This window comes from Chenopodium quinoa, unplaced genomic scaffold, assembly GCF_001683475.1.
Source record: "Chenopodium quinoa cultivar QQ74 unplaced genomic scaffold, ASM168347v1, whole genome shotgun sequence".
NCBI lineage: Eukaryota > Viridiplantae > Streptophyta > Magnoliopsida > Caryophyllales > Amaranthaceae > Chenopodium > Chenopodium quinoa.
This window is the reverse complement of record NW_018743691.1, coordinates 3,168,877-3,270,962: the sequence shown is the minus strand read 5'-3', so window position 1 is coordinate 3,270,962 and position 102,086 is coordinate 3,168,877. Positions and strand designations below refer to the sequence as shown.

At 34.7% G+C, this 102,086-nt stretch overlaps 6 protein-coding genes, 2 long non-coding RNA genes and 1 pseudogene across 10 annotated transcripts; 6 read left to right on the top strand and 3 right to left on the bottom strand.

The window, feature by feature from the left end:
- Window positions 1–22,140: 22,140 nt before the first annotated feature.
- LOC110683683 lies at window positions 22,141–22,952 on the top strand. The gene is made up of 3 exons (XR_002503656.1): window positions 22,141–22,366; window positions 22,487–22,544; window positions 22,656–22,952. It is a non-coding gene; the product is annotated as an uncharacterized LOC110683683 (long non-coding RNA).
- A 10,611-nt stretch (window positions 22,953–33,563) lies between these two features.
- On the bottom strand, window positions 33,564–36,163 carry LOC110683890 (arginine decarboxylase-like). Its single transcript, XM_021860296.1, has 2 exons — window positions 35,678–36,163; window positions 33,564–34,601 (listed from the first exon to the last, which is right to left on the bottom strand). The coding sequence occupies exons 1-2, from the start codon at window positions 36,161–36,163 to the stop codon at window positions 33,564–33,566; spliced, it is 1,524 nt and encodes a 507-aa protein (XP_021715988.1).
- A 942-nt stretch (window positions 36,164–37,105) lies between these two features.
- Window positions 37,106–41,291, top strand: LOC110683780 (protein FAR-RED IMPAIRED RESPONSE 1-like). 2 transcript variants are annotated; one of them, XM_021860189.1, is made up of 4 exons: window positions 37,106–37,542; window positions 38,856–39,230; window positions 39,432–40,501; window positions 40,585–41,291. In XM_021860189.1, exons 2-4 carry the CDS (start codon window positions 38,957–38,959, stop codon window positions 41,095–41,097), a joined length of 1,857 nt encoding a protein of 618 aa, XP_021715881.1. In that variant the 5' UTR covers window positions 37,106–37,542; window positions 38,856–38,956; the 3' UTR covers window positions 41,098–41,291. The 2 variants fall into 2 exon arrangements, with proteins under 2 accessions (XP_021715881.1, XP_021715880.1); XM_021860188.1 differs by lacking the exon at window positions 37,106–37,542 and having other exon boundaries at window positions 38,531–39,230.
- Window positions 41,292–47,740: 6,449 nt separating this feature from the next.
- On the bottom strand, window positions 47,741–50,133 carry LOC110683682. The gene is made up of 3 exons (XR_002503655.1): window positions 48,332–50,133; window positions 48,167–48,239; window positions 47,741–48,069 (listed from the first exon to the last, which is right to left on the bottom strand). It is a non-coding gene; the product is annotated as an uncharacterized LOC110683682 (long non-coding RNA).
- Window positions 50,134–56,092: 5,959 nt separating this feature from the next.
- Window positions 56,093–57,994, top strand: LOC110683888. Its single transcript, XM_021860295.1, has 4 exons — window positions 56,093–57,112; window positions 57,190–57,720; window positions 57,794–57,880; window positions 57,953–57,994. The coding sequence occupies exons 1-4, from the start codon at window positions 56,093–56,095 to the stop codon at window positions 57,992–57,994; spliced, it is 1,680 nt and encodes a 559-aa protein (XP_021715987.1).
- An 11-nt stretch (window positions 57,995–58,005) lies between these two features.
- LOC110683887 (insulin receptor substrate 4-like) lies at window positions 58,006–58,578 on the top strand. The gene has a single exon (XM_021860294.1). The coding sequence runs from the start codon at window positions 58,006–58,008 to the stop codon at window positions 58,576–58,578; it is 573 nt and encodes a 190-aa protein (XP_021715986.1).
- Window positions 58,387–60,215, bottom strand: LOC110683681. The gene is made up of 2 exons (XM_021860075.1): window positions 59,370–60,215; window positions 58,387–59,276 (listed from the first exon to the last, which is right to left on the bottom strand). The coding sequence occupies exons 1-2, from the start codon at window positions 59,532–59,534 to the stop codon at window positions 58,968–58,970; spliced, it is 474 nt and encodes a 157-aa protein (XP_021715767.1). The 5' UTR covers window positions 59,535–60,215; the 3' UTR covers window positions 58,387–58,967.
- Window positions 60,216–75,345: 15,130 nt separating this feature from the next.
- Window positions 75,346–76,129, top strand: LOC110683778. 2 transcript variants are annotated; one of them, XM_021860187.1, is made up of 3 exons: window positions 75,346–75,487; window positions 75,579–75,683; window positions 75,919–76,129. In XM_021860187.1, the coding sequence occupies exons 1-3, from the start codon at window positions 75,363–75,365 to the stop codon at window positions 76,085–76,087; spliced, it is 399 nt and encodes a 132-aa protein (XP_021715879.1). In that variant the 5' UTR covers window positions 75,346–75,362; the 3' UTR covers window positions 76,088–76,129. The 2 variants fall into 2 exon arrangements, 1 of the variants encoding a protein (XP_021715879.1); XR_002503672.1 differs by lacking the exons at window positions 75,346–75,487; window positions 75,579–75,683 and adding an exon at window positions 75,800–75,831.
- A 14,754-nt stretch (window positions 76,130–90,883) lies between these two features.
- Window positions 90,884–100,234, top strand: LOC110683777 (annotated as a pseudogene).
- The last annotated feature ends 1,852 nt before the right edge of the window (window positions 100,235–102,086 follow it).

Sequence of the window (102,086 nt, the reverse complement as noted above, 5' to 3'; positions counted from 1 at the left end):
CTAACACACATTCCTAATCAAATCAACTAGTCAAGCACTATATTCACAAGTAGTTGGACAAAATTTACGCATGTTAAGGTTCCAAGGCAATCAAACATCAAATCATGATCAACTAATACACAATGCTTATCATCATATACCAAGAATCAAAACAATTTTCTCAAGTAAGGGGCACAAGGAAGCATGATTTACAATTCATTGGGACGTATTTTTGGATATTTTTTATTTTTTATTTTTTTTGTATTTTTCATATATAAGAAAGCAATAAAACTAACCTAGAAAGCAATAAATCTAAACTAAGAAAACACACCAAAAATAAAAGAAAAGAGAAAAAGAAAGATACCAAATCCAAAATCTCCCCCAAGCCAGAATCAGACAATGTCCTCATTGGCTCGGGAACTAGCCCAACATAGCTAGTCCTGATCATCCTCATCCGTGTGGCCGAAACCTGCACCTCCCCTGCCACTTGCACCACCTGCACCAGAAGAGCTACCACCAAAATAATCAGCATGAAAACTCCCCCCCGCCGGTCCCCCGAAAGGAATGTCCTGGCCGTACCCATGGAAGGCAGAATAGTCAGTGTAAATACCATGGGCAGTGGGATCCCTATCGTATCCCTGGGGTGGAGGCTGAAACCAGTCGGGTGAATAGTGTCGTCAGGAATGTTGCCCCGACGAGCATAATCATCGTACATAGGGTAGAGAGCTCTACCCTGGTTCCTCTCTAGGTACCCTAACCTCTGGTCTATGGAGCCTACCATCCTCCTAAGGTCAGTATGGGAATGCTCGATACGTCCTAAGGCCTGACCTATACTCTGAAGGTCCTAACTGGGTCAGAGTCAACATGAGGGACGGAGTGAGACATGCGAGGTGGAGAAAATTCCACCTCGGGCTGAGGCTGAGGTTGAGGTGGTGGAACTGGTGGTGGTGGTGCTTGCCCCCTAGCGTTGGCAACTAAACGATCATATGAGTAAGATGGTTTCCCTGGGGGAAAGGCGGTCAAGTCAGGACTGGGTAGGGGAAAGATGGGCAAAGGTTGCTCGCTCCCAGTCCTAATACACCAAAAGGGTGTCTTCTCGCTATCCGGTCATACCCACTCCAACTCCTCAAAATACCTAGCAGTCATATAGGTATCTGGTCCACAGTTGGTCAGTTGGTGGGGTCCATCCACTACAAAACCGGCCTTTTTCACTGCTATTTGAATGATAAGGCCTCCTAAACGGATGGGGGTGCGAGATGTGGTGCTGGCCGTGGCATGCCTGCTCAGATGGTGAATAATATACCTACCTATGTTCAATTTCCCGAATCCATACACATAGTGTCCTATAACAGCTAGTTAGTTAGTTTGGGCATTATGGGGCTCGTTCCTACCTAAAAAACACAAACCCGCAAATCTTTGCCAGATTTTTGGGACAGGGTGATGAATAGGTTTGGTACTAGCATGTTGGGGGTCAAGAGTAGGCAAACCAGTCAAAGCATGATATATGTCACCCATTTTATAGTCTGCATGCCATTGGTGAGGTAATTCAGAATTTAATTTAAATAATTTACAAAATTCTACATAAGTTAAACTAATATTCCTATTGTTCAACCTAAAAATTAAATTCGGCCCATTTCTACTACTTACAACTTGTAAAGAAGACAAAAATTCACAAGTTAGTTCTCGGAATGTAGGATAGTGCATATCAACAAATTTTCTCATGTCAATGTCATTTAAAAACCGTTTTACAAAATCATACAAACCAAATGATTCTAAAGTAGGGCGGTGTAACCACCGAGAAGGAATTACCTCGCGCCCGATTAAGTGTTCTAGCCGCTCCATTTGCTCTCGGCTTGCAATACAGATCGTCGGCCAGTACGGGAGTTGCAAATCCAGGTCGTATTCCTCCCTCGAACTAGAGCTCCCACCGAAAATATACTGAGCCCTCTTTGAAGCCATGGTAGAAATGGGTATGAAAATTTATTTGAATAAAATCTGAAAATTTTTATATGGAAATGTAGAGGATGAAGAGAGGATTAAAAATATGAAAAAAGTTTTGAATTCGGTTGAGGAATGGAGGAGAAGTCTTAGAGAGAAGGTAGAGAGAATTTGAGTTTTAGAGAGAGAAAGTTATGGAGAAATAAGAGTGAAATGAGAAAAGCCGAAGAAAGAAGAAGAAGAAGAAGAAGAAGAAGAAGAAGAAGAAGGGTCAGGTGCGCCGCGCCCGGTCGGGCGATCTAATTTTTAAAATCTGTTTAACACTCGCGCCCGGTCGGGCGATCTTAACGCCTGATTTCCTTCAATTCTCGCGCCCGGTCGGGCGATCTAACGTGCAAATTTTCACCTCCTCTCTCGCCTGGTCGGGCGAGAGTCGCCCGATCGGGCGGACAATTTAGTCCGTATACGACGAGTTTCACGCCCGGTCAGGCGTCCATCGCCCGATCGGGCGAAATTACTTGATTTTTGAACCTTTCTTTTGCGCCCGATCGGGCGAGCTTCGTCCGGTCGGGCCCTAAGCTAAAATGTCGAATTTCGTATTTTCTTCTTTGCTTCAAATTTTGGCTAACTCTTTTCCTTCAAACCTGTATAAACACTCATAAAACTCATTAAATTCCCTCATCTCTCCTCTCATAAGAAAAAGAAAGAAGAACTAGTCTAAAAAGCATTAAAAATGCGGGTTGCCTCCCGCAAAGCGCTTGTTTATCTAGGTCCTGCACGACTTTCTTACCAAGTACAAGAACTAGGACCCTTGGCCTAACGCTTGATCGGGCGGTTTCTCATCCGGTCTAGTGGTGTTTTGGCTGTGACGCGGCTTCCTGACACGCCCTGTGGGACGCCAATTCACTTTGTCTGGTGGATCCTCCTTGACTTGGACTGGGAGGTCTTCAATGCTATGCACTAAAGATCCTTCTTTGATCGAGGGTTGCTTCAAATTGGCATTGCATTTAACACTTGCAACTCTATCTGGCGGAACACTTACCGTAGGCTCAAATTGCACAACTTGCTTGATTAATTCCACCTTTTTGTCCTCGAAACCAAGACCAATAGTGTAGAGGGCTCTTTCTATTGCATCAACTTCCTTCTGCCATTTGTCCAACTCATCTGAAAGGGATGCAACACGAGATACCGCCTCAAAGGGATCTTTTTCAAGAGCTTGGGGCTTGTTAGAATAATTCTCAATCACATTAACACTAAAACACTTCTCCTATGTCATGGGGATTTTAGGGGTATTATTAAGATTAAAAATGATTTTATCATCCCCTACTGATAGAGTTAATTTACCACTTCTCACATCTATGATTGCTCCTGCAGTGTTGAGGAATGGTCTACCCAAAATAATTGGGGTTTGCATGTCCTCAGCCATATCAAGAACAACAAAATCAACGGGTATATAAAATTTACCTACTCTAACGGGGACATCCTCTAAAACACCTAAGGGGTATTTAAAAGAACGGTCGGCCATTTCTAGAGAATATTAGTAGATTTTAGTTTACCCATTTTTAACTTGGAACACACAGATAATGGCATGACACTAACGCTAGCACCCAAATCACACAATGCATTATCGATCATTAGATTGCCAATATGACAAGGGATAGAAAAACTACCTGGATCTTTTAATTTAGGTGGAGATTTATTCTGAAGTACGGCACTACATTCTGCAGTGAAAGCTATTGTCTCTACCTCACTAATAGACCTTTTCCTTGTCAATATTTCTTTCATAAATTTTGCATACGAAGGAATTTGTGTGATTAATTCAGTGAAGGGAACTGTTACCTTTAAATCTTTCACCATCTCCAAGAACTTACCAAACTGCTTATCCAAGTTTGTCTTCAAGTGACGATTAGGGAATGGAAGTTTGATAATTGGCTTTGGAGCATGGTAGCTCTTATCTGGAGTAGCCACCTTCTCTGGAGTCGTACCCTGCAATGTAGAACTAGATATGTTAGTATTATGCTTTAGCTCTGTAGGGCTATTAACTACATTGTCAGGTTTAATGGAATCAAGATTAGCATTATTTAATAAAACAGGTTCATCAACTCTGGGCATATGGGGCCCTTCATAGTTTGAAATACTCCTTAAAGTAATTGCATAAGCTTGATGCATAGGTCTGGTCGGTTGTGCCGGCAGAGCTCCCTGCTGGCAGGCTTATAGAGTAACGGAAAGTTGCGCAATATGATTATCTACAATTTTGTTATGCGCTAGAATTGAATCAATTGTCGCATCTCTACTCTCCATGTGCTTTTGCATATTGACCAGCATCGCTCTAATTTCCACCAAAGAAGGGTCGGAAGATGAGGAGGTTTGTTATGGTTGGTTCTTCTGGCCAGCATTGGGATGGTAATGTTTCTGCTGCTGTTGCTGTGGCGCTTGTGGTTCTTGTGGTGGTGGATTTTGAACATTGGTACTCCGGTAGGAAAGGTACGGATGATTCCGATACCCAGGATTGTAGGTGTTGGAGTATGGGTTATTCTGCCTATAAGATTGAAAGGCATTAACTTGCTCCACAGAACTCCTGCAGTCTTGTTCCCAATGACCTATAATACCACAATTTTCACAAAAAGCCTCATTAGAATTATTATTAATTGCAGAAACATTAGCTACATTAGCAGTGCTAAGATTATCTAATTTTTGGTAGATAGAGGTCAGCTGAGCTTGCAAAAAAGATACAGAGTCGACGCTATGCTTCCCCTTGTTAGCAAATCCTCTAGGATTCCCATATTGGGAATTGTGTATCGCCATATCTTCAATAACCTGACCTGCATCATCAACATTTAGATTCATAAATCTCCCACTAGCTGCAGAATCTAAAATTATTCTAGAAGAATTTCCAATGCCATTATAAAAGGCTTGGATTAACTGCCATTGTGCTAAATTATGGTGGGGGCATTCTCTTTGTAAGTCCTTGAACCTCTCCCAAGCCTCATATAAAGATTCATCGGCTTCTTGGGCAAAGTTCTGAATCGCACTCCGTAGTACGGCTGTTCTCTCTATAGGATAGTACTTGTTATAAAAATTCAGGACAAGAGTTTTCCAGTCAATTATACCAAGTGCAGTTCTATTTAAGCCATTAAACCACAATTTAACTTTTCCAGTTAAAGAGAAGGGAAAGAGAATCTCCCTGATTTGGTCTTGAGTGACCCCGGCTTGCTTGATGGTATTAAAATATTGACAATAGTCGGCAATGTGAAGATTTGGGTCTTCACCCTTAGCTCCACTAAATTGTTTCCTCTCTATCATCGTTATAAATTGAGGTTTAATTTCGAATTGTACCCCATCAAGAGCCGGAGTAGGGGTGAGATGTGGAAATCTGTAAGCTTTGGTTGTGAGTAATCACTAAGCTTCTTTGGAGATGTCATCTCTGATTCTGCGTCTGATGATACCTCTGAATCGCTAGAACCAGTTGGAGGATCGCGGTGATTATTATTATCACCAGAATCCGCTAGGATTTGCTTGTAGAGATTTTTCTGTCTATGGAAGGAACGTTCGATCTCAGGATCGAATGGGATGTACCCTGATCTGGAACACCTGGGCATAAACAAAAAACTAAAAGAAAATATGAGATTTTCCTCAAAGAACTAACGTTCTCTGAGACAAAAAGTAATAACCTAGACTACAAAAATAATCAGAAATAAAAATAAAACCGTTTCCCCAGCAACGGCGCCAAATTTTGACAGGGTAAAGTCGTATCCCCTAATCAAAAGCAATTACCTAAGTCCTCTAACTAAAGTAGATAGAGAATTAGGGTCGAACTCCACAGGGAAACAAGTATTTCTATTCCTAATTAACTAATATAATCTAGATTATGAAGTAACCAATATTTATATTTGAATAATAAACTAAAACTACAGAGATCAAGAATATGAAGAAAATAATATATAAAAGGATCTAGGGCATAGGTTCACCAATAAATAATATTCCAGGGTAGAATATAATAATCATTCATCAATGCATATATTAATCAGATTACAAAGGGCGCTATGTATTGTAATCACACAATTAATTTACCGGTATTAAATCTTATCTTTCGAATCTCGACCTAACCATTTATAAATTAACCTGTCTATTGAAACTAGACCTAAACATCAATTCTCATCTCGAATTAATATTTTCAAACTCATGCATAAAAGATCAGGCCTAATCTAGTCACAGAGCATTAAATCAATCAATAGGAAATTAATCTAGCATTGATAATTAACAACAATAAATTACCCCTTCATATTATTTATGGATCCCCATAAACCCTAGAAATAAAACTACTCACACATAATAAAAACTAAACAAATCAAAGCAATAAAGCAAGACATAATTAAAGGAATAAAATAAACAACTAAGATTAAGGGAAGAGAAACAGTTACCAAACGAATCTGGAATTAAGAATGGATTAAGAACAAAGGTTTAAGAGAGAGAAAATCTAAGAAAACAATTAAGAGAGTAAAGAAAGAGTAAAGAGAGAGTGAGAGAGAGAGAGAGATCCTAAATTCGTATTACGGAAGAGTATTTATAATCCGTACAAATCCTAAACTAAAACAAACTAAAACGACGCTAATCGTCTCCTAATAATTACACGCGCCCGATCGGGAGAGGCATCGCCTGATCGGGCGCGCTTTTTGCTCTTCAGGTTGAATCTCGCGCCCGGCCAGACGCGTCACCAGGCGCTGACCTTTGCTTCTCCCGCCCGGCCGGGCGCGCCTCCGTGCGCCAGCCTTTTTGGCCGGGCGGCTCTCTTGGGCCACTAATTGGACTACGATTGGGCTCCAATTCTTCGGGCCAATCTGGGTTTCCTCCTCGGGTCTTGATTTCTCGGTCCAAATGCCTCGGTATCACCTATACCGAGCCCTTAATCACCGGTTCGATGGCTCTAACCGGTCTTGGGCTATAAAGTCTGGTCGTGCTTCTCCAATGCTCGTAATTGCTCCAAAATATCTCGGGAAAATACTCCAAAAGATTAAATCCCTGTAAAAGTCAACCAAATCTACGAAAACACTAGAAAACACCAATTAGTATTAAAAGTGGCTCTAAAGAGCCAAAAACACTAACTAATTATGACCAAGGGACGGGGGTAAAATACTATATAAAATAGACATATCAGCAAATACCTCCTTTCATTTAATAAATTTAGCTTGACTTGAAACATAACTATTCTGATGGTTTCCTTTGAAATGAAAGCATAAATATATGATCAGTGTGACCTGTTAGTTAATGGATGAATAGAACTTACAAAAAAGAATTGTTTAGTTATTGTAGCTTTTATTTTGCTCATAGAAGTTTCTTCTCATCCTGTTTTCTTGTATCTCAACCTGGTTTTATTAGTTTCATCTCAGGCTTTGACTCCTTTAAAATGTTAAAGCTTACTAACACTACCTATTATGTTTTCAGTCTTATTCAGTAGCTTCAAATGCACAGATTGTATGATCTTACTGTACTTTTGCGTTAAAAGAAGGTACACTCTACCTTAGACATTAGCTCAAACTAGAATACATTTTTAAAGATTGTGGCTTGATTAGTGTATGTCATATACTTATTTCAATTGTGTAGGCTTGATTAGATTTCCCTAATTGGATGATTCATGTGACACTATCTTCTAGTTGCTTGAATAACGTGTGCCTACTGCCTTGGAGTCATGTTTTGTACATTTTCAGTGTGGTTTGTTGAATGAGAATTTCATCGAACTTGCATAATTTTTTTTTTGGTTGTTGCATGTTTCTTTCTAATTTTCTTCTTTCACCCCCAACAAGTTTGTAGGCTTAAGTTACTTACTTATATTATTTTTTAGTGGATAAACTTCTTGATATTATAAGTTTGATCTATGTCTATTTACGTAGTGAAAGTGATGTCCCTATTATATGTTGGTTTAAGGATCCTTGTAACATGTTTTATTTATTTATTTATTTATATATATTTTTTAATGTCATTGTTTTTAATTAGCAATTAACTATATACTTCTTTGTAGACATGGATACTAGTTGGATTGATTTACCAAGAGGTGATCCTGGTTATTTTAAAGGTTGCATGAAATTCTTAAAACTTGCTAAAGAGACTCTTTTACCAAATACATGGGAAACTAAATGCCCATGTAATAAGTGCAAGTTAAATAAAACGAATTCTGTAGAAGAAGTTGGAGGGCATATTTTATTTTATGGTTTTTATAAAAACCATAGAAATTGGATATTTCATTGTAAAGATGAAGGGAGTAAGACCTATGATCTAAGTGATGATCAAGTAAATGCAGTAGGCCGAGATGATATGGACGGGTTACTAAGTGCAACTTTTAGAGTTAATACACAACAAACCGACAAAACTCAAGATCCATCATTTAATGAACAAAGTATTGAAGATGACAATTCATATGACATGGATGAGGGGTTTACCATTTATCACGAGGTAGATGATGAGCATCAATCAACTTTCTCAAATGAAGAACAGGCAAAGTATAAAAAACTCATGGAAGCTTCTGAAAAAGGCCTGTACGAGGGGTGTACTACTTTTTCGAAACTTTCATTTCTATTGCATTTGTTTCACCTAAAGTATATGTTCCATTGGTCTGAGAGTCATTTAATAAATTACTTGAACTTCTAATTGACGCATTTCCCATTATTAAGGAGTTTCCATCGTCCAATTATGAAGGCATGAAGATAATAAATGATTTAGGGTTAGGATATGAGAAAATCCATGCATGTCCAAATGACTGCATGTTATATTGGGGAGAATTCACAAATAAAAGTGAGTGTCATATATGCCATACATCAAGGTGGAAAAGTGTGAAAGGAAAGGAGGGTGATGTAAATGAAAAAGGAAAAGAAGCATGTAAGAAAGGCGAGGCAGCTAAAGTAATGCGGTACTTTCCCCTTATCCCTAGATTAAAGAGGCTTTACATGTCATCTAAAACTGCAGAGGACATGAGATGACACTTTAATTGTAAGGATGATAAGATTTTTCGACACCCTGCTGATGGCGAGGCCTGGAAAAAATTTGATGAAAAATATACAGAGTTTGCCGCTGATCCTCGGAGTGTTAGATTAGGCCTAGCGAGTGATGATTTTAATCCATATCGTCTTATGAACACAAATTATTGTACATGGCCGGTGGTCCTCATTCCTTATAATTTACCACCATGGCTTTGCATGAAACCATCATCCTTTATTCTTTCTATAATTATTCCTAGTAAATTTGGTCCCGGTATGGATATTGATGTGTACTTGCAACCACTAATCCATGAATTGAAATTATTGTGGGAAGGTGTTGATGCTTTTGATTCTTATAGTGGAAGCAACTTAAAACTGCGAGCAGCCCTACACTCTACTATTAATGACTTTCCAGCTTATGCTATGTTGTCAGGTTGGAGTACGAAAGGCTATAAAGCTTGTCCCTCTTGCATTCATTCTACTTATTCAGATAGATTTAGTGGCAAAATTATCTACCCTGGGTATCGAAAATGGTTGCCTATTGATCACCCATATCGTTCACAAGCTAATTTGTTTGATGGGAAAGAAGAATATGGTATTGCTCCGATTCGTACCAGCGGGACCGAAGTTTTGAAGCAATAAGAAGGGGTAAAGTATGTATATGGGAAGACAAAAAAAGTTCCTAAAAAAAGAAGGAAAAAAGCTGCCAATAAACTTGATGATGATTGCGATCCCGATAGTGATGATGTTCTTTGGAAAAAGAAAAGTACATTTTTTGAATTAGAGTATTGGGAGCAAAATCCTCTTAGATATAATTTAGATGTTGTACACATTGAAAAGAATGTGTCCGATATTTTATTAGGAACTCTTTTAGATATGGATAATAGTAGGGATGATGAGAGTGGTAGAGAAGCCCTAAAGAATTTGAATATAAAACCTCATCTATGGATCAACCCTCAAGGTTACATCCCGGCGGCTGCATACACCATGTCTAACGAGGAGAAAGAACGATTTTTGAAAGTCTTGAAAAAGATGAAAGTTCCTGATGGATATGGATCTAATTTGCAAAGATGTGTGAATGTAAAGCAACGGAAACTTATTAATATGAAAAGTCACGACCATCATATTCTCATGCAAGATATCCTCCCGGTTGCTTTAAGGGCGTCGAATGCCACAAAAGTTATTGACTTGCTTGAGGAGTTGTCTGACTTTTTTTAAAAAGATATGCTCAATGCTATAAATACAAGAGAATTAGATACCATTCAATCAAAGCTAGTGTTGACTCTTTGCAAGTTTGAAAAAGAATTTTTACCAACATTTACAATCATGGTTCATCTACTAATTCATTTAGTGGAAGAGGTCAGACTAGGCGGACTGGTTCATTATAGATGGATGTATCCTATTGAAAGGTACTTATTATTGTTATTATTATTATTATTTTCATTATTATTATTATTATTATTACTATATTATTATTATTATTATTATTATTATTAGTAATTTTTTTATTTGTATTATTTATTTTTAAATAATAATTTTCCTTATTATTTCACATTCACATGCAAAATCGTTACTATAATTCAAGGTACTTGGCCTTTTTAAAATCTCACGTAAGCAATAAAGCGCAACCGGAAGGATCTATAGCGGAAGGTTACCTTTTGTGGGAGACAATTGCATTTTGTTCGAGATATTTAGAAAGTGTTGAGACTATGTTCAATAGACCTAGAAGGAATGAAGATGGTGTATCAAACATTGACAACTATTTGTATAACTCTGGTGGTCGTGTTGTTGGAAAGAAAGAAAACGTTCGTTTGGATGACAGAAGTTTAAAGCAAGCTCATCGCTATGTTTTACTTCATTCTGATGAACTTACCCCGGTGCTCAAGTAAGTAACAATATGTGTTTAGTTAAAGCATCCAACATATACTTGTTACTAACATAAAATTTACAATCTCGATAGTGAGTTCCTAAAACTAAAGAGGCAAGAGAATGACGTTGGAGGAAGTCAAGCTAATGATACTATTGAAAATCAGTGGATAATTGATGAATTTGCAAATTGGTTGCAAAGCCAGGTCATATGTTTTTACATTTAAGGTCTTTTTATTTCATATTATACAACTTTCTAATTCTAACTTTATTATTCTCGAGTTATAGGTCCATAATTTAGATGATAGCACAATAAAAGGAAAGTTAATAAAAGCCTTAGCCGGTGGCTTGAGTAACCGCGGGAAAAGGATGAAAAGTGTTATTATCAATGGTTACAAATTTGATATTGTGGATCGTGAGCGATTTTGAATAACTCAGAATTCAGGATTCATACAGTACCTAATCCCAAGATCTAATGCATAACACATAAAGAACATATAATCGTACCTTTGAAGCGTGATTCCACGTGCGATCGAACAAGAACAATGGGAGATAAAGAACCTCAAGCGAGATTCCTCTACTTGGTCCACGGGCACAGATTAAGACCTCCACTAATGCTAGTTAGTTGCAATTGAACCCTTCAATTGACCTTCTATGGAGAAGTGCGAGCAACGAACCACCATGAACCACCACGAACCACCACACGCGCCACCAAGGTGGCCGGCCGTACGGATGAGGGGAGGAGAGAGAAAGCCGTGAGTTAGAGAGAAGAATTAGGGTCTTTGGGATTGGTTGCCTTGATGTCAAAATACGCTGTGTGTGAATTATGACTGCTTTCATGCAACCCTAGTCATGGATTTTATTTATAGATCTCATCTCTAAATAAGAGCCCATGTCAAAAGTCCAAAACTTAATTCCAATCTAACTATGCTCGCCCAATCCATTTCATGATTAGTTAATTGCTCATGAGGCCCATTAATGGGCCTCTAACTTGCTTAACCCAATACCCTTGTGTGTGACCTCATAGGATCCATTCTAGCGAGATTTAGACTATTTGACTAGTCCAAAGGTCATCTCTCATAGTCTAGCAACAGATGATGACGCCCCAAGAGAACGAACTTATTATCTCCATAATAGTGATCCTTGATATATTTAGTAATTGCACTTATTGAAGACATAACTCCTTCAATCTCCCACTTGTCTGAGACAAGTGCGCAATATTCAAATTCCTTAAGTCAATCTGTGTCGATTTGATAATATGATTGCATCTCATGTCGTGATCATATTAGTCTACAAATCTTTTCTTGAAATACTGAGTGAGATTCACAGAACAAATATTACTATGTAATGCATTTGAGCACGACCATGCATTTTCTGAATTCTCCCTCTTCAAGGGGCTAAGACACATTCCTAATTAAATAGGTAGACTCAATCCAATCTTGTGGCAACCAAAGCTCCCACTCAACTTTTTAAGTAACCGAGAAACATCCTTTATAATCTCCAGTTACGGGCAGACGTTTGAATGTACCACAGTCAAATCAGCCATTGAATGGAATCAGTGTTCCACTCATGTCAAAGGAATCCACTAATATATCCGGAAGCTCTATACGTGAACTTCAAAGTAGGTCTACAGTTCAATCATGCATCATTCATGCATATCCATGTAATTGACCGAGCTTCACTACGCTCCTATAGCCCATGAAAATGCGCTATCCAATCAATCTTAACATGCTAGTCCATTATTAGAAAACACTTTTTTCCACTTTAATTATTTTGAACAAGGAATTTAAATAATATATGAATTTAGTTCACTTGTGGGGTTCCATTCACCAGGTCATCAACATGATGAGCCCATCAATTCATAATTATTTTGGACATTTTATTTAATCTTGAAACCACGATTAAATAAGATTGAAACTTTGTTTCAATTGATAAACATAATTCTTCCAATGAATGTACTACATAGGTAACTTGTTTTTCTCCAAAAACAAATACAACTTCTAATTACATCATATCATTTGCCTCAATCCAATTTTATTAGCATGTTTCTCATGCTTTGGTAATGGAAGGGGTTTACTAAGTAGAGTTCATGAGACATTCTCATAAACATGAATTTTGCAATTTCTAAATCTTATAATCATTTTCATCTCCATACACTAAGAATTTTCCTTCGTCCTTTCACAAGGAACTCTGGAATTTCTAATTTGTATTCCAACGTTGTATTGGATTTCGATTGTAATCTATTATTACTTGTTCTTTAAAACATGTGAATCAAATAGACGAGTATAGTCCATGGCATGCACGATGCATCCTTTGCGAATTCCATAAGGATCATCACTCAAAACCTTAATTTCATCAACCTTTCTCAAAGCATTGAATCATTAAGAAACGTGCCATGTTGCATGGGATTGAAACTCCTTTCAATATAATGTTGAAAATTATAAGAATCTTATCAATATAAGCTTCTTAACCAAACTCAAACATCCATCAAAACCTATCTCTATAGATTTTGAATCCCAAATGTACTCATCATTCTCTTCAAGGTTTTTCATACAAAATGCACTACCCATCACTTGACTCTTCAAGCAATGAATTTCTCTTTATACTAGACCAAGAATACTTCATAGCTCCCAATAAACATCTTGTACATACAAGACCTTTTCTTCATTTTACGAGAACATCAAACGATTTGATTTACTCACAAAATTAAGAACACAAACTCCATGATGCTATGCATCCCTAGGATTATTATTGGATCTTCAAACTTTTGATTGTATCATATACAAATCTTCTTTCATGAACAATTTCAATAAAGTGTTTTGAATTCCATCTACCAAATCTTATAAGGTAGTAATTACTAAAATATCTTTAATAGATCTTTGCAACATGACTAATGTAAAGTTTTCGTCGTAGTCATAGTCATACTATGAATTAGTTGAATCGTTTAACAAGTCTTTGCTTACTTAGAAAACATTTTTCTTTCTTGTCTGTTTTGCTTATAATGGGTCTCACCCAATTAGGCAAATTATTCAAGTGTCATACACTTGCTTACAGACTTAGAATCTATTTCAGATTTCCTGGTTTTTAAACCACTTGGAGTTATAACTTGTCAAATCATCTTTATTACTTGCATAATCATTATGTTCCAAAATGACTATTTTAGAACTCTTAATCAATATGAAATCATATTTCTTTGACTAAGTTTTACATATGCTAGTCATTGTTGTGGGTTTGATGCAACAATTGAAACTCATACAACAACTTTGTTTAGTTTTCAATGAGAAACGACAATAGAGGATGTGCACTTGGAATGTACTACCTTCGACACATGGTTATTATTCCCATTACACTTAATGAGACCATGCGTTGTCACTTGTAACATGAGGTGAATCATGCTCATATTGTTGATTTTATTCGATTACTTCTTGAATTTCTTCAAGATTTTCGAAAACATTTTTCTTGAACTCTTTCAAGGCTCTCGAACTTTTCGAGATTCTTGTACTCCCACTTGCCTTTTTTAAGGAGGCACTTTTAGCATAGGGTGAACCAACCATGGTTTGAGCCATGTTTGTTTGTTTCTTTTCTCGAACTCTTTTGAGATTTATACTACTCCCACTTGTCCTTTTGGAACAATTTTCATAAGGGCACCTACTTGAGCAACAAACATTTTGTGCTAAGTATGATTTTTGTAGTAGTACCCCGTGCTCTGTATAGGAATTGATCGTCCATTAAACGATTTAATACAATATTTATTCCTTGCTTTGTAGAAAGACTTAATAAGAACTTTTCTTATCCATATCACATATGAAGCCTTTGATACAATTTGATTTGACCTATGTAGTTTGTTTAGTTTTGTAGCTCTTCTTAAAAGTATATCCCCTGAATAATAGTTGGAAGATAGGTAATTTACATCCATTTTCAAAATGTATCTCATATAGATTGATATCTCCTTTTATGAACACTTCATAAGGTTTTCTTTCGGAGTTTGTTGTAAAACGATTTCACAACTCCTGGATGTTTATCAAGGTCTTGGCTTAAATTCTCATTATTACGATCATATCGCAATATTTTGAATGTGTTGCCAAGTACATGTCTTGACTTAAATTTTCACAATTACAATCATATTGTATTGTAAACATTTATCTTATCAAGTTGATACTGAACTTTTTGAACATTTTCAAAATTTTCACTCTTATGCTTCAACTAAGCACATGTGATCATATCACAAATGAAGTTTCATTGTCCATATCTAGCCTTTGAACCTTTGGTTTTCTTACATCGATATGTATTTGACCTTGAGTTCTCATCATCATTTCTCTAAATGGTGACTTTGTCAATACTTTCAAATTAGAATGATATTTACATATATCAATGGATTCATAATCCAATGATATTGAAAGTCCATCCCTTTGGATCTTTCGCATGCAATGTTCATTTTTCATTCAAATTAATTGACATATTAGAGATAATTTATATATATATAAATGGTTTAATTATTTCTATCATATAGACTTTAATCCTGTTTAGCAATTTCAAAACACATTATGACTCAATGAAGCATAGAATAACATTTATTCCACGTTTTTTTAATCTTCGATGCTTAGTCATTACTAACATTGAATGGTGTTTTGATAATGGCAAGAATGAATAACATTTATTTAATTCTATCCAATAAAAAGGTAAGGTGAAATATAGGTTCTACTTGTAAAGTTGCAACTTTTGCTTCCAGACTCATAGATTCTGCTTGTGAAGTTTCAACGTTTGCTTCTAAACTTGTAGATTTATTTCTCCTTTAGCCATAAAATTTTCCTTTAGTTCAACAACATTGTGCAATGAGTGATCTAAACAAGACATCATATGTCCAAGAAGCAGCAATATGCTAAATCAATTTCTATAATACAATTCTTAAATTTGGAACATTTCCATTCTGTTACCTTCCAACTATATGAGGTAGTTTCTAATCAATTGGAATTGGTCCATTTAATTTGAAACATTTGCTGTTCATAACAACTTTCAGCATGTAAGAAGTTCTAGGTTTGAGAAGTATCAACTTGTTTGCATTTATTGGCCTATAACTTCTTAATGCAATCCTCATATATTCCTAAACCTTTCCTATTTGAGCCACTTAGAACACTTCTCTTAGGTCCAAAATGATGCTTTGCTTAACTAATTTAAGCACTTTTCATGATTTTGCTAAGTCTATTCAATCATTATTTATAATAGAGTTTAATCAACTATTTAACTCTTATATAAAGTGGATGAAGAATAGCGTCATTTGATCAACTTTTGATCATAGAGATTTCCAAATACTTTCTTATACTCAATCATAGTGAAGATAAGAGATTTTATTGGACTTCTATACTTGTCTTTTAGAGAGTTTTTACCTCCCATCTCATTGTATCCCTTGAAACATTTTTCAAAATGAAGATGTGTTGGCATTTTACTCAAACATTTTGAATAAACCAACCTTAGACATGTGACATGGATTTCTAAAACTTGCCTTTTAGAACCATCTTAGCAAAGTTAGAATATAGGTTTATGGATTATCTTTTAACCTTTTGAGAACGTTTCTCAACTTTATTTTCAATCGAGGAGATTATATATAATAATAAAATTAGAACGACATGTTACTTAAAAGTAAACGCAAAATTCAAGTATGTTTAATAAAAATTTAAAGTACCATAAGCGATTATAAAACTGGTAACTTTAAAACATTCATTCAATTCAATTGATCCCTATTGAATAGAATGATTCCAAGATCCTTTATTTGTGCAATAATTGACCGGACTTTGGCCCTACCATCAACTATTACATTTTCAAGGTGAGTAAACTCTTTACTAATTACAACTCTTTGTAATTCTTGGTTGAATAATTATCCATCACATGTTTAATTATTACCCTTAGCTTCAAGGTTCTAAACTCTTTAGGTAACCTTGTTGAGTATAACCAATCAAAAGTGTAAAATTTTGTTTACCCCCACTCCCCTAAGATATAATATGACACCCTTCTTTGGCATGACCCGTCATAAATATCGAAGGTTTCATCGGGTTTTTGATTGGAAAAGCTACCTCAATATTTCTGGGACCTAGATTTATTATGTTGTGATTATTTAGTGAACTCTAGCGCATCATCAAACAACATAAATAAAATCTAACATGCATAACTACTAATGCATAAATAAAACATGACATAGTATGGCCCCTTAATCCGAAGAAAACTAATAAAGCAAAAGCTCCTACTTGAACCTTCATGGATCTCATCCATCTTGCTCCTTTGGGCCTCCACTCCATGGATTCTTGGATTAACTGCAACCTGTAATACTAATCTATTCTATCTACTACTTAAATAAAATAAACTAAATTACAAAAATACTTAACGGTACGCAGACCGTATTTAGATTACAAAAATACGAAACGATGCGCATATCGTATTTAGAATCTATGGGCCATACTAGTCTATATAGCAATATATAACATCATATATTATAAAATGCCATATAATAAATCACTCATCATGCTTTCCTAAACTACAACATCGAATGTTCACAGTGAAGGAAACATGGCTCCTAAATATCTCATATTTAATTAATTACTGTAATTAGATAATATCATATATTATTCATAACCAATTATAAAATATCATATATTCTAAATTAGTCATGAGATAGAATCAAATCTTATTTTAATCTTAAAGATAAATCATATTTATCCTCAAAGATTATCCTAACAAAGTTATGAAATTCTATCCTAATTACTAGCCAATCACAAAATTTTAAATCAATTATATCCAATATTAATTATGGGATAATCACATTATTTAAATCAATTATTATCCGTTTGGAATATGCTCAGAATATCCTAACAAATCTTATCCAAAATTAACCACTTTAATTATGGATAATTACCAATTTAACAACTTTAAATATGGATAATATCAAATATAACAACTTTTGAATATTTGATTTTAGCCTAAAATAAAATATTTTATTCAAATAAAACCAATTTTATCTTTTAAAAATAAAAGATCATATTTTCAAAATATTTTATCTCATCCAAAATAAATCATATTTATCTTGAAATATTTTTAAAATAAAATAATAATAATAATAATTAAATTTTTTTTTTTTTGAAAATTGTGTATCACCACACCGGCCACCGTGGTTGGCCAGCCGAAGCTAGCCATGGTGGCTGGCTGCCAACAGCAGCCACTGCCGCAAGGGCAGCAGCGTGGCAGCAGCCGTGCAACGCTTGCACGTTGCTGCCCACATCCACCTTGGACCGCCGCCCTCCCCTCCCCTCCCTCCCTCTTGGACTGCCACCAAGTCGGAAGCCGCCGCGGCTGCCGGCCTTAAAACCTTTTTTTTTGTTTTCAATTTAATTAAAATAACATTTATTAAAATTAAATCAAATCAGTCCAAAAATTAAAATTAAATCAACATTCAATCTTAAAATTAGGGTTCATCATAAAATTAATCCCAATTTAATTTTAACTTTTAAAGTTAAATTGATCATCATACATAAAACATTTTTATGCATAAATCAATCCTATTAAAATTATGAATCATAAAATAAACCAAATTAAATCAAAATCAAGCACAAAAATCATATTTTTAGCGCTAGGATTTTTGAAAAATTCGAAATTTAGGGTTAGGGGGTTCGAAATTTTCGAACATATTAGGGCTTAAAACGGTCATCTTCATGGCTATTTGAGCATAATTAAATCACATTTAATCGATTCCAAAAGTTTAATCACATTAAAATAATAATTAAACCATAATTAAATTAATCTCCCTCTTAATTGAATTAAAATTGTGGACTATCAAAGAATTATAGTCAATATGCGTAAATGCAATAGGCAAACTGATACCACTGTAGGGGTTTATAGGTACTATGCAGCGGAAAAACATGAATCATATTCATATAGTACCTAATCCCAAGATCTAATGCATAACACATAAAGAACATATAATCGTACCTTTGAAGCGTGATTCCACGTGCGATCGAACAAGAACAATGGGAGATAAAGAACCTCAAGCGTGATTCCTCTACTTGGTCCACGGGCATAGATTAAGACCTCCACTAATACTAGTTAGTTGCAATTGAACCCTTCAATTGACCTTATATGGAGAAGTGCGAGCAACAAACCACCATGAACCATCACGAACCACCACACGCGCCACCAAGGTGGCCGGCCGTACGGACGAGGGGAGGAGAGAGAAAGCCGTGAGTTAGAGAGAGGAATTAGGGTCTTTGGGATTGGTTGCCTTGATGTCAAAATACGCTGTGTGTGAATTATGACTGCTTTCATGCAACCCTAGGCATGGATCTTATTTATAGATCTCATCTCTAAATAAGAGCCCATGTCAAAATCTCAAAACTTAATTCCAATCTAACTATGCTCGCCCAATCCATTTCATGATTAGTTAATTGCTCATGAGGCCCATTAATGGGCCTCTAACTTGCTTAACCCAAGACCCTTGTGTGTGACCTCATAGGATCCATTCTAGCGGGCTTTAGACTATTTGACTAGTCCAAAGGTCATCTCTCATAGTCTAGCAACAGATGATGACGCCCCAAGAGAACGAACTTATTATCTCCATAATAGTGATCCTTGATATATCTAGTAATTGCACTTATCGAAGACATAACTCCTTCAAATCCATTTGTTTTCTCATCTCAAGCAAAACAAGTTTTTTATATTGAGGATAAGATACAAAAAGGGTGGTGTCATGTTGTGAAAACTAAGCCTAGGGACTTGTTTGATATACCTGAATAATTTGTTTACAACTTTTATGATTTATTACAGATTTGAGTTCATAAATTTAGATGGGTGTGTATTTTTATATTTCATTTAGTTATTCTAATTCATCAAAGTTTTCATTTTGTTAACTTAATTTCTGTTTTTATGGTACTAAGTAGTATTATTGTCTTGGTTTCTTATTGGTCGAATAAAAACTGAAATCAGAGCTGAAATACAGATTTTTATTAATATCTGAACACCAGAACTGAATTCAGAGTCGAAATCAGAACTGAATTCCAGAACTGAATTCAGATCTGAATTTCAGAACTGAATTCAGAATTAAACTCTAGAACTGAATTCCAAACTAAATCTAGAACTGAATTCAGTTCTGAATTGCAGCTCTGAACATTAGATTTTGTCTTTTTGGTCAAATTTATTTCTTGTTATTTCTACTCTAATGCATTGATTTTTGTTGTTCTTATTTTGTATTTCAGTTTAGATGTTTAGTTTAGCTGTACATGAATAATCACCATTAGACTTCCCATCACCCTATGTTACAAACATTTAACTTTTAATAAATACAGTTAGAATTTTCCAATACCAAAGAGACATGCAGTGTGATGCTTCACAAAAACAAATTTAGTTAGTTATTGGACTTTGACAAAAATCCATCATATGAATATAAACAAATTTGCCGCTACTTTTGTTTGCTCTGTTGGGGAATAGTTACTTTTTGGATGAGTCAGCTTTCCTTATTTCAACACCAACAAGGACCCTGCTAGTAGCAAGGTCTGAGGTTGAGGTGAAAGAAGCCTCACATGTGACAGGTATCAAGGGCAGTACTCATTTAACATAATTATCAAATATTAATCAGTTGCATGCGGGATGGCTGATTTCGACTACATTTTCAGTTCTGATTATCAAATATTCACTACATTTTCAGTTCTGATTTCGACTCTAAATTCAATTCTGGTATTCAGATCTGAATTAAATTCTGTATTTCAGCTCTGATTTCAGTCTTTATTCGACCAATCAGAAGTATCTCCTGTTGTTACTATGTTACTTTTGCTAGAACATTGCTACTTTTGCTAGAACATTGCATGATGTTACTAATTGCTCTTATGCTAGGTTCTCTATCGGCTGTTTAATGGCTTTTTCAACTTCATTTGCTGTAAAGATTGTGTGTGTGTGTGTGTGTGTGTGTGCTGTTGAACTAAGTGCTGTTGCTGTTTATAATGAACCCACTATAAATGTGATATTGTGATTATAGTTCAGAACTGTACAGTTTAGATATATAGTTTAGATCTTTATATCAATTTATTTTGTATTTTAGTTTATGTCTTGTCTTTATATTAGTGTTGACATACTAAAGTAGCTTACCTTATGGTTTCATCAGGTAAAAGATGACTTATCGAAGCAAGAGAGCAAGGGACCGCAGCTAAGTCACATGATCCACTGTCAGCACAGTCACCAATTACAACTAATGCACATACTTCATCTACTACTGAAGTTGTTTCACAACCCATCAAAAAACAATGTACTAAGTCACCACATACTGAGGTACTTAAGGATGACAAATGGGGACCTTTTTCTCCACCCATTACCACTACAAAATCTGACCAGCAACCACCTAATAGTGTACGTAGGATCCATTTGGAAAAACCCTCCTGGTTCAACATCGAATTCAGTCAAAGAAGCTGCTACATCAGGTTATCAGAAAAAATATCCAGCAAAAGTCTCACCTAATATCCCACCTAATATTCCACAATCAAGTAGACCAGACTCATCATTGAACTCCCTTTCTACTTCTCATAAACCTCTCGAGCAACCTATGAGAAGAGGAATTCAAAACCTTGAGACTGGTTCTGTTAAAACTTCAGCAACAGCTCCACAGACTAATCAAGAACAACAAAAAAGTGGAAAAGAATCAGAAAAGATCCCGAAACAGTCTAAGTCCTTACGACCAAGAGCACTTCCGGATTGGCCTCTAGACATAGATTTTGACGACAAGGCGGAGGTTCTAACCATAGGTAAAAATTTCCCATTTAAATTAGTACTTTAATTTTTTAAACTAATTATTTCTTTTACCTTACTTTTTGTATTTAAATCAAATGCCAATGGTAATACTACATTAGTAAGTGGTATAATTCTGTCATTTGACGTTTGGAGTAATAATGGCGTCCAATACTATGTTGAATTCAATGATCTATGCCAGCCAATTAGGAAAGGTGGACATATTTTGGTTAAATTCATTAGTATGATTGCAAACATGGAAAGTCGTTGCCCAGTTAGGGAAAAAGATTGGCATGCAATCGACAAGCATTTCAAAGGGAAGATAATTATAGATATAAGAGTAAGTATATTTGTCCCTAAGCCATCCCTTTTTATTGTCAAAACATACATAATTAGTCGATATCTTATTATTTATAGATTACTTACTGATTTATAATTATAACTAATTTTATTTACTGAAGGAACATTTTGTGATTCCTCCTGGTGCGGAATATGACAACCAAGCTCTCAAGCGTGCCAATAAATGTTGGAGGCAATACAAATACTCTCTAAAACAACAATATTACAAGCCAGAATAGAAGACATTAGATCAGATTTGCAATAATGTGCCACATGGAATTACTAGTAGTAATTGGATAAAGTTGGTGAAATATTGGGATTCAGATAAAGGGAAAGTATGTTCAATACTTAGCTTACTGTGCATGAAGCAATATTTAATATCTTATTCATAATTATATAATAAATACATACTCTTTGAATGTGAGTGCAGGATATGTCAGAATGCGGAAAAAAAAGCACGAGCCTCCCAAAATCAGTTTCATACATCTGGCTCTAAAAGTTTTGCAAACCGACAAGCTGATTATGTATGGAATATATATGTCATTTTATAATTACCTGGGATTGTATTTAGAGCATGTCTTTTTGTATGCGGTTGATATTGTTGACTTTTCATATTAAAGCTCTTATTGCTTTATTATTTATAGGAAGATGAACATGGACAGAAAATGAGCTTGTTAGAGCTGTGGATTAAAACCCATACGGGTAAAGACGGAAGCTTTCTTCCTAGCACAGTCACTGAAGATTTTGTGGTATGGTTTTGTGACAGATTTCTAGTATGATTTTGTGCAAATTTTGTGGTATAATTTGGTATAGGATGATGTTAAAGCTAAGGTTGAAGAGTTGAGGATGATGCACCCTAAGATGTCTGAACAAGAGCTCGAAGATGAAGCATTTCAGCAAACTATGTATGGCAATGAGATTCCCGATCGTCCTGTGGGTTACGGATTAGGGGTTAAAAAATGGGACATTTTCGGAGTACGTGGTGTATAAGGCCATCATCTATGTATTTTGGTTTTTAGTCTTATATTAGTGATGTATTTATTTAGGGACAAGCTACTATATATATATGATATACGACATTTTTTTAAAAATTTTATTAATTGTGTTGATGTTTTCTATTTAAAAATTTGGTAATTAATTAACTACGTACTCTTATTATTATATATTGTTGATTAATTATTATTTTTTTTATTTTTTTTAAATCTAGTTATATAGAATATTTGTTTATTTTAATTTTTTTTATGTTATTAGTTTAATTTATGATAAATTTATAACTATAATGTATGTATGATGGTAATAACTTAATAAAATGAAAAAAAAGCTTAAAAAAAAATTCTACACGCTTTTTAATGTCTACATATTTGCACATTTTCAAATTTTAAAGAGTTTCCCGCCATACCAAAGGCTGACACGAATAAATGCAAGACAACAAAAAGCATCGCTAAATTTAAGTATATGGACGGTAAAAGCGTCGCTAAAAACTACACACATTTGGGATAATGCGCGAAATACATATTTGTGACGCTTCATATATTAGTTAGGACACAAAAAAAACGTCAATATTCTCGACGCTTTTTTGCGTCCCTGAAAATTTTTGACTCACGTGTTTTCAACGCTTTTTAGCAGCGTCGAGAAATAATTTTTCGACGCTTTTTGTAGTAGTGATCCTCCAATCCACTACCGTGTTCACGACCTTGGTTGTTGCCCGCCAAGCTCCCCTGCTTCGACCAGAAAAATTTTTCTTCCATTCTTTTCCAGTCATACATTTGCTACTGCCGACAAACAATTCCATGGCAAAATCAACATCTCACAACAAATTTAGGCAATTCATCAACAAAAAAATGAGAGAAACTCACTGAGATAAGAGAAAGAAAGAGAAGAAACCTCGAGGATTGACGACGAAGAAGAAATCAGAGAAGCGAGAAAGAAGATTAGTGGAGGAGAGAAAAAATTAAGGCGACATTGATGGAGGATTATTCTGAACCTCACAGTCACTCTATGGGGTGGAATTTTTGGGTTAGGGTTTAAGTGGGTGGTCGCGACGGATGTAAAGGGGAAAAGGAAGAGGTTGGTTCGACGGTGGAGGTTGGTCGGCGGGGGTGGGGGGTTCCAGGCGGTAGCTGCGGATGGGGGAGGGGTTGCTACTTGCTGCCACCAGAGGGGGAGAAGGAGAGGGTGGCTGGCTGGTGGTGGTGAGGATGGTTTTTGTTTTGTTTTTTTAATAATTTATTAATTAACTTAATTATTAAATAGTTAAGTGAGAGTTATGAGTAATTAGAAGGAATAATGCAAAATTAGAGGCTAATTGAGTGATTAGAGATCTCAGGTTGTTTTCAACAAAAAAAATTTACAACATGATTTTAGTTGCCAAAAAATTTCAAAAAGATTTTTTCCAACAAAAGAGTTTTTATAAATGGTTTTTTTCTGAAAAAATTTCCTATTTTTTAACAGCAAGATCATACAGAGTATTCTATTATTTTTCCATACTACAGCATACATACACATAGCATATGTATTTATAAGATTCGTATGTCGGTGCACACTCAGCTCCTAATTAACTGACATGCATACTTTTACCTAGGCAATTCTAGATAACTAGAGTGTACCCGTGCAAAATGCACGGGATATATATATTATATTAAAAAGAGTTTAATTATATAATATAAGAAAAAAACATATTTCAAATATTGGAAGTTGATTTAGACGTAGTAACTTAGAACCTGTTATTTTGAACTATTTATGGTCTGCTCTGGCTCTACTTTGCTAAAATCTGATATACTTTGTTGAGCCCTACTCTACTCTACTGTCACCTGCTCTACTCTTTTGCAATCTAATGTGCTCTATTCTGCTCATAAACTCAATAGAACAAAACCTTACTCTTATATGTGCGTGGCCATGCAAATGTGTCAAACTATTATGGGGGATACTTTGTCAAAGCTATAGAGGTTACTCATTCAGTGTTATAGGGTTATTCAGTTAGTGTCATATGGATTATTCCATTCAATGCTATAGGAGGGGTTACTTTGTTCTTTTACAAGCAACTATTCAATGAGGCCGGTTACGCAAAAAAGCGTGTTGTACATATTTTTGTTTTGAGGATTAGAGAAGTAAAGTTGTTTGAATTAAAGGGTTGGGGAATTTGAGTTCTATGGTGAATTGTTGATAAAATAACTGTATATCCGTGCTAATGCACGACACACATTATACACGAAAGAAAATAACACAAAGTGAAATGTTAGTAGTGTTTAAGAAAAAATGAATTGTTTTTATTAGTTATTGCAATCCCTTGAAAAAATACAAACAAACAAACAAAAAAAAGTTGGCTGGGTAGTTATTGAATTTTTTTTTGTTTAAAAAACAAATAAATAAAGTAATGGAATGGTAGTTACTGGATAAAATAAATAAATAAATAACCTAAATGCTTTTTTTTTCTTTGGAGTGGTGTTAAAAAAAAAAAAAAACAAAAAAAAAAACCTAAATGCATGAGATTTGAGGATTGGGGATTTAGAGGGCTCTCGTTAAAACGACTCTGTAATTATATATAAGGTTCCTTACTTAAATATTGTCTAAATTATTTTAAGATATTTATCTACTATATTTTTAAGAAGGTAACTTCTAGAAACATTACTAGATATTTATATTACAAAATCATAATCCTTCCGTCTGCTATTGATAGTCCTTTATGGGCATTTTTCACATAAATTAATAAACACAAATAAGAATAGTAAAAACACATTGAAAAAGTAAATTGAAATTGGGTATGTAAAAAAGTAGAGAGAGAAAGTAATAAAAATACATGAGAAAACAAAATTTACATGGGAAATTTAAAGTTGTACAAACATTATTGCAATTTGGAGGGAATTTTGGTAAAAAATTACTCCCTTCGTTTTTTTTAAGTGTTACACTTATCAAATCCGCCCGTGTTTTAATAAGTGTTACACTTTCTTTTTTGGCAAAAAACTACATTAAAATATTATATCTCTCTCCTCACATGGTCCCCACCCAAACCCACTATTATTTTTTTTATTGTATTTCTCTTCTCACATTCATTACTTTTCAATAAACTATTAACCTCATTATCTTTCTTTTACAATTTTTTAATACTCTAACTACCCCACCTACCTCTTATTTTATTTAAGTCAATTAACTTGCCTAAAACTATGCGCCGGTCAAAGTGTAACACTTAAAAAAATTACGGAGGGAGTAATATTAATGGTTGTTTGAAAAAGTAAATGGGGTGAACATTTTGGTACTAAAATTTGCCCATAAGGAACTATCATTTGGGGACGGAGGGAGTAAAATTTTATACTACCTCCGTTAAATGTATGTGCAACTTTGAAAGGGGTTGCGATTGCCAAGGCAAAATTTAAGGGGCAAAGATTAGCTGGTGTTATGGGAAGTAATAAAAAAAAGGGGAGAGAGAAAATGGGATCACCCCACTTAAAAAGATGGGGAAATATGATTTTTTAGGAGAAAGAAAGAAAATAGGAACACCCTATTTGAAAAAAAAGGAAGAGAGAAAATGGGACCACTCCACTTAATTATTCAAATATGAATTTTTTTATTAAGGGTATATTAGTCTTTTTAAGATTTTTTTTGTTTACTAAAATAGGAAAGAAAAATAAAAAGTTACACATAACTTTGATCATCCGTTTTTGACAAAAGTTGCACATAACATTTAATGGAGAAATATGTAGTTATGTGGTCACTTCACATAATCACATATAAGGCAATTAATTAAGTAACGGGGGTCATGGTGATGAGCAAATAGCGTTACCTTAATGTATGTAGGTTAACTAAATGCTAAAAAAAAGGGTTACTTTTTTTTTATTAAATTGAATCATTCTTTCATTTTTTAAAACAAAATAATAGGGATTACTCGAATGAACAAATAATGGAATTGCTTATTTCAAAATTACTTAATTTTTCTCATATAACGAATTTAGGTTACTTTTATGGACAATAGTACATGATGTTTCTCTTATGATTAAATGAGGTTACTCATACATATAAATGAAGATTACTCTTATAAATCAATGTGGCCACACCGTGCGGCTAGCCACATACAAGACTTATCCTTACAAAATACTCCCTCCGTTCCGCAATGACCACGATGATGTTCTTGTTTAAAATCTTTGACTTTTAAAAATTAAGAGAGAATCTTCTAAATTTCTCTCAATCTATAAGTGCAAATATAATCAAGTGGAATCCAGTTTGATTCGTCTTGGTGAGTACATTATTAAAATCTAACTTGTATAATTTTTGCTAGTCTAGAATAAAGATATTTGCGGTCAAAGATGGGTAAAATCTTGCATCGATTTACGTAAATAGGAATATCATTCTGAAACGGAGGGAGTAACCTACTACTTCCATCTCTTTTTCTTTGAATCATTTAATGCTCTGTTTGGATACAAGAGTTTCATTGAAATTCTAGAATTGGGTTAATTTTAGTGTTTGGATGAGTTGGAATTTGAAATATGAATTTAGTCCAAATTCTAAAACAATTAAGAAAACTTCATAAATTCATTCAAAATAATTACTCAAACCATATCATTTGAAATTCCCTACCTAACCAAGCCCTACTACGACACTACCCAAACACTCATCGTTCATCCCTTTCATGAAAACCCAATTCTAGAATTTCAACTTACTTTCTCTCTTCTCAATAAGCAATCTCCATCCTTACTTTCCTCCACCACCTTCTCCTTTAATGACGGCGACTTCGACGCTCTAAGCTCATAATCTGACGTGTTTCTTCGTGTTATGCTCGTAACTTTAGCACGATAAGTTATTTGATTAATTTTCTCGTCTTTGTCGATTCCTAAAATCGACTTGACGTCCAACGCTCAGTTTCAACGCTCTAAGCTCGTAATTTGACGTCTTTGTTCGTAAAACTTATTGACTCATTTGATCCTTTGGATTGATTCGTTGTTTCGGTTCGGTTACATGATTGGGTGTGACCCGAAAGGTTCAGTAAAGATTAAGTTGTAATATTAATTATTCACTAATATTACTACTGATCGGAAGCGGTTTTCAGCTAGGCATTCCGATCACTTAAACTCACTGAATAATTAGCTTCCTAATTAATTCCGAACCCTCTACCAGAATAATACACTTGTTCGAAGGACACCATTCCTTTCACTACAAAATCTTGTTTATTTTTTGACATGAGTGACCATTTTTTTTGGATAAGATGTGGGTAAGAACTTTGGAATTGATGATGAAGAAGGTTATTGTTTTAACTATTGAATAATTGTGAATTTTTGTATACTGATTATCAGTTAAATTAATTAATTTGTTGTTAAATTTCCAAAGTATTGCCAAACACCATGGATACTTTGAAATTCTGGATTTAAAATTGTTTTTTAAAGTTGTTAGTAATTTGGAACTGAAAGCAAGTAAGGATTTCAATTTGAAATGAAATCAATGTTTTCAAATACTGCCTAAGCAAATTTCACGAGAAGTGACAAAGTGAATTAAGAAGTAGCAAAAGAACACTAGAAAGTTATATACATAGGATTTGCTTTAAAGTAGAGAGAGGGTAATAAAAATACATAAAAAAGGCAAAATTTACATAAAGAACCTAACTTTGCACCAATATTGTTGTAAATTAGGGGGTATTTTAATGCACATGAAATCATCATTTTGAACCAAGATTTTGGCCAAATGAGTCAAAGGAAAGGGATGAAAGGACTAGATTTTTTCTAAATTAATCTTTTAAATAGATATAATTTGTAGGTATAAAAGCAATGGTGGATTTTGATTAAAAAAATATATATATTAAAGGGGTTAGGATTAAAATCTTTACCTTTTGTTCAAATATAATCACTATCACTATGTTCTAATATTTTACAATTAAAATAAGATTATTTATGCTCATTATCTAATTAATTACAGTAATTTATTGTGTTGCTATTGATGTTTTGATGATAACACAAGTCAAATAAATGGAATAATGCCTTGTTGAGTTTTGTAGCTTATTCATTACAAGTTGCAGGAACTAGTTGAGGCAAGGAAATTAGAGCCAAAAGAATAAAGAGATTAGTTGCAATGTTCCTGTAAAGGAACTGAAGCTTCAGTGCTAAGGCTAAGGAAAGAAGACCCGGAGAAGAGACTTCTAAGAGAAAAATAAAGTCTGGAATATTTTATATTTTAAGTTTTATGTAAGTGAGTTTAATTGGGAATTAGTACTTAGTGGAATGCGTTTTGAATTTGTCAAAAAGATAGAATTTGTTAGATTGCTAGAAAATAGGAAAAACGGTTTTGGATAATATCTTTTCTGTTTTATCTTTTTAAATAATATCTTTTGATTTCAAAAAAATATCTTTGAAAAACTAACTTCCTAAACTTGTGCAACTAACTATTGATTCAGTCTTCACCACTTGCGTGCAAACTACTTCAAGAGGATCAACGTGTCCTGGTTTTTAAGACATGATTGAAAATCTGGAAGTGGTGGATAGTAGTGACGTTGATATGCAGCAGTAGTGGCTCAAGTGTTAGGAGTGGTGGCGTTTTTTCCAAGCATTGTTTTCCTATAAATACTGAAGTTACTTTTGGGATAACTTCACCTTGCTCAATTATAACTTTCTATCTTTCTTGTTTTCTAAAGAGTCAAGTGTCGCATTCCCTAAGTGTTTTTCTTAATTACGTTCACTAGAGTTATATAAATTTGAGTTGTAATTTGGGAATTGGGAGTTTGAGCGAACTCTAAGAGAAATCAGTTGAGAAAGAGAGAGAAGAGAATAGAGAAGAGAAGAGTGGCAAGTAGAGGGACTTGCTACTGGGAACTTCAAGTTCATAGAGGAACTTGAAGTATGATTCTTTAGTTTGTAATAGGTTGTTTGCCCTGTTATAGTGAGGAATCTTTCCTAAAATCCCAAGTAGTCGTGGTTTTTCCTCTTGTTAGGGCCAAGAGGTTTTCCACGTAAAATCTCTCTGTGTGATCTTAAAGTTCCTTTAGCTTTGTTTTATCAATTCCGCAAAAAGTTAGCTAAATTTCTCCAAACTACAATTCACCCCCCTCTTGTAGTATTCTTATAAAGCAACATATTGGGAGTCGGACCCCAAAAGCTCCGGTAAAAGGTCAACCATGTGACAAATTGACAATTCCTATAAAAACATATTATAATTAATCAGTACATGTAAATTATAATACCGGAGTAGTAAAATACAATCCTCTATAACAATCAATAATCATAATTCAAGCCATGCGATGTAAATTACGCATTATCAAATTATTATACAGACTATATCATACTTAAGCATCACAAATAAGCATTGAAGACAAAAGAGGATCAGAAGCTCCAACTAGTTTATTACCATCAACTTTACATTGCTGTAAACTTTGTACAACCCTTTCAGAGATCACTTCACCCGGTGTAATTATCGGAACACCGGGTGGAAATGGACATATCGATTCTCCACATATCTTTCCAATGGCGTCTTTGATACCAACGTACTTCTTCTTTGCAAAGAAAGCATCTCGTGGAGTGTGTTCTATCTTAATATTACTCCACGGTTCAAAATCAACGCGTTTATTAACTGAATGTGAGAGAGTATGAGACCTTTGATGATAACGCTGGATGAACGATGGTGACAATATAAAGTTCTTAAACCCTGAAATTAATTCCATAGTGTGAGAAATACTTTTAATATGTTTTTAAAGTATAATAATAGTATATTAATACCATAGTGTGAGAAATACTCTTAATATGTAGTATAGATATCTGAATTATTATAATAGATGGCCTATTACGTAAGAAAAGTTATGATGGTACCAATGAGAAATGCATTCAGATATCATAGTAAAATAGCATGCAAAATGTACGTTATACGAATTTTATGATACCGGTACACAATAGAACCGATGAACAATATGCATATGCATGATAGAATGGACTAGTGAATAATGGATTTGAAATATATGTTCATTTTGTTGTTGACATAATGATAATGATCAAAAGTTTATTATGGACCAGAAGTCCAATGAAATATGGATTTTTAAATCCACACTGTACAGTGTCTTGCATCATTTTGAGTCTTATGTTCATGTGCATGTAAGAGTCATAAGTTAATGGATATTATTGCATATATAGGAAGTTGTTAGATGCATTACTCATTGTATATTTGTTAATATGTTATCATATTTTCTATATCTCATATTGCATGCATTAATTTCTTACAATAACTGTGGTGTATGTAAATGTTCATTCAAAGTATAGTAAGATATGTTTACAACTTTGATGAAAAATTAGAAAGAGATATTTATATTCCAGTGGGCTTACACTAGTGATGAAATTATTGATGACGTCGTTTTAATAATAGTTTGTTATGATTCATGTAAGACGAGTTCCTGAAGAACTTATATACGACGTATTTAAATACCCAGCCCTACATATTTTATATCTTGAATATTACAATTATTATCAAAGTCATGGAAAGCCAATATGACTAGCTGCATCACCGATATCTCAACCTGAAGTTTGAGTATGTGAGATTCAACAAGTCTATGTATTCATTGGCGAACTCTCATATAAAACATGAGATGTCTAATTGAAGAATAAAGTTGAGACACCATTGTGTGAGAATAATATTTTTATGGTCCAGAAGAGCCATGAGCAAAATATGTAATTAGTTTAATTTCTTAATTCATATGAAACTGGAAAATGAAATATACTGGTATATGATATCAAGTGTTGCCATGAAATTATGTTTGGATAAATCAATTACTAATCATCATTTTGTAGTATATATGACCTCAAGAAGAAGGCAAATATCTACTTGTTATGATAATTTGAAACAAAACTATTGAATAAAATAGTGGTAAACAATTGTATTTTTTCCACAAGTATGAAGAAATGAAGATGACTCAATAAGTCCATGTGAAAATTTGAAGATTCAAGTTCAATTTGAAATGATCAATCATCAAGAAATGGTGTTCTGCTACATGGAAGAAGTTACCCAACCATATCGTGTCGGATTTATTGCACTCGAATTGAAAATTTCACGATAATATGTTATGTATTCATCAGGGGGAGAAAATACGCTTGCACTCTTTTTTCCTTAACCATGGTTTTGTCCCACATTGGGTTTTCCTGGTAAGGTTTTTAATGAGGCAGCATTGCAAGTGTATTACGAAGAATGATGTACTTTTTTTCCTTTACTATGTTTTTATCCCACGGGGTTTTTCGTAGTAAGGTTTTAACGAGGCACAATCTTCGATAATGGACATCCAAGGGGGAGTGTTATGAAATATAGTGTGGATGCCCATTGTACTCCTTGTATTATTCTAGAAATATTCTAGATAGGTCGTCTAGGGTTTATATTCTTATCTAAGCAAACCCTATTTATATTGTATTTATATATATACCCCAAGATATGGAATAGAACACACTGATCGATTCTCTCTCAATCTCTCTCACATTTCTCCTAATTTTATAACACCTACGTAGTATTTTTATATATTATCCAATTTCTTTTTAGGACATTATGAACAATTACCTTTCCTTTTATTTCCGCCTACATTGAACCTTCTTCTATACTTTTGTCGAAGTACTCCTTCCATGTTTAAATAAATAAAACATTTTCCTCTTTCAAACATGTTTAAATAAGTAGTAAATGAAACATTTCTTTCTTTAGTAACTCCTCTTTATTTTTTTAATAATATTCTCTCTTTTAGCATAATAATATTCTACTCCGTACTAATTAATGGTCCTACAAAACTTCTTACGTATTTCTCTATTTTCAAACTTATACCCTGCTACCTATTTTTTTTTCAAATAGATTCATCTAACTTTCTGAAACTCCGTAAAAGGCAAAATATTTCATTTATTTAAATTAAATACGGAGGGAGTACTACCGTTAAACTAATCTTTAAAATCTCTACTCTTCCTATTGGGAGTTGGGACTTCTATAATGGCTAGGAGCATATATAACTTGCTCCAATATCATGAAACTCTTCATTGGGCTAAACCAGGCCCACATCAAAGAAGAACTTTACCACTTGAGAGTTTTAAGCCTTGTAATATTTAGGGTCATAGGTCAGTCATATGACTCATATCCCATATTATTCTTTGATGCAAGTTTAAATAGGCAAATCAATAGTACTCATATAATTAGTTTTATCACATCCAGTCTACAATTGATTTACTAATTATGATAGTCTTAAATTTAGAATAGTAGGTTAGCTTTAGTCCTTTCAAACATATAGCTAAAAGTTAAGTTTCACTAATCTCATTTTATGATATATTTATATAACATTCTCCCAGCCAATTGACTTAATTGGAAAATAAATAAAAAAAAAACTTTAGTGACAATTTGATAAATAAATTAATTCATGCGACAATTTGGTAAAAAAAATTAATCCTAAGCGATAATTTGGTAAATAAAATTATCTCATGCGACATTCTCCCTCATAATACGAGCACTGTCCTCACCAAAAAAAAAACACACGCTCGCAAATCAAACTAGAAAAATTATATCATCACCAAAATACCACCTATACAGCTTTATCCTGATTGAACTGAATATATATGAGCAACATGTTTACCACCACCTTTTTTTGGATGAGCAATGTGATGAAAATAACATTGAAGAACAAAATCTTACAATAAAACAACTAAAGATATAAAAAAAATACATGCTTGTTCTTAACTCTAGCTCACTGTCATCTTTAATAAATAAATATCATGTAAAAGATATTATGTAAGGTAAATCATACATTTAAACATCACAAATAAGCATTGACGACAAAAGAGGATCAGAAGCTCCAACTAGTGTAGTACTATCAGCTTTACATCGCTGTAAAATTTGTACAACCCTTTCAGAGACCACTTCACCCGGTGTAATTATCGGAACACCGGGTGGAAATGGACATATCGATTCCCCACATATCTTTCCAATGGCGTCTTTGATACCAACGTACTTGTTCTTTGCAAAGAAAGCATCTCGTGGAGTGAGTTCCATCTTAATATCACTCCACGGTTCAAAGTCAACACGTTTATTGACAGAATGTGAGAGAGTATGAGACCTTTGATGATAACGCTGGATGAACGTTGGTGACAATATAAAGTTCTTAAACCCTGAAATTAGCCTATCTACATGCTCTTTACAAGTTCCTGGAAGGATTGGAAATGTGATAAATCGCGATCCAAGTAGCTCAGACACCACCTTTTGATCCATATATAAGAAGTAATCAACTTCATAGCCAGAAAAAAAGAGATTAAAGACTCCAATAGTAACCCGTAAGGGATCCATGTACGGGTAATCAAACACGGCATAGCCTGGAATTTGTTTAATTTCTTGTTTAACCTCGGTTGCTAAATTGATGGCATTGTCGAAAATGGTGTGAGATTTTTGTTTCAGATAATGTGTAGTAGCATCTAGTGAAGCTAAGAGTAAAGGACTTGGACTAGTGGTTTGTAGGCTACTAATGCATTTGCCTATTTTTTCCTTGTCTATAAGAGTAGTACTATTATGAGACACATGTAACATGGATGACTGAGTTAGGGAGAATAGCACTTTATGTGTGGATAGGACAACCACGTCGGCACCTTGTTGGAGGGCCGGTGAAGGAAGGGACGGGTGAAACCCGAAATGAGCACCGTGTGCCTCGTCTACGATAAGAGGTATGTTATGGAGGTGACATAGTGTAGAGATTTCGTTAAGGTTGCTGCATATCCCATGGTATGTAGGAGATGTGATAAAAACAGCACCTGGTTTGAGACCTTCTGATTCCAATTCCTTAATTGCTTTTTGTACCTAATGACACAAAATAAAGACATATTTCCTACGTTAAGAAATAGTTGCACCATTTAAATTATTAATCTCTTTGATTATTAAAATTTAATATTTTAAAAATATACATTGAGAGTAATTTATTTAACTTTTATTTACTAGTAGTATTCGTGTTGTACGGAGTACAAATTAGTAATAAAACAGGTCAAAATCAAAATATAAATGAGATAACTATTTTTAAATGATTTGGAGCTGGTATTTATTAATTAATTATTGTGAAATGTATCCTTATCAGATTCTCCGTTTCAATTTGTTAGTCCCATATACTATTTTGGGCGTTTCAAAAAGATATACCCATATTGAATGTATTCCACTTTTAACTTAGTTTTTATTTCCTATTTTATTCATATTAAATTTTGATTGGTTAGATTAATTGATTGTGAATTAATGACATGACTCTAAATAAAGAAATTACTCCCTTGATTTATGCAAATATGACTAAATCTTTCTTTAAAAAATCAAAAAAACTAAATAAGGCAAAACTATTTATGAATTGTTTTTTAATTTAATGTTAGATTCCAAATATTATCCTTTTCTTATTTTATGAGATTGATTTCATATGGGACTATCATCTTGAAATGGAGGGAGTAACTTTTATTTGTATGGTAACTTAAAAAAGCAAGAGCGTGTAATTTTGCATGCTATATAGTTCACCAATGCATACAAAATGGGCTAAGAAATTCACTCTCCAAAAAATCCGTCTCATTCTCATTTTATTTGCTCCATTTAATTAAGGAAAATGTTATATATAGCCCTTGGGGCTACATATACACATTAAATTAACACTTAAAAATCGTAAAAAGTTAAGAAATTATCAAAATATAAACACTAATAACACTGATTTACGCGTGTTTTTGTTATGAATTCCTAATTTTATATAATTTCTAAGAGTATATTTAATGCTTATATATAGTCTTAGGGTTACATATAACATTACCCTTTAATTAATTTATGAGAGAATTTTCTGGTCAAAGTAGAGCAAATAAATAAAACAGCGGGAATAGCAATTATAATAGATAGAAATAAGATTTCAAACTTACCTGAGACGGACTGACGACGGTAGATATATCCCAATCAAAATCATATTCAGGAAGGATATACTTAGTAACCAATTCAGAGAACACCATGGCAGAAATCGTCGAAATGTGAGAATTACGGGGGAGAATTAGGGCATCTCCAGGATTACAAGCACCCATAATTGCAGCATGGATTCCACAAGTTGTACCTCCTACAAGAAACCATGTTTTCGAGGCCCCGAAAACATCGGCTGCTTGCTTCTGTGCTTCCAAGATAGGGCCTTTCGGAGTAGAAAGGTTGTCAACCTCAGATATGTCATAAAGAAAGGGTTTATGACCAATGAGTTGAGACATTGATGATGGAATTGCTTGACCTTGTGTATGACCAGGGAAAAGAAAACTTGCAACATTTTGTTCAGCGACTGCTTTCAAAGTATTCACTAATGGAGGGGAGTTATGCCAAGTTGAAGCATCAACGCGATAAAACTGTATATATGTTAAATGAGACATTTCAATACAACTTTACATAAATAATGAGCTAATTACATAATCGATGATTAGAAGTAGTTAATGTCGTGAATTGAACCCCTCTAGCCTCCAACCAACTAGACGAACCTTGATTCTCAGTTAATGTCGTTAATGCTAACAATTACTCTCATATTTATTATCTGCTGATGTTTATGTCTGAATTTATTGTACTTCCTCTGTTCCTACTCCCTTCATTTTTGAATAATTGATACAATTAAATTTGACCTACATGTTAATGCATTAGTTTGAAAATTGATATATTTGATTAATAAACATTAGTAAAAAAAAATATTTATATAAGTTGATATATATTATGAAACTTTATATTAATATCTCTTAACCATGTATTCATGATAAAAAATTTTTTTTTATACATTATTAAAAATAACGAAGGAAAAATAAAATATATGAAAAGTGAAAGGAAAAAAAAAAGTTAAATGTATCAAATATTTAAGAGAATATGGAGTATATTACACTGGATTCCCTCTATCCCTTAATTTTATCCCATTGTTATTTTTTTTGAAAGTTTGACTATGAATTACCATTAATCTCTAAGAGATACAAAGTACAAAGTAATATAATAATGTGAGATCTTATTAAATTTATCTTATTGTATATTTTAATAATTTTATGTTTCTATAACTTTTACGTGTATGGAAATGAATATGTATATATATGAATCCCATTTTTCATCATTAATTTCTCTCCCCTGAAAATGCTTTAGCAATTGCCTAGTCATTTCTTGTCAAATAAAATAAAATAAAATAAAATTGCCAAGTCATTGATCCATGTGGCCATGTGTAGACAGCGTGTTCTTGGATAATGTGGGTTTGTTTAATGAGATTTGGGATGATTTATTAGAAAAGTCGAGGAAGTACTAATAGAGGTCTGATATGCATATGCAAGTGCATAACATGGCAATTTAGTAAATAAAATGCAACTTTTGTGTAACGGTTTGTGAAAATGGAGGGAAAATTAGAACGGAATAGTAAAATTGTGTAACGGTGTGGGACCCTTAGCAGGTTAAAAAAACATTTGACGGAACCCCACATGTACTTCCTTTCCTGAAAGAGGAGACCCACTGAACTTTAGAACCTTCCTCCTCTGAAAAAAAAAATTTGAAAAGGTGATGACCTTTTCCTCCATTGTTGAACTCAAAAAAAGTGAAGAAATGGAGGTTTGAAGAAAAAACAAAATCTTAATTTATTCTCCCGTGGTACGTGATGGAGTACCTTGAAACGACGGAGGATGTGGAAAGGTACAACGGTGGTGAGTTTGGTCTGAGCATTTGCGAAGCCAGTGAAAACGATCTCGGTGAAGGAGTAGGATGTGCGGCGGCGTTGGAGGCGCTTTTAAATGAGGTGAGTGATAAATTGTTACAACAATGACAATACGATTTAGTGGGTGTTGTTGATTATTTGAGAAAAAGAATCTAGGGTTTTTACATTTACAGTCGTATAAAAAGGTCCATAATTGTGAAATTCTAGAAATGCAATTGCAATTGTATTAGGTCCAGTTGTTGTATGTTATCATGTTCTCGAATTGCATGTCTTCCTATATCCTCTAATTCCCCTGAATATGTAATCCTCGAATTGCTGGTCGTCCTATTTCATCTAATTGGCCAGAATGTTAATGCCTCTCTGCATGTAATCTTAATTGATCTTGGTATGTTGTGTGTGAATATGGTGTTGTGTGTCTGTTAATTTGTAGTTATGTTAATGTCTGAACAATGTTGACCTTGTGGGGTGATTGTTATATGTGTAACTAAGGTTGTTGTTGGGGAGGAGTCCTTTAAGACTCCAACCAAAGGGAAGGCTAATGTCTCCATCAGTATTCAGATTGAGGAGGAGGGTGGTGAAGTGGAGATGGATGTTGCTTTGCCACCTCCGTCTATTGGAATGGTTTTTGAGTCAATGCTTGAAGTGGATAAGTATTTTATGGAATATGGGCAGCAGAACGGGTTTGGTGTTGTGCGTGCAAGTGGTGCAAATAATGGAAAAGGAGCAAAGAGGAATTGTAGGTGGACGTGTGAAAGTTATGGAAGGCCTGGTCGGAAGAGGAAAAAGGTTGAAGTTGCTGTGGTCTTAGATGCCCAAATCAGTGAAGATGAAGATTTGTGTCCTAAGCGAAAGTCGAAGAAATGTGAATGCCCTGTGTTTGTATATGCACATGTAAACGCTGTAGGTCAATGGGAGATAACGAAGGCTAAAATGGAACATGATGGGCATACTCCAACCCCTAGCAAATCAAAGAGTATAAGTAAATTTAGGTGTGAAGCAGCTATTGGAAAATCCCCATATTGTGAAGCAGCTATTTCAAGAAAGAAGGGCAGGTGTTCCTGTTTCTACCATTTATAGAAGTATGGCTAGGCAGAGGAATGGTTTGGAGGGGATGCAGTTTGAGCAAAAAGACCTACACGATGAAGTTTCTAAGGAAAGGAAAAGGGTCTTTGAAGAAGGGGATGCAAAAGCCATGTTTGCATACTTTAAGAGAATGGTGGATGACAATTCGAATTTCTTTCACACATATCGAGTTGATGAAGAAGGAAGGTTGAAGGATGTTTTATGGGTAGACGCAAGGAGTAGGGTGGCTTATGAAAAGTTTGGGGATGTAGTTGTATTTGATTCTACTTATTTGACTAATGAATACAAACTTTCTTTTTGCAACTTTGTAGGAGTAAACCATCATGGCCAAACCATTCTTTTTGGATGCGCCCTTGTTACCCGTGAGAATGCTGAGACTTTTGAATGGGTGTTCTCAAATTGGCTTCAATGCATGGGCGACAAACCCCCTATTGGTATCCTAACTGACCAGGACCCGGCAATGCGCAAAGCTCTAAAGATTGTTATGAAAGGAACAACCCACAGATGGTGCATTTGGCACATCATTAACAAGTTTGGAAAGAAGTTAGGCAAGCATGAGAAGTACAAGGAGCTGAAGGAGGGGCTACAACATGTGATTTATGATAGTCTTGATCCTGATGAATTTGAAGAACGATGGCCTGAGGTTATGAAGAAATACAAGGTTGAAGATGATGAACGATTGGAAGGTAATAATTAATTTATTATATACACCCTTGTTACATTGGTTTAAAATTCGTTGCATTTAATTGTAGCATTTGTAAAATACTATCCTTAATGTGCATTTGCAAAATACAGAATTTTGATTGAAAAATAAGAAAGTATACATATATGTAAAATATGTATTGTGGTGTTGGTTTTATGTAATTTGAATTCCCATGAGTGTCCAGGATTGTTTGAGGAACGTGGAATGTGGGTTCTAGCCTATGTGAAGCACTTGTTTTGGGCTGGGATGAGGACGACGCAGAGAGTGGAAAGCATTCACAGCTTCTTTGATGGATATCTAAGCAAACACACGCTCCTGCATGAATTTGTTGAGCGGTATGTAGAGGCTCTGGAGGTTAGAGCCACAAGTAAAAAAAAGGCTGATGATAACAATGCCAGATATGTCAGGAAGACTTACAGTGACTTCCCAGCTGAGTTGATCTTCCAAAAGATCTACACTTATGCAAAGTTCAAAGAAGTCCAGCGAGAATGTACCCGGAGCTTATATGTTAGTCCCATCGAAAAAAGTGTCTTGTCTGAGAGCATCATTGAGCATGTGGTTGAGGATAGAATTTGGTACAAGCCGAAACACTCTTCGAAGGAGAAACCTTCTAAGAGGAAGAGGAGATACAAGATCAGCTTAGATTGTGTTTTTAAGGAAGCTTGTTGCGAATGCAAGCACTTTGAGTGCCACGGTATTATTTGTCGTCACATCATTAAGGTTTACGAGCTTAACGATCATTACGAAATACCTGAAAAATTTATTCTGAGGCGTTGGAGGAAAGATGTGATAAGGAAGCACACTAGGGTTAAGGTTGCATACCACGATCCAAACAAGACCGAAGAGGTGTGCAGGTTTGACAAAATGATGGTGAAGTTTAGTTCACTTACTTCAAAGGCCTGTGTTTATAAAACCACAACTGATCTTGTCATGGCAACCCTCCAGTTACTAGAAATTCAATTGGATGAAAAACTTTCAATGATGAATGTTACAAACGCAGAAAGAGAAGGTAGAGGTGAGAAGGGAACTCCAATTACCCCATCCACACAGAGACAAGGTAGCTGCTCTGAGGACCCGAAGGATCCTCCAATGCCGAAGAGGCCTGCTCACAGAACAACTGATGTGAGGTTCCCTTCCTGTGTTGAGAAGTCTAAAAAAGGGGCTAAGACAAACAACAAAGGTTCACAAAAATCCGCAATGGTGCAACACGAATCACAACGTACAACTTCGAATGTTACACCCTCATATTCTCAGGTTATGTTCTTTACTTATTGTATGCTTGATGTTGTTTACCTATGTGATAATATCTTGTAATGGTGTTGTTTTCTTTAATGCAGTTGCCTCCACAACACGGATTTATGTTTCCGTATAGCCCGCAGTCTATAGGAGGCATCCAGATGGTGGATGCTGACGGATCAATAGGGTATTTTACTGGTGTCTCAGGCGCGAATACCCCCAAAACTCCTACAGCCAACTTGTCTGGAACTGATGGCCAATCTATTTACCATCATCACTATAGACCACTCATTCCTTGTGCACAAACATTGGCCTCCCCTAGTACCCCTAAGTCTGCATCACCACTCGGAGGTGCTTCTTCTTCTGGAAAATACAGACCCATTGCTCCTAAACCGATGTATATACCCATTGCTCCTTATCATCACCGATATTTCCATCCTTACCACAATCCCCAGTACAATCCCCAGTACAGTCATCCAAACCAACATCCTAATGGTCATCATGAACATCCTACTGGTACTACGGGTACTAACCAACACTGCAATGGTGCTACTGGTACTAACCAACACTGCAACGGTCCATCAGCCACTACCCCAGCAAATTCTGCACAATAGCTAGAGATTCCAGTACCTGAAGCTGTAATATATTCTGATCTTCCTTAGTATAATTTTTTGTAATCGTGGGTGGATCACTTCTTTAGTGATGTAATGGAGTGCTCTTTAACATATTGCATGTATTTAGTAATTACCATTACAATTAATTCGTACTTAAACTTATCTTAGAAATTGTGTTAAATTAAGGATATCACTGGATATGAGAAGGGTACCACTGGATATGAGAAGGGTACGACCCGAATAAATTTAACTTCAGACTTTGACCTCCATTTGTAGTTTGAACTTACTCGTACTTAAACTTACCTTAGAAATTGTACCACTGGAGATGAGAAGGGTACCACTAGAGATAAGAAGGGTACGACCTTATTAAAGTTAACTTCAGACTTTGACCTATTTTAGTGTTGACCTTATAAATTGTATCACTGAAGTTCTGATGGGTAGCACTGTGATGGGTGTACCACTGGAGGGTTTTATACTTAAAATAGGAATAATTGGAGATGAATTTGTTGCATAATTATCGAGGGGATTCTAAACACTTAAAGGGAATGAAACCGTCATGATTACAAACGTACCATGCGAATATGTGGTGTAGTCAATTCTCAGTATAATAACATATTCCAAAATAGATAATGAATGGTATACAACAGGGACAATATACGCGCTATAGTTAGCGTAATTTAAAGTACATGTTGATTAAAGATGACATATACCCAATGTAAAACCCGAATACAATTTGTAGTTTATATGTTTCACATGTGCGATAATGTATACACTTTGTAGTTTATATGTTTCATATGTCAAACATTTATTTAGTTTTATTTCAACTTTTTTCAGAATTATAACACATTTATATCAAGGTTTTTTAGAATGGTAACCGGTTGCAATGCTCGAATTTAGAATTACTAATGTTGTGTACGCATAATAACCTTTTTATGTTGATCCATTGACTCTACAATTACAACTAAGGCGATAATAACTATGTTTCACTGGTCGCTTGATTACCATCATTGTAAAATGACACTACGACTTATAATACTTGGACTAGTTCAAAATTCAACTACATATTACTAGGGTACCGTTAGATCTGTGTAGGGTACTACTGGGGCTAAGCTTAGGGTATAGGTTTTTGGTTTAGTGTATGTCACGGTACTTTACCACATACACTGGAGCCGCAAACATACCACTGAAAAACCAAAAAGTCCAAATTCAAATTATAACCCAGTATTACTGCATTCGTTTTGTATTTCATTAACACCTGTTAGGGTACTACTACGTATACACCACATATTTATCAAGTGGCTTTTAGTAGTTGGGAGGTGATATTGTACGTAGAAGGGCCAACATACATTTAATGTACAATGGCTAACATACATTTTACTATGTTTTTGTACAAGGCAAAGAGAGCAAGTGAGTAATGGTTTTAGAACGTACCCCTAATATTTTGATTACTTAGACTGTGCGTTATGCTGATTGTATTTACGATGTGGCAACATATGGTACATAGTCCACCATAAATTAACCAACATTTACTCGTCATTCATATTTTGCGTTTGAGGGAACCACAACAACTCATTAATGAGCTCTCCCCTCAATATTTACTAGGAACGTATTGTGCGTATTATAATTGTGTATAACATGTACAGTTATGATGAAATGCAACTTAATTGACATAAAGAATCATTGACGAAATGCAATTACGTTTTGTGCGTATATTTACTAGGTATTATGTGTAGTTATAGATTATTACTAAATGGACCATTTATAAGTTGAAATATTTAGTAAATGTACTCCAAATTAAGAATCCACAGTTATAGTAAACAAGCAGGAAGAACATTTGTTTTAATTAACTGTACCACTACAACAGAATATAGAACAATTAATTGTATGTTTTGTACAGCTTGTTAATTTAATGGTTGTTTAACTATTTCCAACCGTATAATATGTCTTACAATTGAAAAGTACTACTGAAACTTATTTATGTACCACTTTATTTTTTTCTAAGGAAATTCATGTACAAACATCGGCTGCACAGTTATGAGTACCACTACAACACATTATATATCAATTTAAAAATGTAGATTTGTACAGCTACCGTGTGTAATAGTTGTTTTTTTGTTACCAATGTGGATGTTTGATACTTTAACGTATACAAATGAAAAGTACTATTGAAACTTATTTATGTACCACATTGTTACGGAAAATACTGTACACACATTGAAAGCGGGCAAAACTTTAGGCAGGGTAATTAGTAAACCCTTCCCGCCATTTTTATTATTTTTTGTTGTTGATTACGGACTATATATGTACACAAGTATATTAAGCCTTTGTGAGGAGGGTTTTGCAAAAATCACAAACATTTCTATGTCTTCCCACTCCATTTCATATACTTCTAGACTTAGGAGTTTCGACAACACGAACTCAGACATATCATGGATTGCTGCGAAGAAATGCAACTGTGGGGGGCAAACAATTGTTGAGTTCCGCATTTCTCATTCTGAAGCAAACCCTCTCAGGCCTTACTACAAGTGTAGAATGTGCAATTTCTGGCAATGGGCGACAGAGGTGGATTTCATCCGACAGAGGAGTGAAAACGCGGTGGGTTTAATTTGGCAAAAGATGGATGATCTCGAACGTTTTGGCAGGAAACTAATCAAAATTGTTGTTACTGTTGCCGTGGTGTCAATCATATTACACCTTATTTAGTATTACTACCTTTCAGTTTAGTATCATAGTAAATCTATTTGGAGTACTTACTGTAATATAAACTTGAATTGGTCTTTGTTATATATTATTGTATTGTTTCCCTTTTTAATGCAAATTTCGTATATCGGTTTTAATTATTGTTTTAAACAATTTTTAAAAAGTGAACAGCCAAACTAACTTAGAGCACACAATTCCATAGTAATTATAAACTATAACAATTGTAAATAACTTCAAGTTTAACGACACTTAGTACAACTTCAAAGTGGTTCATCAGAACACAATACAAAGACAACTTCAAAATACAACTTCAAAATACAACTTCAAGGTCCTGAAGTCCTAAATTTTAATAGCCGAAACAAAATGAAAAACCATTGTCTTGACAATTGGAGAGTGAAAACAGAGAACAACAACTTCTTAGCATCAGATTCACCATCAAGGGGTGAGATGATCATTCAAGTCACTAACGGTTGGGTCGCCCAAGTTGACTACTGGTTCGTCATCTTCAATGAAGGGTAACTGTGGTGTCGGTGGGGTGAGGTGATCATTCCAGTCGTGGACAGTGGGATCATCAGGATCACTGTGAGGATTACGGTATGATGGGGGCGAATTACTTTCCAGCTGACTTCCTTGTTGACTTGAATTAACACTCCTCAATGACTATAATTTGCATTTGATTCGAACTCATTAATTAGTTTCCAATTTCACGCATAACAATGTCAAAAGCATTCATACACCAATACATTATTAGTAAAACAGTCATTAAATGTAATGTTAACCTTGATTGATTAGAATAGCAGATCCAAATTACATTTCTAATCTTGTCTTAACACTTTGACTAGGTAGAATAGAATTATATACAAAGCAATTCAATCAATAGTATGATACGAGTAATTTAGACTTAGAAAGAAGGCAATTAAATTAATAAGTTTACCTCAATATCAACAACAAGCTGATGGCTGAAATATGACTGACCCCTCTTAGTTACCCAAGGAAAGAGATCCTTCACATCCCAAATGAGCAACACCTCACTATACCCATTTTGCCCACCAAACCCTTCGACGTTGTAGACGCCCCTAAGCTCGAACTTCACGAACTCAAGTGTGGACTGGTCAAATCTAGCTTCCGTCACGACAACAACAACAGGGGCATAGTAATGGAAAATCTCATAGAACGTCTCCACAAATGATGGTCTGTGGACATTCCGTGCGTTCCATATAACAATTGCAGATCCAGTATGTAAATATTCAGGACGCCCATCATCAATTTCACTGTCAGACCCCCAAATCGAAACCCTGTGGTACTTAACTTTCAATTTGTTTGTAACACAAGAAAATACATTGAGATGAATGAACTTCACCATCCCTTGGACCTCCATCACATGAATTGCTGCATTTGAAGCACCTATGAAGATGTGGCTTTCCTTTGTTGGCAGAGTGTACAAAGGAATATTGTCGAGGTCAACCTCTGGCTTCAAATCAAAAATCGGGACAATTTCTTTTGGAATAAAATCATCAGACCTACAATTACTGCATATCCACTTAGCAAATGCACTCACACCCTTGTGGAGATAACCATCCAAATCGGACAAATCTGGATAGTACGTAGGGCGGACGTTGTCTTCAGATAGTTCCATGACACTTTTAGGTATGTAGGTAGTTTTCATGAGATCAAGGGAAGTGGATAGCTGATCACGAAGGAAGGCATGAGGCATGTAAATGCCTTGTTTGTAGTAATGGTCGTTTGCAAAGTACGGGGTGGAGTTGAAATCAAGTTCTGGGGTGGTTGTGGTGGTGAAAGGGCTAAAGTACATGACGGGTGTGGTTGAGTGTGGTTCAAGGAGCCTTCCCAAAGCTCTTTGTGACAAGTTTTGTGACCTTGACATGGTTGCTAGGTTCGTTCGGAAAGATTAACAAATGTTTCAGAGGTCACTGTGAATGGGGGGTTACAATGATAGTAGGATTTTGGATTATTTTAAATAAGATTTTTGAGCATTTTAAATAATCATTTTATGGGATTATTTTCCTTTCCCATGTACCCCCATCCAGAAAATATATACATGGGAAAGGAAAATAATCCCATAAAATCCTCATATACCAGAGGAAATGTACTTATGACAGAGAAAAAGTGATACTTTTGTACAACTTTAGTAGCAAAGTTACTTACTGATAAGACAATACACCTGCTGTGAGAGTAAAATGTGGCGTTGGGCTCAATACATTTCTGACATTAGATGTTGAACATTTTTAGGAAGGTTAGACTCATTTATGTTACAGCTGAATTGTAATTGCAAGCATTGCTCCTGCACAACATAACTAAATAAAAAGACATGATGGTAAACATTTAAACTCAATCAACATAAACATTGAAAATCAAACAACCACTTCTCTTGTTCCTTGGCTCCATGCTCTTGCTCCATTGCCATGGCAAATAGAGGTAATTTGTAGATCACTAATTTCTTTGCCTTTACACGTATTCTTCAATTGGTTTTGTCATTTCTTTCAATGTTCAAGTATATCATATGAAATATATTAAACACCAACATATGGTTGTCTTGTAATCAAATTCACACGTAAAATCCAGTATACATGTGTGTTGTTATCTTTTTCAGAGCATTGTATAAAAACACCAAATTATGGTTGTGTCTTGTAAGTTTGTCATACAGGTAAGAAAAAAGTATGAGAAATTAGATTGAATCCATGTAAGGAATTAGCCAGCGAAAGTATTACATGTTCCAGTGATACTATAATTGGATCACTGAAAAGTACCACTACAACATATACTTTACCAGCAACATTTTTATGTGTAATAGCAACACTACACTGAAGCAAAATAACGTTATACTAAGAGAGTTAAAGTACCACTGATTCATATTCCAAATTGCAGGTAACAAACAAGCTGAAAGACGACGGAAGAGACTCCTGCGAAGAGTACAAAAACTGAAGAACGCTGGATATCAAGATCCCAACAGCATAATTAGGGACTTGTATATGCCTATGCGTAGCAAGGAATTGATGTTCAGCCATCAGTTGGCGACCATTTCTAGAGGGGGATTACATGACCCCGTTAAGGGAATTGACTTCCATCCCGAATACCCATTCCTGACGTTGTTCAAAGTAGGTAGGGCAAGATACTTTCGCAAAGAAGCGTACTGTTTTATGTATTATTTGGTAGATGTGGCAAAGATTGCGGTCTGCTTCAACTTACGCACTCTAAGAAGATCATTAGCGGAGTGTTATGCGTTCCCTACGTACCACATGTACCTGAAAAAGTTTTTTGAGTTCTTTGCTTATCTAGAAGATTGGTGGCTGGAGGTTGATGAAGCTGTGGGCAAGGGAGAGGAATGGGGAATTGTGCTACTTGGGAAAAAATTTACAACACCAAAGGCAGGCGACATCCACGTAACTTGGACTTGACTGCAATACTACAAGGACGATCCTCTGAAGAGTATGGAGAATGATAGGGAGCAACCCATTGAGTTTAGAAGGAAAATGCTCGCCGAAAATGGAGTACAGGAAAATGAGAAGTTGTCTATTAATATAGGCGATCCAATTTAATACACCGATTACCCCACTGAGTATGTCAATCGTCTCCAGTATGCACAATATGTGTATGAAACCAACACACAAACTGATACTTCTGCTGAAGGTTTTGGATGGACATCTGAATCAAGCTTCGAGTTCTGCTAATCAAGCATATATGTTTGACATAGTAACGAATACTGTAATGGGCAACAAATGTAATGGTTGCTGTGTATGTGTATTTAAACTAATCATTCCTTTTGTTCCTTTTGTTCCAAGTTAATGCTTTAGCATAGCCTAAATTAGCACGGAACATTAGTCATCTTGTACCTTAATTAATATTATTAATGCTTTAGCATAGCCTAAATTAGCACGGAACATTAGTCATCTTGTACTACTTAATTAATATTATTAATGCCAACAATTGTGCTAAAACATCATCTGAATCCTACAGAGGCGACCTAAAAGAGTGTACTTAGCCGAGTTTATAAAACAAGGCAAAACAGGGTCACACCACCACCACATTGTATCTAAGTTAACAAAATAGGACACATTTAAGTGATTAATTAAACTATTAAGGAAGTCTTTTGTTGCCAATTGCATACAGAACCTAGAAACTCATCTGAGAACCACCCTTTCTATTCCCTCGACGTTCTTTAGGCAAAACCTCCTCCAATCGGTCCTACAGCTGGTTGTAATCGCTGTTCACATCATTCAGAAATAAGTTTTGCCTCAAGGTGCTAATCTTCTCCTGAAAGGGAACAACATTTTAAGTAAAAGTTAAACAGGGCGAACAAAGTACATGGAAAAAATTAGTAAAACCATAAACCCTTAATTAGAGCACATACCATGTGAAAAGCAGCATCAAAACTACGAACACAGTGCTTGATAGCTGCTAACATAATTGCACCACACGAGCACCTAAAGAATTTTGATAAAAATTAGTGATCACAAGAACCTACACTTGTGAGAAATTATAGAAAAAGGAATGACTTCCCGCGGAAATTACATACGTGTCAGTTTGTGTCACAGGAAAACACTTCCGCACCCAAGTAGAAATAGTTCCCTGCTCCCAGTTGGGATCAGAGATGTTCAACAGCACCCCTAAGGCCTCAATCTGCAAACATTTACAATATTCATAACTTATATATTATAAACAAAAACCGGGGTTTCAATTGACTAATTAATTAAGGGCAGACAGAACCATTATCAGCTTAGTAACAATTTTCTCATGCCTTGAGTATGCATCATCGTACAAAGAATCAATCATCCAAATCTGTCGACCTTTCAAATCCAACGCAAGACAATACCAATGTTCCGCGTCTTTTTGGGCAGTATCTAGAACAGGGACAAATACCTGTCACATAAGTGAACCAACTTCAGAACCCAAAAATATTAACCAAAACCAAAATTACACCCCACATTTTTATCCTACTACACAAAACAACTTACACTTTCAATCTGCATCAGTTCAAAGCTTAGGAACACCTTGTCATACTTTTGGCCCAAATCCTTCAACTCATCTTTGCCTTGAATAACAAAATGCTACCAAGAAAAATATTAATCATTGTCAATCACCTTCAATGTTTCAAAACTAAATCACAGACCATACCATAAAATTAAACTTTTTCCTCATCGAGTACGAAGGATCCAAAAGTATCCTCTTCATAGTGTGGTCTGACCAGGTCTTCATGTACAGGACGGAGGCCATCCTCACATACTGGTCACCAACCCGGCACCTCGGGGAGAGTACACGGTAACAATCCCTTTGCGATGCATCCATGCCATCACACTCAATTATAGAAGGACCAGGACTGCACATGTAACAAACAGCAACCAGTAAACATGATAACAAATATGCATATGGAAACAAAAATATTGTAACAACCCTCCAACTATTTTAACGTACGCATTTTCATTCTTCATTTCCTTCCACCCACGAACAAAGTTCACCAGCCTCTTCTCCAAAACAGTTAGCTTACAAGGCATGGGTTCTTCCTCCGCTGCCTCCACCGTGGGTTGTAAAATATTGTCGCCTGTCAAGACACCTCCTACTATTTTTTCTACTGGGCCTACATTTTGAGGTAACGGACCAGTACTGCCCGTAGCTAACTGGCTATGGGTTGAACAGAAATCATCAGTAGCATTATAACTACCCATGTTACACATCTTCGACACAAACACGCTAAAAGCTTTTCCTACCACACCCTCAACAAAGGTCTCCAACCTTAGGGTCAGCTTCTCAATCACCTACAACATAGAAGCAATTACAGTTAAACTAAACACCAGATAAAAATAACACCAGGGCTGAGTTTTCAAAATACTTATACCTTACCCATCACTTCAACAACAACATTATCAACCTTATCTAGCTGAGTTCCAGCAGAGACAGCTCCTCGCATGCACTCATCATCCCTTGGATCAAGAGGATGCTCCTCCCCATAAGCTATGTCCAAAGCCTACGGAAATCACAAGTCAACTCACCCTAGAAATAAATATACTACACCAACAACACTTCACTTATATTAAAAAAAGAATACACTTTACCAACAACTTTCCATATTCATCGGGGCTAATCTTGTCTTCCATCAAGGCTGCCTTAATCTGTGCAGAATTCCAAATCTTCACCCTAGGGAACACACTCCATTGCAAGGGTCTCCTATGCAGGTGATCAAGATAAAATATCTACATCAAAATATTCATATGTGTTAAATCAAATAACAATAGGTAGCGACTACATAAAAAAACAAATTATTTATATACACAAAAACACCACAATCTCACCATAACAAAAAGAAAGCTGCCTCCAGATCCAGACCTATAACCATCACGCAAAAACTTAGCTTGGAAACGGTGCGCAGAGTCACAAAGCTAATTCATAGTGAACGTGCACCAATCATATTCACTAGCTGTTATTGCCACTGTCAAACAAGGAATTAGAGAGGAAGCCAAATTTGACGAGTTTTTCGTTGTGCATAAAAGTTTTCCAAGGACCACAATCAAGAATTCTATCATAAACTCCTCTTCATCACTTTCTGTTAGTAGAGGAAAAGGGTGGTTCTCACTATCAACAGGGCACAAAACCTCAGACGCCTTTTTCAAAGATATTGTTTCTTTCTTCGGCCCTACACCATACGAATCATACAAACCTTTCACCAACATTATTCTGTCTTCATCTTCACCTATGTCTAGTGGCACGGGTCTCGTACCCATAGGAATGCCTAACACAACTCTCACTTGAGTAGCACACAAGGGCAAAATTTCACCTTCTCCAAACACCATTGTCCCATCTTCAAGTACTCTGGCCATAAGCCAATAACAGAACTGCCGAGGGATATTTTTCATATCCAACTCAAGAAATCCACCAAACCCCATTTGCTTTACTAATTGTTTCCTCCTCAGATCAAACAGCTTCACAGAATCACAAAAGGATTCAACACGGCAGACAATGTTTGGATACTGTTCAAATGTAAAAACATTTTTAAAAACTGAATAAGACCATACCATAAATCCACATCCCCCTACTTTATGTAATTAACCTCAATAACCTAAACCCCAGAGACAATATTAAAATTCAACTTTCACAAAATCATGGTCTTAATTCCTTACCTTGCCTACATTTTCATGGTGAGTCTTCAGAACCTAACCTTTACTTAACACTTTATGTACTTTCATTTTTGGTATCTGTCACACACACACAGCACCAATAAACATAAGTCAATGCATAAAGTATACAAAACAACTTGCACTTACTCAAGACACACTTAAATATTATACCTTTTGCTTCTGGTACACACTTTGTTCCACTTTCCCTTTCCTCTTCCTCGACTTCATCTTCATGTACTCCATCATCATGTTCGCCATAAAATCACCACTACTGCTCACTGACTGTCCTTCTTCCTCATAGTCATAATCATCATAATCATCCTCCTCTACTTCTTCATACCCTTCTTGATAGTCCTCATCATCCTCACTTTCTTCCAGCCTTCCTTTACCCTTGACTATCCTATCCACCTAGGATTTACCAGGACCTTTGCCTACAACACCCTTTACACCAGAACACTTACCACCACCTGTCCTCTTCAAAGAAGTCATGGCATTACTACACTTTAAAGGACCCTTGACAAACAGCACATTTAACAAAGATTTAGACTTTTACTATTTCACAAATGAATCACACATAATTCACAAGGTGTACCCATAAAAATAACTCACCAATCCCTTCTTCCAGCCGTTCGATTGCACTACTGCCTTCCTCATCCTCCTCCTTCCTTCTTCGACTAAACAACAACATATAAATAAATTACTAAACACCCTATCAATTTCAAACATTATCATACACAAGATTCGACCTTTATACCTCTTAAACTTATAATTCTTATTAACTTTTAAATTTCGACAACTACACTAACAATTCGACCTATTATCAATTAACTATTATCAATTAAGCAATTATTAACCCCGCAATTCAACCAATTAACAATTAAACAATTACAATACACAAATAGGTATCAAATAATAATCAGACCCATATTTCGACCTTCACCTCTTTAATTCTTCTTATTCTAAGTTCATAAACCATTCCACAATTAAAAATTCTTCGTATTCAAACTCTTTAATTAACGACTTTCTAAACCAAACCCTAATATTTTATGCTTGCCCTCAATTCAAACATCCTTAAACCATTTACAGTAACAATACCCGACACATATAAACCCTTTCGCGACACAAAAAAATCACTTACAAACTTAAAACAATAACAGAAACTAACCTTGTTATAACAATTTAAGCCCTGCACCGCTACAACTATCAACAATTCGCCAACCACGCGGAAAACAACCACCCAACGCAGAGAGAGATAAGTTAAATTCAAACTATGAAGGAAAATACGCCTTCAATTCTTTTTTTTTTTCAATTGAAAAGCAAGGAGGAATTAACGAAAACCTAAGATTAATGAACACCAAGGGAGAAGAACAAGGGAGGGAAGATGAAAAGATGGAAGAGGAGAGAGAAGCTAAATTTAAAATGAGGACAAAGGAGAGAGGAGAGAGAGCGCACAAAGACCAAGACTATAAGGTGAGCATTAAAAAAATCAAAAGGTACAAAACGGGATGTCAGTGTTTGTAACGGGGATACTGAATAGGATTTTTCAAATTCAAGGAGAAATGTCTAAAATACCTCCTGATATGTATTTGCATGTGCCTATCAAACCTCCGTTTGGAAGCCCTCAGAAAAGTCATGTGCAACATTTTTTTCATTCAATGTTTGTTTGACTCCAGTCGTTATCTAGGCATATTCACGAATTGCGGCATATTCGTATAGTTCTTCGGTTTTATCTATATTTTCTTCGTATTTTTTAAGTAATTTGTGGTTGGTGCACCTGGGTGCACCATGCGCATGGTGCACCTAAAAGAACATTTAGTATATTTAAAAAAACATGGGTAAAAAATGAACATGTTTTCATTTTCTTGCAACAGCAAATCCATCACTCTCTTCTCCTGCAATTTCTCACGCCTCTTTCCCTTCCTATCACTCTCTTTCTTGCTGCTAATTTTTACTCTCCTTTACACCATCGTTTTCATTTAAGAATTTCAATAAATTTGGGTAAAAATCATTTCCAAAGTACTCATTTTCTCTCTCCATAACTTTTCTCTCTATCTTTTTCTATTTTTCAAAAAAATTTCAAAATAGCAAAATTGTTCATCTTCAAAGTGAAACCCAAGAAAAAAATTGAACTTATTTCAACAATTCAACCTTCAAACTTAAACAATGGTGGATTCAAGTAAAATGTAAGTATAAATTTTGTACGTGGAAATTGTTTTTCTTCAATAATTTTAAAGTTAAAGTGTTTAATTTTGTGAATTTGGGGTTTTTTCATAAAAAAAAAATAATTAAAGCTATAAAGTACAAGTTGTTCAAAAAAGAACAATTAGAGGAGAAAGAAGAATAGTAATGAATTGAAGCCAACTGGAAGATAACCAAGCAAGGTTAATTTTTCAAACACTAGCTTGTTCTTTTTCAAACACTAACATGTTCTTTTTATTCCATGTTCTTTAAAATATGCCTAATGTTCTTTTCGAAGGTCATGTTCTTTGTCAAACACAAACATGTTCTTTTAATGAACACTATTATGCATGTTCTTTTTCAAATACTAGCATGTTTTTTTTCAAACACTGCCTTGTTCTTTTTCAAACACTAACATGTTCTTTTTATTCCATGTTCTTTTTATTTCATGTTCTTTAAAATATGCCTAATGTTCTTTTCGGAGGCCATGTTCTTTGTCAAACACAAACATGTTCTTGTGTTGAACACTATTATGCATGTTCTTTTTCAAATACTAACATGTTCTTTTTCAAACACTCGTATGCTCTTTTTTTTCTCATGTTCTTTAAAATAAGCCTAATGTTCTTTCCGGGTGCACCATGCGCATGGTGCACCCGGGTGCACTATACTATTTTCATTTTTTAAGTGTTATAAAACTTTAATCGATATATGGATTTTAGGTGATTTAATTAATTTTAAAATTAAAAGATACTCGTATAAGAGGTTTTTTTTTTTGGGAAGAAGTATAATAGGGGTAATTTAAATATGTAAAACAGATAGAGTTATGATATTATTAATTATTATAGAGTTTACCGGATTAAAAATAAAAATATAAAAATTAGTTTCTTCCTTCATTTCTCAATTGGTTATACAAGTATATGAAATTATTATGTTGCAGTTGACTTTGTGTGGGGACCAACTGCATTTACAAATATCTTATATGTGGTTATGACCACTTCACATAATCACATACTATAAGGCAATTAATCAAGTAATAAAGGTCCGATGTAAAGCCTTGTTCTCTTCACCTTAAAAAATAATATTAAGTAAAAATAATTTCAGTTCAGTAAAAATAATTTCGCTTCAGTAAAATTAAGTTTAGTTCAGTAAAATTCAGTTTTCTTAAAGAAAAATTATAATAGAAAATCAGTAAAAATAATTTCAGTTCAGTAAAAATAATTTAGGTTCAGTAAAAATAATTTCAGTTCAATAAAATTAAGTTCAGTTCAGTAAAAATAATTTCAGTTTTGCAAAATTAAGGTGGATCAAACAGGACCTAAGCAAATGGAGTTATCTTAACGTATGAAGGTTACTTAAATGGAAAAAAAAGAGGTTATTCTATTAAATATGTGAAATTATTCCTTCATTTTCTAAAACAAAAGAATAGGGTTACTCGAATGAGTGAATGGGGTTACTTATTTCTAAATTATTTGATTTTACTCGGATAACATGAGTCTGAGTTACTTTTATGGACAACATGATTGAGTTTACTCTTATGAAAAAATGAGGTTACTCATACATTTAAACGAATAAAACTCCTATAAATCAATGTGGCCACACTATGTGGCTAGCCATCCATTTATACTTCCTCCGTACTGTTAATATTGCAACAAGGAGGAAATTACGCATCCCAAAACACATTTTAATGCTAAATATCTATAATTGTGTAAGAGTAAAAATTATAAAAAGTTGATATTGTGAAAGTATTAAATGAGACGAATCCAACAAGATCCCACTTAACTATATTTTGCTTAACGTATAACTCAAATTATATGGTCAAACAAGAGTGATGAATAGTGCAAAAAGTTCATTGTTGTAATATTAATAGAATGGAGGAAGTATATTACATGCTACGGTTAAAGGTTATTAGCTCTCCAAAGAAAATAACATAAGTTACTCCAAATTCTCACCTTTTTATTTGTTTTTGTGTCAACTCTGAAGAATGTATCTATCTAGAAGAGGAAGTGGTACAATATAGAAAATTTCACAATCTGAAGAACACATCATTATCAAAAGTTAAAACTAAGAAGTTATCCTTACCCCTTTCAGGATATCGTCCTTTTGATTTGTATTCTTTGGCTCATGCTCATGGCTATTACACCCCTGTAAAATAAAAAACATAAATATCATATGTCATTTTAAAAGTAATGTATCTTAGCTTTATTTCAATGCCATCTAATTTTCTTAAATAATTAAAGGAAAATTTAACATTAGTGGTCAAACCTTTGTCCGGTTCTCCAATATTGGACCAACCTTTAAATCTTCCCATATTAAACTTAAAAATGTAACTTTTCTCCCAAAATGGACTGTGGTGACTGCGAACCGGTTTGCGAAGTCAACAGAACGCATGTTGACCTATGGGAAGTTAGTTTCCCTCCCAAATTAATTGAAGCGCCATTACTGTCTTCAACCAACTGTGTCGAATCAACCATTAATGCTAAAAAAAGCACCCCTAACCTCTTCTTTTTACCCAAATTTCACTCTCTCTTTCGCTTTCAATCCGTACTCTTCTTTCCCTTTCTGCTAATTGCTGGTCCCCAATTTTTTTTCCGAAATTGGCTCTGCAATTGTATTGGATTCGTGTAACCATTGAAGTGAATTTGAAGCAGCTGGGGAAGGTCTTTCGGTGCTCGCTTCCTCTATTTATCAATGGTACGTATTCGGAAAACCCTAAATTAGTTTAATTATGTTGAATTGTGCAAAATTGTGGGCTAAATTGCGAATTTTGTTGAATTTTTTGCATTGAAATTGCACTCTTTGGGTTGTGTTTTGTAGTTAGGTTTAGTTGCGTATGTGATTGTTATTGCTATTGTTGTTATATTTGTGTCTGAAAGATGGTAAATTTATGTTTAATGCTAGATGGATGATCCTTTTGCTACTGTAACTCTTAAGTACTAGTATGGGGGCGTTTTAAAACCTCGCGTAATGGTACTTTAGTGTATGAGGGTGGAATGGGTAGGACTTTTAGTATTGATCCTGATCAGTTATGTTGGTGGTGGTTAGAGGATTATGCAAAACAGTGTGGGGTTGAAAATGTAGAGTCTTTGCTGTATTTGGAACCAGGGGAGCCATTAGAGAGTGGGTTGAGAAAGGTTTATTCTGACAATGAAGTGAATTCAGTGAGTGCAGACACTGATTTCAGTGTTTTCAGTTGGAAGGTGGGGCAAAGGTTTTCATCCAGGGAGGCTTTCAGGGATGTTGTATCTAAGTATGTTATTTTACAAGGAAGGGATTTGTATTATGATATAAGCAACATCAAAGTAAATCAAAGATTAGGTGTGAAGTGTGTGGAGTGTTGTGCTTTCTATTTGTATGGTGCTTGGGAAAGTAGGAGGGCAACCTTTATTGTAAAGACAATGCAGTTGGAGCACACTTGTCACGGGAACATGAAAAGGAATAGACAGTTAAAGTCTAAATGGGTAGCTAAGCAATTTTTAGAGGTTTTCAAGAACAGACCTCATTGGCTAGCAAAAGAGATAGTTGAAACTATCAGAAGGGCCTTTAAGGTAGTTGTTCAAAGAGGATTTGCATACAAGGTGAAGTATGCAGCTCATAGAATGCTTCATGGGTTAATGCATGACCAATATGCAAAGGTTGGAGGTTACATAGCAGCTTTAAAGGGTAGCAACCCTGGTAGCTCTATTGAGTTGGTGACAGTAGCAAAACTCAGCAAGCAGCCTGCACCACCCATATTTCAGAGGTTGTTTACTTGTTTTGAAGGTTTGAAAAAGGGTTGGGTAGATGGTTGTAGGAAGGTGATATGTGTGGATGGGTGTTTTTTGAAAACTTTTTTAGGGGGGCAGTTACTATCAGCTGTTGGTAGGGATGGGAATGAGCAAATGTACCCTATAGCTTGGGCAGTTGCAGAAGGGGAGAACAACTTATCATGGGAGTGGTTTTTTGAGCATCTGAAGAGCAATCTTGGCCTAGGGGATGGTGATGGTGTGTGCATCATATCTGATGAACATATGGTGAGTTTTTGTACCTTTTTTTGATGTATTCTTTAATTTTGATATGTGTGGATTTGATAATGTTTGATGTCTACTAGGCAATTTTAAATGCTATGAAAAATGTTCTCCCTAAGGCAGAACACAGGCATTGTGCTAGGCACATATATGCTCACTGGCACAAGACTTACAAAGGGGATGAACTGAAACTGATGTTTTGGAAAATAGCCAAGTCATACAACATGGCATATTGCAATGAAAACCTTGAAGCACTGAGGAAGCTGGACCCTGATGCAGCAAATGCTTTTACAGCATACAATCCAAAATTGTTCTGTAGATCCCACTTAGATACAAAAGTCAAAACAGATGCAATCACAAGCAATATGGCAAAAACCTTCAATGGCTACATCATCAATGCAAGAACAAAGCATCTGATTTACATGCTTGAAGAGATAAGGGCCAACTTGATGCAGAGGCTTGTGCTGAAAAGGCTGGAAATGCAAAAATGCAACTCTTTTCTATGTCCAAACATCCAGATAAGGTTCGAAAAGGAGAAGAATAAGGCTTTATATTGTGATGTTATGCCTTCATCAGAGACATTGTTTAATGCCAGCTACAAGTTGGATTCTCTGGTTGTTAATTTAGAAGCAAAAACTTGCACATGTAGAAAGTAGGACATGGTTGGAATACCATGTTGTCATGCAGTGGCTTGCATTTTTTTCTTGCACCAAGAAGCTGAGTCTTATGTTGATAGCTGTTACTGGAAGGAGGTGTATTTTCAAGCATATGCAGGTATGAAGCTTAATGCTAGTCTAACACTGACTTTATGTTATACCTATGTAAGTCTATTTTTTTTTAATGCAGGATAAATTCCACCTTGTGAAGGGGAGAGACACTGGCCTGTAGTTCAGTGTGTTATGGACCCTCCCCCTATTAAGATAGGGCCTGGCAGACCCAGGAAAAACAGGATCAAAGACCCATCTGAAAATCCATCTAAGCCAGGTCACCTCACTAGAACAGGGATGGAGATGACATGCAGTAATTGTCATCAGAAGGGCCACAACAAAAGGAAGTGTGCTCAACCAACTTCCACTGCCACTCAGCCTCCCAACAAGAAGCAAGCAACTGCAGCTGCACCTCAACAACAACAAACACCTGCTGCTACTGCTCAATCACATCATGAGGCTACAACACAGCCAAGCCAACTTAGGAGGGGTGGGAGAATGATTAGAGGAGGGAGGGGTTCTAGAGGAGGGAGGAATGGTTCAGCTTCTGGTGGAGATAGCAGCAGTGCATCTACAACAGGACTAGGAAGGGGATCAAGAGGAGGCAGAGGCTCAAGGGGAGGCAAGGGCTCAAGGGGTGGCAGGGGCCCAAGAGGTGGAAGGCTACCACTTGGTGTGGGAGTCATGTTTGGTGCACATGGTTCTGTACATAACCAGGGTCCTTCTCAATATGATGTACACCAGGGTCCTTCACAAGTCAGCTAGGTTGATATCCCCACTCAAACAAGCCACATCTGATGTATGGCACTACAAGCTGCTGTAATGCACCCTTATTTTGGCAAGAGCATGTTTCTTGATGTTGCTTTTGATTAGTGAACAATGTATTTTGATGAACAATTTGGTGTTTTTTTTTTAAGCAACTGTGAACTAAATCAAGTTGATGTACTTTGAATCAGCTTTGACTTATTATTTTGGAAGCCTATTATTTTAGCATTTGATTTCCCACATTTGTGTTTGTTTTCAGTTATTGCACAAATATCACAAATAAAATAGTATGGCAAAATAGAACTCTTTTTTTTTTATTGAAAAAGCATTCTTAACATCACCAAATAACAACTACAAACAAACAACAACACTGCAAATTCATGTTCCTCCTACATCATTGACATAATCACTATCCCAAACAAAACCCAAGACAAAATCAAATCCAAAGAAAAATTCCTCTCATTCCTTGCACTCTTCATCAACTCAATTCTCAATTGACTAGTTTCCCCCTTCAGTTCTTGAAGATCTTCTTCCAAGTTCTCTTTTTTAAGCTGAACCCTCTTCACCTTATCTTCTAGCATCTGCTTGTGCATCTCTAACTCAGCAATGGTTGTTTCTTTTTCAAACAATTGAAACCGTAGATCATCAACTTCATCCCTCACACCACCTATCCACTTAAAGAACCCACAATCCGTATCCTGCACATTACACCACAATTAGTTAATTAAAGCATAATACAATGAAATTAAATTGAATAAACCAGATCGCTAATGCCCCAATTAAGTTCTTACAGGCCATAATGGACAGCCATGGAACTTCAACCCCACATTTGGACCATTCTTCACCGATCTCACAACCGCATCTCTTCCACAATTACATTTAATCCTGCCAATTAACCCTCCCCTTGATGAAGAAAAAGACCCTGATGTTGCAAATTGATGCTTTGACCTCTCCATTGATGACTAATTCAAGGAATTGATTTTCGAAGATTTTTAATCGAGCAATTTGTTCAACAATACAGGAGGTTGTTGCTATTTAAATCAAAATAATTAAAAAAAATTAAAAATAAAAAACAAACCCAACGGTAAGTGCCACGTCATCTCTAAACCAGTTACAACAGGTTACGTTACCTATTCAGTCCATTTTGGGAGAAAAGTTACATTTTTAAGTTTAATATGGGAAGATTTAAAGGTTGGTCCAATATTGGAGAACCGGGCAAAAGTTTGTCCACTTATGTTAAATTTTCCTTAAAAAAATTACCTCTAAATTGCAGAGTATTTTTGGATTAATACGTGAAAAAGCTTGATGCATCATAGCCTAGGTAAAAATCAAATTGAAGCCATATAAATAACACAAATTAGAAAAATAACAAAAGGAAATGCAACACATGATATTCAAACAAAAACAATTGGTAATGGATCGGATCGGATACGAGTTGTTACGGATAGACTCGTATTTGGGTTATGGTAGGTTCTTATTTACCATTTTTCTAATCGGTGTGAGTGTGAGGACGACTACCCTCCAGAATTATCACGAAATAGACTCGAGCTCAGTTTTTGGTACGGTGTACGCTCTAGTAGCCTGTATTATTAGAGGGAAGAAAAATGTGATGAAACATTGCACATTGTATTTCAACATTTGGATGATATAAATGAGTTGATTACTTGTTTTAGTTAGCCATATAAATGCAAGTGTGCAACGCAAGGAAAGCATGGGAAGTTTATTATCAAAAGTTGACCATGAAAATGCTCACGACGTGTGCATGGCTCATTGGTTCATCAATCTTTACAAATCAAGGGTAGTAATTAAAGACGACTTTTTGCACTAAATTAAAAACGACTTTTTGAGTTTGGGTGTCTCTAAGTTTTTGTGTTATGGAGTAAATTATGGAAAATGATAATTTAAAAAATAACCAAAGTAGTTCATGTATGATTGCTCCCTCCTCCTCAATTAAATTAGTAACCTCGTTTTAAAATTTGTACTCCTTGTGTTCTCAAATGATCTATCGCTGATCTATTTTAATAAAGGGATGGACAATTTTGCAATGACTACAATATTTTTGTAACCATTCTGATTATTAAATCTTGGTCGTACATTTCTAAGTATAAATTTTATGCCATCCCTTACGTTGACTTAGAGAATATGTTTTGTATAATTTAAGAGTCAGTTAACCACAACCTTCTAAAAGCTCAATTCTCAAATCTTATGCTTTTTTTTTTTAATCAAAACCCACAATTGCTAGATTTGGATCCCCTTCCTCTCTGTAGACTCTAATTTGCATTATTCCAAAATTAAAAATTTATCTGCCAAAATTCCATCAATAATAATCTCCTCTGCACCTTTCTATTTTTTTGTTATTTAATGTTACAATGAGTATATCAGATGCTATTTGATTACAATCGAACTCTTAACAACCTAACGTATGAACTACGGAGTACTATGTGTATGGAAATTAATATAAATTCCAATTCTCATCAAAACCACATGTGATAATGGAAGGCTATGAGGCTGTATATATTGCTATTACTGTTCAGCAATGGAGAAGTATACTGTGACTTTTGAGTGGCTACAACGTAATTGTGGCAATTATATAAAATCTGATCACAACCATTTGTTTTGGTTGACTAATGTGAAGGGTTGATTTAGATTACTTTTTATTTTATTACAAAAAACTGAGAGAAAAAAAAGGAAAAATTAGTTTAAATAATCCAAACTCTTACCGATTTTCTTTAAATAATCCCAACTTTTTATTATTATGTGTTTCGGGTAAAAACAATGGGACCTTGTCGAAGGTCCTGAAACGCGGCTGAAGACTGAGCTCGGTCCAAATGACGCTGGGCCGAGGATTTCTTGCACAGCAAACACACGTAAACTGACCTCGGGGGTTGTGCCGAGGAAGGCCCCTCCGATGCCGAATTCAAACAGTGTTTAGAGAGGAAAAGCTATGCAAGAGAATTAATTGCTTAAGGCTATATGTGAATGAATGATAAATGGTGCAATTGAAGACTTTTATACCTTAGCATAATGAGGAGAAATGGGCTTAGAGTCATATTGGCTAACCATGCTGAGTGAGCCGTTGACTTGAGCTTGGAAGGAGGACAATGGAACTCACATACTTGCTCAAAGCCAAAACTCAAAAGGTACTACTTTGAGTTTTAAAAAATCATGGTCAAATGAATGGATAAGATATCCTCCTTGAATATGAAAGGTCTACATCTAAACCTGGGCACGGGCCGGGTTGGCCCGCGTGCCGCCCGGCACGGCCCGCCGTTCGGAGCAGCCCGACACGGCCCGAAGTCAAGCACGGCACGGCACGAAGTTCGACTTCCGTGCCACGGGCCGTGCCACGGACACGGTGGAGAATTCCCAGGCACGGCCCGGCACGAGCACGAGCAAGGCCCGCCGTGCTGGCCCGCCGTGCTGGCCCGCAGGCACGGCCCGCGGGCCAACGGCTAGTTAAACGGCTATAAACGGCTAGTTTTTTGCCAAAAATTCTATAAATACTCACCTCCATTTCATTCCCAAATCACAAAATCACAATCTCTTCTTCTTATCTCTTATATTCTCTAAATCTCTAATAATCCTTATTTTCTTAAATTCTCTAATTATTCTCTTAAATTCTCTAATTATTTTCCTAATATCGGAAAAAATTAAAAAGTTCGTAATCGTAATTAGTGGAGCGTTGAAGCACGGTTGTAAGATCTAAACTAATCTTAAATTTATTATTGTTTTATTGTTATTATTAGAATAATCTTGTTTAATTATTATTGTTGTTAATTGTTAATTTGTTATTGTTGTTGTTATAATTGTTGTTATTAATTATTATTATTGTTACAATTGTTGTTATTATTTATTTTTGTTGTTATTGTTATTGTTATAGTTGTTGTTATTAATTATTATTATTGATATTTTTATTGTTAAAATTGTTGTTATTAATTATTATTATAGTTAACCACTTTTTATTAAAAAATTAATTGTTAATTATGGCATCGAACAACCCATCATCTAGGTCTAGGGGGAAAGGTCGACTTATCCGTAGTAGTAGTTCTAGGGAACCACCAAATACAACGAGCCCCCAAATTACGAGTCAAACCAATGACCCCATTTACTTCCCCCCGGGCTATGAGCCATATAATACGTCGGGATTTCCAGCACCACCACTAAACCAATTTCCACTACCACCATACCAATTTCCACCTAATTATATCGGTAATCAACAAAACTATTGTTCTAGCCAAGGTAGCCAAGAAAGTACCCGAATTCCCTCCGGTTCTACTACCCCTTCTACTGCCACTCCCACTAGTCCCCCTACTAACCAATACACACATCATGAATGGTTAACCGAAACTGAGATGCTACTTTTGAAAAACCGAAGGAGTGAGGTATGGCGTTATTTTGTCCTAAGTAAAGATGGTGAACAATGGGCAAAATGTAAAACATGTAATAGTGTATTCACGGCAGTTACCAAAAACGGGACGGGACACTTATCTAGACACATGAAAGCTTGTGCAAAACCAGCTAGTGATCCAACCCAGCCCAAAATTTCCCAATTCCATCCATACGGCTTTACATACAACTATGAGAGGGATAGGGATGAACTAGGAAAAATGATAGTACACGCCGAACAACCTTTTCTTTTCTCGGAAAGTGACGCATTCAACACCTACATTAACAAAGCACTACAACCCCAACATAAAAGAATCTCTAGGAAAACCGTTCGTTCCGCAGCAATGAAAAATTTCCTAGAGTACAAAGTCCGGTTACAAGCCGAATTGAGTAACCTTAACTGTAGAGTATCTTTAACAGCCGATTCTTGGGATAGTGGTTATAAATATCACTATTTATGTGTGACTTGCCATTGGGTAGATGATCAATGGATGTTACAAAAAAGAATAATACATTTCAAAATGCTGGAATACCCACACACCGGCATTAACATTGCTCACCATTTAATGCAAGCAATAGACGAATACAACCTTCGAGATAAAATGATGTCTATGACTTTTGATAATGCAACCTCTATGACATACACAGCTAATCTTATCAAACAAAACTTAACCGATGTACTATTAGACGGTGAAGCTCTTCATACTAGATGTGTTTGCCATGTACTTAACTTATGTGTACAGGATGGAGTTCGGGCAATTGGCCCATACTACAGCAAAATCAGAGATGCTATTATGTCTATTAATAGCTCTAACATGAGATACCAAGAATGGAAGAGTTTTCTAAAACAACAAAAGATAAGGGTAATAAAAATTAGAACCGATTGCCCAACTAGGTGGAATTCCACCTATGACATGTTAACAAAGGCAATTGAGTACAAGGGCCCGTTAACATTATTTTACAACCAAAAATTTCCACAAAATGCTTTGTATGTTGATGATTGGAATAACTGTGAAAGATATATGCAATTTTTACAGTTATTATATAACATGACGTATTGTTTTTCTACTGTTTACAATCCTTGTGCTCAAAACTTTCTTTCTAATGCATGCTTACTCGCCCAACTTTTCGCTGATCATCGCGATCAAAGTGATTATGATCAGTATCTTCCAGCAATGGAAAAAAAGTGGCGTAAATATTATAGTCAGATTCCTTTGATTTATATTTTTGCTTCCATATTAGATCCTAGGCAAAAGTATGAAAACACATTTATGTTAGTTGACATTTACTTTCAATGCATGTTTCTTGACGATGATGTAGAAAACTATAAGACTAATGTGAAGGATCAGTTTTTTGCTTTATATAGAGTCTATGAAGCCAAATATGGCACCGTTCCTCGCTCAGGGCCTTCCCAACCATCTAAAAACGTAAGTAAGAAGGCCAAACATTTATTTTCACAAGCTACTAACTTGATTTCAAGGTTTTCAGGTGATTCATCAATCAGGAGAACGCAAAGCGACGTCTCGGAGTTGCAGATGTACCTGAGTTACGACTTCACCAAAGGCATGGACGACGATGAGATAAACAGCCTCGACCTCCTTGCATGGTGGAAACAACAAAGCTCGAAGCATCCAACTTTGGCGGCAATGGCACGAGACATTCTTGCTATCCAAGTTTCCTCCGTCGCCTCCGAACGAGCTTTCAGCGCATCCGGAAGGGTTTTAGACGATAGAAGAACAAGTCTAAAACCCGAAACACTAGAAATGTGCGTGTGTTTCAAAGATTGGTTGGATGCGGAAAATCGCTCACAAGACCGTTCTTACGACCACAACGACAACGAAGAAGGAACCTCCGCTTCCGGTTCGGGTTCGGCTAGTTCCCAATCTATGCAACTAGCCGATGACCTTGAAGGCGAAGGCGAAGACGAAGACGAAGACGAGCAAGAAGAAGGAGAAGAAGAATAGACAATTATTGTATATTGTACGATTTTAAAAATATCAATTTTATCATTTTCCAATTTTTGTTTAATACCATCATTGTATGATTTTTATCATTGTACAATTTTCTCAACTCAAGTAATAATAATATAAAGTACGCATTATTCACATCCAAAGTCCAATTTGCCTTTTTTCCCCGTTTTGTTACAATTTGTAAATTCATATTAAAAAAAAAATAAAATTATACCAATTACTAATAAATCATAAACATTAAATTTTAAAGTAATAGTATAAAGTAAATATATAAATATAAATATTGAATATACAAATTATAAAACATAAATATTCAACTTATAATTATAAAATTCATAACTTAATAACTTATAACTTATAAGTTATAAACTTATAAGTTACCTTATAAAACTTATAATTATAATTTTATAACTTATATACATTATAAACTTATTAATTAATAATGTTGTCATTAAAAAAAAAAAAAAAAAAAAAAAAAAATTGAAAACTGCACCAGCCCGCGCGGGCCAGCCCGCAGCCCGGCACGTGGCCGGCACGGCACGAGCCCGCCAGGCACGAGGGCCGTGCCGTGCCGTGGGCTGGCCTGTGAAAATGGCCGGCACGGCACGGCACGAAATCCTGGGCCCGCCGGCACGACCGGCACGGCACGAACCAGCCCGCGGCCCGCCAGGCACGGCCCGCGGCGGCCCGGCACGGCACGGTGCCCAGGATTATCTACATCAAAAGTAATATAGCAGCCACAATTTTTAATTTGCCATTTATGGGTGTCATGAAATCACCCTTTGACCCTCACTTTTTTTTCTTGTCTTTATTATGAGGTGATCTTTCTAAATTACCCTTTATTAATTTTGCAAAAATACTTGTGTAAAAGTTAGCTTACCTATGGGAATTTAACTGATATACTCATTTACATTATCATTCGTACTTTTACTACTTTAATTTCTCTCTCTACTTTTTGTTTTTCCATGTACATTTAGTGTACTTCTACCATTTCTTTCAGTCACTAAAAGAACGATCCTTTTGGGTTTTTCGCGGGTATTAAGAAACTTAAGTGGAAAGTACTAGTGTATTGGGGACCTAATAAAAGTACATTGAAAAAGTAAATTTACTTGGGAATATAAAAAAGTAGAGAGAAAAGGTAATAAAAGTACTTGAAAAAAAATAAAATTTATATGGGGGAAGCTAATTTTGCACAAATATTATTACAAATTGGAGGGCATTTTAATGCAAAAGGGATGAACATTTTTTGACTAAAATTCGGCCAAAAGGGTCATTCTTTTAGGGATTTTTGGATTTTCTAAGTATAGAAAATTTGATTTTACTAAGTTATTCAAGCTAGTTTAAAGTAAGGACTTTCTAATTAATTATTTTCTACAAAAGAAAAATTTGTTAAAAATAAGCCAACCTTTGTTCAGTTAGCTCAAAATAAGTCAACCTTATGATTAACTAAAAATAAGTTGATCTTTATCTATTATATTCTCAAAACGAGTCATGACCTGTTGAATTGTGGGGTAACTGGTTGTTTTGGTAAATTATGCCACATGTCATTATGTGGTTGGCTCTATTTTTAAAAAAATTAATTAAGATTTATTTTTGATTAATTGTTGTTTTTTTTCAATTAACAAAAATATCAAAATTAAAAAAAAAAAAACCTAAACAATAAATCCTAGCTGAGCCACCCTCCCCACCGGCTCCCCAGCCACTGACGCTGGCCGGAGTGGCCGAGCTTGGAGATCACCCCTACCCCGGCGACTTACTTTCCCTCACCCACGAAGCCCCCATCTGTCCTTTTCCCCTTTCCTGTTTCCCCAAACCCTTACCCCGACATCCAGCCCTCTTTCTCTCCTCTTTCGCTCTCTAGTTCGCCGGGAAATCATCGCACAAAGTTTGGTGATGAAATCATTCATTGAGTCTCACCGGAATCTGATTTATGTAAATTTCTTCGTTCCAATTCTCAGCGGTTCCGACAGCTTCAACGAGGTCAACTGGGTTGGTTTCGGGGTTGGTTTAAAGGTTTGGGGGCGGCGGTATTTGGCTGGGGAAGAGGGGTCGACGTAGGATTGATGGACAAGGGAGAAAGGATGTTTCCGTCGATAGGGGGACAGAGGGGAGGTCCTATTGTCGAGGTAGGGTGGGGGAAGCGATAAAGGAGAAAGGAATGAGTGGGACTATCGCCGACGACGGGGGATGGAGGTGGTCGCCAGCGGTGGCAGAGGGTGGAAGAGGGGAGTAGGTGGGGAAAGGGGCTGGCAGTGTGTGCCTGTGTGAGGGATGGGATGGCTGGGATTTTTAATTTTTTTATTCAATGTAATTATAATTAACATTTAATAAATATTTTTTAATTAAAAAATTAACTTATTTAGTAGGTGTAACACCCCCGATTTACTAACTGAAAATAAATAAGAATTAAAGGAAAAATAAACAATCTTTAAATAAAATTGCAGAAGTATACTCCTAATCGGAGGTATTACCGCCACAATCAACAACTTGTCGAGCGTTAAGGCTTACAAAAATCCTAATAAATACAACCCAATAATCTAGGTGAGCTATTTACAACTTTACAAATCGTTATAGCATTCTAATCGATCACTTGAGCTCCCTTTAGCTACGATCACGTACTTGATCAAACCTGCTTATACAAACTTGACTGCTCACCATTAAGGACAAATTCCAGAATAGATCGTCGCAGGGCCACCATAAGAAAAAGACATGGCCGCAAACACAAGTAGCAAAACAAAATAACACACAAGTCAGCAAAAAGCTGAGTAATCACCACATATCAAAATAATATAATAACTAACATTACTAGATCAATTAATGTAGTTCGAAACTACATTACACATTGTACTCTGAAAAGTAACCTTTATCAACTCAACCTCGAATAATAATAATACCATTCTTTACTCAACTTTGTATCCCATAAGTGTGACATGCTCGTTGTCCTATACCTAGCCTTGGACATGGGTAATTTGAATAAAACCAACAAGTATAAAAAATTGAATACTCCAATAACTAGAAAACACCTTAAACTAGACCACATACGGGTCAATTCCCACTGTAGGGGACCATAGAAAAATAGATAATAAAGATTGTACCTCATTCTTAACTCATGACCATTATCTCATTACCAACATACCAAGGACTAGGTCTATAACACCGAGCCTCAAACCAATAACAAAATAATCATTCTCAACCTTTTGATCTCAGACGTTGATAAAATAATCTTTTACATGATAATAAATTCTCAATATTGGCACATGTTCCCAAATAGCATAACAATTCAATTCAAAAACATCTCAACTCTTACGGGAACAATACTAGCACCAAAAAAAATAATTAACTCACAACCCAAAAAATAATACTCTATCTGCATAAATAACCCTAAAACCTCAATAAAACAATACTCCCTATAGAAACAACATTAAAACCCCTAGAAAAATAACACAATCAATCAATAGCACAAAAATAATACGGCAATTAGAATCATATAATATCACACACTAATCATATACATATAAATCATGATCATATATAATTCACAAATTATAAAATTTACACATAAAAATACGGAGTACAATTAATACAACAATTTATAATCAAACAAGATCAAGAGATAAGATTTGTGTGATTACTAGACAAAAATATAAACATACGACTCCAAGAATATTTATAGTGTGATTACCTTTTCGATCATAAACAACCATAAACGAAGTATCTAAATTCTAAAGCATGTACGATACCGCCCTCACGAAATTGTTTGACATGTATATCAAAAAGGCTACTTCAACTTGTCATTATAAAACTTGGAAGGAAGGCTAAATATTAATTGGTAGGCTAATGATCAATTTGGTTTTTTAGTGTAAGGTATGTGTCTTTCTTGGAAGGAATGATGTTGAGTGATAATAAGGGTTTGTTGCACATCAAATAAGAAGAATCAAGAGGCAATGATCTCACTGTTTGCACATCAATTAACTTACGCATAGTAATCAAAATAAAACGGCAACCCTTTTTTTTTAATAAAGTTAAATATTTATATATACATATAAAAATCTAATTTATCATATAAAGATTTCAACGAAAAAGTAGGATTTTATAGTTTGACAAATTTATCAAATAAAAAGTACAACTCAAATTTTATCTTTCATTAAATCATAAAATATATGGGTATTACAGTAGGTTATAGGTCATTGGACCTATTAAAATAAAATACCTTAAAACATCAACTTATTTTGAGTTAATTGAAAAGTTGACTTATTTTGAGTTAATTATGCAAAGGTTAGCTTATTCTTGATAAATTTTCCTCTACAAAATGAATTATTTACATAATAATTTTTGGGTCTTTAATATTAATAAAAATTGATCTCAATTAGCATAAGAGGTTAGAAAAAATTAAGCCAAAATAAGCTCAGGATTTTTGGTCAACTATGTTAAACAAGATTAATTATTTTGCTAAATTTTGTGATTTAATTATCTTCCTTAAATCTTCTTCTTTCCCTAAATTCTCTTATTCTAATCTTGCAAATATATATGACCATGCATTACCTTACTTTAAATCCCTTTTGATTATCCTCCAAGCAAGCTTACTTGCCAACTTTTATTTCATGATCAACAACTTACCATAATTCCTTATTTACTTAATCACCAAAAATTAAACTCACTTTTTCAAGTAATTCCATAAACCAAAATTGTCTTAATTCTCTATACAAATTACTGCCTTAGGGCCTGTTCATTTATTGAACTGAGCTGAACTGAACTGATTGGAGCTGAACTGAACTGAACTGAACTGAACTGATTGGAACTTAACTGAACTGAACTAAGCTGAAATGAATATTTTATGAGAGAGGGAAATTAAGAGCTGAACTGAACTGAACTGAACTGATTGGAGCTAAACTGAACTGAACTGAACTTATTGGAGCTGAACTGAACTGAACTGAAAATAAATAAATAAATATGAACAGGCACTTAATTCTTACATACTTGAGCCTATAAATACCCCTTTATAATAGCGCAAAAACTCACATCAAAACCTCACAAAGCTCTCTTTATTCCCCTTATTTCTCCACCGTTTTCCCCCGCCTTTCTCTCAATTTTTGTGCACCACCACCGCCTGTCACCCTCCACCATTAGCCACCACTGACCAATAGCCACCAGCCAGGGTGCTGCTGCCCAGCCATCCCCCTTTTTTCCTTCTTCTTTTGATTTTCAATCCCTCCTTATCTCTTCTTCTAATTAATTTTACTATTACTACTACTACTACTACTACTACTGTTGTTGTTGTTGTTGTTGTTGTTGTTGTTGTTGTTGTTGTTGTTGTTGTTGTTGTTGTTGTTTTGTTGTTGTTGTTGTTTTGGTTGTTGTTGTTGTTGTTGTTGTTGTTGTTGTTGTTGTTGTTTGTTGTTGTTGTTGATGTTGTTTGGTGTTGTTGTTGTTGTTGTTTGTTGTTGTTTTGTTGTTGTTGTTGTTGTTTGTTTGTTTGTTTGTTTGTTTGTTTGTTGTTGTTTTTGTTGTTATAAAAAATATTTAAGGTTTATTTTCAAAAAAAAAAAATAATGGTTCATGTACATAGAATTGGGAGTTTATTTTAATTATTTTAAACATTGATGACCTTATATATATTAATTAAGGTTATATCTAATTATTGGAGGGTGTTCTTGACAAGAGTACTTGAGTTCTTTGTGTGTTGCTAAGCAAGTATTCAAGATACGTTTAGCTGGCTAGATACTTTGTTAAAGTGCTTGATTTGATTAACATATTTTATGTGATTTTAATGAATTTGAATTAAATTGAAAAATATATTTTATGAAACAAATAAGTTTGAGGAATAAATGTTTTATTAAATATATTTTAGAAATTGGTTTTAATATCATATTTGAATGATTTATCGTGTTTAAAAGAATTGACATAAAAGTATGGAATTTATTATTGAAAAGAATTGGTTTATCGATTTAATTAAAGATGAGGTCTATGAGGAACTATTGAATTATTATTAAAGCTCTACAAGCATGATTAAATTAATCACACTATGCGGATTTAGTTGATAAGTCTTTAGACTTTATATGACCAGGTCTTTCCTCAAGAATAGTCTTTTTATATCAAGATACTAACTTGCGGGGTGTACACACTTAGGAGAGGAATCGGGTTACAAGAAATTGATTTTCATTATTTGAAACCTTATTTGAACTATTTAATTAAGTTACTGGAATTATTTTAGAATTTTGAGAATTGATTTGGAATTGTGAGGATTAAATTATTAAAGTATTATTGCAATTTTATGAATGGTTTTTAAAGCATGTTTGCTCGTAAATTGAGTTTACTTATCTTGCACTTAATGTACGTAGCATATCTTGCTAAGCCGTATTTCCTATTTGTTTTGGTTCGTCCTATTTACCTTATTGGTAAGCAATGATTAATTTTAAGGAAGAGTCTTGATTGTGCATATGAGAGTCTTGAGATTTCTTTCACCAAGTTAGGGATGTTTGTTTTTTTATTTCAATATGAGTATTCATAATAATGCACTAGTAGAAAAATTTACATTTGCGTCGCCATATTTGCGTCACTCATTCTAAGGAGCGAAGCAAATGTTTATTTTTACCATCCTTTTAAGTTATTTGCGTCGCATATTATTCAAGAAGCGATGCAAAACTCAAGTGCATTTCAGCTTTCTATCATTTGCGTCGCTCTTATTTATTAAAGCGACGCAATTAATAAACTTATTTGCGTCACTCATTTGTTAACAAGCGACGCAAATAAGTGATTGAGTAAATTGCGTCACTCTTTTACTAAATGAGCGACGCATATGAGCTGTGTACAACATTATAAACAAGGTTATTTGCGTCGCTTTTTTATAATAAAGTGACGCAAATAACTCTTTTGGTTTTAGGTTATTTTGTGTTTTTTGACTTTAGTTTTTCATCACATACGCCTACATTCACTAAACAAAAAGAAAAAAAACAAGAGTTCTTCAATTCCAATGAATTTCTATAGCAAAACACCCACAAATTCGTCTGTGAAATCCAATAAATTAGGCCAAAAAACTGCGATTCCCCAGCAAATTTAACATCTAAAATCACAGTCAAGTTGAAGACCCATAATCGGCAGCAAATCCCAGCAATTTCGAGCAAAAATTTAGAACAAAAACCCTAAGAAATTCGAACCCTTAAACCCAGAAAAATTGATTGTTTCCGACCAAAAATCCCCCATTTCGAGCAAAAAATCAACTCAAAAGCATACGAATTCAAACCCTAGAAACCCCAAAAAATTCAATTTCGGTCTTCAAGTTCGATTAGGGGATTTCGAGGGGGGGTTTCTAGGGTTTTTGGCCAGGACGCAATATACCCTAAGAAATTCGTCCCATTTTAGTCATAAATAATTTTTGTTCGAATTTCAGTCAAGAAATTACAACAACAATAGTTTCAGTCAAGAAATTACAGCAACAATAATTGTTCGAATTACGTCTTTTCTGGGTTTAAGGGTTCGAAATCCCCCATTTCAGTCATAAATAGAAATTGTTCGAATTTCAGTCAAGAAATTACAGCAACAATAATTCGAGGGGGGATTTCGGCTTGACATTGTTGAATTTGTGAAGTCAATTTCACCTAAGGTAAGATTGCTTCTATTTATGTTCAATCTTTTCATGGTAGATAGAATGTAGCATTTAACTTGAACAATGACTTAGTTTAATTTCAGATTTAGTGTTAGTTCATTAATTAGAAAATATATATGGCAGATTTTAGTTGAATATATAACTGGTTGCATCTTTGAGCTGCTGATTTTTGAGCTGCTAGTTTGCAATATATTATTGATTTCAAATATATAACTGAAATCGAGTGCATAGTATGACTATGTGAGCGGTTTTGCAAAAATAGATAAGCCAAGTGTTGTCGATCGTCATCCTGGCCATTAAATTCAGTAACATTGACCCTTGTTTTTCAACTGTATTATCTTTAATTTGCTGTAAAAATGCTGCTAAATAAATTACAAAGTACATGTAAAATCTATGACACAATAATGTTCATGGAATGTGCTCAAAATAAGCTTTTGCACCCTAGCGGCCTAGCATCAATGAAAACATATATGAAGCACATAAAGATAGATGCTATCTTGATCTAAATTTAAAAATAAATGTGTATGGTCTTTTACTTTTTTGTTGGAAGCTATATATAAATGAATGTAACAACATTACTTACATAGATGAGATTAGATCCTAAATCTTGATTACCATATACAAATTAATAGATGGAAGAGCTAAAATTTGAGGTGATGATATATATATATATATATATATATATATATATATATATATATATATATATATATATATATATATATATATATATATATATATATATATATATATATATATATATATATATATATATATATATATATATATAGGGAATTTTATTAATTGAACTTATGGATTGGATGTCACGATTTCACAAATTTCAACTCATAACAAACGTGGAAATTTTAACCTTTTAACTAAAATCATCACCTCAAATTTTAGCAATGTTGTTACATTCATTTATATATAGCTGCTATAAGGTTTTTTATTCATTGGAATTTGATGGCAATATAACTTTGATGGCAATAAAGACATGGATTAGTATAAGATCTAAATACCTGCGGATGGCTTAACACTCGTTTCAGGTCTTCAAGCTTTACACCATGATTGGCTAATAAGCAATGCCGAATAACAACTTTTATGTCACATGGCAGATTAAGTTGAATCAACTATGTTGGTTTAATATATGTAATTTTTTAAGGCAGATTCTTAATTATGCGGAAGTGAATTCCACAAGTTGCTCGAGGTTCTGGTTGTGGACAAACGATTAAGGCGGTAGTACGCATACGAGATTGTCTTCACTTGTGGTATATGTATCTGAACCATTCTTTGCAATATTAACTTATTTGTTCTTGTTGGTATATTGATTGTGAATTGTATGAGATTTTTAATTGTGATATAATTGATTGGAATTGCTATAATACTTGCATCATTGGCTTAGATACCCGTTCAGGGCTTACTTATTAGGAGAAAGTCTTGAATAGTCCCCGGTTTGGGACTGTTCTTGAATGTTCTATCTCATTTAGGTGATAACTACTTGAATTGTTTTGGGTCTAAGAAGATCATGGCTCACTATTTCCCGATTGTTCTCTGGGTACATATGTTGATAGCCGATTATCTACATTGTGTGCTTGGAGAACTATAGGGAAATGCTGCCGTATTTTCTTTAGAACCAAACTTTACAAGTAGTTATTAGTGAGATAGGACATTCAAGAATGGGTTAGGTTGGAGTGATAAGGACCTTATTGGATCATCCGGAGTTGCATTTACATGATATAAACTTTGAATGAAAATGTTTGATGCCTTATATTCTTGTTTATGGTTAAGGAGCTATATATGTTACAAAATATACACATTATCTTAAAATTAATTTTGTTATTCAGTGGTTGAAAATGGATCGAAGTTGGATGTATGGTAAACGAAATTGTACAAGTTTTTTACGAGGAATTTAAGGGTTTAGCACTATTGCCTTAAAACACCAAACAGAGAATAAATCAAAGATTATTCTTTGTCCTTGTTGTGACTGTAATAATTTGAGGGGATATCGTGATATAGTTGATATTAAAGATCATCTAATTCGTTGTGGGTTAAAAGAAAACTACACGAGGTGGACATGGCATGGTGAGAGCATATATAATGAGGCAAGTTCTAGTTATTATCCAAGGGAAGATGAGAATCATTGTGATCATGATAATGAACACCAAGGTGAGGATATCGATATAGCTGATGATATTGGTGTTGAAAGTGAGAGTTAAGTGGAGAAGGACAAAATAGATGAAATGATGCATGATGTTGAAGACCATTTCACAGAGTGTCCCCTGACATATGATAGTATTTTGAGAGCTGTAGAAACCCCGTTATATCCTAGTTGTACAAAGTTCACTAAACTTGGTGCTATTATGAAGTTATTCAACTTAAAGGCGAGCAATTGTTTGACCGATAAGGGTTTTACGCAGTTGTTAGAAGCCTTAGTAGAAATGTTTCCCGACGGGAATGAACTTCCAAACTCCACCTATGAGGCCAAGAAACTTATGTGCCCCTTGGGTATGGAGTATGAGAAGATACATGCTTGTCCCAATGACTGTGTGTTGTATCGAAATGAGTATGCTGATTTGCATGAGGGTCCAAGGTGTGGAGTTTCTCGTTAAAAGATGAATGATACTGGTGAGTTGTGTAAGAAAGGGTCTCCGGCTAAGGAGCTTGGCTGAATATTTCAGTTTTGCAAGTTTTTATGATGTAAGATATTCAAATTTCACTCTTCCCATATATACTTATTTATTACCATTTATAATGTTATTACATGATATATATGTAGGGCCTTGAGTGACTTACTCGATACGTAGGAAGTGGCTTCCATTGGATTCATGTGTCCGGAAATGATTTCAGAAACCTATTTGCATAGTGATGTTGATCGTATCCTACTATACATGACACATGTGATGGAAAAACAAAAATCTAAGCAGTTCATCTTATGCCCATACCATGAAAAGTATAAACTTTGAACTTGTATTTATTTGAACTTTGCAAATTGTTGATATTATTTTACTCTTTTACAAATGTGTGTCTAATTTATTATGTAGGAATCATTGGGTTCTTTTGGTCTTATGCATGGCTAAGCGTGAAGTCATCATCTTTGATTCTTTGAGGCAGAAGCGAAATTTAGTAATTAAGTTTGCAATGACAAAGTAAGTCTAGTTTGTTATTAATGTCATGATTTTATGTGTGTAAGGGTAATATATATGTTATTTGTTTCAAATGTGTAGTGCTTTTCAAAGTTTTAAAGCATTAAGTGGAAAATCTAGGGGAATTAAATTGACATGGCATTTGGGACAGGTTACCTTAATTTCTTACCCTAACTTTTAGTTTCTTAATAATTTAAGTATAGCAATTTAATTCAACTTATAAATATATTACATGTAGTGTCCTCAACAATTGGGTGGACGTGAGTGTGGCTACTACGTCATGCGTTATATGTACGAAATACTTGAACATCACCATAGCAGTGAGAATATTATTCAGGTATGAGTTGTCAAATATTTCATTTTTGTTTGATAAATACAATTTGATGTTAGCTACAATCTTGAATTAAAACTTTCCTCTTGTATATTTGTTGTGTTGATAGGATTTTTCAAGAACTGCACCGCACACCGAGGAGGAGATAAATGAGATTCGAGATATTTGGGCAGAGTATTTTATATGTAATGTTGAACTTTAGATTTACACTTAGCGCATGTTGGACTCTTGTTTTGGATTATAGGCTTGAAATGAATGATTTTGGTTAATTGGTGTTGGGATGATGAGTATAATGTCTATGATATTGAGATGTAAATTATTGGACAGGTTGTTAATATAATGCCGTCATTCCCAATTTTATGGGTAGGCCAAATTACAAAGGAGACTCTGCCGAAATTTACATTTTCATTATTCAATAATATTGCATTTTAATTTCAATTATATAGCGTTAGCATATTACTTTATACCACTAGTAAGGAAAACAGGTACTACAAACATATACAAGGCAATTATTATAATTATAAAAAAAAAAAATCACCTCATTTGCGTCACTCATTAAACAAACAAGTGATGCAAATACATCAATTTTGTATTGTCTAGTCAGTCATTTGCGTCACTCCTATATAAACAAGTGACGCAAATAACAAACAAGAAGTTTACCAGAAGAGTCATTTGCATCGCTCCTTTATAAAGGAGTGACGCAAATAACAAAAAAGAAGTTTATCAGAAGAGTCATTTGCGTCGCTTCTTTATAAAGGAGCGACGCAAATAAGAGTCATTTGCGTCACTCCTTTATAAAGGAGCGACACAAATGACTCTTATTTGCGTCGCGCCTAGGAGCGACGCAAATGACTTTTAAATCATTTGCGTCGCGAGCAGTTGCGTCGCTCATAGAAGCGACGCAAATACACTATAAATGAGTGACACAAATGAGCCTTTTTCTACTAGTGATGGTTACTATTTTAAGTATTCAATAAAGAAGAGTTGTGTTTTCCGCTACAAGATTAAGTGAAGTTTTGAAATAGCCATATATTATCACATGACAGTAATATGTCTAAGTCTATCTCTATATTATAATTATACTTATTATATTAGTATTTTTGTAGAGGGAGATTAGGGGGTGTTACAATTATAGATATATATTCTTGAACTCTAAAAAAATGGAAAAAAAAATGAATCATCGTACCTTAAGTCACTTCATATAAGCTCACTTTTTGTGTATGATGGTTGGTACTACATTAAAATAATAAGGGAAATTCTACACAATAACCCTCACGTATTCAGTTTTCCATGTTGTGCCCCCTCCTTTTAAAAGTTCCACACTGCAACCTCAAGGTCCATTTATTGACTATGCTGTAACCTTGCCATTAATAACCCTCTGTTACATGTTTCCGTTAGTGGAGCCCACTTTACACCTATTTTTTTCTTGATTTTCGTGCTAAAAAATACCCCCTTAAAGGTTTTAAGGGTCATTTATTTCTTAAGAAAGCAAATTGAGTTCGGATTTTGCAAAATAATAACATAAAAGCTCCTTTTTGTGAATTCGGATTCCCGTAGTTAAATTTAGAATTCACAAAACAGGGCTTTTACGTTATTTTTTTGCAAAATCTGAGCTCAATTTGGATTCTTAAGGACTAAAATCAATTACCCCTAAAATCATTAACGAAGCGTTATTTCATCAAGAATATCGAGGGGAAAAATTAAATAGGTGTAAAGTGGGCCCCACTAGCGGCAACATGTAATGGAGGGTTAACGACTTAACGTCAAGATTACAGCGTAATCAATAAATGGATCTTGAGGTTATAGTGTGGAATTTTTAAAAGGAGGTGGCAAAACGTGGAAAAGTGAACACCTGAGGGTTACTGTGTAAAATTTCCCAAATAATAATATTTGTTGATTTTATTCTTCCAATATTTTCTATTAAGAAATTTCAAAATGTTCTTATTTATTATTTTAAAATTTCTGACTATTCACGTCTTACAGAGTATTTATTTATATTTTTCACTATAATAAACATGTATAAAATGCATAATTAATTTATGTTTCGGTGGTGCAATATTTAGCTTCTCAATATTTTAATCAGAACTAATTTTTTTTCTTTATTTGGTTTTTTGCCCAATTCTAATACGAAGAACATAAAAACGAAGGGATAGAATATAACAACATAACGTAATATTTAAACACTTTTTTTTTGAACCAATAATATTATAAATACTTAACTATATATGTAATCATATATAAGACAATTTGATTGATTATAATTTAGTTTTTTTTTTGTTTTATTTTATTTTATTTTTTTATTTTATTTTATTTTTTTTTGTATCTTCAATATAATATTTGATATAATAATACTTTGGGGTTATTATCGTTAAATCAGGGTTATTATTCATGTCTATAGGGTGTCATACATGGTTTACGTGGTATTTGGTTAATAAAAAGGAAAATGATACTAATTAAGTTAGAAAAAATTGAAAAGAATAATCACACCTTTTGCCAATCTGCTCAAAATAATCCCACCTTTTTGAATTCCAGAAATAATCCCACCTTGTAAACACATCTTCCCAAAATGAACCTTTTACCGGTTTATGAAATTGGTAATCTTTTTTAGAAGGTGACTTGACACTTGTCACCTTCTAATTGGTCCTAATTTTAAAACAATTAAAAATAAAAAAATCTCTCAGCCCCACGACCACCCCCTTCATCGCCACCATCATCACCATCACAACCCCCTGCCACCACCCCTTTATCACCACCATCATAACCCCCTTCCCACCCCTTTATCACCACCATCACAACCTCTGACGCCGAAACAGACAAATCAGTCGCCGCTAGAACATCCGGACCAGCCGCCCTCCTTTGTTCCCTCCCCTTCTCCGATTCCCTCTCCTTCCCCGTTCCCCCTTCCCCGTTCCCCTTCCTCGATTCCCTCCCCTATTGGACTGGTGTCGCCAATTGTTTCCCAATCTATTCGATTCAGGTGTGTTTTGATTCAAAGATTAAGAGGGGATTTGGACATAGGCAGCCCCTTCTCCGACAATTTGGGCTGGGGATTTGAGGTCGAAACCTCATAGCTTGACAAAACAGAATTAATGGCGATTGATCAGATCTCTTTTCAATCTCTCTCCGCACTGCTTTGGTGAGATTTATGTGGGCTTGGCTTAGGTGACGGGACAGGGCTGCATCTCAGGTGGCTCAGGTGACGGGGCTAGCTGGGCTTGCATCTTTGGTGGTCAGTTTGGTGGTGATGGTGGGAAAGGTGGTCAGTATAGTGGTGATGGTCATGGTGGTTGAATGAAGGGGGTAAGGTGGAAAATGGTGGGGGACGGGCGGTGCCAATAATGGGGTGGGGCTGGGTTAGGGTGTTTGGGATTTTTTTTTTCTTGGTTTTATTTTTAAAAAAAAACAAAATATTTACCTGTTGAAACGGTTGTAGGTAAAAAAAAGCTCATTTTGAGCACATGGGGTGTTAAGGTGGGATTATTTCTGAAATACGCAAAGCTAGGATTATTTTGAGCAGATGTGTCAAAGGTGAGATTATTCTTTTCAATTTTTCCATTAAGTTATATATCATCAAAATTTTTGAACACTTAGATGTTTAAGATTTAGTTTTAGTGTACTGTTTTTAGTCATTTGTCTAATCGATTTTTACATTATATTCCGTTATTTATCTCATTATCAATTGCAAATTAAGAACAAAATAAATATATTATAGGCGTACATTGTCCATGTTAGTTTTATTACATAAACAATTTTTATAATTATATAACGTAAAATTATCTTGCATAGCACAAGACCTAACCTTGTTAGATTCTACATTTTTTTTCTAAGGGTATGTAAAAAAGAATAGAAAGTGACCATAGAGCGAGATTTTGGAAAGCAAAATCGAGTGACAAGAATGGAACCAAATATAAGAGAAAATAACAACTTATTATTAAGTTTATTTTTATAAGATAAAATTGATAGATTATATGACTTCTTTTTGATTTCTAATAAATTTTATTTATAAGACAACTATATTCCATTAGGATAATAAAACTAAAATATATATATATATATATATATATTTTTAAAAAAAACCTAACAAAAACTTCGATTGTATCTTATACAATGACAAAGATCGATTAAAATTTTAATGGCTCAACTTCTTGACGTAATTGTAACACACATTTTAGTTCTTATTATAGGAAGTTAATGGTGCAAATTAATCTAGGAAACAAACCCTAATTCTGTTAACCATGCATAACTTTTGGATTATTGTCACTCAACCTCACGGATAATAAACAACTCAAACAAAAACTAAAGAAAACAATTAAAATTTTGATTTTTTATCACACCAATTTGAAATGTTAACTAAATAAAAGTAAAATTATCTTTAAATTTTTAAAGATTATTTTGTATAAATACTGTATGAATGAAAAACATGAAAAATATAAATAACCAACATTAGTTTAGAAAAGAGTAATACCATCGAAATTTGAACTAAAAAAATTCAATCACCACATAAATAACAAAACAAAGAATGAGAATTGAGAATTTAAATAAATTTTTAAAACCAATTTCTTAATATTGGATATTTTATCTAAATAATGGAATATATAAGAAAATAGTTATGCCATTCCTTTTACATAAAATAACTCAAAATATTTAGACAACATTTTTTTTATCAAATTTTATACAACTAAAAAACTAAAACTTATTTTTTTTCTAATAGGATTTTTATTAAGTAATTATAGAGATTAAGAGACTACATATATATATATATATATAGTACTGTCAAAACGGTTTGACAGTTCGGGTTTGGTTCGGTTTGAAATCGGGTTGGTTTGAAATCGCTTTAAGTGTCTCGCGGATTGGTTTCAGTTCGGTTTAAATAGTTATCAGTTCGATTCGGTTTTGGTTTATTCTTGAGCGGTTTTAATTCAGTTCGGGTTGTAAACAGTTCGGGTAGTATACGGTTTGGTGTAGACGGGTTGCGGTTTGTTAACAGTTCGGTGTAAACGGTTTTTATCCCGGTTCAAACAGTTTCGGGTTGAAAACAGTTTCGGGTTAGAAATAGTTCGGTTCTTTTTCGATTCAGTTTATAACTAGTTCGGTTTTTATTCTATTTAGTTCATAACTGGTTCGGTTCTTTTTCGGTTCAGTTTATAACTGGTTTAGTTCTTCAACGGTTTAACGTTATTTGGATCGGTTCCATTTCGAGTTTACTAAATTACGGTTTGGGTCAGAAGATATTTTATACTATGATAATAATTTGGCAAGAAGATATTTTATACTATGATAGATTTTCAACTAATATTAATTTGGCAGGAAGAATTTTTGTACTAAGAAAAATTTTCAAATTCTTAATGGTTCTTTGTATTATAAAAAGTAAGATTATTTTGCTCAATCAATATAATTACATTAAAAATAAGTTGGGAAAAATAATAATACTCGATCGGTAGTAAACATGTGTGCATAATTAAATTTCATTTAATATACCTTTTAACTTCATTTTAATATTCTCTTTATAGTAAGCCGATTCATTTATAAGTGGTCCAGTTCATAAACGATTCGGTTTGCAAGCGGTTCGGTTTATACAGTTCGGTGCAAACAGGTCGCGGGTTGTTAACTGTTCGGTGTAAACGGTTTTTATCCCGGTGCAAACGGTTTTGGGTTAAAAGCGATTTCGAGTTAGAAACAGTTCGGTTCTTTTTTGGTTCGGTTTTATTTCAATTCGGTTTAAAATTGGTTTGGTTCAGTAACGGGTTTGGTTCTTATACGGTGTGACGTTGTTCGGATCGGTTCGGTTTCGGGTTCATTCACATACGGTTCGGGTCGATTTTCGGTTTAAAAAAAACGGTTTTTAATCGGTTCGGTTCTCATCTGGGTCGGTTTGTTTCGGACAGTTAAACGGTTTCGGTTTGATATTATATATATATATATATATATATATATATATATATATATATATATATATATATTATATATATATATATATATATATATATATACATACATACATATATATATACATATATATATATACATATATATATATACATACATATATATATACATATATAAGTACATCATACGCATGGTTTTCATCCGATTAATCTTAACAAAATACTCTATAACAAGTTTGTAAGGTAGTTGGGTTATTAAAAAATTTTAAGAAAAAAAAGTAGCAAAGTTAATTTATAGAGAAATAAGGGAGGAGAGGCTAAAAAAAATATATAGAAAGGAATTAGGACTATGGGATGGTAGTAATATATTATTACTTCATAAAATGTAGTAATTTGACCTAAAAAGTTGTAAAGTCTGGTTCTCTACCCTTAATTTTTACTAAGATTAAAATGATTTTATTTAATTTAAAATATGTTTTTTATATGAAATTGAATTATTTTTTACCCAAATTAGATTAGTTTTGCTAAAAATAAAATTATTTTGTCCTTGTATGGTTGCGGGAGATAACCCGCTTGCTAATAGGTGGTGTAATACATGTTTAATTAAGAACAAAGCCGCTCGCAGCCAATTCATGAGACAGCGACACTTGACATTCCAGGTTTTTGCCAAGTGTCACACCACGTAGGAGATGAATATGTATTATTGTGATACATATGATAGTTAGCGATTTTCAGATAGATGTTTAAAGATATAATTGTTTATCGATAGAATTCTAACATTTCACATATATACAAAATTAATCATAACTTTTGATAAATATCCTAAAATTCAATTCTATTTCCATCATTAAATTCGTTTTAAAAAATACTGTAAAATAAGATCTATTTATAATATATTTAATCACAAACTTTTGTACGTAGATGGCCAAACTATGTCACAAACTAATACAAGAGTTACTTCGTTAGTGTTATGGGGGTTACTTGGTCAGTATTATAGTGGTTACTCACTTAGTGTTATAGATAATGGTTACTAAGTCAATGTTAGAGGTTACTTAGTTAGTATTACAGGGGTTACTCGTTCAATTTTATAAGTGTTACTTTGTCCGGCTAGATGGTGTGGTTAGCCGCATACAAAATACATTGTTATTGAATTTATATTAAAAAAATATTAGAGAATCAGTAAAAATAAGTTTTAATCAGTCAAATTAATTTTAGTTTGGTAAAAATACTTTTAGTTATGTAAAAACAATAATTTAAGTTCATTAAGAATAATTTCAAGTCAATAATAGCAAAGATATCTATTTACAAATAAAACTACAAAAAATATTATTATATTAATATCCTACATTGTCAGAACGAATTATTTTACCGTAATTAACATTAAAGTAAAATTGTTATCTTAACATTTTATCAACCATTCGGGCATCGCCCGGGCCAAAACTAGTTAATTAATTAGGTTAGGTTCCGTGCCATGCACGGTAATTTTCAATATCTATTATTTAATCAACACTATACTTAATTAGTTAATTATATAAAAATAATAAATAAATAAAACTACATGGGTTACTACTTCGTATCATGAATTTATTATGAAGAGTCTATATTAGTAAAAATAGATATTTTAATATACGCACATATGTAAATTTATGTACCGTATAATTCACCAACAAACTTATATCATTGTTTCTATTAACCAAATGATCAATATCTTAACAATATGTATTTAACCCTTAAATAGTTTTTTTTTTTTACCCGTAAAATCATTATGTTTCATTACTCCGTATCTCTTATGCAGTATACTTTTTTTCAAACTGACTTAAAATATTATTTTCATTTTTTTTCTTAGCAAGCTTACGAAAGTCTTAATAAAAATAATTCTTGTTGTAATATGGAAGAGTAGTTTATACTACTATGTATGTCATTAATTATGTTAAGATTTTGATTTTTTTTTTCCTAACTTAAGTTTATGGCATCAATATATATTGTGTAGGGATACATCAAATCTTTTTTATTCTTTTATTTATGTACAGAATTTGTTTCCTACAAGTTTTTCTAAAAAAAAAAAACACACACAAAAAAAAAAAAAAAAATCTAAAAGACATACTAGGAGATGACACGTATCATTGTTGATAAATCTTTTAGTATATGGTTATCGATAAGAACAACAAAATTTAAAAAAAAAAACAATAAAACAAGGATTTATGTGGTCCGATCACATTTAACCTACATCCACAGGTTGACAATTTAAGAGCTTCTCTTCACAATAATAGAGAAAACCCGATAGAAAAATGGATTTTTTTTCATTTTTTATTTTTTGTTAGAAACTGTCTAATTTAACACATATTTTTGAGAAACTACCAACCTAATTAAAAAAAAAACGTTGTAAGAAAATACCTAACTAATTAATAAAAGCTAAAATGCTGTAAAATACTACTCCCTCCGTTTTTAAATATTTGCTCAATTTCTCTTGAACACGCATGCCAATGTTAATCTTTGATCACTAATATCTTTAATTATCAATAAGTATAAATTCTAACAATTGAAAATTAATAATCTATTCATTGAGATTATTCCAACAAATACCCACAAGACTATTTTTTTTCTTAGGAAAAATTAGAAATAATAATCCCAACTTTCATCAATGTTGGTAGAATAATCCCAAGTTTAGATTATACCAGAATAATCCGAATTTTGTGGGGTCTTCTTTTTCTTCAATCCCTAACCGGTCAACAAAAGTCAATGACCTATTACATCAGGTCACTTGACACGTGTCGAGTTCCAATTGGTCCAAAAATGTTAAAAAAAACTAAAAAAAAAATCAATTTTTTTTTAGAAAAACCACCCAGCCCAAGCTGCCCGGCCTCGTCGGACCCCACGCAACCACTGCCCTAGTCGCCGCCAGCCTAGCCACCACCTCGTGGGACCCCACGCAACACCTAAGTCGCCGCTGCAACCGCTACCATCTAAACCACCATCCCCCTCCCTGAAACCTCCACGCAACCACCAACAAAACCCTCCCAATTTCACCCCAAAACTCACCGCGCACCCTACGCCGTTTATTCCCCCTCGCCCTGCGCCGATAGTACCCCCTCCCCCTGCGCGTGCTAATTGCCCTCCCTCTTCGCCGCTAAATCCCCTCCATACGCGCCGCTAATTCACAAATCCCCTTCGCCGCTAATTCGAAAACGGGTGGGGTTGGGTTAGGGGTTTCGGGATGAGGGATGTCTGTTTTCTGGGGTAGGTGAGGGTTTCGAGTGTCGCCGGAAAACGAAAAAGAGAGGGAGAGGGAATCAGCGGCGCAAGGGGGAGGGGGAATCAGCAGCGAAGGGGTGGTTTTTGGTAGTTTTCGGGAGTGGGCTGGTGTCTTTGAGGGAATTTCGAGAGTTAGGATGGGTGGTTTTTGGGGTTTTCGAGAGTGGGTTGGTGGTTTTCGGGGGTTTGATTGGTGGCATGGGAGTTTCGGGGGAGGGGATGGTGGTTTGGCTCGAAGCGACGACTCTAGGGGTAGGGGAAGGCCGAAGGTCCGGCGAGTTAGGTGGCTGGCATGGGCGGTTGCCAGATTGGCTAGGTGGTTAGGGCTTTGGCTGGTGGGTTTTGTTTTTTAATTTTTTTTTTTTGTTTTTTTTTATATTTGTAGCCAATTGATTCATGACACGTGTCACTATAATAAAAAAAATAAACAAATCACCCTTTCAACCGGTAATCGGTATTTGGGATTGAAGAAAAAGAAGACCTCCCAAAGTTCGGATTATTCCAGAATAATCCAAACTTGGGATTATTGTACAAAAATTGATGAAAGTTGGGATTATTTTTTCTAATTTTTCCTTTTTCTTATGCATAAATCACAAACATTAGTCAAAATAGGACATATGAATAGAGCAAAAAATAGAAATGGAGCAAGTATTTAAAAACGGAGGGAGTACCTCTTACCAAATTTCTACCGTCTGCTCTAATCAAGTACAGAGTACTCCCCATGTATAATTAAAATTGTCGTACAAAGAAATTGCCGTCATACACTTCAAGCACCTAGAAGATTCAACAATTAATTTTATTAATCATTAGTCCGTACACAATCATTATCATATGATACAATTAGTGCTGTCAAATTTCAAACCGAAACCGTTTAATTGTCTGAAACCAACCGACCCAAATGAGAACCGAACCGATTAAAAACCGATTTTGTAAAACCGAAAACCGACCCGAACCGTACTTAAGTAAACAGAAACCAAACCGATCCGAATAATGTCAAACCGTATAAGAACCAAACCCGTTAACAAACCGAACAAGTTCTAAACCGAACTGAAATTAAACCGAACCGAAAAAGAACCGAACTGTTTCTAACCCGAAATTGTTTCCAACCCAAAACCGTTTGAACCGAGGTAAAAACCGTTTACACCGAACCATTAACAAACTGCAACTCGTTTGCACCGAACCGTTTATAAACCGAACCACTTACAAACCGAACTGTCTATGAATCAAACTGTAATTTCGATGTCACAATAACTCATCAAATCATGATTATGACACATCAATTAGATGATTGAATTGAATAAGAAGCAGCTAATAATGTGATGGTAAAACAATAATAATTCATTAATACACTAAACTTTTATAATCTACGTTACTTCGTAATAAACTAGTAAGATCAGTACGACTAAACTTGAAATAACATGATATGTATTTTTGAAATCGATGAGAATTTGTATATAATATAATACCTAATGCCTAAATATGAAGTGATGAAGTCTCGGCTTGATATAAAACTTGTTAAATAGCAAAAGGTTAGCAATTACTATGAAATTTCAAATCAAAATCATTTAACTCCCCGAATCCAAACAACACGATTAAAAACCGACTTTTTGAAATAAAAAACCATTTTGAACCATAATTTAGCAAACGTGAAATTGAACTGATCCGAATAACATTAAACAGTGTAAAAGGCGAACCCGTTAACAAACCGAACCAAAATAAAACTGAACCGAAAAAGAACCGAACCGATTCTAACTCGAAATCGTTTCCAACCCAAACTGTTTGAACCGGTATAAAAACCATTTACACCGAACTGTTAACAAACCGCAACCCGGCTGCACCGAACCGTTTACAACCCAATTCGAATTAAAACGGCTCAAGAATAAACCGAAACCGAATCGAACCAATAACTATTTAAACCTAACTGAAACCGACTCGCGAGACACTTAAACCGATTTCAAACCGACCCGATTTAATACCGAACCGATTTCAAACCGAACCAAACCCGAACTGTCAAACCGTTTTGACAGTGCTAGATACAATTATTCCGTACAAAGATCAAGGATAATGCATGATATTTGAAACCTAGTATTATCAATTCATTAGTTTAACAAAAGATACCATTATATTCTTCATTTGTTCAAAAACTGAGTAACATGACAGTTATGTTGTTGTTGAAGCATAATGGTTTTGATGATGAGAAACTTGAACTAAAAGCAAACTCAACTAATAAAGATTTTCTAGTGTGTGATTAGTCAAGGTGCGGATTGATCTTGGTGATTGAAGAACCATCTGAAACTAAGAAGACTTGATGAAGATCTTTATTTGAATAAGTTAAACAAATCAGAGGAAGATTTCTCTAACAAGAACTAAGTTCCCTAACAGGAACGTTCCCTAACATGAACTTGAAGACTAGCAGTTAAGTTCTTAGGTGGAACTTGATATGCTTAGAGCCCAAGTAATTTACCTGATCAAAGTGCGGCGCAGCAATAATAGTTAAGGTTTTATCTTAGAAATTATTGTTAGTATGGTAAGTAGGTTAGTGCACGAAATTTATTAGAAACGTGATAAGTTTGCTTGGTAAATAAAATAAATATGGAAAATTATAAAAGATAGATTTTAGGAAAAGATTTTCTAAAAAGATTAATTTCTTTAAAGTTGATTTGTTAAAAAGATAAGTCTTTTTAATAAATATCTTTTTATACTTATTTTCGGAAAAGATTTTATTCCACTTGATTTGCTAAAACCGTGTTTAAAAGATAAGTTAAGTTAACATATTTATCTTTTTAGAAAACCTACTTTCTATACAAGTGTTACTTGTATAAATAGTATAGAGCAAAATGATTTAGGTTTTTGTGAGTTTATGCGTGGAGAAATCACAGTGCTTTAATTAAGTAAGTTTACCAAGCTTCTAACTTATCATATTAGTTTCGGATTTCGTGCATTGCTTACCTATCATAATAGGCGTCTTATATTTGTATTGGTTGGGTTATTTGGGTGAAATTTATAGTTTGTGTTACATACAGTTTTGCGTTAGCTTCTTGGTGAGGCTGTGAGTTTTGTACTGGGGTGGTACGGGTATTTAGTACTTTTGGCAGTACGTGTAGTACTTTGGTGGTACGAGTGAATCTAAGTGTGGTGCTTAGATTGGGTAGGATAGGGTCCTATCAAGTAGCAAGTCCAGTGAGGAACTTGTGAAATGAAGGTCCGTGCTAATAGGTTGTAACTTGGTGTTTGCCCTATTATAGTGAAGTTTTTTGTGTTTGAAATCCCTAAGGTAGGGTCGAGGTTTTACTTACAGTTGGGCCCTGGAAGGTTTCCTCGTAAAATCTGTGTGTTTTATTAAGTTCCTATACACATTTTTTATTAAAAAAGTAGTCATTAGGAACTCTATACAATTCACCCCCCCCCCCTCTTGTATTAATCGTCTCAACTAACAATTGCAAATTAAAATGTTTAGTAATAGAGAAAAGGACTAACGAACAACTTAACAGTTGTAGATTATGTAGACAATTTCATCATGCAAACATGTAATAAACTCAATATAGAATACAATTGACTAGTTTATTAAGAGTATATGTGTTAACCAGATGAACTTCTACAAGAGGGGGGGTGAATTGTAGACAAGAACTTATAGCAAAATTAAAGCGGAATTTTAAATGAAAGCTACAAGGAACACGAAAATGCAAGAGAGGATTTTTATGTGGAAACTTCTTGGGCCCAATCAAGAAGAAAAACCACGACCACTATGGATTTTACTAAACTCTTTCACTATAGGGCAACGACTCTGTTACAACTTATAAGGACCTCTACTTGAGTTTCTCAATATACTCAAGTTCACACAGTTGTTCCCTCAAACAACTGTACTCACAAGCTTCGACTCTGAAGCTCTCTCTTACACTCTTAGGCTCAACTCAAAGCCTAACTACAACAAGAGTTCACTCAACCCTTTTCCCAAAAACCCAAAATACAACTCTGTAATCTAGTGTGTAGGAAAAACTTATGCAATAGGAACTCAGACTCTAAAAGAAAGCTCAAAGATATTTCAAGAATGTTTTTCAAGTTAAGTCTGGTGAGTTGTTCAAAGTTTACAACTCTCTATTTATAGAGTACTTATAAACTCTAAACGACTTCCCACTCTCCCCACATCAGTCATGTTCCCATGATCATAGGACATGAATCCATAACTGATTGTTGAGGAAAACATGGGAACGTGATGACCAAGTGATAGAAATATCTTTAATGGTATTCCTAAGACTAAGTCAAAAAAGATTAAAACGTGTAAAACTAACTTGGAGAAAAAGAAATTTTAATAAAGATAATATCTAAAATTTATTTTACAAAAATAAATAATCTTTTTACCAAAATAGATTTTATCACATCAAAATCTTTAGCTTTTCAAGAAAAAATAATTTTAATATATTTTCAAAGAGTTTAAAATATACGTTCATATTTTTTCTTAAAAACCAAGTATGTTCCTTCTGAGTTCCAAATCACTATAAGTTCCCAACACTTACATAAATCCTATAATAAATTTAGTTTTCATGTCTTCTCTTGGTTGAAGCTCCAACTCTGTAGCTTCAATTTGCTTCGTTCCAAGTTCCCACTCAGGATCATGAATAATGAACAAAGCTTGTTCCCTTAAGGAACATGACACACACTTGTTCCCAAAGGGAACTAGATAAACCTTTGTTCCCAAAAGGAACATGATAAATATTTACTTGATTTTCTTTCGCTTGTTTTTGCCAAGTCTGTAACACATATTCTTTTATGTTCCTTCTTGGGAACTTCATTCATCTACGTACAGGAACTTAATAAAAACATTAGTTAAGTTTGTTTGGGTCATCATCAAAACATAGAGTACAACAATATGCTTATGAAATTCTGGAGTTTATTCCGGAAGAATGTTAAACATGTTTTCTATGATACTTATATAAATACTTGTTCTTTTCCTAGTTACTACAATACTACTACTACAACATTCACCATATTCTATACACTATCTTCAATTAATTGTTTTAATTTTTGTTCTTCGGTGTGCATGCTCAAACCCTTCCGTAACCAGGTTACTCTCTAGCTATCTCCTCGTTTTTAATACAAATGGCTCATATAAATTTCCATTGCTTAATCATGCATTTTGCTATATTTGTTTCAATGTATAGTACACATAGAAGTTGATATATGTATCTAACAAGTAATGTAACACTTGTAGCTATGTATACCTGATAGATTTACAATAACTTATTGTTGATGATTTATTCTTACTTTTTGGAATAATTGACGTGGGAAGTAATAAATTATGATCAAATTAGACTACATGTTTTATTCGATGTGGTGTTATATGTAAAATGCTGATATGCATGCAATCATAATCTTCGTATTATACTCATCGTAAATTTATTCAAATATAATTATCAAAAGATTGTTACTCCGTATATTACTCGGTTCGATCTTTTTTTAAATAAAATAGTGATTCCAATATTTACATTAATTTAAATATAGTCCATGGGAAATTATGAGCATGCATGGGAAATTTCAATTAGATAAAAAATTGTATAAAAAATATATAGAAAAGAGGAGAATTTTTGTTACCATATATAGTGAAAGATTTTGAAAAGGAATAACCATTTGAACCTTCGACATCTAGACCAATTTCATAACTATAACATATGCATACATGCATGTTCTTCTTAATTAAATGCACAATTCATGGAAAAACGATGGTTTAATTATTTATTCATATATGCATACCATACCATTACTACTTGTGTAAATTTTGAGCTGTACTTGTGTAAATTAAATCTAATATCAGCATTTAATTTGCATGCAGGACGTTTATGAAAAATAAAAAAAAAAAATTAGAGGAGAAGAAGAAGAGAATTTTCATCATGGCGAAACAAAACACACTAGATGTGCTTAATGCACTAGATGTAGCAAAAAACACAATGGTACCATTTCACAGCAATTGTGATTGCCGGTATGGGATTCTTTACATATGCATATGACTTGTTTTGCATCTCCTTGCTGACAAAGCTTCTCAGTCACATTTACTACGATGTACCTGGATCGAATAAGCCGAGAGCATTGCCTATTAATGTCTCTGCTGCTGTAAGTGGAGTTGCCCTTTGTGGGACTCTTGCCGGTCAACTCTTTTTCGGTTGGCTCGGAGACAGGATGGGGAGGAAGAAGGTGTATGGTATCACCCTAGTGTTGATGGTTTGTATGTCCATTGGCTCTGGTCTCTCGTTTGGGAGCACTGCCAAGGGTGTCATGACCACCCTTTGCTTTTTTCGCTTCTGGCTCGGGTTTGGTGTTGGAGGAGATTACCCTCTTTCTGCCACCATCATGTCTGAGTATGCTAACAAGAAGACTCGTGGAAGTTTCATTGCCGCTGTCTTTGTTATGCAAGGTTTTGGTATCTTGGCCGATGGAATTATATCCTTAATAGTTTCATCTGCATTCAAGGCCAAGTTTAAGCCTCCCGCTTATAAAGTGGACCCTATTGCCTCCCTACCGCGAGAGAGTGACTATATTTGGCGTATTGTCTTGATGTTCGGAGTCATTCCTGCTGCCACAACATACTATTGGCGTATGCAGATGCCTGAGACTGCTAGGTACACGGACCTTGTGGCTAATAATGCTAAGCAAGCTGCTGCAGACATGTCTAAAGTCCTCAAGGTTGACATAGAAGCCGAGGAGGAGAAAATTGAACACATTGCAAAGAGTGATAGAAATAACTTTGGGCTATTTATTCACAAAAGAATTTGCTCGTCAATACGGTGTCCGCCTCCTAGGAACTACTAGTACTTGGTTCTTACTCGATGTTGCTTTTTATAGTCAAAATCTTGTCCAAAAAGATCTTTTCTCCTCCATCGGGTGGATCCCACCAGCATCTGATATGAGCGGAATTAGGGAGGTGTATATGTAGCAAGAGCCCAGACGTTGATTGCTCTTTGTGGAACCGTCCCTGGATACTGGTTCTCTGTTGCTTTCATAGACATAATAGGACGTTGGTGGATCCAAATGATGGGATTCTTTTTCATGACAGTCTTCATGTTTGCCATTGCAAAAATTCTACTATGGTCCCTTTAATTTGGACCACCACTATTCTTAATTATCATTGGTTGATTTTTTATTTATTTTTTTACCTTGGTCAAACCTTAAATTTGGTATTTTCCTTTTTTAATTGGAAAATTTAACATTAGTGGACAAACCTTTGTCCGGTTCTCCAATATTGAACCAACCTTTAAATCTTCCCATATTAAACTTAAAAATGTAACTTTTCTCCCAAAATAGACTGTGGTGACTGGGAACCGGTTTGCAAAGTCAACAGAACGCATGTTGACCTTTGGGAAGTTAGTTTCCCTCCCAAATTAATTGAAGCGCCATTACTGTCTTTAACCAACTGTGTCGAATAAGCCATTAATGCTCAAAAAAGCACCCCTCACCTCTTCTTTTTAATTACCCAAATTTCACTTTCTCTTTCGCTTTCAATCCGTACTCTCCTTTCCCTTTCTGCTAATTGCTGGTCCCCAATTTTTTTTTTCCTAAATTGGCTCTGCAATTGTACTGGATTCGTGTAACCATTGAAGTGAATTTGAAGCAGCTGGGGAAGGTCTTTCGGTGCTCGCTTCCTCGATTTATCAATGGTACGTATTCGGAAAACCCTAAATTAGTTTAATTATGTTGAATTGTGCAAAATTGTGGGCTAAATTGCGAATTTTGTTGATTTTTTTGCATTGAAATTACACTCTTTTGGTTGTGTTTTGTAGTTAGGTTTAGTTGCGTATGTGATTGTTATTGCTATTGTTGTTATATTTGTGTCTGAAAGATGGTAAATTTATGTTTAATGCTAGATGGATGATCCTTTTGATGCTGTAACTCTTAAGTACTGGTATGGGGGGGCGTTTTAAAACCTCGCGTAATGGTACTTTAGTGTATGAGGGTGGAATGGGTAGGACTTTTAGTATTGATCCTAATCAGTTTTGTTGGTGGTGGTTAGAGGATTATGCAAAACAGTGTGGGGTTGAAAATGTAGAGTCTTTGCTGTATTTGGAACCAGGGGAGCCATTAGAGAGTGGGTTGAGAAAGGTTTATTCTGACAATGAAGTGAATTCAGTGAGTGCAGACACTGATTTCAGTGTTTTCAGTTGGAAGGTGGGGCAGAGGTTTTCATCCAGGGAGGCTTTCAGGGATGTTGTATCTAAGTATGCTATTTTACAATATAAGTATGCTATTTTACAAGGAAGGGATTTGTATTATGATATAAGCAACATCAAAGTAAATCAAAGATTAGGTGTGAAGTGTGTGGAGGGTTGTGCTTTCTATTTGTATGGTGCTTAGGAGAGTAGGAGGGAAACCTTTATTGTAAAGACAGTGCAGTTGGAGCACACTTGTCACAGGAACATGAAAAGGAATAGACCGTTAAAGTCTAAATGGGTAGCTAAGCAATTTTAGAGGTTTTCAAGAACAGACCCCATTGGCCAGCAAAAGAGATAGTTGAAACTATCAGAAGGGCCTTTAAGGTAGTTGTTCAAAGAGAATTTGCATACAAGGTGAAGTATGCAGCTCACAGAATTCTTCATGGGTCAATGCATGACCATTATGCTAAGGTTGGAGGTTACATAGCAGCTTTGAAGGGTAGCAACCCTGGTAGCTCTGTTGAGTTGGTGATAGTAGCAAAACTCAGCAAGCAGCCTGCACCACCCATATTTCAGAGGCTGTTTACTTGTATTGAAGGTCTGAAAAAGGGTTGGGTAGATGGCTGCAGGAAGGTGATATGTGTGGATGGGTGTTTTTTTGAAAACTTTTGTAGGGGGGCAGTTACTGTCAGCTGTTGGTAGGGATGGGAATGAGCAAATGTACCCTACAGCTTGGGTAGTTGCAGAAGGGGAGAACAACTTATCATGGGAGTGGTTTTTTGAGTATCTGAAGAGCAATCTTGGCCTAGGGGATGGTGATGGTGTGTGCATCATATCTGCTGAACATATGGTGAGTTTTTGTACCTTTTTTTATGTATTCTTTTTTTGATATGTGTGGATGTGATAATGTGTGATGTTTGATGTCTACTAGGAAATTTTAAATGCTGTGAAAAATGTTCTCCCTAAGGCAGAACACAGGCATTGTGCTAGGCACATATATGCTCACTAGCACAAGACTTACAAAGGGGATGAACTGAAACTGATGTTTTAGAAAATAGCCAAGTCATACAACATGACAGATTACAATGAAAACCTTGAAGCACTGAGGAAGCTGGACCCTGATGCAGCAAATGCTTTTACAGCATACAATCCAAAATTGTTCTGTAGATCCCACTTAGATACAAAAGTCAAAATAGATGCAATCACAAGCAATATGGCAGAAACCTTCAATGGCTACATCATCAATGCAAGAACAAAGCATCTGATTTACATGCTTGAAGAGATAAGGGCCAACTTGATGCAGAGGCTTGTGCTGAAAAGGCTGGAAAGGCAGAAATGCAACTCCTTTCTGTGTCCAAACATCCAGACAAAGTTGGAAAAGGTGAAGAATAAGGCTGCATATTGTGATGTTATGCCTTCATCAGAGACATTGTTTAATGTCAGCTACAAGTTGGATTCTGTGGTTGTTAATTTAGAAGCAAAAACTTGCACATGTAGAAAGTAGGACATGGTTGGAATACCATGTTGTCATGCAGTGGCTTGCATTTTTTTCTTGCATCAAGAAGCTGAGTCTTATGTTGATAGCTGTTACTGGAAGGAGGTGTATTTGCAAACATATGCAGGTATGAAGCTTAATGCTAGTCTAACACTGACTTTATGTTATACCTATGTAAGTCTAATTTTTATTTATATTTTTTTTTTAATGCAGGATAAATTCCACCTTGTGAAGGGGAGAGACACTGACCTGCAGTTCAGTGTGTTATGGACCCTCCCCTTATTAAGATAGGGCCTGGCAGACCCAGGAAAAACAGGATCAAAGACCCATCTGAAAATCCATCTAAGCCAGGTCACCTCACTAGAATAGGGATGGAGATGACATGCAGTAATTGTCATCAGAAGGGCTACAACAAAAGGAAGTGTGCTCAACCAACTTCCACTGCCACTCAGCCTCCCACCAAGAAGCAAGCAACTGCAGCTACACCTCAACAACAACAAACACCTGCTGCTGCTGCTCAATCACATCATGAGGCTACAGCACATCCAAGCCAACTTGGGAGGGGTGGGAGAATGATTAGAGGAGGGAGGGGTTCTAGAGGAGGGAGGACTGGTTCAGCTTCTGGTGGAGAGAGCAGCAGTGCATCTACAACAGGACTAGGAAGGGGATCAAGAGGAGGCAGAGGCTCAAGGGGAGGCAGGGGCTCAAGGGGTGGCAGGGGCTCAAGAGGTGGAAGGCTACCAGTTGGTGTGGGAGTCCTGTTTGGTGCAGATGGTTCTGTACATAACCAGGGTCCTTCTCAATCTGATGTACACCAGGGTCCTTCACAAGTCAGCCAGGTTGATATCCCCACTCAAACAAGCCACATCTGATGTATGGCACTACAAGCTGCTGTAATGCACCCTTATTTTGGCAAGAGCATGTTTCTTGATGTTGCTTTTGATTAGTGAACAATGTCTTTTGATGAACAATTTGGTGTTTTTTTTTAAGCAATTGTGAACTAAATCAAGTTGATGTACTTTGAATCAGCTTTGACTTATTATTTTGGAAGCCTATTATTTTAGCATTTGATTGCCCACATTTGTGTTTGTTTTCAGTTATTGCACAAATATCACAAACAAAATAGTATGGCAAAATAGAACTCTTTTTTTTTTATTGCAATAGCATTCTTAACATCACCAAATAACAACTACAAACAAACAACAACACTGCAAATTCATGTTCCTCCTACATCATTGACATAATCACTATCCCATACAAAACCCAAGACAAAATCAAAGCCAAAGAAAAAATTCCTCTCATTCCTTGCACTCTTCATCAACTCAATTCTCAATTGGCTGGTTTCCCCCTTCAATTCTTAAAGATCTTCTTCCAAGTTCTCTTTTTTAAGCTGAACCCTCTTCACCTTATCTTCCAGCATCTGCTTGTGCATCTCTAATTCAGCAATGGTTGTTTCTTTTTCAAACAATTGAAACCGTAGATCATCAACTTCATCCCTCACACCACCTATCCACTTAAAGAACCCACAATCCGTATCCTGCACATTACACCACAATTAGTTAATTAAAGCATAATACAATGAAATTAAATTGGATAAACCAGATTGCTAATGCCCCAATTAAGTTCTTACAGGCCATAATGGACAGCCATGGAACTTCAACCCCACATTTGGACCATTCTTCACCGATCTCACAACCGCATCTCTTCCATAATTACATTTAATCCTGCCAATTGACCCTCCCCTTGATGAAGAAGAAGACCCTGATGTTGCAAATTGATGCTTTGACCTCTCCATTGATGACTAATTCAAGGAATTGATTTTCGAAGATTTTTAATCGAGCAATTTTGTTCAACAATACAAGAGGTCGTTGCTATTTAAATCAAAATAATTAAAAATAAAAAAACAAACCCAACGGTAAGTGCCACGTCATCTCTAAACCGGTTACAATAGGTTACGTTACCTGTTCAGTCCATTTCGGGAGAAAAGTTACATTTTTAAGTTTAATATGGGAAGATTTAAAGGTTGGTCCAATATTGGAGAAACGGGCAAAGGTTTGTCCACTTATGTTAAATTTTCCTTTTTAATTCATTTTTTATTTTACAAAATATAATTAAAAAATTTAGAAAAATCATTTTAGTATATTTTCGAAATTTATTTATTAAAATCAGATTTTAATTAATAAAAAAATAAGATCAAATCAAAAAAAATGATTAAATTAAAAAAAAAATTCAAAATCAAAAAATTGTTCATCATGTTCTTCATAGTTCATCAATGTTCTTCAACTTTTTTCATCCATGGAGAGATTAAACATGAACACATAATCTATGTCCATTATCATTCACTTGCGCATCGAAAGCGATTTACAATATGGCTCGATCTAAAAAGAAAATCCGAAATTTTAATTTACAAAAAAATTGGGATCGTTGCGATTTTGGGCAGCGATTGAAATCCCTAAATAATAGGTTTGGATTGTACAATATCAATCAAAGTTTGCCAAAACGATGACTTTATGTAATCGAAATCATAATTTTTAAGTTTTACGGTAATCGGGGTTTATCATGATTATCTGAAAAAAATACCGCATCATTCTTTGGTCGAAACCTTGTTTGATCCAAAAAAAACACGGAAAACGAATTTAAAATCTTGTTTGTGTAAATGTTTAACCCAAAAAAGGATAGGACATTACCTGTTTTTAATATTGTAATTATTAACAACATATGACATTAGGTTGTTTTGGACATTACCAATTACTGATTTATAATTCACTACATGTTCTTTATTGGTACAGAGTAGTAAATATGAATGTGGTCTTCACTGGACAACCACGATATCATGTTAACCAGGTTTGGTATAAATGATAATTAATATATATTTACTATTGTAGTTTACTTTATGTATGTATATACTTCAATATTAGATTAAATACTTTTAGAGAGACTAACCAACAGTTTTTTTATTTTATTTTTTTATTGTACTCCCTTTTTTATCCCAAAAAACGTAGATTGAAATTTAAACCTTATTTAACGTACTGTGCATGGCACGGGCCTAAGCTATTATCTTATTATACTCGTGTATTATTTAGTATATATATTTATAGCTTAACAAATATGATATATACACTCTAATAAAATATGTATTCTAATCAATAATCTTATGATCATAACATATGAGTAAAAGTGAAGGAATTTACTTTTCGAGTCTTTTCATGAAACTTTGTTGCTGTTTATTATCATAACAAAATACAAGCTAATAGTCAGCCAAAGATTTTGCTAATCATATGCGTGAGTGTAACAACTGAATGTTAGGAATTAGTAGATCAGTTACACAAATATTGAAACTAAAAGCTTACAAAAAGGAGCCTAAATATATACTAGCTATAGATACAAAGATACAATATAAAATAGAATATATATTCAAAATATATTATTTAAGGCAAAATATAACATATTCTAACATTAAGTGTATTCATATCAAATCTAAGCAATACAAAGAGGAAGATGTGCACGCATAATTTTTTTTTTTTAACATTTGAATACAATCTTTTCAAATTTAAAAATATACTGATTTAAAAAAATTTTATACAATAATAATAAGATAAGAAATTAGGAAACTATCCTTATTATAATTGGTGATTTAAAATGTTTCTTAAATAATATTTAATTTCTAAAGTTAAAAGATATCCTAAAAGATATTGATATATATATACATATATATATATATATATAGTTAAATTAGATTAATTTATATCTTTGTACATATTTAGCATAAAATATTTTGCAATGGTTGTACAATGCATTAAAGTAAATGTCCAACATAACGTATGTTCATAAGCATTTAATAATTAAGATGTTTCCAATAGGTAATGTCTAATCCGTATTTTGGTAAATTCCTTAAAAACAAACAAGATCTGTATTCCGATTTCTATTTTTTTGGGTCAAACAAGGTTTCGAAGAAACATTGACACAGTTTCTTATCAAATCTAATGTTAAAAGATATCATAAAAGATATTGATTCCATTTTTTTATACTTAATAATTAAATTAGATTGAATTTAATTTTTGTACATTAATTTTAATTAATTAGTAATGTCCAACATAACGTTAGGGGATAACCGTTTAATATTTAAGCCCTATATAATAGGTAATGTCTTATACGTAAGTAGGTAAATTCCTTACTCATAAATACGATTTGTAATTCGGTCTCCAAATTTTTTGGATCAAACGGCGTTTCAAAGAAAAACGATATGGTTTCTTAACTGGTTTTCTTGAATAACCTAGATCACCGAAATAAATCAAATTTTTTTTATGTGATTGAGTACATAAATTCGGTGTTTTTGCATTCGCTGATTGATATTGTACAAGTGAAATATAATTTTCTACAATTAACGCCGATATGAATCGGGACTGTAGATCTTATTTCGTTTTCTTCATCCACGCATGAATATAGATCTTCCCTATCGGTTTTCTTCATCGATGCACGACTGTAGATCTTAATTTATTGAGAAATCCATCGATTGTTGAACAAATTTGAAGGACGTTGAAGATTGTCGATGATGAACAATGATGAACTTCGAAGAACGTTTATGAAATTTTTTTTGATTTTGTTTTTATTAATTTAATCTTATTTTTTATTTAATTAAAAGCTGATTATAATAAATAAATTTCGAAAATTATAAAATGTTTTTTGGAAATACAATAATTAAATTTTGGAAAATATAAAAAAGAATTAAAAAAGGAAAAATACTAAAATTAAGGTTTGACCAAGCTTTAAAAAAAATAAAAAATCATCCAATGATAATTAAGTATAGTGGTAGTCCAAATAAAAGGGACCATTGTAGAAACATCCTTGCCATTGCCTTCCCCTACACATACTGGCAACAAAAGGAGAATCGTATAGGGTTTATTATTATGTATGGGCTCACCTTTTTCTTCGCCAACTTTGGTCCTAATGCCACAACCTTTGTTGTACCAGCCGAGGTATACCCGGCTAGGTTGAGGCCAACTTGTCATGGTATATCCGTGGCAACTGGAAAAGCCGGGGCCATAGTAGGAGCCTTCGGATTTGTGTATGCCTCACAAGAGAAGGATCCGTCTAAGAGATCTCCTGGTTATCCAGCTGGTATTGGCAAGAGTAACTCTCTTATCGTGCTCGGTGTCGTCAACTTCTTGGGCATGCTTTGTACACTAATGGTTCCGGAATCTAAGGGTAAATCTCTTGAAGAATTAACCGGTGAAGATGAAGTCGACGAAGTTGACAATGAACGGAGGGAGTCTGCTTGATTACTTGATATTGCAGTGGCCAATGTGTCAACTTAACAAAAATTTATGATGAAAATCGTACTATATTTCTATTCTTGTCAAATTAATGTGTAATTCTTAGCCTTCTCATTAACATCTCAAGAATATATATAGTTACACAAGATATTCCTAACCCTAACATAATTAGGAATAAGATAAAATATTAACATAACTAGGAAATATAAAGATATTATACAATATTTCCTAATATTATCTTAACATCCCCCCTCAAGGTGGAGCATGTAGATCTCGAATGCCCATCTTGCCAAGTAAAAACTCAAATTGCGTCTTTCCTAAGGCTTTTGTAAAAATATCCGCCAATTGAATCTTCGTGGAAACATACGATGGCTTAATCACTCCTTCTTTAATGGCATCTCTAATAAAATGACAATCTACCTCAATGTGTTTTGTTCTCTCATGGAACACTGGATTGTTAGCAATATGAAGTGCCGATTGACTATCAAAATACATGTTCATACCTTGTTTATGTTCTACACCCAAGAAACGAAGTAATTGCTTCAAGTGTTTCAACTCACATGTCAACATAGTCATTGACCTGTACTCGGCGTCTGTGGAACTTGTAGCTACTGTTGGTTGCTTTTTAGTCTTCCAAGATACAGGAGATAATCCAAGTAGTACAAACCAACTAGTCAATGATCTACGAGACAAAGGACAACTTTCCCAATCCGAGTCTCACCAACCTTCCAACTGGAGACTGCTATCAGATCTCAACAGAATACCTTGACCCGGACATTTCTTCAAATATCTGACTACTCTAAAAGCTGCCTCCCAATGTTCCTCTTTCAGGCATTGCATAAATTGCGACAAAATATGTACCGAATAAGCTAAATCCGGTCTTGTGACTGCCAAGTAAATGAGACGACCAATCAACCGCCTATATTGTTCAGGATTCGCGAACTCCTTCCCTTCTGCTAGAGCAAGTCTATGATTTTGCACCATCGGAAAATCTTCCGGCTTTGCTCCTAGCAACCCTGTCTCAGAAATTATATCCAAAGCATACTTACGTTGACACACATAGAAACCATGTTTACTCCGTGCCACTTCTAGCCCCAAAAAATATTCAAAGCACCCAAATCTTTCATTTTAAAACATTTACTCAAGTATTCTTTAAAACTTTCCAAGGCAGATGTATTATTCCCTGCAATTATCATATCATCCACATAAATCAAGACATTCAACTGCGTTCCACCCTTCAAAAGAGTGAATAAGGAATAGTCTGAGTACGACTGTTTAAATCCATATTTCTTCAAAGCCGTGGTCAATTTTTCAAACCAACATCTAGGAGCCTGCTTCAAACCATACACCGACTTTTTCATTCTGCAAAACTTTGTCTGAGTTATTCTTTTTGAACCCCGGTGGAATTTTCATGTAAATTTCTTCGTCCAAGTCTCCATGTAAGAAGGCATTATGCACATCCATCTGATGAACCTCCCAATTCTTCACGGCCGCAACTGCCAGAAAGGTACGAACTGTTGTCATTTTATCCACTGGAGAAAAAGTTTCATTATAATCAATCCCTTCTTCTTGATGATTTCCAAGACATACGAGTCTTGCTTTTAGACGAAGAAGTTTGCCATCTTCATCTCGTTTTTCTGCATACACCCACTTACTTCCAAGGGCTTTCTTCCCCACCGGAAGCGTCTCAAGGGTCCATGTACCTTGTTCTTCAAGTGCTTTAATTTCGGCTGCCATAGCCTCTTTCCACCCCTCGTGCTTCATCGCTTCTTTGAACGATCTAGGAACTCTAGCTTCTGTCAAAGCTGCAATATAATGTCTATGCTTCGACGAAAGACGGTCATAATTAACAAAATATGTTATAGGGTAGGGATTACCTGAAGAGAATGATGATGGCGGTGAACATGAATCTTTATTTTTCCGTATTGTGTGGGTCACGCAATCCCGTAACTTCGTTGAGGGAAATTTTTTTCGTTTTCCGCGGCCTAACTCTTCACTTGTAGTCTCATTACCTTGCAACGAATCACCCAAA

Coding starts and splice junctions, on each gene's coding strand:
- LOC110683890 (XM_021860296.1), bottom strand. CDS start 36,163: ATGTCTCATTTAACATATATACAGTTTTATCGCGTTGATGCTTCAACT. Junction 34,602..35,677: donor CCGTCGTCAGTCCGTCTCAG/GTAAGTTTGAAA, acceptor TTGTGTCATTAG/GTACAAAAAGCAATTAAGGA.
- LOC110683780 (XM_021860188.1), top strand. CDS start 38,543: ATGGCTAGGCAGAGGAATGGTTTGGAGGGGATGCAGTTTGAGCAAAAA. Junction 39,231..39,431: donor AGATGATGAACGATTGGAAG/GTAATAATTAAT, acceptor ATGAGTGTCCAG/GATTGTTTGAGGAACGTGGA. Junction 40,502..40,584: donor TTACACCCTCATATTCTCAG/GTTATGTTCTTT, acceptor TCTTTAATGCAG/TTGCCTCCACAACACGGATT.
- LOC110683888 (XM_021860295.1), top strand. CDS start 56,093: ATGGGTAGGACTTTTAGTATTGATCCTGATCAGTTATGTTGGTGGTGG. Junction 57,113..57,189: donor TCATATCTGATGAACATATG/GTGAGTTTTTGT, acceptor GATGTCTACTAG/GCAATTTTAAATGCTATGAA. Junction 57,721..57,793: donor GCTACAAGTTGGATTCTCTG/GTTGTTAATTTA, acceptor GTTGTCATGCAG/TGGCTTGCATTTTTTTCTTG.
- LOC110683887 (XM_021860294.1), top strand. CDS start 58,006: ATGGACCCTCCCCCTATTAAGATAGGGCCTGGCAGACCCAGGAAAAAC.
- LOC110683681 (XM_021860075.1), bottom strand. CDS start 59,534: ATGGAGAGGTCAAAGCATCAATTTGCAACATCAGGGTCTTTTTCTTCA. Junction 59,277..59,369: donor ATGGCTGTCCATTATGGCCT/GTAAGAACTTAA, acceptor TGTAATGTGCAG/GATACGGATTGTGGGTTCTT.
- LOC110683778 (XM_021860187.1), top strand. CDS start 75,363: ATGTGTCCGGAAATGATTTCAGAAACCTATTTGCATAGTGATGTTGAT. Junction 75,488..75,578: donor TTATGCCCATACCATGAAAA/GTATAAACTTTG, acceptor TTTATTATGTAG/GAATCATTGGGTTCTTTTGG. Junction 75,684..75,918: donor ATTAAGTTTGCAATGACAAA/GTAAGTCTAGTT, acceptor TATTACATGTAG/TGTCCTCAACAATTGGGTGG.